Source organism: Amphibalanus amphitrite, unplaced genomic scaffold (assembly GCF_019059575.1).
Source record: "Amphibalanus amphitrite isolate SeventyFive unplaced genomic scaffold, NRLGWU_Aamphi_draft 000045F_arrow, whole genome shotgun sequence".
Lineage (NCBI taxonomy): Eukaryota > Metazoa > Arthropoda > Thecostraca > Balanomorpha > Balanidae > Amphibalanus > Amphibalanus amphitrite.
The window spans coordinates 1,049,902-1,194,080 of NW_024881541.1; the positions used below are offsets into that span (position 1 = coordinate 1,049,902).

Consider the following 144,179-nt stretch of genomic DNA (forward strand, 5'->3'; position numbering starts at 1 on the left):
GTCCGGTCCCAGCGGGACAAAGAAGGACTCAGCCGACTACAGCGGGACATAGTGGGACGTGGTCCGGCCGACTTTGTCTCGCTGGAGCCAACTGAGTCCCACTTTGTCCCGCTGCAGCCGGCTGAGTCCCACTATGTTCTGCTGTTGTCGGCTGAGTCCCACTTCGTCCCGCTGGGACCGGCCGAGTCCCATGTGTCTCGCTGGGACCGGCTGAATCCCACTATGCCCCGCGGTAGTCGGCAGAGCCCCACTTTGTTCCGCTGGGACCAGCCGAGTCCCACTCTGTCCCGCTGAGATCGGACGAGTCCCACTATGTCCCGCTGTAGTCGGCTAAGTCCCACTATGCCCCGCAGTAGTCGACTGAGTCCAACTATGTCCCGCTGTAGTCGGCGGAGTCTCACTTTGTCCCGCTGGAACCGGCCGAGTTCCATTGTGTCCCGGTGGGATCAGCAGAATCCCATTGTGTCCCGCTGGGACCGGCCGAGTCCCACCATGTCCCATGGTAGTCGGCTGAGTCCCACTTTGTCCTGCTGTAGTCGGCTGAGTCTCAATCTGTCCCGCTCGACACGTTCTAGAGACTTTTCATATTTCAATGACATCATAAAATTCAACAGTGCTTCCATATCCAGGTCAATATACTTACAATCCACCTACCTTGACTGTTTACACTACCGACCGAAGCTATCGGTGACGCCTGCGCTACCGTTACCGGTAATGGTTGGTGGGTAATAGTCCAAGTAATGGTGGTGAAAAACACCTGCATAACCAAACAATCAATCGGCGTCAGCCCTTCATTATCCATCGTGGGGTAAGTCAACGTTCTATTTTGGTTTGTTTCATAATTCATTTCAGTTGGGGAAACTACGAAGCGCCGAACTAAAATTGGATCAGCAAATCAACGGCTGGAGTGGGCGGGGCGATGACCAAATGGCCGTAAAATTAGAAAACTTCATCTTTTCCATGCATCCTAGTGTTCAAATGAAAAAAGGCATAAGAATGTTTTTTAACCACACAAGGCCTACACTCACTCGGTGAACGATGCACTGGCGGCTGTAAATTGCAGAGTTACAATACAAGGTCAAACAGTGATTGGCAAATATGGCGGATTGAAACAGATGCGTCAAAAAATGTAAGCAGCACCATGGTTTTAAAATGTCATTATTTCTATTATTTTGTATATGGTTTTTCCCATTGTGGTTAAATAATTATTGTAAATTTAAATAGGTATCTTCATTTATTGTAATTAAATAAATCTTTTAACAATCTTCTTTCAAAATACTGATCCATTTATGGAATGGTCAGCTGATTGTGACGCCTGGAACCTGTAGAAAAGCCGTTTTTCTATTGCCATTTTCAAGTGAATTTGCCGAATTTGATCTAATCGCGTTGATTCCTAGTGGAAAATGGAAGCTTTTTCTCTGCCATAAGTGGATGCGATACCGCAAGTACCGGCTTTTTATACCGTTTTTCACCCTTAGTAGCGACGGCTGCATTTATGCCCATATATGTTCATCAAAAGTCTATGTATTGACCGATCCATTTTTGGATCTTCGCTTCGTAGTTTCCCCAACTGATTTCAGTTTCGGGTTCAGGCTATGTTGATGGTTGATGTATTTCAATGTTGACAATGACTGTGAATGTGATGCTGAATCAGTCTGAATCACTGCATTGATTGAAGTCTATATCCTACCATTGACTTCTAGAATATGGTTGAAAATTGGGTAAATGTCAAGATTAAGTCCTAAAAAGATTTTATGGATAATTTTTCACAATATTATGTTAATTGTCAGCATTAATCCAAAAATGATGCTTAGGGGAGAGTGGGGCACATTTGTGCAAAAAATGGATAAGTCCATATATCTGTTCTTTGGTTAGTGCAATGGCAAAATTGTTGATTGTAGTATGGAAAGGAACTATTGCAGATATTTTTCCTCTTAAAAGTTATCCTCTAAAATTATTGCTTCTATTAGAAAAAATGACTTTTAATAGCTCTGAACATTTGCACGAAACTGTGTTAACTGCCCCACCTATGGGGCACATTGGTATAGGTATAGGTATAGGTATATAGATAATGGACTTGGGGTAATGCTATTTGTTGTCCATGTCATTATTGGCTGGGAAACATGTGAGGGTACTCAGTGAGGTTGGAGGTTACAGGTCACAGTTGGCTTTGAGCTGGAGGTGCTTATCTAGCTTAGCTTTAAATGTAGCAGTGGTGTCAGCAGACACGACATCACCTGGTAGCTCATTCCAGTCATTAGCCACCCTCTGTGAGAAGAACCTTTGTCTGGCTTGATGGACTGACTGCTCCTTGTGTAATCTCATATGGTGACCTCTTGTGTTTGTCGTCCTCAGTTTGAAAACTTCTCTCTCTTCACAGTGAGCTTCCCTGACATTATCTTATAGGTCTTAATCAAGTCGCCTCTTTTTATCCTGTCTTTAATAGATACGGTCTTCAGGACTTTTAGTCTTACCTGGTATGGCCTGTCCTTTAACCCCCTCACCAATCTTGTAGCTCTGCGCTGGATGTTTTCTAAGAGACTGATATCTTGGTGCAAGGGATGGGGCACTTCCGTGGACCGTGCACCCTGCAAAGTTCGAGAAATTACCGGGCATTACCAGAAATTTACCAAAGGAAATTGGCAGGGGGTCATTTCACTTGATTTCTTTTGACAAGAATGCATTGCAAAACATATGTAAAAGGAATGAGCTGGCCAACAAGAATGTGCCAACTGCCGGCCTCCATGGCCTCGCCATGGATGAGATAATAATGGATTGGTGTCTTCGCAGTTTTTGGCGACATTGAGCTCAGGCCTGCCATCTAGCGGGAGAATTGTCGTAAGTTAGGAGCAAGCCGAATGAACGCCGCTGATTAGCATTGTGACACACGGGAGTGTGGTGTAGTAGCAGGCTTGTTGTGCAATTTTTCAAAAGGTTAGGTATGTCTTTATATGACAGTAAAAGCGAAGAAATTAATAGATTTATGTGCAGGGTCAGTAATAAGATAAGCAGTTCCATGTTATTTCCTCATTAAATCGTGAAACAGGGAGTTATTGGAGACTTCGCCAGCACGTGTCGTTTTCGCTATTTTTCACATGAGTCTTTACTTGGCCTAAATCAAACAAATTATCCGATCAAAGAACAAAACGAACGTAAGTACTATCTATAAGTCTAATGAAAAAGTTAAACGGAATTGCTAACGTCATTGCCGCTCAATATGCCATTCAAGACGCTCTATGAAAAGGACCCAACCAGTGCTGCGTAGTCGATGAAATTTCAGTGACTTTGTTTCCAACTCCGATTCCGGTATCCAAATATCGACTCCGACTCCTTCGGGCAGAGCTGTCGATTCACACAGACTCCGACTCTGCAGCCCTGGTAAGTCTGTGGAGTCGATGACTTTTCGGTGACGTTCGACTCATACTCCGACTAGAGCTTTTAAAAATCAACCGATTCCGAGTCGGAACAGAACCGCTGGCTCTGACTACAACTCCGCAGTCCTGGCCCAAGATAGCCGCCTAAAACAACTTTGATATGTGATCTTCTTCGTACATTGTTAATGTTATTTTAAACATGGAGTGGAAAAGGGAGACGAAGCCTTCACAAACAAGGATCTCCTGTTGCGGATCAATCAGCTGCTGGAACAGAAAGGCATAAACACCACGCATCTCATTTCATCGTTTTCCTAACGACTCCAAATGTAAGCACTGCTCAATGCAGTGCGAGCATCGATGTGACATTTGTGTACCAAGTTTGAGTGTTATCCGCCCAGCCCTTCTTGAGATATGGAAGCGGCACCCCGCACGTGCGCACGTGCAGTACAGTGTTCGTCATGGGCCGGGCCAGCCCAATGGGCCATGGGCTGGGCTGGGCTACGGGCTGGGCTGGGCCCTCAAATATGAAGGATCGATGGTCTGTGGATGGGCTGGGCCAAGAACTGTAAAGTGGAGTCAAGGGTTCGCGACTGAGACAAAAACTATAACTACATAGCTTATTACTGTGCAAGGCTCAAAAACGAGTTAATAAAGCACGCATGCATTGTGCAATGTGCAATGTGCATGCTGCTAGCAAAAGATTGTTCCTTTGCTAGCTTTGGATACCTGTGTGGTGTCAATAATTTTTAAGCTATTCATTTTTAACGGGCTGGGCCGGGCTGGGCTTTGACGCTTTTACCATGAATGGGCTCGGGCTGGGCCGGGCTCTGAACCCATGGGCCTGGGCTGGACTGGACTGGGATTTTGCGGCCCGTGGCGAACACTGGTGCAGTAGCACCCCCATAGTGACACATGGAAATGCATTGGCCACTTGGTGCCTAACTATTGACGAAATTTTACCGTAATGGGCCCAGCCATTGCGGAGTTACTTCATGTGGAACAATTTCGACACCCCTAAGTTGGCACGTGACACGTGCCGTAACATTAACTAAGATGAAGAAAATCGGGCGAAATTCGGAAAAGAAGGAATAAGCCTACCAAATGTGTATGGCATATTGTCAAACTGCTGTACCATTGTGAGTAAATGGCCATATAAAAGCTCGTACAAGCCAATGGGACTGGGCGTTTCAATACACACCGTCTTACGCATTTTATTTTCGTTATTACCTAAAGGCTGCTTGACGTTTTTGGCTTTCAAGCATTTAAGACATTTTTTGTCGTCTCAGGTCCAGTTAGATTACCTCCAACTCGTGGGAATATGCACTTCGAGCCAACTAACACACCACACCCACGTGTGTCATAATGCTGAGAGATGGCGTTCACTTGGCTTACTCCTAACTTACGATAATTCTCTCGCTAGATGGCAGGCCTGATCCCAATGTCGCGGATCCCAATGTTAATTTCCACGAGACACCAATCCAGTGTTATATCATCCATGGCCTCGCCATGGCTAACATCCATGGCCTCGCCAAGTTCGCGTGAATTAGTCGTCACGACGTCGCAAGCAGCTGAGACTGAGTCAGGCGAGCGTCATTAGTGAAATCTACTACAGATAAAGTCATAAATCTTAAATCGCAAAAACTAAAAACAATATGCACAAATGTGCCCCCAGGCAGTGCGTACACGAACCTGCCCCACAACGGCATTTGTAATATATTTCAAAATTTCTTGTTGAAAAAATGACACTTTAACAACAAACAAGTTTGCAGCAGTTCCGTGACTAGAGTGAGCTTCTTCGCCCCCAGTTTTGAGAAGCTGAACCACATTCCGAGTCAGGATCATGAAAATGGATGTACAACCTACAAATCTACCAACCTAAAACCTAAAACCTACAAACCTACAACCTAACCACGTCCATCAATTGAGCAGCAGATTGATAACCGCAGGTTGTTGTTTCATTAGACAAACACTATTCGTTAGAATTGTGTTTTTCTATTGAAAAACAACCGGAGCGGTCGTTCTCCGGGCTATGTTTTGCAAGTCTGGCAGCGAATTGGGGCAACTTGGGTGGGGCCTAAACGAATCGTTCAATCTTCGTAAAAAGTTCAGTGTATGGGCTCCCGGAGGCGATCTACCTGATGGCACCGGTCGCTACTCGCTAAGAAGTCTTTTGCGCGTGGCACGTGCGATTCCATTTTCCCCATGTTAAGTGAACGGGGTTTTGGACACTTTTTGCGCGATCGCGAATGGCGGGAAAACGAGCCAAGGAAGAGGTGGTTTTCTTCCGAGCATTTTATGGCAAACACGTTCCGGTACACGCCAGTGTGCGCCGTATACCCGCCAGAATCTCGTAACACCTCTATGCACAAAGTCAAAGTTGGAATTTTGCTGTGTCCCATGTTAAGTCAATGGATGGCGATGCCGAGACTTTGCAGAGACATTTTCATTCGTTCATTGTACAAAATTTTAGAGATAGAATTCGCCCAAACTCTTATATCTTGTAGAGAAAGGAGCATAGTACATGCTGGTATGCTTCGTTAAGCTGGCAGAAATCGTTTTTTCTAAAAAAGTTCGTTTGAAAATGAAAATTTTTAACATGGAAAGTCAATGGGTGCGTCTTTATTCCTCTATAACTTTTATCGTTAGTAATATATATAGGTGAAAAGTTAATATAATATACAACTTTTGATGCTCTTTCCATTGATGTATAGAACGTCACTGCACGGTGTGCCGTTTTCAAGAAAAGTTGTAAAAAAGCAGGGCTCGACTGTGATTTGAACCCAATTACATTAGACTATACGAACAGGTGACGGGGATACCTCCCGTGTGCGGATGCGACACTGATTATTGCTAAATATTAGCAGTTGGCAGCCGTGGGGGCGCCTTTACAAACCTTATATCTCTGCAACCACTGGACCGATTCACTCGCGGTCTTTTGTGTGGGATAGCTTCTTCCTTTCTTACACGTAGTGTGCTGTTCTCGATGCGTATGGGTGACCCCTAATGCACGTGCCACGTGCAAAACGAAGAGGTGTCAGTTCGGTAACAAGTCTAATAACTCTGTAGTTAGTTTGCCGATTGCGCTGATACTTGGCATGGTTGTAGGCACCTGCCGCGCAATGCATTTCCATGTGTCACGGTTGGGGTGCCGCTGCACGTGCACACGGGCAGGGTGACGCTTCCAGATCTTGAAAACGGCTGGGCTGATTTAGCTCAAATTTGGTACACCGCTAGAGACCGGTGAATAGGGTGCCGTGCACACCTCAATTGGGACCCAGCTTGCACGTGCGCACGTGCAGGGTGACGCTTCGAGATCTCGAAAATGGCCGGGCCGATTGCACTCAAATTCGGCACACCTTTAGAGACCGGTTAGTAGGGTGCTGTGCACAAGTCAGTTAGTATGTATATTCATGTGTCACGGTTGGGGTGCAACTGCACGTGCGCACGTGTAGGGGTCGCTTCCAGATCTTGAAAACGGCTGGGTTGATTTAGCTCAAATTTGGTACACCGCTAGAAACCGGCGAATAGATTGCCGTGCACGAGTCAATTGGGACCCAGGCTGCACGTGCGCACGTGCAGGGTGTCGCTTCCAGATCTCGAAAACGGCCGGGTCGATTGCACGCAAATTTGGCACACCGCTATAGACCGGCGAATAGGGTGCCGTGCACGTCAGTCCGTAGCACACCGACTCCGGTCTGCACGTGCAAAGCTCGTCCTCTCGTTTGGCGGCGGGCGTTTTTGCTGCGTTTACAAAGGTGCTTGCTCAAACAACCTGCGGTCCCGCGATGCGGAGCCCAGCATCGCAGATGCTGGTAACCGCAGGTTGTTGTTTCATTAGACAAACACTATTCGTTAGAATTGTGTTTTTCTATTGAAAAACAACCGGAGCGGTCGTTCTCCGGGCTATGTTTTGCAAGTCTGGCAGCGAATTGGGGCAACTTGGGTGGGGCCTAAACGAATCGTTCAATCTTGGTAAAAAGTTCAGTGTATGGGCTCCCGGAGGCGATCTACCTGATGGCACCGGTCGCTACTCGCTAAGAAGTCTTTTGCGCGTGGCACGTGCGATTCCATTTTCCCCATGTTAAGTCAATGGGGTTTTGGACACTTTTTGCGCGATCGCCAATAGCGGGAAAACGAGCCAAGAAGGAGGTGGTTTTCTTCCCAGCATTTTATGGCAAACACGTTCAGGTACACGCCCGTGTGCGCCGTATACCCGCCAGAATCTCGTAGTACGTGGCACGTGCGATTCCATTTTCCCCATGTTAAGTCAACGGGGTTTTGGACACTTTTTGCGCGATCGCGAATGGCGGGAAAACGAGCCAAGGAAGAGGTGGTTTTCTTCCCAGCATTTTATGGCAAACACGTTCAGGTACACGCCCGTGTGCGCCGTATACCCGCCAGAATCTCGGAACACCTCTATGCACAAGGTCAAAGTTGGAATTTTGCTGTGTCCCATGTTAAGTCAATGGACGGCGATGCCGAGACTTTGCAGAGACATTTTCATTCGTTCATTGTACAAAATTTTAGAGATAGAATTTGCCCAAACTCTTATAGCTTGTACAGGAAAAAGCGTAGTACATGCTGGTATGCTTCGTTAAGCTGGCAGAAATCGTTTTTTCTAATAAAGTTAATTTGAAATTTAAAATTTTTAACATGGAAAGTCAATGGAAGCGTCTTTGTTACTTAATAACTTTTTACGTTGCAGATATATCAAAGTGAAAAGTTAATAAAATATACAACATTCGATGCTCTTTCCAACAATGTATAGAACGTCACTGCACGATGTGCCGTTTTTAAGAAAAGCTGTAAAAAAGCAGGGCTCGACTGTGACTTGAAGCCAACCACATTAGAGTATACGAACAGGTGACGGCGATACCTCCCGTGTGCGGATGCGACACTGATTATTGCTAAATATTAGCAGTAGGCCGCCTGTGGGGTGCCTTTACAAACCTTATATCTCTGCAACCACTGGACCGATTCACTCGCGGTCTTTTGTGTGGGATAGCTTCTTCCTTTCTTACACGTAGTGTGCTGTTCTCGATGCGTATGGGTGACCCCTAATGCACGTGCCACGTGCAAAACGAAGAGGTGTCAGTTCGGTAACAAGTCTAATAACTCTGTAGTTAGTTTGCCGATTGCGCTGATACTTGGCATGGTTGTAGGCACCTGCCGCGCAGTGCATTTCCATGTGTCACGGTTGGGGTGCCGCTGCACGTGCACACGGGCAGGGTGACGCTTCCAGATCTCGAGAACGGCTGGGCCGATTGTGATCAAAGTTGGCACACCGTTAGGGATCGGCGAGTAGGGTGCCGTGCACAAATCAGATGGGACTCATTTTGCACGTGCGCACGTGCAGGACGACGTTTCCAGATCTCGAGAACGGCCGGGCCGATTGCACTCAAATTCGGTACACTTCTAGAGACCGATCAGAAGGGTGCCGTGCACAAGTCAGTTAGTATGTATTTGCATGTGTCACGGTTGGATTGCAACTGCACGTGCGCACGTGCAGGGGTCGCTCCCAGATCTTGAAATTGACTGGGCCGATTGAGTTCAAATTTGGTACACCGCTAGAGACCGGCGAACAGTGGCGTATCCAGGGGGGAGGCCAAGAGGCCATGGCCTCCCCCTTCGGCATCAAACATGCAAGTGGGCCCTTTGGGTCACTTGAGTGCAGTGACGTACCCAGGGGGGCCATGGGGGCCCTGAGGGCGCCCTGGTTACCTGAGGGTCCCCCTGGTCACCTGAGGGGTCCCTGGTTATCTGAGGGACCCCTGGTTACCTGAGGGGCCCCTGGTTATCTGAGGGGCCCATGGTTATCTGAGGGGCCCCTGGTTATCTGAGGGGCCCCTGGTTATCTGAGGAGCCCCTGGTTATCTGAGGGGCCCCTGGTTATCTGAGGGGCCCCAGGTTATCTGAGGGGGCCTTGGTTGCCTGACTGGTCCCTGGTTATCTGAAGGACTCCTGGTTACCTGAGGGGCCCCTGGCTACGGGGCCCGGGGCCCCTGGTTATCTGAGGGGCCCTGGTTACCTGAGGGGCCCCTAGTTATCGAAGGGGCCCCTGATCCCCTGGGTACCCCTGACCAGTGATCTGAAGAAACCCTGGTCACCTGAAGGGCCCATGTTTAACTGGGGAGTACCTGGTAATATGAAGGGCCGCTGCAGTCACATAAAGGCCCTTAGTTACCCGTGGAGCCCCTGGTATAACCGTCCTCTGGTTATCAGAGGGTCCCCTGGTCACCTTGTGGGCCCCTGGTCAATTGAAAGACCCCTGGTCAATTGAAAGGCCCTGGTCACCTGAGGAGCCCCTGATTAGGTACCTGAAAGGCCCGTGATCACTCTGATTCAATGGTAGGGCCAGGGGCGAGGGGACACGTGTCCAGTATAGGGTTTAGGGTCCCCTCGGGCCCGAGAGGCCCTGCGGTGCCAATTGGCGGCAGAGGGCCCGCGCTGGCAACGCTTTAACTGAAAAGGAGACCACAGGGCTTGTGAGAACACCCCATGGGCTCTTGTGTAGCCACACTTATCTCCAGAGGGGCCTCACGCCAGGTTCTGAGGGCTCTTGCCGGCCCTGAGGGCTCTTGCCGGCCGATAAGGGATCAGCTGTAAGGGCCCATACCCGTTTGCTATGGCCCCACGGCCCACACCGGTGTTTCTGAGGGCCCTCACAACGGCGCCTGCGAGGGCCTCCACTGCCACCTCTAAGGGCCCCACACCACTGCCTACTACTTCGGCTACTTCGGCCTTCGGCGGCTCAGAGAGCCCCCACACCGGCGCCTCCGAGGGCCCTATGCAGTGCATATGACGGTCACTTACCAGTGACTCTGAGGGCCTCTCACCGACTTCTGAGGGTCCCTTGCCGGCCTATGAAGGGCCACCAGTAACTGTCCATGGGGGGCCATGGGGGCCATGGCCCCCCTTTCCGCCCAGCCGCCCAGATGGCGCCCCAATTAGCGCCGACTAGGCTGATGCCGTTTTACAGAGGGAACATGAATTAAAAAGTGATGTGAAGGCAGGGATCGAACTCAATATTTCTTTGGGGGTGCCTGGACACCCGAATGTTCTCCAGGACACCCCCAACTAGGACCTGAGCCCCCAATTATGAAGGGCGCCCCTCCGGAAACCAGAATATTCCGAACCCCCAGGGTCGATGGCGCCCCTGAAGAGCCGCTGGCACCCAGCTGAACGGAACAGTCGCCCCTTAAAAGGTTGATGGCGCCCCTTTAGAGCACCCGGCGCCCCTCTGAAGTTCACAGCTGCCCCAATCGGCCCCATTCAAGATCGATGGCGCCCCCTGAAACCACTGGCGCCCCTCGAAGGCACCCGCATTCTTCTCAAGATCACAGTCGCCCTATCCGAGATCAATAGCGCCCTCAAGAGCCACTAGCGCCCCCCCCCCTTGAGGCTGAAGTTGTTCCGATTGAGACTAAAGTCGCCATTCAAGCCCAATGACGCCTCTCCAGAGCGTCCGGCGCGCTTCTGAAGATCACAGTCGTCCTCATCCGAGGTCGCTGGCGCCCCTCAAAAGTCACTGGCGCCCATCTAAACGGAGATTACAGCTGCCTCATCTTAACCCTCGCACGACCAGGCCATTTCTCATAACACGAACGACCAGGGGGGGGGTTGTTACGACCCCCCCCCCTGGCGTTTCGAAACGGAAGGTCGTAGAGCTTAGCGGAAAAAACAACGGATTGCTCTCAACGAGATCTCGCGATTGGTGGTATATTTTTTGGTCCTAGGTGAACATTTGACCTACTTATGACCGGTCAAAGGTCAAATTTTCCGAAAAAATCAAACTTTTTCAACTTTGCGCAACGATTGCGGCAAAACGGTGAGAGATATTAACTTCAAACCTTCAACAACGTATTCCCCACTCAATTCTGCATCATATATGGTGTTTTTGGTGTATTTACCCTATAAAAGTAAGAGGCCTATTGCTGATGAGTGATATGGTGTCACATCACCCTCCGGTGTTTGTCCCGATTCGTCGGCTGTTGACCACTGCTCCGCTATAAATACTGTAGGTAACGACTCAGAAAAGTGTATTTCCAACTTCCAACAATCAATTCACAGCAAACGATGTATCACATATCATCACATATGAAAGACACATCATGAAAGACACATCATCACAAGTGACCTCACAACACGTGTGACTCGTCACCTGCCAGCCACTGCCGCTCACTCCACGCCGGACGGGCCAGCGTCACAGCTGTTGCAGAGAGGAAGGCTCCGCTTGCTGTGCTTGCGGCACACCGGCATGGTGCACTTGCAGCACCGCGACTTCACCTTGTTCACGTTGGTGTGCCGACTGCGCTTGTAGCCGGCACCCTGCTGGTCTGCCACGCAGGTGGCACACCTGGCGCGTGCGGTGGTGGGCTCTCGGCGTGGCTGCGGCTGGGCCGGTAGACGGCTGCCCAGGACGTTCTCGATGGCTGCGTTCTCTTGTCTTCATGGCGAGCCCTTCAGCAGGTCGAAGCAGGATCAGCGGCTTCACCAGGGAGAGGCCCAGCTCCCTCAGGAACAGCTTCCTGTCGCCGTGCTTGGTGTCCGAGAAGGACCCGGATGCCGCGCAGATGACCCAGCCGTTGAGAGCCGCCACGTCCAGCATCAGCAGGAAGACAGCCAAGGGCCAGCGCCGCGTCGCCACCCGGCAGGTGTAGGTGCCGATCATCTGGTCGACCGTGTCGACTCCGCCCTTGGTCTCGTTGTAGAACAACATAACCTCGGGCTTCTTCTTGCCGTCAGCGGCGACCAGCGGCTCGGCGTGCTGGGTCGACAGCAGCAGCACGTTCTTGTTGGTCTTCTTGTTGTAGGACGTCACCATGATGTTCTCGGACCAGTAGAACTTCGATGAGTTTACTTCTCTCCCTTCGGTCTTCTTTGCGTCCTCCGGCAGGTGTCGACGGTTTGCCATGACCGTGCCGACGTAGGTGAGGCCCTCTGCGAGAAGCTCCTCACAGAGGTCCACCGAGCTGTAGAAGCGGTCGGCGGTCACGTTCCGGCCGGTGCGATAGAACGGCCGGACCAGATGATGGACCACGTTGGACGCTCCGGTGATGTGGAGCTCAGGGTCAGGATCTTCAGCCTTGCCGGCGTACGGCATGATGTTCAGCATGTAGCGTGATCGGGCGTCTGCTACGTCCCGGAACAGCAGGCCGTACTTGTCCGGCTTGTTCGGCATGTAGATCACGAAGCCGCACCGACCACGGTAGGCTCGCAGCGTCTCGTCGACGGTGATACAGTCTGACGGCGTGTAGAACTTGGCCAGACGGCTGTTGAAATCCGAGAAGACATCTCGGATTGCCGCAAACTTGTCCCTCTTGCGCCGTTCTTCTCGGTCGGCTCGATTATCGAACCGGAGGATCCGCTTTATGTAGACAAAGCGGTTCTTCGTCATCGTCGCCCTGTAGAATGGCCTTGAGAAAGGCCCGTAGAACAGGTCGTCGATTTTGCAGCGGCGGTCGCCCTCACAACCCCGCAGGAGAACGAGACCAATGAAGGCCCGTAGCTCCATCAGCGTCACGGGGATGTGGGTGCGGTTGCTTGCTGCTGCGAGGCGCTCTCCTTCTTCATTCGACCGTTCCAGAATCTGCGTTAGCAGGCTATCTGGAAGGAAGAGGCCGAACGCGTCCTTCGGTATGTTGACGTCCTTCGCCGCTCCCTTTGGGCCCGGGCTGCCGCGCATGATGTTGCCTGGGCGGGCACGGACACGGTGATTGGGCGGCACCGTGGTCCACACCCGCCCTGTTCTTGACAGCTCTTGGCCACCAGCCTGCTCCACCCGGGTGAAGTTGGCCGCCGGGCGGTCAGCAGCTTCGTCTTCCGATGCCTCGCTGTCTGAGCTGGGAGCCACGGCATGGCCATCGCCGCTGGGACCGGGAGTCCCTGCAGCAGCAGCGGCAGCTTGATGCGGCTCGCCGTCCACTTCTGTGAAGTCGGTGACAGCTTCCGGCTCTTCATCCCAGCCGCTGTCATCGTCCGATTCTGACCGGACCTCAGGATCGCTGTCGTCTTCCTGCAGCAAGAGCTGGATCTCTTCTGCTGTCAGAGGCTGGCCTGGACGGCGGCGTGACCCACTAGTGCTAGGCTCAGCCGCCCGCTTCCTGCCTCTTGAGCGTGGCATCTTGAGCTGCCCGCGCAGGAACCCTTGAAATCTTGAACTGATTGCATTTGCCGAGCGCACCCCTTTTATACTACATTGCAAAATTTATCTACTTACATCTAGATCAATCATGCAATATCTACAAAAAATACGATCGCTGCTAGCCGTCAGCCAGTCAGCGCCCGAGGGTGCCGCCCACCCGCGGGGCGCAGCCAATCACCGCCCGCCGGCATGATTTTCCCGAATGTTCCCGAATGTTCCATGTTCCCAAATGTTCTGGAATGCCCAAGACTGCCGCCCACTCGCGGGAAGCAGCCAATCACCGCCCGGCGGCATGACCTTCTCGAATGTTCCCGAATATTCCCGAATGTTCTGGAAACCTCTGTCCTGAATTTTTTTTTTGCGAATCGTGTCTTCTCAAGATAAAAACTCGTCACCGTTCTCGATTCGTCATCGAGCTACTAGATGTTTCGAGAATGTTCCAATCACAAAGTGCCGGCCAAAGTTAGGTCAACCCAGGTCATTGACCTTCGATGGCCTCTGAAAGTTCGAGCCACAATACAAAAGCTCAAAGTAATAATGACTAGCGCTAGCCATGGATAAATATACCGACATTGCTCATATAATCGTTGTAAAACAAATAATTTCCGGCTGCACATAACCGTACGGGATGTTAGACCACTCATGACGTCATACCTCTCTAATCTGACATGACCCGGCCATTTTGTTTATTTCAAAAGTTAGTCAATAGATGCCCAACATGTCTGGAAAGTTCTATTAGCATACATGCACTACTCCACATGCAATCGTAAAAAAGCTGGGGGCGCATTTATCAGACACTCACTTCTCAGAAATGGCGGCGTACGCTGTACCACATATGACGTCATAACTCCGTGACCTGACCTGACCCGGTCAAGTTTCTTGCACCACACGATGGCCAATACTTGCCCCAACATGCATGGGAAGTTTCATGACGATCCATCAAACAATGTGGATAGCATCAGCAGAAAACCTCGGGACTCGGTACACACTTCGTGAAAATCCGGCCGGAGGCTGTACCTCTTATGACGTCATAACTCCGTGACCTGACCTGACCCGGTCAATTTTCTTGCACCACACGATAGCCAATGCTTGCCCCAACATGCATGGGAAGTTTCATCATGATCCATCAAACAATGTGGGTATCACCGGCAGAAAACCTAGGGATTCGGCGCACACGTTTGGTAACTGTCGGCCGGAGGCTGTACCTCTTATGACGTCATAACTCCGTGACCTGACATGACCCGATCAATTTTTTTCGGCAAAAGATGCGCAAAGGTTGCCCCAGAGGGTATTGAAAATTTCAGCCCGCTACGACAAGCCGTTTAGCGTGCACTTCGAAAAAACCTCAGGGGGGGGGGTTGATACAACCCCCCCCCCCCTAGGCGTTCTAGGGTTAAGATCGATGGCAACCCTCTGAAACCAATGGCACCCTTCTTAGAGTACCCGGCGCCCCTATGACAATCACATTCGCCCCATCCGAGACAACGCCCCTTGACACTACAGTCGCCCCACCCAAGCTCAAAGCGCCCCTCCAGAGCGTGCGGCGCCCTGCTGAAGGCAATAGTGACCCCATCCATGCCCAATGGTGCATTCAACACAGTCTAAAGATCACAGTCGCCCCATCAATCAGAGATCGCTGGCGCCCACCAGAACCGGGACTTCAGTCAGCCCATCCTAGATCAATGGCGACCCTATGAAACCACTGGCGCCCCTCTGAAAATCCCAGTCGGACCATCCGAGATCAATGGCGCCCCGCCCCATTCAAGATCGATAGCGCTCCCCCCCCCCCTCTCCTGAAACCACTGACGCTAGGTAATTATTTGACAATGGGGCTTTCTCATCGACACCAAGGGCCTTTTTCAAAATGCAGCAGCCAGGCGGCGCCGACGTGGCTAGGATGTGCCAAGCGTTTCTTATAAGGCAGCCTCGTTGGTGCCACCCCTCGTTGCGCGGCCCCCCTGTCCTTTTCGGTCGATATCTCCTAAACGGCTGGAGATATCGCCACCAAACTTTCAGGACCCCTCCGGGCATCAATTTTACACATTGTGACCAAAAAAATTTCTAGAGGCTATGATAGATTGGCCACAAATGACGTCAGAATGACGTCATGTTCTGTCATTTTCGACCGAAAAAAGACCTTCGCGAGAAGACCTGTCAGGCCAACAGCTTTGAAGATACAGAAAAATGATCAAGACATAAAAGGTGTAGAATTGACGGCTACAAAACTGTTATCTCGGATTTTTGAAATGTTTGAGTTTTGACCCCCAAAAATCAAAAAAGCATTTTTTTTGATATATTAGCCAAAAAATCAAAAAAGTTTTTTGAGTTTCGAAAAAACCGGAATATATGTAATAGTACCTACCGTCTTCTATCTACATACCAAATTTCAGATCGATACCTCGTTTTTTGGCCAAGTTATAGCGAAAAAACTGTTAAAAAATGATGACGTCAAATTTTCAAACTCAATTTTTGGCAATTCTAGACCTCGTAGAGCAAAACAAAGACCTTCATTAGACTCCCCGTGACGAGCTGCATCGAATCGATACCCATTTTATGCAAAAATATCAACTTTGAAATTTGACCTAATTTGACCTGACCTTGACCTGACCTTCACCAAAACGTGACCTAGGCTGGCCCCAAAGGCTGCCTAACCCACATAATCGCATTTGTCATGTAAAATGGACCATAAAACATGTATCACACGACACTTTCATATTGTGACCCCCGGTGACTGACCTCGCTGTGACCTGACCTGGTATCAGTGACCTCAGATAGCAAAGTATGTGTTTGACGAACAATGTACCATCGATGGTTTTCAATAAATTACCAATTTACTCGATTTCACAACACATTTCTTGAAATGCCTGTGAACGGTGAAAATCTGACCTTTGACCTGACCTGTGACGTCATCGGTTTGACCTAGGTCAATGAAATTTGGTCACAAGGTAGTTCCCGGGTAGGGCTATCGAACGCCGTTTGAATTTTGAAAATCGGCCGGTAACTTTCCGAGATCTTAGGGGGGCCGAAACGCCCCCCCCCCCCTACGGGTGGTAGGGTCCGCCGGTAGCCCTACGGGGCGCGGGTTAAGGTTAGGTCGAACTGGTCGAAGGTCAGGTCACCAGAGAAAACCAAAAATCAAATTTCGCCGATTTTGGCATTTTTTTTCGACAAAGCGGCGCATAAGTCAGGATTCAGAAAGAGATTGAGCTACAGCGCCGCAGCAAAGCGCAATCGATACCTCTTTTTATGCTCTTTCTTATTAATTATCTCAGAGTTGACCTAAGGTAGGTAAACGTTTTAGCCGTAAAATATACGTATTCGCAGGGGACGTTTACCTGTAATACCTTTTGCTTCAGACCTGCACGAGATTAGTTTAACCGGCATCGTGTTCCATTTTTCGAGACTAGTCAAATGAACTGGAATTTGACATTAAAGGCCGGCGTGGAACCCTCAGGGGGCATCATGGGCTTCTAGAGACCGGCGTGGGTTCGAGAGCGGCATAAGGTCGTCAGACTGACTCAAAGACTCCCAAGAGCCAGCGGGGGGCCCTAGTTATGAGGTCAGTCATAGCATGGGTCTCCTGAGGCCATTATGGGACCTGGAGGCCAGCGAGGTTCACTCTGTTGCCGGTGTGGGGCTTTCAGGGGCCAGAATGAGCCTTCAGAGGTCGGAGTGAAGCCAATGTGGACAACATAGGGCCATCAGAGTCTAGATCAGAGCACAACCCGAGTCGGGCCCTTCAAAGTTAAGGGTATCAGCCCTCAAACAGCGCAAGCCACTAAGAGATTGACATCTGCCATTTGAAAAATGTTACAATCGTAAAAAATGACAAAACATTTGGTTTTGATAATCTTTAGTGGCCCTGGCGACGACCAAAGCAAAAAAAAAAAACTGTATGCCTACTGCTGAAATAAATCGTACACTACATACAGAGCTATCGATATCAATGGCTTTTTCACGTTTTTCTTTTCTAGATTGCCGAGTGTGCCTAAAAAGGCTCCCTCACATGGGTGAAAAAGGCAAAGAACCGCACCTGGGCGTGGGTTAAGTATGCCACTCCTGGGGCCCCTAAGGTAAGGGTGGGGCCCCTTGAGCAGGTTTGGCCTCCCCCTTTTCAAGATCCTGGATACGCCACTGCCGGCGAATAGGGTCCCATGCACAAGTCAATTGGACACAGCTTGCACGTGCGCACGTGCAGGATGACGCTTCCAGATCTCAAAAATGGCCGGGCCGATTGCACTCAAATTTGGCACACCGCTATAGACCGGCGAATAGGGTGCCGTGCACGTCAGTCCGTAGCACACCGACTCCGGTCTGCACGTGCAAGGCTCATCCTCTCGTTTGGCGGCGGGTGTTTTTGCTGCATTTACAAAGGTGCTTGCTCAAACAACCTGCGGTCCCGCGATGCGGAGCCCAGCATCGCAGATGCTGGTATTCGCGAATATCAAACTAAAAATTCGATATTCGGACGGGGAACGCAATAACTCAAGAACCAGTGAACCGATTTTGATGAAAAGACTCTCATTCGATTCCTCGTTCCTTATTGCAGATTGACAGCGATTTCCAGGTCACTAGGTCATGACCTTCAAGGTCAAGGTCAAGGTCAAAGGACGGGGAACGCTCTACAGCCTAAAGTTACCGTCCGATTGGCTTGTAAATGGTGTCAATCGATTCCTCGACCCCGATTCCAGATTGACAGCGATTTCTAGGTCACTAGGTCATGACCTTTAAGGTCAAGGTCAAGGTCAAAGGACGGGGAACGCTCTACAGCCTAAAGTTACCGTCTGATTGGCTTGTAAATGGTCTCAATCGATTCCTCGACCCCGATTCCAGGTTGACAGCGATTTCTAGGTCACTAGGTCATGACCTTTAAGGTTAAGGTCAGGGTCAAAGGACGGGGAACGCTATACAGCCAAAAGTTACCGTCCGATCGGCTTGTAAATGGTCTCAGTCGATTCCTCGACCCCGATTCCAGGTTGACAGCGATTTCTAGGTCACTAGGTCATGACCTTCAAGGTCAAGGTCAAGGTCAAAGGACGGGGAACGCTCTACAGCCTAAAGTTACCGTCCGATTTGCTTGTAAATGGTCTCAATCGATTCCTTGACCCCGATTCCAGGTTGACAGCGATTTTCAGGTTATCAGGTCATGACCTTCAAGGTCATTTTCATTAACAGCAGATTCGCGAATACAAGGTCGCGACCCTTGTGGCGCAGTTGGCAAGTGCGTTCACGTTTGGTGTGGGAGGTCCTTGGATCAAAGCTGACCTCTGGCAGCGTTTTCCTCGGCCGGCTCCTACCCAGGAGATGGCAGTAACTGGGGAGTGTTCGCTCGGTCGTGGGGATTACCGCTGTGCCAGCCAGCGCCCCCGGCCGCAGGTACACGGGCCTGATCCGCCTTTAAACAGATCCTTCGGTCCGGTGACATGTCCCGAGGGCACGGCCTCGCTTCATGTCCCGGAGCAGCCCTCTGACCTGCCGGGCCCGAGAAATCGGGATAGCCCCAGCGTGCGCACCAGTGCGGTGCCACCTGGGGTGCGTGACAGGAAGCGTGCGGTCAAGGCTGTCCCGCGTAGCGGGTGCCGAAAACGATTCGTACCACTGCCGTGTATATAGTGTACTAACCCAGTATGAATGTGTGTTACTAACGACAAAAAGCCCGGGTCGGGCACCAAAAATATTTTAAAAAAAGGTCAAAGGACGGGGAACACTCTACAGCCTTAATTTACCGTCCGATTGGCTTGTTAACGGTCTCAATCGATTCCTTGACCCTGATTCCAGGTTGACAGCGATTTCCAGGTCACTAGGTCATGACCCTCAAGGTCAAGGTCAAGGTTAAAGGACGGGGAACGCTCTACAGCTTAAAGTTATCGTCCGATTGGCTTGTAAATGGCCTCAATCGATTTCCCGACACCGATTCCAGGTTGACAGCGATTTCCAGGTCACTAGGTCATGACCTTCAAGGTCAAGGTCAATTCAAAGGACGGGGAACGGTCTACAGCCTAAAGTTACCGTCTGATTGGCTTGCAAATAGTCTCAATCGATTCCTTGACCCCGATTCCAGGTTGACCATGATTTTCAGGTCATCAGGTCATGACCTTCAAGGTCCTTTTCATTAACAGCAGATTCGCGAATACAAGGTCAAAGGACGGGGAACACTCTACAGCCTAAAGTAATCGTCCGATTGGCTTGTAAACGGTCTTAATCGATTCCTTGACCCCGATTCCAGGTTGACAGCGATTTCCAGGTCACTAGGTCACGACCTTCAAGGTCAAGGTCAAGGTCAAAGGACGGGGAACGCTCTACAGCCTAAAGTTACCGTCCGATTGGCTTGTAAATGGTCTCAATCGATTCCCCGACCCCGATTCAAGGTTGACAGCGATTTCCAGGTCACTAGGTCATGACCTTCAAGGTCATTTTCATTAACAGCAGATTCAAGGTCATGACCTAGTGACCTGGAAATCGCTGTTAACCTGGAATCGGGGTCGGGTAATCGATTGAGACCATTTACAAGCCAATCGGACGGTAACTTTAGGCTGTAGAGCATTCCACATCCTTTGACCTTGACCTTGACCTTGAAGGTCATGACTTAGTGACCTGGAAATCGCTGTCAACCTGGAATCGGGGTCAAGAAATCGATTGAGACCGTTTACAAGCCAGTCGGACGGTAACTCTAGGCTGTAGAGTGTTCCCCGTCCTTTGACCTTGTATTCGCGAATCTGCTGTTAATGAAAATGACCTTGACGGTCATGACCTGATGACCTGAAAATCGCTGTCACCCTGGAATCGGGGTCAAGGAATCGATTGAGACCATTTACAAGCCAATCGGACGGTAACTTTAGCTGTAGAGCGTTCCCCGTCCTTTGACCTTGACCTTGAAGGTCATGACCTAGTGACCTAGAAATCGCTGTCAGCCTGGAATCGGGGTCGAGGAATCGATTGAGACCATTTACAAGCCAATCAGACGGTAACTTTAGGCTCTAGAGCGTTCCCCGTCCTTTGACCTTGACCTTGACCTTGAAGGTCATGACCTAGTGACCTGGAAATCGCTGTAAACCTGGAATCGGGGTCAAGGAATCGACTGAGACCGTTTACAAGCCAATCGGACGGTAACTTTAGGCTGTAGAGTGTTCCCCGTCCTTTGACCTTGTATTCGCGAATCTGCTGTTAATGAAAATGACCTTGAAGGTCATGACCTGATGACCTGAAAATCTATGTCAACCTGGGATCGGGGTCAAGGAATCGATTGAGACAATTTACAAGCCAATCGGACGGTAAGTTTAGGCTGTACACCGTTCCCCGTCCTTTGACCTTGACCTTGACCTTGAAGGTCATGACCTAGTGACCTGGAAATCGCTGTCAACCTGGAATCAGGGTCAAGGAATCGATTGAGACCGTTTACAAGCCAATCGGACGGTAAATTTAGACTGTAGAGTGTTCCCCGTCCTTTGACCTTGTATTCGCGAATCTGCTGTTAACACGCGCAGTGGAAGGGTTGCGAGTACTACGCCCAGTGGAAGGGGGGGCGGATGGCGCCCCCCCCCCTAAGATCTCAGCTCCCAGTGGAGCTAGTAAGACGAAATTTGGAGGGTAGGTGGGGGCCCTGGGGAACTCTGTTGTGTGTGACTTTCATGACCCTAGGTCAATATCTTCAAGGTCAAATGAGGTCAAATGTGGTCAAATCTGCCATATGAGCGACTTTTTTGCGTTTACACGCCGATAACTCAAAAAGTTACCGGCCGATTTTTTTTTCTTTCACTATACGAAAGAACATACATTTGTGAGTATGTATGGTGAATTTCTAGTTAATCAAACAATAAATATGGCAGTTAGAAGCCTGCTAAGGGTAAGATGTCGCCGGCTGAAGCGGGATCGGCCGACGCGGGAAAAGCGGCAATCACAATTTTGTGCTAACACACCCATAACTCAAGTTTTTACCGGCCGATTTTCAAAATTCTTTGACCATAAGATAGCCTGTTCATTTCTTAGTCTTCTAACCAAATTTGACGCGAATCGAATATAATCAGCGGTAAGGAGCGCGATGTAAAGACGGAACCGTCCCGCCCCGGCACAGTATACAATTCAGGCGGCGCGTAACGGCTAGCGCCGGGTAGGATGTTTGACTTTACACCGCTATTACTAGAGAAGTTGCGAGCCGATTTTCTTATTTCTTGCACGAGAAGATCCGCAATTCAATTCTGGACAGGTAGCCAAAATTTCACATTGATATTATGTTTGCGGCGCGAGTTATTGGCGAAAAACAGGAGGGGTGGGCGAAATCCGCCCCACCCTTCCACTGCGCGTGTTAATGAAAATGACCTTGAAGGTCATGACTTGATGACCTGAAAATCGCTGTTAACCTTGAATCGGGGTCAAGGAATCGATTGAGACCATTTACAAGCCAATCGGACGGTAACTTTAGGCTGTAGAGCGTTCCCCGTCCTTTGACATTGGCCTTGACCTTGAAGGTCATGACCTAGTGACCTAGAAATCGCTGTCAACCTGGAATCGGGGTCGAGGAATCGATTGAGACCATTTACAAGCCAATCAGCCGGTAACTTTAGGCTGTAGAGCATTCCCCGTCCTTTGACCTTGACCTTGACCTTGAAGGTCATGACCTAGTGACCTGGAAATCGCTGTCAACCTGGAATCGGGGTCGGGGAATCGATTGAGACCATTTACAAGCCAATCGGACGGTCACATTAGGCTGTAGAGCGTTCCCCGTCCTTTAACCTTGACCTTGACCTTGAAGGTCATGACCAAGTGACCTGGAAATCGCTGTCAACCTGGAATCGGGGTCGAGGAATCGATTGAGACCATTTACAAGCCAATCGGACGGTAACTTTAGGCTGTAGAGCGTTCCCCGTCCTTTGACCTTGACCTTGACCTTGAAGGTCATGACCTAGTGACCTAGAAATCGCTGTCAACCTGCAATAAGGAACGAGGAATCGAATGAGGGCCTTTTCATCAAAATCGGTTCTCTGATTCTTGAGTTATTGCGTTCCCCATCCGAATATCGAATTTTTAGTTTGATTTTCTCGAATATCAATCTGCTGCTCAATTGATGGACGTAACCTAACCTAACGTACAACCTAAAATTTCCGCTGTTTCATATTTGTATCAACAGCACCACAATTGTAGATCGGACCCTATCTTTACAAATGCCGAAAATTGCTACCTACAATCTGCATGTAGGTACATTTCAATTTTTAGCAATTCTAGCATCATCATATGCTCAGAAATGGCAAATTACCTTAGCATTGAAAATCATCACAAACACATAACTTGCAAAACATGCAGCAAAAATTATAAAATTTCATACCAAATTAGGTAAGTTTATAGCCACTCTGGTACCGGTGAGGCAGGCATCACTGGCATCACCAACACGTGTTATTTTTGCAACCAAGGAGGGGCGCTATACCCGTAGGTGCTTCTTTTGGTAGGTATTTATTTACTTACGACCGGTTACCAATTTATTTTTGGTGTGATCCCGAAGCAAGAAGCAAATCGCATGATTCTTTTAACCTGATTTCATATGTGATAATTATTCATGGCACAAACCAGTTAAAAAGCACCCAGGACAGGCACCACAGATTTTTGCCAGGGGTGGCAAGCGGAAGTAGGAGGGGGCCTCTAGGTACATAAGAGGGCCTCCTCTTCGCCTCTGGGGCCTCCTCAAAACTGATCTTTGTGGTCATTTGTCAGAAAACAGTATATCTCGTCTTCGCTTTACAGTTACACATGAAGGGCTGCGGTCTGTGGAGTGTCTATCCAGACCATAGACCCGGGAACGGGGGCAGCGGGGGCGCTTGCCCCCGCCCCCCCCCTCCCCAACTTGAGAGCCGAGGGGGCGGCGCCCCCTCAACATTGAGGCAGCGAGAAAGGATCTTTTCTCCCTTTTCCGGACTTCTTTCCTTCTTGTTTTCTTTATACATCTAAACATCAACACACGGCATTTAGTCCTTGCCATCTGAATGGTTTCTGCTGATACAGTATCGATTTGACAACATATGCTATTGTCATCCCGCTTTGGTTTGGGCCTGACCTTGCCCATAAGTTTGGCAGGCCAGATTTTATACTGGACCATTTTGAGTCAACTTTGAGAAATACATAACGTACAACGGTGGTAAAATCGCTGACAGTATAGGTATAACATAGTTAACCCGCTCTGGGTGTGAGGAAGGGGTGTGGGGCAATGAGTGCACTGACGTGGTGCCCTCGGAAGGCCGGTATGGGATTAAAGCTCAGCGACACCAAGGGCTTGTGTGGTGCCTTCGGTTATCGGTAGCTTCCTCAGAATCACCGGCGTAGGGCCCTCAGAGCCGCCGGTAAGGGGCCTTTAGAGGTACTGGTGTGGGGCCGTCATGCAGGTGCCGGTGTGGGCTCTCAGATGTGCTAGTGTGATTCTCTCAGAGGCGCCGGTGAGGGTCCTTACAGGCGTTTCTGTGGGCCCTCAGCCCCTCATAGACGCTGGTATGGAGCGGTTACAGATGGGTGTGGGGCCTTTACAAAGAGCTGCTAACGCAAACCCTCTACAAGCCGGCAGGGGGCTGTCAGTGACCGGCAAGGGGCCCTTAGACCGGCAGAAGAGGTCCATAGAGACCGGCATGGTACTGTCAGACGCCGGTGGGGCCCTCGAGTCACCGGTGTGGGGCCCTCAAAAGTCATCAGTGGGTGACCTTTATATGCGCAGGTGTTGGCTGTGGCACTGGTGTAGGCACTCAGAGTTGGGGGTGTGAAACCCTCAGACACCGGTGTGGGCCCTCATAGGCGCCGATGAGGGTCCTCACAGTTACCGTTATGGGGCCCTCAGAAAAATAAGTGTGGGACCATCACAGGCGGGAAATGCCCCTAGAAATGGCCCCTCATAGGCTGGTAAGAACTCTAAGAGGCCAGTAACGGGCATTTGCAGACTACCGAGGGGCCCCTAAAAGCCGCAAGAGGCCCTCAGAAGCCGGCGTGGGGCCATGGAGATCTTAGTGTGGCTATTTAGGGCCCGTGAGGTGCTCTAACGAGCCCCACGGGGCCCTTCTTAGTCGAAAAACTCGGGCCCCTCGGACCCGAGTGTCTCTTTGAACCCGATGGGGGGGGGGGAGGGGTACGTGTCCCTTAGACCCCCAGCTACGCCACTGTTTCATATGCATCATGCCAGGTATTTTAGGCTCGCTCCCCCCCCCCCCCAACTTGAAAATCGTTCCCGGGCCCCTGATCCGGACTCCAGAGCCTTTCGATGGGAGGGGCCTGGGGCGCAGTGGGTCGGATGGGCCCTCTTTGCAGACAGACACTTTTGCAAACGGATGCAGGGCCCCGTCTAACATGTTAACTGGGGGGGGAGGGGGGCCAAACCCCCGCAGACCGCAGTCACCGGCCTGTCCCCCCCCCCCAGTCAGGGCAAAAAAGTCACTACTGGGGGGGGGGGGGGCGGCAATAGCGAAAAGACAAACGAACTTTTATTGCGAGGCGTCAGTGCACATCAAGACAAACGCGTAAACGAAACATGGGCCTCGTTTCATAAAAGGAATTACTTACGGCGTTCCGTCAATTATGCCAAATTTGGCGTATTTGATGCCGATTCGGTTTCATAAAGCCGGAGACCGGAGTAATTCACGCCATCGAAATTACGGAGCATCATTTACGGCAAATGCTCGATTCCGGACCAATTGATGCCATTTGGGTTTCATAAAACGACGTAATTAACGCCAAACATTTTATCAAGTTCTTGATATCAGCGGTGTAAACTACGCACAAAAATGTTGCGTGAATTTGAATTAATGTTAAGATTCGAAGCTAATTTTTAATCTTTTTTTTTTAATGTTGAGCCCGTTGAGGAAGAAAGAACAGCGAAAATGAGAAAAAGAAACTGCAACTCTTCTGTACCAGTCGCTTTTTGAGGCCACTATCGGAATTTTGTTTATTCGCCGCGCCGCGCCACTTTCGTAGCTAGGCACTTCCGCTTAGCTGGCTTTCTGCTGTTTTCAATAAATTGATTTAATAAAGGATGGTCATCAAAATCAATTTTGTTTTTTTTTCATGAATCATTTTTAATACTCAAATTCAACATGATTGTTTTATAATTTCTCGTAAAAAAATAAGTGTTGACATGAAATTGTAATTTGTAGGACGCTTGATAAATTACGGTAACTACGCAAATGTGCTTAGTTACGGAGGTGTAAACAATTCCAGTTGTGGCTTTGTGAAACGGATTCATTTGCGCTCCGTAGTTTGAAAGGGTGTGAATTACGAAAAGGTGTAAGTTACGGCAGAGCTTTATGAAACGAGGCCATGGATGCAATGTGAGCACGTTGATATACCCGATTACCTAGGGTTGTAATCAAGCGTTTATTTTGTTTACCTGAACTTTTTTTTCGCTCAGCAATAGGGTAAGTGGCTGCTATCACGCGCACGCCCTAAACACGCACACCAATGACTTTTTAATATATCTGTTCAAGCAAAATGGTAGAAAGCATAAATCGACCGAAAACGATTTCTGGCAACATTTGTGCCGAAGCGGGCAGTCGTTTCAGCGCTCTCGCATCAAAAGGTAAGTAATAATAGTATGTTTTGTGAAGGAAGTGCTGAATTTTAACGCTGAAAAAGTGCCTGATATAATAATGCGTGGTTCGGTGTGCATTAACTTTTCAGGGAACCATTAATAACCCGGATAGATTATCATGCATGGATTTGTGGCAAATAAGTCAGTGTTTTCTTTGACCATACATGTATCACCTGGAATGCGTCGAGGAAGACAGGACAGGGCTGAATGTGAGGCGTGCGTGTTTAGGGCAGCTGGTTCTCCAATGACGCACAGACGCCATGCTGCATTAGCCCGCGCCCCGTTGGGCTCTGCCGAGCAAGTTTGTTGGGGGGGGGGGGCAATTTGGCCCCCCCCCCTAAGATCTCGAGAACCACGCAACCTAGCGACAAGCGGCAAACTGTGTTGGATAGCCCTATCAGGGAACTACCCTGTGACCCAATTTTATTGACCTAGGTCAAACCGATGATGTCACAGGTCAGGTCAAAGGTCGAATTTTCACCGTTTACAGGCATTTCAAGAAATGCGTTGTAAAATCGAGTAAAATGCATTTCATTGAAAATCATCGATGGGGAAATGTTCTTCAAACACATATTTTGCTATTTGAGGTCACTGATACCAGGTCAGGTCACAGAGGTCAGGTCGCTGGGGGGTCACAATATGAAAGTGTCGTGTGATACATGTTTTATGGTCCATTATACATGACAAATGCGATTATGTGGGCCAGGCAGCCTTTGGGGCCAGCTTAGGTCACGTTTTGGTCAAGGTCAGGTCAAATTAGGTCAAATTTCAAAGTTAGTATTTTTGCATAAAATGGGTATCAATTCGATGCAGCTCATCACGGGGAGTTCAATGGTGGTCTTTGTTTTGCCCGACGTGGTCTAGAATCGCTAAAAATTGAGTTCAAAAATTTGACGTCATCATTTTGAACAGTTTTTTCGCTATAACTTGACCAAAAAACGAGATATCGATCTGAAATTTGGTATGTATATAGAAAAAGCGCAGGGACTATCACATATATTCCGTTTTTTCGAAATTCGGATTTTTTTTATTTTTTGAGTTTTTCTTTTAAAAAAATCTTTTTTTTGAATTTTTCGGGGTCAAAAACCCAAAATTTTGAAAATCCGAGATAGCAGTTTTGTAGCGCCTCTTTTTGTCTACTCGACCATATAAAGAACTTTGAAATTGCTTGGTAACTGTAGATTTGGTGAGCGTTTCAAGATTGCATGTTTTTTGCTCATGTTTGCTCGAACTTGAGCTCAGTTTGACCTCAATAACCTCTGACCTAAGGTGACCTAAGACTTGAAATTTGGTGTGAAGGTGTCGAATTGATGCCCGGGAAGGTACTGAAAATTTAGCGGCGCTGCGCGCCGCCGTTTTCTTGTTATTCAGGAAAAAACACAGGGGGGCCAAATTGGCCCCCCCCCCCAACGGGGCGAGGGTTTTAACGCACATACATCAGATGGAGTTTTTAACGTTTCTTTTTTAGAGGGAATTATTTAAATGGCATTGCTGTGAATCGTTAACATTTGACAGAGTTCTGGAAGATTGATGATCCCCTGCGCTTTGACAAAAAGCCAAGGGATTTAAAATCAGGCCCGGGGGCTCGGATGTTGACTCCAGGGCGGTGTTTTACGGCCGCTAGCAGTGCGCCGGCTGCAGACGTGTCAAATTTGGTTTCCAAGGAGACATCAACAAACTCGTATATCCAACACAACTACAAACTGTGACATCAGCTCGCGAAATGCGCTGGCAGCGTGCTGCTATCGGCCGTGGGAGATATTGGAAAATTTCGGGCTCCACTGCGTTCGTCTCATCGAGAAGCAGTAGCACATTTTAAAAAAATCCGAGGTCAAGGTCATAGGTCAAGGTCAAGGTCAAGGTCACTTTAAAAGTCGCCGTACCATATACAATCTGATATTGGAAAATTTCGGCCACCACTGTTCTTCTCATCGAGAAGCAGTAGCACATTAAAAAAAAATCAGAGGTCAAGGTCATATGTCAAGGTCAAGGTCACTTTAAAAGTCGCCGTACCCTATCAAATCTGCATTTTTAGACATATTGGAAAATTTCTTTTACTTTTAAAGTACTTTTAAAGTGACCTTGACTTTGACCTAAGACCTTGTTCTCGGATTTTTTGAATATGCTACTGCTTCTCGATGAGACGAACACAGTGGTGGCCGAAATTTTCTAATATCTCTAAAAATGAAGATGTTATAGGGTACGGCGACTTTTAAAGTTACCTTGACCTTGACCTATGACCATGACCTCGGATTTTTTTATGTGTGCTACTGCTTCTTGATGTGAAGAACACAGTGGTGGCCGAAATTTTCCAACATCACTTAAAATGAAGATTGTAGAGGGTTCGTCGACTTTTAAAATGAACTTGACCTTGACCTATGACCTTGACCTCGGATTTTATTAAATGTGCTACTGCTTTTTGATGAGACGAGCACACTGGTGGGCGATTTTTCAAATCGGACCATAAACAAAGATTCTACAGGGTATGCAGTGTTCTGACCTCTCAAGGTCAAACGGTTTGACCTTGGAAAAAAGTCACCATTTTCGAACTCAGCGTGCCATAGGCTATTTGTATGCCAATTTGAGCGAAATCAATGCTCGAATTTGAATCCGAATATTTTCGTTTAAAGTGACCTTGACCTGGACCTATGACCTTGACCTCGGATTTTTAAAAAAATATTCTACTACTTCTCGATGAGACGAACACAGTAGTGGCCGAAATGTTCTAATATCTCTAAAAATGAAGATTTAATAAGGTACGGCGACTTTTAAAGTGACCTTGACCTTGACCTATGACCTTGACCTCGCATTTTATTGAATGTGCTACTGCTTCTCGATGAGACGAACAAAGTGGTGGCCGAAATTTTCCAATATCTCTAAAAATGAAGATGTTTAGTGTACGGCGACTTTTAAGGTAACCTTGACCTTGACCTATGACCTTGACCTCGGATTTTTTTTTAATGTGCTACTGCTTCTCGATGAGACGAACACACTGGTGGCCGAAATTTTCCAATATCTCTAAAAATGAAGATTTTATAGGGTACGGCGACTTTTAAAGTGACCTTGACCTATGACCTTGACCTCGATTTTTTTAATGTGCTACCTACTGCTTCTCGATGAGACGCACACAGTGGTGGCCGAAATTTTCCAAAATCTAAAAATGGAGATTTTATAGTGTACGGCGACTTTTAAAGTGACGTTGACCTTGACCTATGACATTGACCCCCGATTTTGTTTTTGAATATGCTACTGCTTCTCGATGAGACGAACACAGTGGTCGCCGAAATTTTCCAATATCTCTTAAAATGAAGATTTTATAGGGTAAGACGACTCTTAAAGTGACCTTGACCTATGACCTTGACCTCGGATTTTTTTGTATGTGCTAGTGCTTCTCGATAAGACGAACACACTGGTGGGCGAATTTGAATCCGAATATTTTCGTTTAAAGTGACCTTGACCTTGACCTATTACCTTGACCTCGGATTTTTTTAAATGTGCTATTGCTTCTTGAAGAGACGAACACAGTGTTGGCCGAAATTTTCCAATATCTCAAAAAATGAAGATTTTATAGGGTACGGCGGCTTTTAAAGTGACCTTGACTTTGACTTATGACCTTGACCTCATTTTGTTTAATGTGCTACTGCTTCTTGATGAGACAAACACAGTGGTGGCCGAAATTTTCTAATATCTCTAAAAATGAATATTTTATAGGGTACGGCGTCATTTAAAGTGACCTTGACCTTGACCTATGACCTTGCCCTCGGGTTTTTTTAATGTGCTACTGCTTCTCGATAAGACGAACACACTGGTGGCCGAAATTTTCCAATGTCTCTAAAAATGAAGAATTCATAGGGTACGGCGACTTTTAAAGTGACCTTGACCTATGACCTTGACCTCGGATTTTTTTGAATCTGCTACTGCTTCTCGATGAGACAAACACAGTGGTGGCCGAAATTTTCCAATATCTCTAAAAATGAAGATTTTATAGGGTACGGCGACTTTAAAAGTTACCTTGACATTGACCCATGACCTTGACCGCGGATTTTTTTGAATGTGCTACTGCTTCTCGATGAGACGAACACAGATTCTACAGGATACGCAGTGTTTTGACCTCTCAAGGTCAAACGGTTTGACCTAGGAAAAAAGGTCACCATTTTCGAATTCATCGTGCCATGGGCTATCTGTATGCCAATTTTGAGCGAAATCATTACTCGAATTTGAATCCGAATACGAATACGACGCTAACCTTGAAAACGGGTCCCTTTGCGGTAGGTCTCTCTAACCGCCTTGGAACTTGTTTTGTTTTTAATAAGCTTAATCCGAATGGTTGAATGGGCGGATTTGAGGAATCAGAACTCGCACTAAGCACAGCTTGTTGTGCTGACCCTGACTCCACCACCCGAACTTGAAAAATGTGTAAAATTGGTAAGTATAGATATAATGTTTGCCTAATGATTGATCAAAAATTCAACGCATAGTATTTTACGAGTGAGCGAAGCTGGCCAGGAGTTTCATTTGTTCAACAACGAATTGCATTAAAATGCACGGTATTTTACGAGCAAGCGAACCCAGCAGTATGAGCGGCCCGGGCTGTGTCGAAACCGGTATTGGACTAAAGCTCAGCAAGTGCTTGTGTGTTACCTTCAGAAGGACCTTCGTCCCTCAGAATCACCGGTGTATGGGCCCCGGGAAGTCGCCGGCTAGAGAGCTTTAGCGGCACTATTGTAAGGCCCTCACAAATGCTGGTGTGGGCCCAGGGGTGTAACTTTATGATATTGTCAGGGGGGGGGGGGGCTCAGCAGTCAGCAGCAAAACTTTCCATACTTGGGATGTCTGTACCTATTAATTCAGGGGCGGCGCCACGGGTTTTCGACAGGGGGACGGATCGGCCGAGTAAAAACTAAACCCCCGCATGTGTAAGGGGAGGGTCGGATGGACCCCCCCCCCCCCCATAGTTTTTCGCGAATAACTCGCGCAAAAAGCGGCCGATCGCGACGAAACTTTAAGTACCCTCGAGTTGATCAATTTTACACCTACTCTGAAAATTTCGTGACCCTGACCCAAGTGACCTTTGACCTGTGACCTGGCCGGAATCACGATTCGGCGTATGTTGGCTCGCATTAGCCGCGCGTTTGCAAGCTTTTCGGTTTTTTCAAACGTTCAAACATGTGATATGGTGTTGCTCCCATGCAATAGGGTGGATGTCAAGGTCACCTGAAGGTCAGGTCAGGTCATTGACCTTTGGTGACCTCGGTTCACTTTTTCGAGTTTTACCTGTTTTTAGGCTAGTTTTTGGAGCTGAAATCGAATTTAGAAACCATTTGAACATTTACGAAGTAGTTTTGGTGCCATCGTAGCATGTTACGAAGCTGTCAGAGGCGGTAGACACGTACTACAAATACCCGTCACGACCCCTACTGGTTGACCTGACCTGACCTGACCCAACCTGGTCTAAATGATTAAAGGCTTTTGATCATCTGTGATCAAAACTAACACGATATTCGTGATAAGCACCCCGAAAAACCTCATAGCAGCCACACTTTACGACTTTCTAACAGGTCCCGATTTTGAGTTTTATTCACGATCGATGGCAACACAAGTCAAATTCCAACCAGACGTTTCGGCCACAGGGTGCCTTCGTCAGTGGACACTAGTGATTAAATTAAAAACACATAGTATCAAAAACAATCGGTATAAATCGTTCGAAGTCGACACATCGGGCACAGGTTTCGAAAATTTTCGAAACCTGTGCCCGATGTGTCGACTGCCCCCCCCCCCCCCTCTGCTGATTTCTGGCTACGCCACTGCGTGGGGTGGGACCCTCAGAGGCGCCGGTGTGGTGCCTTTACAGTCGCCAACGAGTGCACTCACAAGGCACAAGCGTCGTTTTGAAGACCCACAGAGGCACTGGCTTTGAGCCATCACAGGCGTGCTTAGAGTTGCTAGTATTGACCCTTCATATAGGCCAGGGGTCGGCAAATGGTGGGGCATGCCCACTTTGGGGTAATGGAGCCGTTTCGGCGGGGGTAATGAGGGCCTCTGAGAAAGACTAGGTATCTTTTGAACTAAGGGCTTTCTTGATGGGACAAACATCGCGACGGTTGCACCCCAAAGATTCGCCCAGGCCAAACGCACACAGCATGAATTGGTTACATGGCGCCTACCAATTTTTATATAGCTTCACACCATTCCGCTACAGTCGTGCAAAGGCAACTGCAATCATGTTTTAACCCGCGCCCTGGTGGGGGGGGGCTATTTTTTGCCCCCCCCCCCCTCCAGACTTTTCGATATATCTCCAGAACCGCTGCGCCGATCGTCACCAAACTTTCAGTACCCTCCCGGACATCAATTTTACACATTGTGACCAAAAATTTTTCCAAAGGCTATGATAGGTTGGCCGGAAATGACGTCAGATTGACGTCATGTTCTGCCGTTTTCGACCCAAAAAAGGGTTTCGCGGGAAGAGCTGTCGTCAGGCCTATAGCTTTGCAAATACTGAAAAACAATTAAGACATAAAAGCTGTAGAAGTGACAGGGCTACAAAACTGCCATCTCGGATTTTTGAAATTTTTGGATTTTGACCCCCAAAAATAAAAAAATAGATTTTTTGAATAAAATAGCCGAAAAATCCAAAAAGTTTTTTGAATTTCGCAAAATCGGAACATATGTGATAGTCCTTGCCGCCTTCTATCCACATACCAAATTTGAGATTGATACCTCTTTTTTTGGCGAAGTTATAGCGAAAAACTGTTCAAAATTGATGACGTCAAATTTTCAAACTCAATTTTTAGCAATTCTAGACCCCGTAGCGCAAAACAAAGACCACCATTAGACTCCCCGTGACGAGCTGCATCGAATCAATACCCATTTTATGCAAAACTATCAACTTTAAAATTTGACCTTTTTTGACCTGACCTTGACCTGACCTTCACCAGAAAGTGACCTAAGCCGTACCTGATAGTCTTATAACCAACACCATTGAGTTGGAAATGAAAAATTGGCCATAAAACATGCATCGCACAACCTTAGTACCTAAAGTTAGGTTCATGTGACCTGACCTGTGACCCTTGGTGACCTGACCTGTGACCTGACCTGGTAATGTCAGTGACCTCTTATAGCAACATATGTACTACTGTTAACGCCAGACCCATTGAGACCCTATTTTTTTCGCGATTATTTTTTAATGCGTGGAAGAATTTCAACCAAACTCAGGACATGGCCGTTTCAAGACCTGCCGAAACTTTTACAATTTAGATATTTTGTCGCCATTTCAATATTTCAGGCACTTCTCATTGACTCGTAATGTTAAATTTCGAGCAAGATTTTCACCCGGTGTGTAGAGGCTATCACCAGTCAGTCTATGATACGTTATGACGTCACAGCTAAGCCCCGCCTCTGTGGTCTTGGCCTGCGGCGGTTTCGGGCCGGCGCGCGGTCACTCGCGCTGTGGCGGGGAGCGGGGACGGTCGAGCGGTGCCGAAAACCGGCGGAGTTGTGCGTAACGTCTTGTCTGACAGTGCCCAAAGAGCGACATGATGACTGAGGAGCCATAAATGCTCAATGCGCATTGCTTGTACAATGCTGATAGGTTCGCTGACGGCTGATATTTGTTTTATTTTTCATAAGCTGCAAATAACGGGCATATGGCATATACCTGACATAAGGTTAGGAAATATTCACCTGTATTTAAAGCCTATGGCGTTGTAGATAATGTGATAATGGGGTGTCGGATGTCATCAAGTAGTTGCTGATCTGTACATCGCTATGCAACCATCGAACAACGCAATAATTAATTAATTGCCTTCGCTTCACATCATAAGGCTCGCTCGTATTTCAAACATACCTATATCCTACATCGAACATCGTATTTGTTAGGAATCTTTAACGTTTGTTCGAAGCATGTGTGAGTAGTAGGTTGAGGAGTGATGGCCCTCTTGGTCCTATATACGAGAGTCAACAAGAACCTAACATTTACTTGACCGTCTGCTGCAATTGATACATAGCACGTGAAGCGTCAGCGAAATTCATAGTCCTTTACAGATGGCAGGGGTGTCGTTTGTACAGAGGTCGCTGATGGGCACGGGTCAATGCCGCAGTCGTGGGCGGAGCCTAATGTCATATGACGTATGAAAGCCTCTATCCAGGATGGAAAAACAGTTAACATTACGAGTCAATGACAAGTGCCACAAATATTTAAGTGACAACAAAACGTATTTGAAGAAAAAGTTTCGGCAGGTCTTGAAACAGCTATTTCCTAAATATGGTTGAAATTATTCCACGCATTGAAAAATAATCGCGAAAAATTAGGGTCTCAAGGGGTCTGGCGTTAACAGTAGGCAACTGACGCCCTATCGCTGATTCTCGACAAAATGCGTTTTCTTCGGTGTTATAGCGCATACCCTAGATGACCCGTGAACGGTGAAACATTTCATCTTTGACCTGACCTGTGACGTCATCGGTGACCCCGAGGTCAATGAAATTTGGTTTCCCCCGACAAATTTGACAGGCCTTTCGAACGCCGTTTGAATTTTGCGGATCCGTCTAGTAGTTTCGGAGATACGAGGGGGGGGGGCAAAAAATAGCCCCCCCCCCCCCACCAGGTCGCGTTATAAACAGACCCCACCAGGGCGCGGGTTAACCATCGCCTGTGTACTGGCGTTTCCTCGGCCGCTAACCTGTCTACTGGCGTTCCCACGGCCGCTAACGTAAGGGCCAAGGCGGAGGGGCCGACTGGACCGGCCGCTAACGTAAGGGCCAAGGCGGAGGGGCCGACTGGACCCCTAGCCTCTCGGCCTCTGAGCTGGAGCCTGGAGCTTTGCGGGAAAAACGGAGCGTGTTGCCCGTGACGATAGGAAGGCACTGCTACCCAGTTTTAAGGCCCTTGCTATTTCATCTAATTGAAGAGGGCAATGGCAAGGGTCGAAAAAAAATGGGACCCGCTATAACTTCTTGAAGTGGGATTTTATGGCTCTACATGATCACCAGAAAAGCTCATAAGCCAACGGTCATTTGGGTCCATGTCATGATATTTTCTGGGCAGGTGGAAAAAAGAAATGATCGGCTCGAGGGTACAATTTTGTCGTGATCCGACGCCTTTTACGTGAGTTATTCACGAAAAACCACTCGCTGCCCCTATACGTACGAGGGTTAAAGTGACCAATGACCATCCCACCTTAACATTAGTTTTGAGTTGAGATAGCCAAAATGGGATTTCTGGCTTGCACTTACCGGTTTAAGCACTCACAAGATTGAAAAATGCCTCAAATAGAAAATATCTTATTTTAAAGTTGCAGCACTTGGATTCAGAGAGGCTAATGCATTAGAATGCCCCCTCTGAATGTGTGACGCTAGCACAGATCTAACGATTCTAGATCTCTTACTAAAACGTTTGGTAGCACGCGGTGGTATATGCTGCTTTGCGCGCAACAAGTGCCGCACTTTCAAATAAAGTCGCTAGTAACAGCAGATATCCCAAAAGTAAACAAATCTTGCAAAAATATTCGCTACATTTCTGTGAAAATTTGCTAATTCTCGTGAAAATGAGCTGGGAACCATCATCCACACCATGTTAAATCACTAAAGGAATGGGCAAAACACACCCTTTATTTTTCAATATTTGCGCTACTATTACAAGTTTTTGCCCAAAGTAAGATATAGAAAAAAGACTACAAATTGACTAGAGGTGTTGCTTCCCTAAGCACATAATCGTATGGCGAATGATTTGGCAGTGATGACGTTTGAAAGTTGGGACCCTAATGGCAGGTCCCTAATTTCTGTGCACAGTCCAGATATATAGTGGTCTATGAAATATGAATTATCAATTTGAAGTAGAATGATGAGTTTTGAAACACGTCTTGTCTTTTTTATTCATGAATTACACCATTTTCAATATTTTCATTTTAAATTGTTCCATCGTCACAATATCATTGACAACAATCACTTCCAATTGTAGGGAGGGTTTTCAACGGGCGCGAGCGAACGGTGGCCGTTTTCTGTTGTTGCAAGAGATGTTTAGGTATACTCCCTCTTCCGTTCATCTTTAGGAGGCGGGTCAGTCAACGGTGTACATATAGGTCACTGCACCTTTCTGGGAATGGATGGAATAACTTTACTTGTGACCGGTCAGGTTATCGGGCAATGCAATCGTTAACGGATAATTGGGATCTTTGATCAGGTTTCAGGTCACTAAATGAGCCACAACTTTATAAACGAAAACAAATAAATTACTTTAGCGCGTTAAATAATTGCATTAAATGACAAAAAAAAACAACGGTCGCTAGTATCAAGCAAATTGAATGTTCTCAAATTGCAATAGATGGTTTTGTGGTTAATATCGAGCAAATTGAATGTGCTCCAATTGAATTTGTCACTTCAATTAAATGACAAAAAAAAAACGGTCGCTAGTATCACGAATTGAATGTTCTCAAATTGCAATTGTCACTTCATTTAAAATCAACATATCTGAGCGATCAATAGGTTTCTTAGTTGAATCATTGATTAATTTCAATGCTGAGTAATGCTACGCTGAGTGACAGCTCCCACGGTATCTATCATAAACATATATTCATTGGTTCTTCTCACTCACTCATCGCTTGCAGTCATCCTTCAACTAACTAGGTTGTCATCCCTAGTCCCTCCCCGTTTTCCTATATCCCGCAGTGGTGCGTAGTATTTCCCGCTGGGCCTCAAAAATTGCTGATTGCAAAACGAAGGTTAATTGTGACCAATCTGAACCCTTACTATCTGTTAAACTCACCAATACCGTCATCAAACTTCAACAAGAAAACTACAACATGCACGACTTTTCCTATACAGAATCAATCGCCATATCCGAGTCACGACTTACCACGTATAAAATCGCGTCTTACGGCATCTTACGACGACTTACGGCGGTTATTCGCGTCTTACTGCATCTTACGACGACTTACGGCGGTTGTTCGGGTCTTACTGCATCTTACGACGACTTACGGCGGTTCTTCGCGTCTTACAGTATCATCTCCTGATTACCAGCGTATAATTCGCGACTTACGGTGTCTGTCCCCGATCACCTGCGTATGTTTCGCGACTTACCGCGTCCTTGCCCTGCGATGACGTTGTGACGACTTACAGCGTATGTTCGCGCCTTATTACGGCTGGCACCGCTTTATTGCGTATTCGCGACTTACGGCGCATACCGTCCTGGAACCGGGACTAGCGTCTTACGGCGTAAACCTCCGAGGCACCTCGTATTAAACTGCCGTCGCAGCCTACCTAAATAAACAAATGCACAATGTCCCCCAAATTACCCGACTCACCGCGATGTGGATCCGTTCATCGACTAACTGCGGTCACTGGGTTACCATTGTATTGCATGTAACGTTCTCTGCCGCTCTGCCGATGGCATCCACCCTGCCAGTGATGGATACGTCCGAGCTTGACACAGGACCTTCCTATACTTAAATTTTACCCGAACTCTACTGGAGTTATTCCCGAACCTCTCGAGGCCTAAGCTACCAGTGAGGGACCTATGCTCGCGTCTTACGGTATATCTCCCCGATTATACCAGCGTATGATCGCGTCTTACAGTGTCTTTCGATCACCAGCGTATATCGCGCCTTACAGTGCCGTCTAACGGTCACCAGCGTATGTTCGCGCTTTACTGCGTGCTCCTACTTATGTTTGGCGTTTCCTATCCCTCGGGCTGAAACATGTAAAATAAAAACTTCCTCAGTACCTGGCTGATGCAGGTCTACCAAGTAACCAAAATATTGCCTGCCAATACGTGTTCTTTTTACCGTCTCCTGCCACAATGAATATAGCGACTGTAATCTCTCTTCTTGACTTGGTTAAATGATCATCAACATCAAACTGCCCTATGAGCTGCCGTTACTTGTCACTGTCATTGTTAAATCCTACCGTATGAGAATCTCAAGTAAATGTATATAGCATTACCCATGTCCCATTCATCGTCACTTGTACCCAGATCGGATGGTGCGTAAAACCACATCGACCGGCGTTGCGCGTGCAAGGACGCGACACGTGTTATCATGGCCTCCTCTAGCATGCATCATGTCGGATAGTAAAATCCTGCTCAAGCTCTTACATATGTCTCTGGTTCTCACTAGATTATTACGTCATAGCCCGTGGTTTCGAATAAATCGTTATGCGGCGTGATGTCGCTACATGGAGACTAAATATGAAAAAAACAAACAATCGACTGAAACACTAATTGGACTTAAAACGATAACCATTAAGCAATGCTGAAAGATTAATCAAATATGCAGTTTCCTTTTTGTAATGATTAAGCCAGTGTCTGCATTGTGCCTCACATGTGTAATTTACCCCTGCGTACGAGAAATGCATGCTACAGCGATGAACTGATGTCCCAACGATCTTACTCAAATTCGGCGTTCAACATCCCTGTAATGCCTTTCTTCTCTCGCTCAGTGTAATCCTTCTCCATTTCTCACAGTCGTATTACGGTATTTACATGTCGAGTTTATTTCCCGTTTCTCGTCAAAGTGCATAGGTAAGCGGAATTTCCGAACGATTTAAATGGCCCCGGTACATTGACATTATTCAATTGTAAATTGGCGAATCGACCTTGATTTCTAAACCATTGAGTTTCGATGAACAACGTCTAATCATCAGAATTGACCGTATGAGCCCGTGGCAGCACGCGGACCGGTAATAACCTAACCGCTAACACCTACCCCTTCCTCGACCTAATCCCCTTAATGACCCCAAGGGCGCCGCGCGCGCAAACAGGGTCAGAGTGGCACGCGCCGCGGACCGCGTTCGTCTAGCCCATGGCGAGTTATGGGCACCTACTGCGCCTACGATAAAGTAACCTACTGAATGATCCGAAATTACTGAAGAACAAATGGCATATGAATATGATGTTGGTTTACACGAATATGTGGCTCATTTAGCAAAAGAAAAGGGGGGGGGTTGGAAGGATTGATGGATCAGTGCGCGCCTGTTTCCACCCTGACCTTACTTGAGCCTCTGTCGACGTCCCAGTCCATCTTCAGTGACCGGCCCGGCGGCCAGGCCGCCGCCGGGCCGCGTTGTCCAGCAGCCGAGACGCTGTTGAGCTGACGCTGAAGTCTCAGTAGCCGAGCTCCCTATCCACTCTACAAGTCTCCAACCCGTCTCTCTCCGAGTCTCCGTCACGATCCGAATCTCTCTGTCAGTTCCCAGTGTCTCTTCTGAGTCGGTCCCGTTGAGTTTTGCTTTGTGATGACGTCATTTTTTCAGTGAAAGTTGCGATGCTCCTCTCCGCCAATCCTCTTGCTCCACATCGACAGCGTTCTGCTTGGCTCCGCCTTCAGTTCAAAGTGGTGTTAGTCGATGGATTTTTGCGCCCCCTTCGGCTGTGACGATTGGCCCTTTCACTTTCACCGTGTCGTCGACCCGACTGGACCTGCCGCTGGCGTCTTCATAGCCTCAGGGATGCAGGTGGCTGGTGGCCAAAATCTGGGCTTGTTTTATTTGAATGCCGATCGGTCCCTGCTCCTCTGTTTTTGAGTAATTTAGCTCGGTCAGCTGCTCCAGATGTAGACTGGATCGGGTTATGGGATTTGGCTTTTGTTCGTATCTGGTCCAGAGCACGTTCGCAGAGTCGGTCGCGTCGTTTAGCCGCTCATTATCCTGGCCGTGGCGGTCCTTCTCTCCACCTGTCTTTCAGCTTCAGTGTGGGAACGGCAGAATGGAATGCTGGAGCCATGAAACTGCTGCTTTTCTCGCGGTCGATCCTCCACCGTCCTGGCTAATGTGTCTGTTTTCGTCACCGACCCAGCCGCCGTCCGGGCACGCGCTGCCGCTGCCCACCGTCCCCGGCTGGTGAAGGTGTTCTGCCGGGCCGGCGTGTCTCTCGGCGCTGAAACCGTGTTAAAGTTGCAAACGCAACGTTGATGTCGGGAATATTGAAAAAATGTAACCTCGTTACACAATCATTCATCACTAAAACGAAATCACGTAGAAACCGAAAAAAATTCACAGCTTTGACTTTTTTCGGTTCCGACTCGTCGGTTTTTACGGGTTTTCGTTTCACAGGACGCCAGACTGGCAGTGTAGCTTGCGCAATGCATTCGCTATGAGGCGAACTGTACGACGCGAACCGAAATCCCGCTGAAACCGAAAAACGTTGGAATTCATGCTAGTGTAGCTTAGGTTTTACGATCTAGGTATAAAAAAGCATGGCGAACAAAACGGCTATCGCGAAATTTCCAAAATATAAAGATCCTTAAATCTAGGGATTTTCTAACTCAAAATTTAGATTTCTTGAGAAATTTTTGAAATTTGGGGAAATTTTCAAAAACCGGAATATATGTTAAAGAACCCCTTACTGGCCTTACACATGCCAAAAATTAACAAAATATCTCTGAAACTGTCTGAGATATAGGTAGGCATTTGAATGACTGAAAAAGTAGCGACTGTTCTTATGACGTCACAATATTTTCGGTATTTGTGCTTGAAATCAGTCAGAAGTCATATTTATGATTCTTATCAACCTCTTGCTGACTGAGTATGATCCTTTACGTGAGTTAAGTCACGTTTACGTAAAAAATTGTTTTTCGTTGTAAACCGGTACCATTTGACCTTATTTAACCTTCCTGTGACGCCATAGGTCTAAGAAAAATGGTCAAGGAGGTTTCTGTGGTTGCATATATATGACATGTCTTCATAAAGACTCGAATATTCACAATTTAACATGCCTTACCTTACGATTCACGAAAGTGTTTTCTGATTGGTCGAGGGCGAGGCTGACCTCTGTTGCGATGTCACAGGTCACCATCTACTCAGGTGACTATCCCCATGCCAGATCTGTCATATACATCATATCCAGACTCATTTGGAAAGCTTAGATTTCATTGTTATGACTGACTTCTCGTCATTGCAAATTGGACTGATTTGACCTTGTTTGACCTCCCTGTGACGTCACAGGTCAAATATCAAGGTCATCGATATCCTATCTTGTGCATCTCGATGAGTTCTTTCGAATGCCGTTTGATTTTTTTCCGATCCGGCTATTGGTTCCGGAGATACGACGGGGGGCCCTTTGCCCCCCCCCCCCCCAACAGGACGTGGAACCTGCCAGGCCTCAACGGGGCGCGGGTTAGGTTTCGTACGCAGTGTTCAGACAGGCTAAGTATCGCGACGAGCTCCTCACTTTAGTTCTCACGTTTTTCACCCACTTTTTCCCATGTGAACTCCCGTCTTTGCTGTTTATTTTGTTCTTTCATTGTGGGTAAACTCCTTTCCTCCGAACACGCTTATCTTTACCCATAGACCCACAATGTAAGCTGACAGACGCCGAATCACGATCCGGCCAAACATGGTCTCGAGAAATAGGTCAAAGGTCATTTGGGTGAGGGTCATGAAATTTTCAGAGTAGGTGTGAATTCGATTAACTCAGGGGACCGAAAGTTTCATCGCAATTGGCTGCTTTTTGCGCGATTTATTCGTGAAAACTGGGGGGAGTCCATCCGATCTCCCCTCCCCCCTGCAAGTGCGATGGTTTAAGAATTGTGCCCCTGGCAACGTTTGTCGTATAATCATGTTTTGCATCCAAAATCGACGTAAGGCTACATCACTGATATCATTACGGCTGACCTCTGGTAGTTATGACTTTTTGTATGGGGGGGGGGGCACAGTGTATCGAGCTGATAAGCTAAAGGTGGCATTATAAGTTTTGTTATGATATGTCTAGTGGCTTAGAAAATATGTGAGAAAAACGAGAGGGCCCTGTAGAGCCGTCCACCCTCCACCCCACCAAAGTTATGCATGGGTTAACAGCATTGTCTGTACGTCTTTCAGAGAAGTTCACTTCGTTGCTCTGACACGTGAATGATAGGTGCACGGAGCCCACGCGGTAGAGCCGGCTGGAATCGAGTCGCTGCCGGCCGCGTGGCGCCGCAGTGCCCACTACGATGGCGCTGAAAACTGTGGTCGGTCAGAAGATCCTGGAGCTGGTGAGGGCAGCCAGAAGGCCGAGCGGCGCGCCCGACTGGCGTGTGCTGATCGTGGACGAGCTGTGCATGCGCATGGTGTCTGCGTGCTGCAAGATGCACGACCTGGCCCAGGAGGGCGTCACCATCGTGGAAGACCTGCGGAAGCGCCGCGAGCCGCTGCCGCACCTGGAGGCCGTCTACCTGGTGCAGCCGACTGAGCGTTCGGTACGCGCCCTGCTGGCTGACTGGAGCACCGGCGGCCGGCCCATGTACCGCGCCGCGCACATCCTCTTCTCGGAGCCGTGTCCGGACGGCCTGTTCGAGCTGCTGGCCGGCGCCGGCGTGTCGCGCCACGTGCGAACCCTGAAGGAGGTGAACATGGCGTTCGTGCCGCTGGAGGCGCTGCTGTACTCGCTGGACGCGCCGCGCACCCTGCCGGCCGTGCTGTCGGGCGGCGGCGGCGCCCAGCTGGAGCGTCTGGCCGAGCAGCTGGCCACACTGTGCGCCACGCTCGGCGAGTACCCGGCCGTCCGCTACCGAGACCACTGTGCGCACAACGAGCAGCTGGCGCGCCTGCTGCAGGCGCGACTGGACGCCCACAAGGCGGACGAGCCCACCATGGGACAGGGCGCCGAAAAGGTGGGCCGCTGGGCACGGGGGAGGGGGCACTCTGGGTGGCCGGGTATTTTTTTTTTAAATCTTCATACACTTGCCTTAAAATCCTGACACAAGCTAAAAGGAAAGTAGGCAGGTAGAATCAATGCAAACGTAAAAGGACTGTTAATCCGCGCCTCACGGGGGAGGGTATTCATAGCCCCCCCTCCCTCCTCCCGTTTTTCTACAACTTCTAAACCGCTTGACGTATCTCGGCGCCAAACTTTCAGTACCTTCGGCTGCATCAATTTGATACCTTGTGTCAAAATACGAACTTCGTAGCTACCATAGGTCGGCCGGAAATGACGTCAGAGTGACGTCATGTTCGGCCGATTTCGACGCAAAACATTGACCCACGTCAATCGCTCTCAAGAGCTCAGTTTTTAAGCTAGATCCAATTTCTTTGCATGAGAGGACTCAGAATAGATTGCGCTATCAAACTACTATCTCCGATTTTCAAAACATTTGAAAATTTTGAAAAGTATGCCTACATATCAACCCTCGCCGGCCGAGGGGGGGCGGGTGCCGCCCCCCCCCCCCATAGGTTTTTTTCGCGATAGCTCCGAACACGCTGGCGATAGAGAGCTGAAACTTGGCATACCTGACCTTTGATTCAAGCCGGATCTTTTGACACCAACCGCATTTTTGGGTCAGGTCAGGTCACTGACCTATGACGTCATAAGTGAACCTCTGCACGGTCTTCGATGTCGCAACTTCGCAACGCCCTCACTGCCAGAGGAGATGTCACAGGGAAATGAAACTTGCAGGATCTAGTATCCATTATGAGTCTCACAACTTGTATATCTCGGATTTTTCCTAAAGGTCATATGAGGTCAGGTCATTTTCGTGACCTCACATAGGTAAGTCAATGGGGAAAAATGAAAACTGCTATTTTGGCGCCGGGAACGATCTCCAACTATCTCAAGCACACAGAATCGTGATTTGATTCACTCCTTGCAAGGTTAGCTGCGTCACTTTTGCAATGTTGACCTTGCGTGACGTCATCAAGGTCATAGTAGTTTTTTGTCAATAACTCCCGATCAAATTGAGCTAGCGAGTCGGGAAAGCCACCAATGGACTCAGGAAGACCTGCCAAATCGAATGATATGCGAAATGACCTCTTTCGACCAACTTCGTGACCTGGGCCTCGTTTCATAAAAGGAATTACTTACGGCGTTCCGTCAATTATGCCAGATTTGGCGTATTTGATGCCAATTTGGTTTCATAAAGCCGGAGACCGGAGTAATTCACGCCATCGAAATTACGGAGCATCATTTACGGCAAATGCTGGATTCCGGACCAATTGATGCCATTTGGGTTTCATAAAACGACGTAATTAACGCCAAATATTTTATCAAGTTCTTGATATCAGTGGTGTAAACTACGTACAAAAATGTTGCGTGAATTTGAATTAATGTTAAGATTCGAAGCTAATTTTTAATCTTTTTTATAATGTTGAGCCCGGCGAGGCAGGGCCTCGGCTAAGGAATTTTGACTACTGGGGCAAATGGTCAAAGTGTTTGAACACCCCCTTCCCCTGCGGTTTTTCGCGGATATCTCAAAAACGGCGCGGAGCGCCGCCGTTTTCGGCACACCTTATCATCCACCAATTCTACACATGTAAAAATTTCAGACCAAGGTCATTCAAGGTCAGGTCACCAGGTCACTTCAAGTGACCTCACCTCCTAAAATGTTTCAATGTATGTCATAGCTACACCGAGTGACCGATCGCTTTGAAACTTTCAGCGATTGATAAGGGCAACAGTATGTATATACAAACATAGGCGCGGGAACCGGGGGGGGGGGGCAGTGGGGGCAGCTTACCCCCCCCCCCAACTCTGGGGCCGTGGGGGCGGTGCCCCCGCAACTTTAAGACGGAATACCGCACTTTTTTGCAAATGTTTTATTTTTTTGTTGAAAAAGCCAAGGGATGAAACATAAGTGGCCTAAAACCGGTGAGAAAACTAGATTCGGGAGTACCCTGGGTTTATCTCTATTATGGTGCGCCCCCCCCCCCCCCCCGTCTGAAACTAGTTCCCGCGCCCCTGTGTACAAATGTATTTCTCGGAATTTTCATATCGGTGACCTAAGGTCAGGTCAATTTTGCGACCTCTAGGTATTACAAGCGCGGAGAAAATTCAAAACCGCCTCTTTTGGACGAAAGTCATTCCAAGCACTCTTAAACATTGAATTACAAGTAACTTTAACACTGAACATGAAAATCGCACCCGTGACCCCCTGTTTATACCCCTGAGCAGGGCTGCGGAGTCGATGGATTTTCGGCGACTCCGACTCCGACTCCGACTCCGGCTTTCAAAAACCAGCTCCGACTCCGACTCCGACTCCGGGCAGAATTGTCGACTCCGACCGACTCCAACTCCCGACTCCGACTCCGCAGACCTAGCAGGGCTGCGGAGTCGACAGATTTTCGGTGACTCCGACTCCGATTCCGGCTCGGGTTTCTAAAATCGACTCCGACTCTGACTCCGACTCCGGTCACAACTGTCGACTCCGACCGACTCCGACTCCGACTCCGACTCCGACTCCGCAGCCCTGCCCCTGAGGTCATCTCAGGTCACGAATGGTATCTAACAGTTTTTCGCGACTAACTTTTGAAAGAGGCATGCTAGAGTGATGAAAACGCCTTATATGTGTTCAGCTCGACGATACGGATCCACTGATATGCAACATGACAATTTCCGGTCAGATTATGACCTTGACCTGAGGTCACATTTTCAAGTTGACCTTTCAAGTTCAAATTATAGTTCATTCGATGCGTCTTGACGAGAAGAACACGATGTCGGTAAAAGAAAGCTCGTGCAAGGCTTAAAGGTAGTGTGCCACCTTCCAAAGATTTCCCATTTTATTTTTCCTAGGATAAGAAGCTTCTGTTTTTACCTAATATCGCAAAAAAAAAATCAAAAATGGGCCTAAAATAGTGCTTTTTTCGCCTAAAAGTTTATCGGTTTTTCGATATGTATAACAACTGTAGTGGGCTGACCTGCAAACAGGCGTCGGCAACAATCGCGAATGCGGCGCACATGTGACAATAAGCAAAGGTCATTATAGAGTTACGACGTACGGGAATGAGTTATCAGCTGTCTAATCGTAGACAACACAATGTCGAATTTAAACTGTAAGGCTGTATTGGTATTGTTTCTTTAATTTGGCTGTCGAACATTAATTTATGGTTTGAAATATTATTTTATGTAAAATAATTGACATGGAACAGCCGTCTCTTAAGTTATGACCCCATCTCACCACATGAAAGTGGCAGAAATGACAATGATCAGCTGACGCATTTTTCTTGGCCGAAGTCAGAGCGCGCGGCCCGACGCACCACCACCGCACCACAAAGTATGAGCAGAAGCCACCTGCGGTAGACCGCGCCCAAAGCCAGGGCCCCGGTAACGTGAGGTAGCCGAGTCGGGGCAGCGTGCGCTGACCCAAGCCGGGGCCGCGGCTTTGGGCGCGGTCTACCGCATCCCCGGGCAGCCCCGGGCTATCACATGACACCGGGAGGACGCGCGGCCCCGGCTTGGGTCAGCGCACGCTGCCCCGACTCGGCTACCTCACGTTACCGGGGCCCTGGCTTTGGGCGCGGTCTACCGCACCACCTAACAGGCGTGTTCGAAACCGCAGGAGATGATGATGAACGGGTTTATCGAAACTTTATTGGATGAGCCTATCGGTAATAGCGATTTCAGTGTGTGCATTCATTGTTCATAGTGGTGTGAAATGCGGTTGGGGTACGACCGACAACCCGTCGGGGCGAATTTCGCACTGGGTACTCAAAATTTGAAGAATTTAAGACGTTTCCATGAGTTTTGAAGGTATGGATAAGTTCTAAAAATCCGGTTTTCCTTATCTGGGCCATTAACTCCATACGGTCCAGGAAAGCTGGCACACTACCTTTAAAGGGACCCTCCCACCTTCAAAAAAGTTAATGGATTGGCATGAAAGTGATGTCGCTCGGTTCAGAAAGAGCTAAAACTAATATCTACCAAATTTCACCGAAAAATATTCACCGGTTTTCAAGATATTAGACTTTTATTTTTGTTTACTTTTTGGGATCTCCGCTGTTCCTAGCGACTTTATTTGGAAGCAATAGTTTGGCAGCTGAAAGTGCGGCACTTGTTGCGCGCAAAGCAGCATCTACCACCGCGTGCTACCAAACGTTTTAGTCAAACATTTAAAAATCGTTAGATCTGCGCCGACGTCACATATTCAGAGGGGTATTCAAAAGCATTAGCCCCTCTGAATCCAAATGCTGCAATTTTGAAATTCAATATTTCCGATTTAAGGCATTTCTCGATGTTGTGAGCAGACTTGTGCCTCGACCAAAAATCAAGATCCAAGATCCGCAAGATCCCACACAATTTTAGAATTTCAGGATCCAAGATCTCCAAGATCCCACACAAAATCATTTTGCAAGATCCAAGATCCCCAGGATCCCACGCAAATTCAAGATTTCAGGGTCCAAGATCCACAAGATCCCGCGCAAGATCAGACTTCCAGGATCCAAGATCCCCAAGATCCCATGCAATATCAAAATTGTAGGATCCAAGATCCCCAAGATCCAACGCACAATCATAATTTTAGGATGATTCATCTGTGATTTGCAACAGCAGACTGCAACTTACTCAGTACTAGCCCTGGAGAAGCACTAAATGGACATGTACATTGTACATGCTAGTGATGTAAATCTCAGAAATGTTTTATGTACCTACATGTTTGTGATGTAAATTTCAGAAATTTTCGAAACCAATGCCAAACTGATCCCGACCAATTTTTATATCTATCATTGATATATAACAAGCTCTGCTAGCGACACCATACGACGTCAGCTGGCAAATAATCCAGTTAATATTACGGCCCACAAAGTCTAAGTTGTGTTTATGCTGATACCGGGAGTTCCTAAATAAACAGTCGAATTATTTTTGCCTCTAGTGGCGTCAACTAACAAAATCACAACAATCAAATTGCACGTGATGATAGCACGTGCAATGCCATTTTATTTCATACCAAAATCAATCACTTTCTACCATGCAGCCGTATAGTACAGACATAAAAACAAAAATAGTACATTTCTATTTTGAGACAAAGTCAATCGTTGCAACACAACGTAAGCTACGCCGACACTTAAAAAGGACCCAAGTGCCATCAAGAACCGTCATTTTAAGTATAGTTGAGAAGTTTTTGGCAAGAGGTAGTGTGGAGAACGTAAAAAAGGGTAAATGTGGCCGAAAAAGAACCAAGAGGACGCCTCTAAACGCCCAAAAGGCACGAGAAGCCCTCCAGAGGAGCCCACAAAAGTCGCTCAGACGGCTGGGCCAGGAACTGGGCTGTAGCAAAACCACCGCTCACCGTTTGGCCAGAAACGACGTTCAGCTGTTCCCGTATAAGGTCTCCGTTCACCAAGCACTGTCGAAAGTCGACAAACAGTCACGGCTTCTTTACAGCGGCTGGTTTTTGAGAAATTGCGAGCAGGACAATGAGTTTCTTCACCGAATCTGGTTCAGCGACGAGGCCCATTTTCATATGGATGGCCGCGTGAACTCCCAGAATTTTCGATTCTGGTCGACGGAGCCACCCGATTTGGTCGCGGAAGCCCCTCTGCACAGTGTGAAGTGCACAGCCTGGTGTGCAATGAGCAGCAGTGGCATCATCGGACCTTTCTGGTTTGAGAACGACGCTGGGGAGTCTGTCACCGTCAACGCTCAGCGCTACCGGCAAGTCCTAGCCAAGTTCTGGACTGCGCTGAACAGGCGGCTGGGTGGAGACAGGCAGCTGATGGACCAACAATGGTTCCAACAAGACGGAGCCTCGGCGCACACGGCCGTTGCGACTCGAGAATGGCTGCGGAACCGATTCGGTTCGCGGGTTATCTCCCGCAGAGAGGTGCGGACCTGGCCCCCGCACTCTCCGGATCTGACCCCACTTGACTTCTTTCTCTGGGGTCACCTGAAGTCACAGGTCTACAAAAGCAACCCCAGAACCACAGATGACCTCAAGAGGGCCGTGTCGTCCGCGGTGCGCCGAGTGCGGCCGGAGATCTGCCGGGCTGCGGTGGAGTCCGCTCGGCGACGCGCAGAGCTGTGTGTGGAGCGAGAGGGGGCTCATCTGGAACACGTCCTCTGTGGCCGCAAATGAAAAGACAGCAAAAAGAAGATGGTATCACGTGAAATGGCATCGACTATTGTGTATGCTAGAAAGTGATTCGTTTTTGTCATGCCTTCCATGCTGATAATATACAGCTTTTAAATACGACTGTTTATTTAGGAACTCCCGGTATATACTTTGAAGCCGTGAGCACCTTAGTTATTAGGGTATGTCCTCCTTCCAGTATAAAGTGATTTTAAAAGTTGTACATGCTAATGTTTTGCACATTGGTTTTCCTGGCTAGATATTCATCCTCAGGATATTTGAATTTGCTAGCAATAGATAGGTTTAGTAGGCATTTAATCATGGTAGACTCATGTGTAAAATATTCCTGTTAAAAAACAGGATCCAAGATCCCCAGGATCCCTCGACAAATCCAAAACCAGGATCCAAGATCCCCAAGATCCCTCGACAAAATAAAAAGCCAGGATCCTAGATCCCCAGGATCCCTCCACAAAATGATGACCAGAGTCCTGGATCCCCAAGATCCCTCGGCAAAACCTGAAGTGCTGGATCCAAGATCCCTCAAGATCCCGGATCTTGGATCTTGCAGATCCTGGATCTCCGATCTTTTTGGGATCTTGGCACAAGTCTGGTTGTGAGTGCCGAAACCGGTAATTGTGACTTGTGAGCCAGGGACCCCATTTTGGCTATCTCAACTCAAATCTATATAATGTTAAGGTGGGAGGGTCCCTTTAAGTCAAAAGTTATTGCAGAAAAAAACGTTCCCGAAAAATCATCTATTTTGGAAGTTTTTGCCCCCTGCAGGCAAAACCGTTGACGTTAGGTCAAATCTGAGAGAAACGCTCAGAAAGAGCGTTAATAGGGCTATCAAATACGCTTTTTCGCGGCGCTGTAGCTCTATTGGTTCCCGAGTTATGCGTCGGCATCTTGCAAATTGTCTATATTCAACCTAAAAATCGCGAAATTTGGCCTTCAATGACCCCCATGACCCGATCTCGACCTGACTAAAAAAGTGGCCGAAGTAATTTCGCCATTATTTTTTACGCTCTTTCGAACGAAGGGTAGCTTGTGGATTATGGGGGGTACAAAGCGATATGTTTGCCAATGTACATAGGCGTGCATTGCACGCCTATGTTTTTGGGTGGAAATTGAGGGTGCAGCTGCACACCATGCACCCTCTCTTCCGCCGCCCAATTTCTTGCCACAAACGTCTTCACCGCTCCCGAGTGAAAGAATGTACGTTAATATTGAGATATTCTCATTTTGTGGAGGTTGGGCAAAACCTGACCACTACTGGGGCATTCCTTGACTCTACTGGGGCATTTGCCCCAGTAGTTAACATGTTAGCCGAGGCCCTGCGGCGAGGAAGAAAGAACAGCCAAAATGAGAAAAAGAAACTGCAAATCAAGGCCATATACAGGGTGTCCGGAAAGTCATGGCGCTTTTCAATTTTTCGCAAACAAATGCGGCTGGTTCATATATATTTAACAACTGGATGAAACAATGATCGGGGACAACAAGAGACATCCTTCCGCCAACTGTTCACTCGATATAGCCGGCCTCGACGCGGGGGCGGAAGCCCTTGCATGTCTTGACGATGTATGCCGCCTCCAGACCCTCCCACGCTGCCACGATGCGAGCCTTCAGCGACTCCAGGTTGGGATGAGAGGTAGCCTGGACCTCATCCTGCAAGACGCTCCACACGCTGTAATCGAGAGGGTTGAGGTCGGGGGACTGAGGCGGCCACATCTTCTTTTGCCAGAAGTGGTCTGGCCCGCCCAGCTCCTCTGTCAGCTTGGCTTGGACGGCGGCAGCGTTGTGGGCGGGCGCTCCGTCCTGTTGAAACACGAAGTTGCCCTCCGGGTAAGTCGCCTTGATCCACGGGATGACGTGCCTGTCCAGGAGCTCCTCGTAGACCAGCCTGTTGATCTTTTCGTTGGCATCAACGAAGATGATGGGACATTTCTGCCCGTCCGATCCGATGACCCCCAGGACCATCACCTTCTGCGGGTGCTTGTTGACTGGGTTGAATCGAATCCGGGGATCCACTTCGTCAACAGGCTTGTCGGACAAGTAGCGAGAGTTCCTTCGGTTGATCTGAGCGTCGACGTGGAACAGCTTCTCATCGGAAAAGATCCGAACGAAGCTGGAGGTCACTGGGCTCTTTAAGAAGTTCAAGAGCAACTTGCTTTTCTCCAGACGGCGAAGACGCGTGACCTCGGTTAGACGCGGCCTGTTCTGGATCACCCTGGACTTCATCCCCAAATCTTGGTGAATCAGTTCGTGCATGGATGACTTCGGAAAGCCGAACTTCTTTGCCAGTTTTCTGATCGGCTGCCGCGGATTCTCTTCGATTGCCGCTGACACGGCAGCCACGTTCTTGGCAGTTCTGACCGACCGGGGCCTTCCCGATCTGGGGGCATCTTCTAAAGAATCCCCACGTCGGATCTTGGCTTTCACCCGCTGAACCGTTCGCCGAGAAACGCCACATCGTGCTGCGACTTGCGCCTCGGTCATGCCGGACCCGGCCGCCGCGCGCAGACAGCCAGCGACAAGTTGCCTCTTCGTCTGTTTTTCCATGACTGAACGCAATTTCAAGGTCAAATTTACACGGCCCACGGCTGACCGGTCAGTGAGGGGTCACGCCTGCGGTGATTGGCTGATCGTCCACCAATCACAGCGCTCGTTAGACGGCATATAAGAGAAGCGCCAGGACTTTCCGGACACCCTGTATAGGCTGCAAATCTTCTGTACCAGTCGCTTTTTGTGGGTAACCGGACAAAAAGTCAAAAGGAATAAAGTCAAAAGACAAATAGTCAAAAGACAAAAAGTCAAATGCAAAAAGTCAAACGGGATAAAAGTCAAAAAGATAAAAGTCAAAACGGATAAAAGTCAAAAGACAAAAAGTCAAAAGCAAAAAGTCAAAATGTGCAAAAGTCAAAAACGCAAAAAATCAAATGACAAAAAGTCAAAAATGCAAAAAGTCAAAAGCAAAAAGTCAAAATGTGCAAAAGCCAAAAACGCAAAAAGTCAAATGACAAAAAGTCAAAAGCAAAAAGTCAAAACGTGTAAAAGTCAAAAGACAAAAAGTCAAAAATGCAAAAAGTCAAAAGGATAAAAGTCAAAACGGAAAAAAGTCGAAACGGAAAAAAGTCAAAAGACAAAAAGTCAAAACGAGTAAAAGTCAAAAGGATAAAAGTCAAAACGGAATAAAGTCAAAAGACAAAAAGTCAAAAGTAAAAAGTCAAAACGGGTAAAAGTCAAAAGACAAAAAGTCAAAAAATAAAAAAGCATAAAATAGAAAAGTCGAAGTCAAAGTCTGAAATAAAAAGTCAAAAGGATAAAAGTCGAAGCATCGATCTTTTCATCTTTTGAAAAATATTATACAGCGCAACGTACCCTACCCACTGAAGTTGTAAGGAACGTGTGAGTACGCGAGGGATTCTGACAGGTACCGGGGTCCGCAGCAGCGGGGCAGGGACGCTGGCTGCGGTGGTGGGGCCCACGCTCACATAATACGCGTTGAGCGCTTCCGGCGTGCACGCTGGCGCAGCAGCAGTGGCACTCTTCCCCGCCCCGATCACCGGCCGCAGCACTGTCCACATCCTCGCCGGTCCTGCCTCACGCAGCTGGTCAGCATAGTAGGGGAGAGTGGGGCAAAGCGGCCACCCTAACGCTTCTCACGATGCCCACGCTTGATTTTTAAACTTGGAAAGATTCTTTCTATACCAATGTGATCCCTATTAAGTTGCCTTTTATTTCAACTGCGTTTTATTTCCAAAGGCGTTCACGTATGAAAGATGTTGACAAAACTTTAAACCTATGCATATTGGCCACTTTGCCCCATACCCTGGGGCAAAGCGGCTACCGGCGTCTTCTCAAGTCCCGATATGAGAAACAAAATAGTTGCCTCGTGTACGACTAGGGTATTTGATGGTGACAAGGTTAAGCGAGGATGGATGTTTACTAGTGATGTCAATTTCAGAAAACATATGTCCAATGTCCGTCCAATGTCCAATACTTACGTCGACTGTCCGTCCAAAAATGTCCAAGCCAGCCATTTGTCCAAAGATGTCCGACATCTACGCAATAGTTTACACTCAACACCGTTCTTTAATTTGGTTTTAATGTATCGTTACCAGCTCGAAAGTGGTAATCATATCGAAAGCTGAGCTTTCTAATAGCCAATCAATGTTAAACACGATAACTTTATAAAAATGTTGAGGTGTAGCAAGCGATTGTCCAAAGTTGTCCAAAGCCTGCTGTCATTGTCCAACCGAATTCCGAATTGGACATTGGACAAAATCGGAATTCCGAAGATTCAAGTTCCGATTGACACCACGAATGTTTACTTTATCATCTTCCACCTGTAGGTAAGCAAAGAAAGGATTTTCATGAAAATAAACATTTAATTGCATTATTTGGTAACTCATGCAACTGAAAAGTGTCCAAGATGAATGCATGACGACACCTTTGAATATAAATAAAGTTTTTTATCCAGATGGAAGCAACTTATGGCCAATTCGGGGGTGGCCACTTTGCCCCGGCCACTTTGCCCCGCGCATAACGTCCGAGACAAAAATATTCCAGCTTAGCTATTAGTGGGGTAAAAAACATTGAAATTGGTAGAATACATGTACGATAACCATGCAATGCATGAATAAGAACGCTTATAAAAATTCCAAACGGTTATGGAATAACATAACATTTAAAAATTGTAAACATAGTTGGTAACCTGGCAAGAAATGCTTTTCCGTGTTTCACAGAACAAAGGTGACGGGCCTGAAACCCCGGTCTGGCTCATTCGAACGACCGTGAAGAGAAGTATAATTGGAAACCATAAATTGGAACTGACGCCAGCTATGAAGGGCTAAAACGATGGATGGCCGCTTTGCCCCGGGTGGCCGCTTTGCCCCACTCTCCCCTATGCCGCGTGGTCACGTCTGATGGCCGCTCGACACTGCCGGTTCACCACCGTATACTCGGCGCGCGGGCCGAGCAGTGCGCGCCGCCGCGCCAGCAGCGCTCGCGTGGCGTCCGTGGTGCGCGGAGCACCGGGCGGCGGCAGCCCCTCCCCCATGGGAGAGGGTGAAAAGCAGTGCCTCCTCTAAGCAGTTTTGACTGGGGGGCCCGATCACGGGCAATGACTAAGGTAACCCCTACCAAAAACGTCGACTAAAAAATGACTAAGGTACCCCTCAGTGACCAGTTTGGAGGATGACTGCGGGGGCTGCAGCTCCCGCAGTTAACATGTTAGAGGAGGCATGGGTGTCGTTTTGTATAGGCATGGTAGGGCCCGAGCCCTACCAATAATTTTGGAAATTTAACATTATGCCTATGGCGTTGCGTGGAAAGAATCGCTTTGAATTGGCAAAAATTTACATTAGAGCCCTACCAATAATTTTCGGAAAGTGTCGCCCCTGAGAAGAGGCCCTGGTGAAAAGCCAAAACCTCAAAATAAAAAAATACCATGTGATTAACGCTTAAATGACGTCAATGGACTTAACGTAAAAAATACAAAAGACGAGATAATTTCAAAATTTTGAGTTGCAATTTTTGTCCCCTCAACTTTCAACCTACCCCATCAACTTTTCAAACGTTCCCGGGTCACCACTGCCCCATCGTGCAATTCCAGTGCTATGGCAAAGTTTTATCTGAAAGTTTAAACGTGCCCGATAGACTGGACGCGGTCCCCTCCGTCCACTCACGCTCTCTGGTCTCTGTACGGTCATCGCTGACTGGTCCAGCATCCAACGCGCTGGGTTTATAGAAATTTGGTTAAAAGAAATGAACATATTTTAATGAACGAATCCATTAAGTAATAAAATGAAAATGATTCACAGGTTATTATTACATGTGGGAGCACTGGCGCTGGAACTTTCTCAATGTTGGAGGGGCTCGAGGCAGTTTGAACTCATTTCTTTCCATGCAACGCCATAGGGTTAATTACGAGCGAGCGAGCGCAGCGAGCGAGCGAGTTCTTTCGTGTTTAAGGCAAAAATCTGAGTATGCGCGACCCGGCCCGACACGACCCGACCCGACACGACCCCATCACGCTCTTCAAACCCTTATAACTCAAGAACCGCATACCTTCATCCTAGGGGGGTTCGGTCCCGGAGGGGTGCAAGCTGCACGTGCCAGAGGCAAAAAACGTTTTTCACGGAAAACGCTCTAAAACCGTCATCTATTGAGCTAGCACCATGAAACTTGGCACACTGATAGAACTCGAGAAGCGCTACAAGATGCTGAAAGAATGAGCGCTTTAGCATAAACGTAGCACGTGATATGACCAAAAAACTATTTACAAATAGAAAGGTCGCGGGTTCGAATCTCACTCATTCCAAACATTTTCGCCTCCGATTCTGGTCCAAGGCAACACGGTAGTGATGCCGGCATCTAGTACTAAAATATGCGCAAGGGTTGCCCCATCAGCTTTGCAAATTCTCATCACGATCCGCCGCGTCGTTCGGAAGCTATCGCGAGAAAACGTCACGGGTCGCATCGACCCGCTGGTCTGCGAGGGTTGATACATATGTTTTACAATGATACTGTTGCAAATATCCGCCGCGAAAGGTGCTGCAGGATTTTCTCTCGCGACGGACGCATAATTTATTAATTGTAAATCGACGCGACGGAAAAAAGGGGGATTTTTGGGGAAGCGAAAAACCAGCTACGTACTAGTTTATGTGTGGTTATCTTGCTGCTATGAGTCTTCGATGTGAAAGCAATAAATGCTAACCTGTTTTTTGTAACAATTGGTGTCAGAAGTGGGATAAAAAAATAACGTAAGTCTGGGAGCTTTAAATTTAAAAACCACCGATAGACAAAAGTAGGTCAGTAGCGTAAAGTAACGTAGTAGCTGATCATTCCCAGTAACTGACTTAACTAAGTGACTAAGAAACGATGTCTACAAGTGCAGAAAATGTCAGCTCTAGAACCCGATCGAAGAGTCGACGTCGAACCAACAAGTTCAATGATGCCCAAAACTCGGGAAATGCAGTGGTGGTCAATGTTCAGATGGCGGAACAACCGAGTAACGGCGAAGAGGAGACGTCATTAGACGACCTGGATCACTGGAGTGACGCTAGTGGTGAAATTGAAGCAGCTGCCATCGAAGGAAACGGAGAAGGAGACCTCATGAACGACTTGTCTGGAGAAACACCGGACGGGACACCGTCTGCGGCGGAGAGTCAGCAGACGCAGGACATGCTGCAGACGATAGTCGGATTTATCGCACCGCTCGGCGAGAAAATGGATTTGGTTCGGCAGGAGGTATCGGACATGAAAACAGCCATTAGGAGGGAGTTCCAAAAGGAGATAGAGAAGATGCAGGATCAAATCAAGACTGTGAACGAAAGAATGGATGAATTCGATCGGCTTTTACATGACCAACCAGCGCAGACTCGTAGAACTGGCGACTCAACAGCTCTCTCCGTTGGAGCGCCACCGTTCGTACCTATGGAAACACCTGCACCGGTATCGGCTCATGAGCAAGTGAGGTACCCGCAGAAAGTACCCAGGTACGACGGTACTGCCGTCTGGGAAGCATATCTGGCCCAGTTTAACATCTTGGCACAGGGGAACAACTGGTCTAACGAGGAAAAGGCCTTCTTCTTGAGCACCAGTCTGGATGGGAAAGCGTTAACGGTGCTGGCGAACATGGCAGAACCGGATAGAGTGAGCTTCACTAAGCTTGTGGCTGCTCTGGAGGACCGTTTCGGTGCCCGCCATCAGCAGCAGCAGAGTAGAATGCTCCTCAGCACGAAGAAGAGGGACGCTGAGCCACTACAAGAGTTTGTGGAGAGTCTGAAGCGTCGTGTTATGTTGGCCTACCCATACGCCAGCAGCGAGATACAAGACGCCCTGGCACTACACCACCTCACCACAGCAGTAGATGCACCAGTGCGAGCGGAAATCCTCAGGCAGAAGCCTAAAACGTTGCAGGAGGCGCTGGAGATCGTGGCAACTGAGGAGGCCATCAGAAGTTGCTGCGGCGGCGCCAACAGGACAGCTGCAAACGTACCAGTCCGCGCCATTCGAGAAGACACAACAGTTCTCCCAGAACCAGATACAACAGGAGCTTCCGAGCCAGGCGTTAGCCAGCTTGCAGGTGTAGTAAGTGAAGTAAAGGGAGTCCTGCAACTACTAAGGCAGCATCTTCCTCAAAACGACAGTCGATGTGGTGCTAAGCCATACAGATTCAGCGGATCCTGTTGGTACTGCCAGAAGCAGGGACACATGAAGCGAGACTGCCGTAAATGGCAGTCGGACACGCAAAAGGGAGCACGCCCCGGCCAGTCGGAGCAGGAACACGCGGAAAACTAGTGCAAGCCGAGTTCGGTGGGCGGAGCTCGGCTTCCATTAACGACAAAGCCTTTACTCTGCATTCTGTCAATGGTAGCGAAGATGGATTATTCGTTGACGGGAGAATCGATGGGATACCCGTGCACCTGCTTATTGACAGTGGCGCAGCGGTGTCTGTGATAAGTCCTGAAATTTGTTCAAAGATCACCAGAGCCACAGGTAAAAGCGTGAACCCCACGGAGTGGCAAGTGAGGTCCGCATCTGGTGATAAGCTGACCGTGCAGGGTCAGTTGCAAGTGAAACTGGCGGCTGCGCAGGATGAATGGCCACTCACAGCGCTTGTCGTGAACGTCAAGGAAGACGGAATCCTAGGAATGGATTTTTTGGGCGAGGCCACGATTGACTGTAAGAGGAGGACATTGAGACTGGAAGATAAAACGGTACCACTCATCGGGAAAACAGCTGCTGACTCCCATAAAATCTGCTACAAACTTTATCTTGATGAAGGGCTGGAGCTACCTAAACACAGTGAGACGTTCGTGACTGCAAAAATCAATTGTGGTGTGAAAATGTCGGGACCAGTGCTGGTAGAACAAAGCACTTCCAAAGAGAAATTCATCATTGAAGACGCTGTGGCAGATCTAACCAGCGATGGAAAAGTGACCATAAAACTACTCAACTTGCAGGACCTGCCGCTGAAGTTGAAGAGGGGAGCACACGTGGGACAGTGTGAAAAGGTCGCTGATCCCGTGGTTGCAATAAACCTGCTGAAGACGACCAAGAACGGACAGAAGAGACTTCAAAATCACTTGAAAGAACTGATGGACAGAAGTACCGAATTCCTAGTGGAGAGCGAGACAGAGAAGGTGCACAAAGTGCTGCTGAAGTTCCAGCACATCTTCTCGGCCGGACCAAGCGATCTGGGCAGGACTCAGATTGTAAACCACAAAATCGACACCGGCGACGCACGTCCTGTGCGTATCCCTCCTCGGAGAATTCCATTGGCAAAGCAGACAGACGCAGCCCAATGCGTGGAAGAAATGCAAAAGCAGCGAATCATCGTGCCGTCAAACAGTCCGTGGTCAGCCCCCATAATCTTAGTCAAGAAAAAAGATAACACCACCCGTTTCTGCGTAGACTACAGAGGGCTAAATGAGGTGACCAAGAAGGATTCGTTTCCACTTCCAAGGATCGACACTGTGCTGGACTCGTTGGCTGGCTCCTCCTGGTTCAGCACTCTGGACTTGAAGAGTGGCTACTGGCAGGTCAGCATGGATCCCAAAGACCAGGAGAAGACGGCATTTTCGGCGCTCGATCAACTCTGGGAGTTCTCTGTGATGCCGTTTGGACTTTGCAATAGTCCGGCTACCTTCTCCAGACTGATGGAGCAGGTGCTGCGAGGGGTGCCCCCAACCGCCTGTCTCAAGTACCTGGACGACCTCATCGTTCACGGAAGCACATTTGAAGAGATGGTGAAGAATCTGGAGCAGGTGTTCAGGAAGTTGGAGAGTGCTGGGCTGAAGCTGAACCCTAAAAAGTGTAACTTGTTCCAGCGACAAGTCAGCTATCTCGGTCACACTGTGAGCGCAAAGGGCGTATCCACGGATCCAGCTAAGATCGAGGTGGTCACCCAATGGCCTCAGCCTCAGAACAAAAAAGAAGTACGAAGCTTTTTAGGGCTGTGCTCTTACTACCGAAGATTCGTGCCAGCATTCGCAGATATTGCGGGCCCCCTGCACGAGCTGACAGAGGAGCGCTGTGCCTTCGTCTGGTCGCTGGAATGTCAACAGGCCTTTGATGAGCTGAAGACCCGGCTCACCACTGCACCCATCCTGGCCCTACCGAACAATGAAGAGGATTTCATACTGGATACAGATGCCAGCGATGTCGGCGTCGGTGCAGTCCTGTCCCAGGTGACAGGCGGACAGGAGAGAGTCGTGGCTTACTACAGCCAGGCGCTCAGCAAGGCTGAGAAGAACTACTGCGTCACAAGACGAGAACTACTGGCAGTGGTAAAGGCCATAGGCCATTTTCACCATTATCTCTATGGACGGAAGTTCCTCGTGAGAGTAGACCATTCGGCGCTTCAATGGCTCATGAAATTTAAGAGCCCTGAAGGACAGATAGCCAGATGGATACAGATACTTCAGGAATACGAATTCCAGATCATCCACCGAGCAGGCCAGAAACACGGAAACGCCGATGCGATGTCGAGAAGGCCGTGTTCCGAAGACTGTAAACACTGCACTCGAGCCGAGAAGAGCCAGCCGTCGGATTCCGGCGTGGCTAAAAAGGAGCACCAACTAAGAAGAACGACACTGCGTCCAGACGGAAGCCAATCGACTCGCTCCCTGCATGAATTGAAAACACAACAGGAACGGGATCCAGCACTAAAAGTAATCATCGCCATAATGAAAGCAAGATCGGAACGTCCCGACTGGAAAGAGTTGGCGCCACAAAGTCTAGAAGTTAAAGGCTATTGGAGGCTGTGGAACTCTTTAGAAATGGAAGATGGTGTGCTATACTACAGGTGGGAGTCAGCAACCGGCAGCGACCCTGTCCTGCTCCGAGTTCTTCCCGAGGCGATGAGACGCGACGCGTGGGAACAGCTGCACGTGGACCATGGAGGCGGCCATATGGGGACACAGAAGACGATGAGCAAGCTCAGAGCGCGGTTCTTTTGGGTTGGACAGCGCCTGGATGTGAAAAAGTGGTGCGAGTCCTGTCACATCTGTCAGGCCAAGAAAGGTCCCTCCGTGAAGAGAAGAGCGCCAATGAAACAGTACAATGTTGGCTATCCAGGTGAAAGGGTAGCGATAGATGTATTGGGTCCTCTACCAGAATCTAGTGCAGGCAATCGATATCTACTAGTACTAATGGACTATTTCACCAAGTGGCCAGAGGCTTATGCTCTGCCCAATCAGGAGGCAACTACTGTGGCAACTGCGATGCTGCAAGGCTTTGTATCACGTTTTGGAATTCCCCATGAGCTGCATTCCGACCAGGGACGTAATTTTGAATCTGCCGTGTTCAAAGGAATGTGTGACATGCTCGGGGTAACAAAAACCAGAACAACTGCACTTCACCCCCAGTCAGATGGGATGGTGGAACGATACAACAGAACCATAGGGAATCAGCTGGCAATGTACACCGAGGAAAATCCATCTGAGTGGGACCAGCACGTGCCATTGCTGTTGATGGCGTACCGGTCCGCCATGCACGAAGCAACTGGGGAAACACCGGCCAAACTGATGCTGGGGAGAGAGCTGACCCTCCCAATCGACTTCTTTTATGGACTGCCTCAAAGTCAAGGAAAAAAGCAGTCTGTTCCAGAGTACCTACGAACGCTGGAACAAACAATTCAGAAGGTGCACGAATTTGCCCGGCGTAACATTGAGAATCTGAGCAACAGGGCGAAGGCGCGGTATGACCTGCGAGCGTCAAACCAGCAGTATGACCCCGGGGATCTTGTCTGGCTGTACAACCCCCAGCGCAAGAAAGGGATCAGTCCGAAGCTCACCTGTCCATGGAAAGGACCGTACGTGATTACCAGCCGCATTAACGATGTTGTGTATCGGGTGCAAGAGGGAGGCGGTGGCAAGCAGCTTGTTGTACATATGGACCGGTTAAAGCCATACCACGCGCCACGTTAGAGCTTTCTCCGGGACGGTTAGAAAGCTAAGAAGGGGGCAATGTTGCAAATATCCGCCGCGAAAGGTGCTGCAGGATTTTCTCTCGCGACGGACGCATAATTTATTAATTGTAAATCGACGCGACGGAAAAAGGGGGATTTTTGGGGAAGCGAAAAACCAGCTACGTACTAGTTTATGTGTGGTTATCTTGCTGCTATGAGTCTTCGATGTGAAAGCAATAAATGCTAACCTGTTTTTTGTAACAATACAATGAACGACTCTTGACTTTTGACTATGTCTTGTTTATCTTATTTCCATTTGAATTTAACCGTTTTCACTTCAAGTGGCTTTGACTAATGTTTTTTTTTTTTAGTTTCGTTTACAATAAGACAATACAAATTATTAATATTTGACTTTTTTCTTTTGACTTTCTACATATTTGATTTTTGACTTGTTTCCATTTGACTTTAAAATTAATTTGACCTTTTGCGGTTTTGACTTTTTGCTTTTGGCTTATGGTTTTTGACTTCTAGGAATTTTGACATTGATCATTTGACTTTTTGTCTTATGGTTTTTAGATATATGACTTTTTACTTTGACTTTTTCTTATTTGACTTTTTCCATTTGATTTTTATCATTTTGACTTTTTGCCATTTGACTTTTTGCTTTGACTTTTTGCGTTTTTGACTTTTCGCCATTTTGACTTTTTGCCATTTGACTTTTTTGCTTTTGACTTTTTTCGTTTTTGACTTTTCGCCATTTTGACTTTTTGCCATTTGACTTTTTGCTTTTGACTTTTGGCGTTTTTGACTTTTCGCCATTTTAACTTTTTGCCATTTGACTTTTTGCTTTTGACTTTTTGCGTTTTTGACTTTTCGCCATTTTGACTTTTTGCCATTTGACTTTTTGCGTTTTTGACTTTTCGGCATTTTGACTTTTTGCCATTTGACTTTTTTGCTTTTGACTTTTATCCGTTTTGACTTTTATCCATTTGACTTTTTTCCGTTTGACTTTTATCCATTTTGACTTTTTGCATTTGACTTTTTGTCTTTTGACATTTTGTCTTTTGACTTTTTGTCCTGGAATCCTTTTTGTGGCCACTATCGAAATTTTGTTTATTCGCCTCGCCGCGCCACTTTCGTAGTTAGGCACTTCCGCTTAGCTGGCTTTCTGCTGTTTTCAATAAATTGATTTAATAAGGGATGGTCAGTAAAATCAATTTTGTTTTTTTTTCATAAATATTTTTTTAAGATTTAAATTAAACATGATTGTTTTATAAATTCTCGTAAAAAATCAGTGTTGACATGAAATTGTAATTTGTAAGACACTTGATAAATTACGGCAACTACGCAAGTGTGCTTAGTTACGGAGGTGTAAACAATTCCAGTTTTGGTTTTGTGAAACGGCTTCATTTGCGCTCCGTGGTTTGAAAGGGTGTGAATTACGGAAAGTTGTAAGTTACGGCAGAGCTTTATGAAACGAGGCCCTGGGGGTGTTGACCTGACCGTGACCTGAGGTCAACACCCTAAGTTGAACCTGACCCAAACAAAAAGTATATCATTCGACGCGCCTGAGCGAGGCGAATACGATGCTGCCAAAATCGTGGCTCTGCGGCCGTTTTTTGCGAAGTTATTCACCTAAAACTGAACCGTACCTTGGGGCACTTGACCTGACTTCAGAGGTCACCGGTTGACCTAGGACTTTAAAATCGGGTACCAATCTCTGCGTCTCGTAACGGCGCACACGCTCGTTTTTTTCCGCGACGCGCTAGCTCCACCAGGGGCGAAACGGCGAGGGGGGGTCGTACCCGCCCCCCCCCCCTCGGCCGGCGCGTATGTAGAAAACAAATAGGTCCGGCGAGGGTTAAAACTCAAGAATCAATACAGTTTTTGGCATGTTATTGATCATCAATTTTTTACTATCATATCTTCACTCATGCCAACCATCCAAACGATTAACAAACTGTCTACCTTTCTTCCTTTCCGAGATGATATGGCGTGGACAAATACGACCCCCTTCCTCCCACCACCATGGCGAAGTTGGCTGAGAGACCCACACGAGCGTGGGTTAAAGAGGCTCATGGGTGAATGAAATGATGCATCATTATGTGCACTCAGATAGGTATGAGTATATCGCCACTCATCTCACAGTCTCTACTACCATGAACATCATTGTCATATCTTCATGTGCTTTGATGATGCTTTGATGATGTCATTGATTTACTGCTGAACTTCATCTTAAATATACAATACATATTGTTAAATCAACCAACAAGCTGCATTAACCTTCCAGGCGGTGGGGGGGGCATTTTTTTGCCCCCCCCCCCCTTTAGTTTTTTCGATATATCTCGAGAACCGCTGCGCCGATCGTCACCAAACTTTCAGTACCCTCCCGGAAGTAGCTAGCGCACATGCTGACCAAAATTTTTTTTCCAAAGGCTATGATAGGTTGGCCGCTAATGACGTCAGAGTGACGTCATTTTTTGCCATTTTCGACCCAAAAAAAGGTTTTGCGGGAAGAGCTGTCAGGCCTACAGCTTTAGAGATACAGAAAAATGATTTTGACATAAAAGGTGTAGAATCAAGAGGGCTACAAAACTGCTATTTCGGTTTTTCGAATTTTTTGGATTTTGACCCCCAAAAATCAAGAAATAGATTTTTTGAAAATAATAGCCGAAAAATCCAAAAAGTTTTTTTGAATTTAGAAAAAACCGGAATTAGACTCCCCGTGACGAGCTGCATCGAATCGATACCCATTTTATGCAAAAATATCAACTTTTAAATTTGACCTTTTTTGACCTGACCTTGACCTGACCTCCACCCCAGAAAGTGACCTAAACCGTACCTGATGGTCTTATAACCAATACCATTGAGTTGGAAATGAAAAACTGGCCATAAAACATGCATCGCACAGCCTTAGTAAAGTCGGGTTCATGTGGTGACCCTTGGTGACCTTTGGTGACCTGACCTGTTACCTGACCTGGTATGATAGCAACATATGTACTAGACAACTGACGCCTTATCGCTGATTTTCGACAAAATGCGTTTTACTCGGTGTTATAGCACTTTCCCTAGAAGTCCCGTGAACGGTGAAACATTTTATCTTTGACCTGACCTGTGACGTCATCGGTGACCCCGAGGTCAATGAAATTTGTTTTCCTTCAACAAATTTGACAGGGCTGTGGAACGCCGTTTGAATTTTCCGGATCCGTCCAGTAGTTTCGGAGATACGAGGGGGGGGGCAAAAAATGCCCCCCCCCCACCGCGCGGAAGGTGGCTGGTAGGCCCACCGCCTGCCGGGTTAATCGAATTCGCAATCATGAAGAGAAACGTCATGAGACCTGTAAAACTACATGATAGTAAAGCCGAATGCGATCAAGAAATGATGAGTTTGAGCGCAGTGGCAAAGCCGTTCTCGAGATGTGAAAGTGGCCCCGCTCGTGTGCACGTGCAAACTGGACCCAAACGGACTTGAGCACAGCACCCTCCTAAACGGTTGCTACCGGTGTACCAAATTGAGCGCAATCTCACCAACCGTTCTCGAGATGTGGAAGCGGCCCCTGCGCGTGCGCACGTGCAAGCTGGACCCAAACTGACTTGTGCACGGCACCCAGCCAAACGGTCCCTAACGGTGTACCAAATTTGAACATAATCTGCCCAGCCACTCTCGAGATGTGGAAGCGAGCCCTGAACGTGCGCACGTGCAAACTGGACCCAAACTGACTTGTGCACGGTACCCAGCTAAACGATCCCTAACGGTGTACCACATTTGAGCGCAATCTGCCCGGCTGTTCTCGAGATGTGAAAGCGACCCCTGCACGTGCGCACGTGCAGCAGCACCCCAACCGTGACACATGGAAATGCATAGGTAATCCTTTGCATGTCCACCGACATGCCAAGTTTCAGCTCAACCAACCCAGTCGTAAAGTTATTGTAGATCGAACAAATTTGTCACCACTTATCTGGCACGTGGCACGTGCCGTGTCCCTCGCCCTATGACTTTGTGCTATGCTCAGGTGATTTAGCTTGGACGCTTCTACATTGTAGATGTGGTCTTGTTCCGTTCCGTCGTGCTATTTACGAGAACGAAGTGGATAAACTTTCGCCTTTTCCCCATAGACAAAGGATTGTGTCATTAGTTCGTGCCCTTACACGTACGATGGCGCTAGTGTCGCTCAGCGGGAACGGCTTCCAGGCGCTGATTAAGCCGGTGTAGTCTGTATATACTTATAGGTAAATGTGCTAGGTTAGGTTAGGTCAGGTTAGGTTATGTTTGTTATGGCTTATTACGGAGCGAGCGGAGCGAGCGTAGTCTTGCCTTAGATTAACGGAAATTTCTGAGTATGAGCGGCCGGCCGGCCGGCCGTGCGGACGCTTTTGCGAGGCTTATATCTCAGCAACCACTTGACCGATTTACACGCGGTAATTTTTGTAGGGTAGCTTCATTCCTTCTACCAAGTATTGGACTATTCCCGATGCATGTGGGTGACCCCTTATGCACGTGCCACGTGCAAAACGAAGAGGTGTCAGTTTTGTAATTGTTGCAATATCTCGGTAACTACTTGGCCGATTGCGCTGAAAGTTGGCATGTAGGTAGGCACCCACTAGGCACTGCATATCCATGTGCCAGAGTTGGGGTGCTGCTGCACGTGCGCACGTGCAGGGGTCGTTTCCAGATCTCGAGAACGGCTGGACCGATGGCGCTCAAATTTGGTACACGGTTAGGGACCAGTTAGAAGGGTGCCGTGCACAAGTCAGTTGGGACCCATTTTGCACGTGCGCACGTGCAGGGTACCGCTCCCAGATCTCGAGAACGGCTGGGCCGATTGTTCTCAAATTTGGCACATCGCTAGAAACCGGTCAGTAGGGTGCCGTGCACAAGTCAGTTGGAGGTACCCCCTCGAAATTTCGCATGTGCAGACTCACCCCCTCGCTCGCTCCGTTAGTCGCCCCAAAAGGCGCTATACTGGTTTATATCTCTATCTTTAGATTAGAAAGAAGCATTTCTATACTCAAGGTCTGAAAGGTCTTCCAGCATATCACAAGTTTTAGGTCCTGACCCCTGGGTTTCCATGGTCTCACGACATATTCAAATGCTAGATCCTGGGTTTCAAAGGTCTCATGGCATATGAAATGTTGATATCCTGGGATTCCAAGGTCTCACGGCCTATGCAAATGTTGAGGTCCTGGGATTTCAAGGTCTCGCAGCATGTGACAATTTTGAGATCCTGAGTTTCCAGGTCTCACGACAAAAAATGGCAATGCAAGGTCCAGGATCCATCAAGGTCCCAGACCTTGGACTCTGCGGATCCTGGATCTCGGACCTTTTTGGGACCTTGGCACAAGTCTGCTAGAAGAAGAAGTTGTTGCTTAGTGATATCATTTGCTTTAAGAAGGCTGAACGTTTTGAAAATGGGATCCGAGTGAGCAAGTTTAGGCTGATTGTCAATAATTCTGATGATACGTTTCTGAAGGATTTCAATTTTGTTTAGGTACGTTGGAAAAGTAAAGCCCCATACGACAGTGCGGTAGTTTATGTAGGGCAATACCAAGGAGTTGTAGAGCAAAAGAAGTAATTTTCTGTCTGATAAGTGCTTGATTCTGTTTATAATTCCTATGTTGCGGCTTATGGCTAAGGTAAGATAGTTGATATGGGCAGACCACTTTCATTTTGCATCAATTTATACCCCCAAGTACTTTACTGTGTCTTCCCTTTCGTACTTTGCTGTCAAAAACATATCAAATAGAACGACAGTCAATCAAACCAATGTCAACAGTCAAACGACAGTGTTTAAAGGTATCTTGGCCATAGGTTGAGAATTGCGCCGAGTTGTGGGTGCTCGGGCGCATCAAATCCGCCGCGGCCCTAGCGGTCCGTCTGTGGTGGCCCGCGTGCTGACCCGTGCCGTGTCAGTGTCGTGACACCCGCTGACCGCCGTTGCGTGCCGGTGCCTGCAGGCGCGCTCTCAGCTGCTGATCCTGGACCGCGGCTTCGACGCCGTGTCGCCGCTGCTGCACGAGCTCACCCTGCAGGCCATGGCCTACGACCTGCTGCCCATCGAGAACGACGTCTACAAGTACGAGGCCAGCAAGGGCGACGGCCTGAAGGAGGTGCTGCTGGACGACAATGACGACCTGTGGGTGGAGCTGCGCCACCAGCACATCGCCGTCGTCTCACAGCAGGTCACAGCGGGTCTCAGCGGGGTCCTAGCGGGCACAGCAATATAAATGGCACCATAGTGTTCCTGAGCTCAAACTGCATCTGATAGGCACATTTTTTTGCCCGTTTTGCTCGCTAAAACACGTGCTTATTCGAAAACCATACCTACTTGAAGCCAGAGTCCTTTTGAAAAAAAACGAACTAGATTATAGCTTTAACCCGCGCCCGGCTGGGGGTCCTGGATTTCCACGCCCTGCGGGGGGGGGGGGTGTTTGAACACCACCACCCCCCTCCACTTGTAACTCGGCTCCTGGGCCACGTAGCGATACGCGGAAAGCGGTGTTCGAAAGAGCGTCAAAAATAATGACGAAATCACTTCGGTCAATTTTTTGGTCAGGTCAAAGGTCAGGTCACCAGAGGTCATTGAAGGCAAAATTTCGCCGATTTCCAGGTCGAATGTCGAAAATTTCCAAGAAGCCAACGCATAACTCGGGAACCAATAGAGCTACAGCGCCGCGGAAAAGCGCATTCGATAGCCCTATTAACGCCCTTTCTGAGTAATTCTCTCAGATTTGACCTAACGTCAACGGTTTTGCCTGCAGGGGGCAAAAACTGCAAAAATAGCCGATTTTTTCGGAAACAGTTTTTCTGCAATAACTTTTGACCCAAGCCCTGTACGAGCTTACTTTTACCGGCATCGTGTTCCTCTCGTCAAGACGCATCGAATGAACAATAACTTGGCCTTGAAAGGTCAACTTGAAAATTTGACCTCAGGTCAAGGTCATGACCTGACCGGAAAGGGTCATGTTGCATATCCAGGGGCCCGGGAACGATTTTCAAGTTGGGGGGCGAGCCTAAAATACCTGACATGATGCATATGAAACAGTGGCGTAGCTAGGGGTCTAAGGGGACACATACCCCCGTACCCCCCCCCCCATCGGGTTCAAAGGGACTCTCGGGTCCGACGGGCTCTGCGGCGCCAGTTGACCGCTGAGGGTTAACGATGGCCATATTTCGACTCAGAAGGGCTCCATGGGGCTCGTTAGAGCACCTCATGGGCCTTAAATAGGCACACTGAGATCTCCATAAGGGCCCCACGCCGGCTTCTGAGGGCCTCTTGCGGCTTTTAAGGGCCCGTCGATGGTCTCCAAAGGACCGTTACTGGCCTCTGAGAGTTCTTACCAGCCTATGAGGGGCCAGTTCTAGGGGCATGTCCCGCCTGTGATGATCCCACACTTATTTTTCTGAGGGCCCCATAACAGCAACTGTGGGGACCCTCATCGGCGCCTATGAGGGCCCACACCGGTGTCTCTGAGGGTTTCACACCCTCAACTCTGAGTGCCTACACCACTGCCTATTAAAGCCCTATATCGGCGGCTCAGAGGACCCAACGGCCAACACCTGCGCATCTAAAGGTCACCCACGGATGACTTTTGAGGACCCCACACCAGTGACTCTGAGGGCCCCACTGCACTGTCGGCGGTTGGGCCGGTCTAGCCTCTCACGAAGCAAAAAAATTATTTTGCTTTTATGAAAACAAAAGGCACACCATTCGACTGCTAAATGTCCATACATTACGTACATGACATCGACTTGGTCATGCAAAATCTTGGTATAGGGTGAATGGGGCCCCAAACACAAAGTTTTCTTCGGCCTTAGACAAGTCATATTTAACGGGTGTTTTAAAAGTCAAAGTATATGCCATGGGGATCCTATGTGCGTAAGCTTTCCACGTCAATGGTTTTATGGGTTGTTCTATGACATGTTACGATTAATTGTGCGCTAAGAGAAATGAGATTAGGCAAACCATTTAGCAACATGAGAGATAAACATATCATCGAGTTATCTCGTATGTTTCAAAATAATATCATTCACTATGTTAGAGCCGATCTTTTGAGTTCCCCCAGGTCCCGCGCTAAATCGTATATCACAATGTGCAATGTGATGTTATTGAACTGGGCAAGCAATAAAAAAGTGCGCAAACTTGCGCCTTTAGCGGCTATGCAACATTTTGCAATACGCTGTTTAGCCTTCATTAGCTCCGTAGTGACGGAAGCGAACAACTCAGCCTCGCATTTTAGCTTAAAGTATTTCAAGCGATGACATTAACACCAGCCAATGCTATCTCGTGGGTCAGAAGCATTCTAATTGACCGGAGGATGAGCTGTCACGTGACCGGAAAGGCCTCAGGCGATGCACAGTGGGCGATCTGGCCGGCCTGGTTTCGCGCAACCTCAAACACATTTTGTTTCCCAAAAATTGAAAAGTAATGCACACGTGTGAATGTGAAATTCTGCATAAGTCACGAATAATGCATTTAACGGCCGAGGGGGGGGGGGCGGGGCGGGTGCCCACCCTCCCCCCCCCCATATATTTTTTTCGCGATAGCTTGGAACACGCCGGCGATAGAGAGCTGAAAGTTGGCATAACTGACCTTTGCTTTAGCCGGATCATGTGACACCAACCGCATTTTCAGGTCAGGTCAGGTCGCTGGCCTATGACGTCATACGTGAGCCTTTGCATGGTCCTCAGATGTTAGCGAACAGCTCAGCCTTGCATTTTAGCTAGTGTTGACGATAAGACCAGCCAATGCCAGCTCGAGGGCCAGAAGCTCTCCTCATTGGCCGAAGGATGAACTGTCACGTGACCGGAAAGGCCTCAGGCGATGACCTGCTCGCCGACTCCAGAGCTGACCCACACTTCAGATCTGCCTCACAATACCAGCTGCGTTCTGCACAGTCAGGTACGTAATAACTTTTGGAGTGGAATATTATGAGTGAAATGGTAACTGGAAATATGTAGGTTGATGTTTAATTCCGTTAACCAAATGTATTGATGGTTCATTGTACCTACATGCACACACATAGGTATTTGTCATCCTTTCCTTTTGGGGGCATATTATCCAACCTTTGTGGATTACAACAGTCAGCAAACGCATGATTATTTTACGTACTGTTTTTTTAACGTTATTTAACGTATTATTACACGCATTGGGTATTTAATTGTTTTTGTATTTGTGCTTTTAAATGTGTTTGGGACAAACATAGGGATACATTTCCTGCAGTTACACTTTGGTAATAATACTCTTATTTTCCCAGGTAATGTGCGTGAAAAGGCAAGCAGTTTTCGATTACGTAGTGCAGCGTGGGATTGGAAAATCAACTGCCAATGATGTGGCGCACTTCTTGGCGAGAAGGTTCAACAAGGAGGTGTCTGCCTCCTTCAGACCAGTCAAGAAGCTGATGTCATTGCTGAGGAAGAGATGGGTAGCTTCAAACAGGAAAAAGGAACGGTTTCAGACCGCCAATGCAGCGTGGCTCGGAGGCAGCATTTGCCTCCCGCTGCCGGTCTGTGGCCGTCCAGGAGTGCGTCGTACGGCTCAATTCAACGAGCTGAGTCGCCAAAGCAGGCTCCGCGTTACCAGGGAGCTGCGACGGAAGTCCGGCAGGGAGCTGGTGTTCGCCGCCGCGTCAGTCACGTATCAGGAGGGGCGCCGCTCTGCCAGCAGACTGGTAGAGGCGGCTGGCTCTCCGGTGCGGGGCCCACCCCTGGTAGCTGCCTTGTCCGCTGGGCAGAGCGCACCACAGGCCTACACGCCAGAGGAAGCTCTGGCTCTGCTGGTGGATTTGGGCCTGACGAAGGCCCAGTACGTGAGCATTCAGCAGGGAGCAAGACGTCGCGGCGCAGTCATCTACCCCCACTACGACAGAGTGCGCCAGGCAAAGACAGCTAGCATGCCGCCGCTCAGCTCCATCACAGTGGCGGCCGGCGCCGCCGAGGTGGACCTCCAAGCACTGCTAAACCACACGGCTGAGCGGCTGCTGCGGATTCCTGCTGTCTGCGAAGCCGCCACAGCGTTGCACCACTCTGCGGCCGACCCGCCAGCCGAGCTCGCTGAGCCGCCCCGTCTGACGCTGCACATCAAGTGGGGGATGGATGGCAGCACCGGGCACAGCCAGTACAAGATGGCGGACTCCGAGGACGACAGCCAGCTGCTGCAGACGTCCCTGGTGCCTCTGCGGCTGACTGCCGAAGACGGGAAGGTCCTGTGGACCAACCTGTCTCCGAGCTCCCCCCGGCTGTGCCGTCCTCTCTCCATTCGCTTTGCAAAGGAGACGACGACGTTGCTGGTGGCCGAGAGGGAGCGGGTGAGCAGCAGGGTGGATGAGCTGCAGCCGCTTCACACCGAGCTGGGCATCGTGACGTACAGCATGGCGTTGACCATGGTTGACACCAAAGTCGTCAACGCCGTGACAGGCACCGCCTCTCAGCGCTGCAGCATGTGTGGTGCGACGCCGGCCGTGATGAACGACATCTCGGCAGTCACCGGCCGGCCCGTCACCAACACCGAGTACGGCCTCAGCACCCTGCACAGCTGGATCAGGGTGTTCGAGGCCGTGCTGCACATCAGTTACCGCCTGTCCCTGGACCAGCCGAGGTGGCGAGTCCGGAGCGACGACAGGGAGCAGATGAAGGCGGCGAAGGCCGAGGTGCAGCGGAGGCTCCGCGACTCTATCGGCATCCGGGCTGATGAGCCGCGCTGCGGTGGCAGCGGCAATTCAAACGACGGGAACACTGCCCGTCGGGCCTTCAGGGCACCAACTGAGTTCGCCGCTGCCACAGGGGTCAGTGAAGACCTGATCCGCCGTCTTCGTGTCGTGCTGGAGGCGGTGACGTGCTGCGAGCCGCTCTCGGTGCCCGCGCTGATGGCCTATTGCCTGGAAACGGCGCGGCTGTATGTACAGCTCTACGGCTGGTTTCCAATGCCGCCGACCCTTCACCGCCTGCTCATACACTCGGCGCAGGTGGTGGAACAGTGCCTGCTGCCGATCGGGCTGATGAGCGAGGAGGCGGCCGAGGCCCGACATAAGGACCTACGCCTGTATCGACTGCGCCACACACGCAAGGACAGCCGGCTGCACACCATGTCTGACCTGTTCGGCCGTCTCCTCGTCACCAGTGACCCGCTCATCAGCAGCCTTCGTCTCGAAGAGAGGCGCGCCCGGCAAGTCAGCCGCCACGGACCACTTCTGCCCGAGGTGCGCGCCATGCTGGCTGTCCCGGAGTCCGCAGAGCAGGACCACAGCAGCAGTAGCAGCGACAGCGACGAGTAGCTGAAGTCTGTGTCCGCCCTGGCCACCGCTTTCCACTAGGTTTTCATACATACACTGTCAGCCTACCGCAATGTTATGTGACAAATACAGTCGTACATGTGTTGGTATTCGTGAGCCTTTAACGCTATGTATATGTATATTGGAAATGAAAATGGTAATTATAAGTACGTCATCTGAATATTTGGCTCTGCGCATTATTGTACCAATTGTGATAGCCGATAGGTCGAATCCATTTGTCAATGTAAAATAGTTGTGAATGGCATTTATTTCAGCTGCTTGAATGGCAGCTGGCTCATTTTCCGCAACCACTAGGCATAACAACAACTAAACGATTGGGGGAGAGAAGAATTGAACATGACTTGTAAAATTACGTAAGAAAATGTCCCTGTCCGAACGCAATCGTCACAGATCACATCACGTTTAGGTCCGGGTTACGAAGTTTTATTGAAACGAAAAAGGACTTAAATTGAACCAAAATATTAATCTCAATCCGCCGCTTTTTAGGCAACATATTCACGATCAAACAAGAGGGCGTAGACTCCACACCACCATAACCCTCGCCGTATTGGTGTTTTGCCAGCCGCGAACGTTACAAGGGGTCCGTTGGACCCCCCTGGCTGTTAGGCCCCTGATCAAGCTAAAGCTTTGCGGAAAAAACGAGCGTGTTTTCCGTGACAAAGTCCTAGGTCATTAATTGACCTTTCAGGTAAGGCCAATGACCCAAAAGTCTGGAAAATCGGGACATGTTAGAACGTCGCTGCTAAGGGTTTTTTGGGGTGCTGATCATGAATTTTATGCTAGTTTTGATCACCGACGATGTCCTCATGCATTTAGGCCAGGTCGGGTCAGGTCAGGTCAGGTCAACCTGTAGGTAGGGGTTCTGACGGGTATTCGTAGTAGGTGTCAGCCGAGTGTGACAGCTTCGTAACATGCTACGAAGGCACCAAAACTACTTCGTAAATGTTCAGATGGTTGCCAAATTCGAATTCTGCTGCAAAAACTACCCTAGAAACATGTACCTAAAACTAAAAAAAGAGAACCGAGGTCATCAAAGGTCAATGACCTGACCTGACCTTCAGGTGACCTTGACACCCACCCTAATGAATGCGACCAGCATCATATCACAAGTTGGAGCGCTTGAAACCACGAAAAGACTGCAAACGCGAGACGACATACGCCGAATCGCGACTCCGGCCAAACATGGTCTCGAGAAACAGGTCATAGGTCAAAGGTCATTTGGGTCAGGGTCATGAAATTTGTAGGGTAGATGTAAGGTTGGTTGACTCGAGAGTACTGAAAGTTTCGTTGCGATCGGCCGACTTTTACGCGAGTTATTTGCGAAAAACCGAGGGGAGGGGGTCCGTTCGGCCCCCTCCCCCCTATAGGGGCGAGGGTTAAGTGCTGTGGCTACAACACACTCGTCAACTGTACAGTGCATTTTAACACGATTTCCTGGTGATGAAAAGCCCGAAAGTTGAATAAATCATAGAATGGACGCGCTCCGTTTTTGCCATATTGATGCAACATTTCATGCAACCCCTGCACATTGCAAAAGCTGATGACATGACCAAGGTGATCCGTCCACGTTCTCTAATGAATTTGCTACAGATTGGTGTGTCATTTGTAGGCGTAGGTCGCCTAGATCCAAAGCTATGAGTACTGAAAGGTGGTGAGAGGCTAGACCCACTGAAACGCCCACTGTGCACTGGCGTCTGACAGTACCATTCTGGTCTTTAAGGACCCCACAGGACTTCCTCTGCCGGCATAAGGGCCCCTTGCCGGTCACTGAGAGCCCCCTGCCGGCCTGTAGAGATTTTGCGTTAGCAGCTCTATGTAAAGGCCCACACCCGTCTGTAACGGCTCCATACCAGCGTCTATGAGGGCCCACAGCAACGCCTGTAAGGACCCTCACCGGCACCTCTGAGAGAATCACACTAGCACCTCGGCTCTGAGCGCCCACACGAGCACCTGCATGACGGCCCCACACCAGTGCCTCTAAAGGCCCCTTACCGGCGGCTCTGAGGGCCCTACGCCGGTGATTCTGAGGGTGCTACTGATAACCGAAGGCACCACATAAGCCCTTAGTGTCGCTGAGCTTTAATCCCATACCGGCCTTCCGAGGGGGCCACGTCAGTGCACCCATTGCCCCACACCCCTTCCTTACACACAGAGCGGGTAAACTGTGTTATACATACATATAGCAATGATTTTACCACCGTTGTACGTTATGTATTTCTCAAAGTTGACCCAAAATGGTCCAGTATAAAATCTGGCCTGCCAAACTTATGGCCAAGGTCAGGCCCAAACCAAAGCGGGATGACCATAGAGGGATGACAATATGTCATGTAAAATCGATACTGTATCAGCAGAAATCATTCAGATGGCACGGACTTAATGCCGTGTGTTAATGTTAAGATGTATAAAGGAAACAAGAAGGAAAGAAGTCCGCAAAAGGGAGGAAAGATCCTTTCTCGCTGCCTCAATGTTGAGGGGGCGCCGACCCCTCGGCTCTCAAGTTGGGGGGCAAGCGCCCCCGCTGCCCGCCCTGTTCCCGGGTCTATGTGCATATCAGTCGATACGTATCGTCGAGCTGAACACATCTAAGGCGTTTTCATCGCTCTAGCATGCCTCTATCAAAAGTTATTTGCGAAAAACTGTTAGATACCAATCGTGACCTAAGATGACCTCAGGGCATAAACAAGGGTCACGGACACCATTTTCATGTTCAGTGTGTCTAAACTACTTGTAATTCGGTGTTTGGGAGTGTTTATAATGTCTTTCGTCCAAAAGAGGCGCATTTCAATTTTCTCCCATTGACTTATAATGGGGAGGTCGCAAAATTGATCTGACCTTAGGTCATCGATATCAAAATTCTGAGATATACATTTTGTACATGCTATTGCTCTTAGCAATCGCTGAAAGTTTCAAAGCGATCGGTCACTCGGTGTAGCTATGACAGACATTGAAACTTCTTATGAGGTGAGGTCACTTCAAGTGACCTGGTGACCTGATCTTGAATGACCTTGGTCTGAAATTTTCACATGTGTAGAATTGATGTATGATAAGGTGTACCAAAAACGGCGGCGCTCCGCGCCGCCGTTTTTGAGATATTCGCGAAAAACCACAAAACACCCCCCCCCCCCCCACAGCAGGGCGCGGGTTAAATCTGAGCTCTTGAGAGCGTTTGCCGTAATTCAATATTCTGCATCAAAATCGGCCGACATGACGTCACTCTGACGTCATTTACGGGCAAACTATGATAGCTAGAAAGTTGAAATTTCAACACAAGGTGTCAAATTGATGCCGCTGAAGGTACCGCAAGTTTCGTGCAGATTCGTTTAAAGGGAGATAATGACCTTTTTCCACAAAATCTGAGTTAGGACCATTTTCTGACAAAACACAACAAGTTATAATGTAAATTAAAACCATTTTGCTCAATTCGGTACCTTGCCGCAAATATCTCAACTTGAAGTCACGTTAGCGGGGAGCGCTGAAAATGACCGTTGAATAAGTACTTACATCACTTTTTGGTACATGCATGTAATTTTGTAAAATGAGGGTATTCCTTACATTTGATCTTCATCACATCTAGTTAGTTAATGGTCGTCTATAGTGCCTTCAAAAGATATTCATGGTTTGGGGGTGGTTTATGTCTAAATTTACGCAACTATTTTTCCTGTTCATCATCTGACGCCATATGCTGCTATTTTAGTAGCAACGACTCAATTTTGAATCGGTCCCGCCGACTGCACAATAAAAGAAGATAGATACAACACTTTTGCGGCATCACTGAAAAACTTATGCAGTACTGTTATCAAAATTCTCATAACACCGTTCGACAAACCTGAAGTCTTTTTGAAATAAATATGCTTGTATTTTTCGCTTCAGGCTCTGACGCCAAAATAATGAATTTCGTAGTCGCAATCGCAAGATTTGGCTGCGTTTCTGGCGCATGCCGTTCATTTGTGGCGCAAAATAATCCTATTACCTACTTGGAAACAAAGAAGAGTAGGCACTATGTACCCCCGAATTAGAATCTAATTAATTCTAAACCGAATTAACTCCAATTCAAATTAGAATCCTTACAACCAAGCAACGACAAGGCGATAACATAAACAAAAACCCAAGCGTCGCTGTTTGAAACAAAAGCGCCATATACTGCGACTTTTTTATAGAGAAGGACAACGCATTTCGGTGGGTGTTACAAGTACTGCAAGTACTGCTTCTTTTTTGCAAAAATAAAAACCTTTTTCACATACGAAAATGTGCTAGGAAATTTTCATATTTTATAGAAACTACAGTAGAAATAGTATAGATGTCGAGTAATTTTTATTTAAGAAAAAAGAAAGCTCATTATCTCCCTTTAACGGTTTAGAAGATATTGCAGAAAAACGAGAGTGGGGCTCTGTAGAGCCCTCCCCCCCTCCCCCCCCCAGCAGGGCTGTGCTTGACTCATGAGTCGAGTCAGAAATTTGACTCAGGCGTTGAGTTGAGTCAGAGTTGAATCAGTAAAATAACTTTTGACATTGAGTTGAGTCAAACATTTAGGAACATGAGTCAGCTGACTCAACTTTCTAGAAACAATATCATATATATATATATATATATATATATATATATATATATATATATATATATATATATATATATATATATATATATATATGTTGCGGGCCAAGTGCGAAGGCTAGTCCATTCGCGAATGGCCTAGTCCAAGTGCGATAACGCACTTGGACTAGGCCGTTTGCGAATGGACTAGTCCATGTGCGTTATTGCAGTTGGCCTAGGCCGTTTGCGAATGGACGGGCGTTTATGCTCCCAGTCCAAGTGCGAAGTCAGGCCAAGTGCGAAATATCCAGCAAAGTGACGTCAACTTGGCAAGTCAACTTGGCATGTGCAAAGTCCCGTGGTCCCAAGGTCAGGTCGGGTCATCAGCGGGGAGCCCGGAGCACGGTACCTACTAATGGTCTCCGCACACCACGCGACTCTCCGCTGTTCGAAGGTCACCGGGATATTTGACCTCCCCAGATCCAGATCGGTGGCCGAAGCCTGGCCAGCGGCAACACGTTGCTATAATTTCCGCGTTGTGCAGGGTTCAGCGGAAAGTCGCATCCCGAATGGACCAGGTGTGTGGAGACCTTAACCCAGAGTTGCGCCAGCTCGCAGATCTGCTCCGGAGAACAAACTAAACATATAGACGCAGTGGCGTCGCCACGGATTTTCGACTAGGGGATCTGGTCGGACGGTCAGTCAAAGTAATCCCCACCAAATACTGAAAACTCCTCGGATTTAGACAATTTTATTTTGAGAATGCACCAAAATCGTTTTTAAAATATTTTATTTTATTCTTGATCGATTTTCGTGGCCAAAAGTGTGTGTGTGGGGGGGAGGGGGGGGGGCGTCGGACCGGCATATTTTCAAGAATGTGTGTGTGTGTGGGGGGGGTCCGGACCCCTCCGACCCCCCCCCCCCGTCAGCGACGCCCCTGCATCGACCAGCGGTCCCCCATTCATTCGGAATCGTACCCCAATCCGAGGATCCATGCTTCCGGCGGCTAAGTGCAACGCCACAAACCCGTCCGTTCGCAAACGGCCTAGGCCATTCGCGAATGGCCGGCCATTCGCAAACGGACTAGTCCGTTTGCAAACGGACCGCCATTCTCAAACGGCCTAGTCCATTCGCGAATGGACTAGTCCGTTCGCAAACGGACTAGCCTTCGCACTTGGCCCGTAACATATATATATATATATATATATATATATATATATATATATATATATATATATATATATATATATATATATGTGTGTATATATATATATATATATATATATATATATATATATATATATATATATATATATATATATATATATGTATATATATATATATATATATATAAGCTTTTAACCCCCCCCCTTAATAACTTAGCCCTGGTCCTGCTGCCGGATTTTTTTCACCCCTTCCCCCGCTCAACAACTTTTATCTGAGTCAATTGTGAGTCAACTCACTTGACTCAACAAAAAAATTTGAGTCAAGTTTGAGTCGACTCATATTTTCATTGTACCGCTTGAGTCATGAGTCGAGTCAAGGGGAAAAATCAGCTCCTTGTTTGAGTCAGATTTGAGTCAGGGCTTTCTGAAGTTGAATGATGAGTCGAGTCGGCAATTTTTTTAGTCGAGCACAGCCCTGCCCCCAGTCATGCGCGGGTTAATGTTGCATATCGTTCGACTGGACTGTTCAAGAGGAAGATAATGCTACCATTTTGAAAGCTTTGTCTTTATTATGTGACAAGTTATTGGCACAAACGTCATTTGACCTCAGTTGACCTCATTTGACCTGACTCTTGGATAAGTATGTATACCAAACAAAGAATAACCAAGTGACATAATGTTAAGTTATGTGGTATCAAAGCACAAAAGTGATAGAACGAAGCGGATATTTCTAGTATTTTCGGAATGGAGTTATTTTATTTTTCCCCATAGGCTTAACATAACGTCGTAATGACCTGTAACTGACCTGAGGTCAGTGACATAAAAAAAGAACTATATGTTATGCAACTCGGTGAACTCAGCACATCCTGAAAGTTTGATGGAACTCAAGGTGCATAAAGAAAATTGAAATTTGACCATGACCTTGTACCGGTTTTTCTGACCTGGTGACCTGACCCAAGGTCACCCGGACCTGAAATTTGCAGTTCATATGTAAAAAGCTTGCCCCATATGCTGTACCAAATTTGGCGGCGCTACGCGCCACTGTTTTTACGCTATCTTTGAAAAACCTTAGGGGGGTCGCATCGACCCCCCCCCGCCAGGGCGAGGGTGAAAGCCTATCAGCTGTGTCGTTTGGGCGAACAGCTTCAGACGAACTTCTCCCCCTTTGTCCTTTGCCCTTTGGTGGGCTGTCGGCCACTCGGGTTGTCCTGTGGCCGGGTCAGCTGACGCCGGCTCGGCTGCCCGCCGCCAGGTCACTAAGAACATGAAGAAGTTCGTGGAGACCAAGCGCGGCATGTCGACGGACAAGGCGTCGATGCGCGACCTGGGCCAGCTCATCAAACGGATGCCGCAGTACCAGCAGGAGCTGAGCAAGTACTCGACGCATCTGCACCTGGCTGAGGAGTGCATGAAAGGATACACCGGTCGCGTCGACAAACTCTGCAAGGTAGGGCCGGCAAACTTTGCAAGCTAGAGCCGGCCGGGCCAAGGAGTGTGCTGAGTTTATCTGTCGATGGTGTGCTGAGTTTATCTGTCGATGGTGTGCTGAGTTTATCTGTTGATGGTGTGCTGAGTTTATCTGTTGATGGTGTGCTGAGTTTATCTGTTGATGGTGTGCTGAGTTTATCTGTCGATGGTGTGCTGAGTTTATCTGTCGATGGTGTGCTGAGTGCTGAGTACCAGGGTTGTGCTTTACTCATGAGTCGAGTCAGATTTGAGCCGAGTCGGGTAAAATGTTCACCTGTTGAGTTGAGTCGGACAAAAATATTAAGGTGTTGAGTTGAGTTAGAGTTGAGTCAGTAAAATAACTTTTGACACTGTTATTTATTTAATATCAGCACTTGACTGCGCTCTCTCTCTCTCTCTCTCTCTCTCTCTCTCTCTCTCTCTCTCTCTCTCTCTCCTCTCCTCTCCTCTCTCTCTCTCTCTCTCTCTCTCTCTCTCTCTCTCTCTCTCTCTCTCTCTCTCTCTCTCTCTCTCTCTCTCTCTCTCTCTCGAACGAACGAACGAACGAACGAACGAACGAACGAACGAACGAAGCGGATATTTCTAGTATTTTCGGAATGGAGTTATTTTATTTTTCCCTATAGGCTTAACATTACGACGTAATGACCTCTAACTGACCTCAGGTCAGTGATATAACAAACCCGAACTATATGTTATACAACTCGGTGAACTTAGCACATCCTGAAAGTTTGAAGGAAATCGGTCCAAAACTGTGAGTTGGACAGGTGCATAAAGAACATTGAAATTTGACCATGACCTTGTACCGCTTTTTCTGACCTGGTGACCTGACCCAAGGTCACACGGACCTGAAATTTTCAGGTCATAATTTCAGGTCATATGTAAAAAGATTGCCCCATAGGCTGTGCCAAATTTGGCGGCGCCGCGCGCCGCCGTTTTTACGCTATCTTCGAAAAACCTTGGGGGGATCGCATCGACCCCCCTGCCAGGGTGAGGGTTAAAACAACAGCCGAACGTCCCTTCCATGGCTGGTCAGGCGGGCCGAGAGCGCCGGGTCTGCGAGTCAATAAGAGTCACTTCACGCTTCTGTTTGGCTGACTTTGGTCCATCGTGAGACTGAGCTATGCGATTGCGCCTTTTTGCCGACTGTGAGAGACGCATATTAATTTTGGAGCGGGCGAAGCGAGCGGAGTCTTTCCTTAGACTAACGGAAATTTCTGAGTATGAGCGGCCGGCCGTGGTCACGATTTTGCGACGCTTATATCTCAGCAATCACTTGACCGATTTACATGGGGTAATTTTTATAGGGTAGCTTCATTCCTTCTACCAAGTATTGGATTATTCATGATGCATGTGGGTGACCCCTTATGCACGTGCCACGTGCAAAACGAAGAGGTGTCAGTTTTGTAATAGTTGCAATATCTCGGTAACTAACTATTTTGCCGATTGCGCTGAAAGTTGGCATGTAGGTAGACACCCACTAGGCAATGCATATCCATGTGCCAAAGTTAGGGTGCTGCTGCACGTGCGCACGTGCAGGGGTCGTTTCCAGATCTCGAGAACGGCTGGACCGATTGCGCTCAAATTTGGTACACAGTTAGGGACCGGTTAGTAGGGTGCCGTGCAAAAGTCAGTCGGGACCCATTTTGCACGTGCGCACGTGCAGGGTGTCGCTTCCAGATCTCGAGAACGGCTGGACCGATTGCGCTCAAATTTGGCACATCGCTAGAGACCGGTTAGTAGGGTGCCGTGCACAAGTCAGTTGGAGGTACCTCCTCGCAATTTCGCACGTGCGCCCACCCTCCCGCTCGCTCCATTAGTCGCCCCAAAAGGCGTTATACTGGTGCAATGAGTTCATTGTTAATTGTGTACTGAGTTCATTGTTTATTGTGTACTGGGTTCATTGTTAATTGTGTTCTGGGTTCATTGGTAATTGTGTACTGGGTTCATTGGTAATTGTGCACTGATTTCATCCGTGAGCTGTATACTGGGTTGTTACTCAGTTGGTACCAAGGCCGTTGGTACTCAGTGTAGGCACTCAGTTGGTTCTCAGTGTAGGCGCTTAGTGTAGGTGCTCTGTTGGTACTCACTACTCAGTGTAGGCGCTTAGTGTAGGTGCTCTGTTGGTACTCACTACTCAGTGTAGGCGCTTAGTGTAGGTGCTCTGTTGGTACTCACTACTCAGTGTAGGCGCTTAGTGTAGGTGCTCTGTCGGTACTCACTACTCAGTGTAGGCGCTTAGTGTAGGTGCTCTGTTGGTACTCACTACTCAGTGTAGGCGCTTAGTGTAGGTGCTCTGTTGGTACTCACTACTCAGTGTAGGCGCTTAGTGTAGGTGCTCTGTTGGTACTCACTACTCAGTGTAGGCGCTTAGTGTAGGTGCTCTGTTGGTACTCACTACTCAGTGTAGGCGCTTAGTGTAGGTGCTCTGTTGGTACTCACTACTCAGTGTAGGTCAGTGTCCCAAACTGTATTTTGGCTCGGTTGTCGAAGGTATGGGGATATTCCTCACTACAAAGATGACTAAGAGTGGAAAGTTGTCAGTCAGAAAGGCACATAAAGAGCAGAAAACAGGCGTCATCAATTTATAAATGAACGTTGGAGGGTAGGTATGGGAGCTGCGCTCTTAGATAATTGAATGGAATATAGAAGTAGGCAGAAGCCAGCCAGCAAGTTACACACCGATGCTCTTTATTGGTAAAATTGGGAGGGAAAAATTGCTCTGGAAAGTTTCAGGTGAGAGCGGAAAATTGTTTTCATTTGGATGCCACTTCTCACCCACGCTGGCAGATTTTCTGTGCACTGGGCCTGTAGGTACTCAGTGTAGGTGCTCAGTGGGTACATACCTGCTGTAGGTACTCAGTGTAGGTGCTCAGTGGGTACATACCTGCTGTAGGTTATCAGCACAGGTGCTCAGTTGGTACATACCTGCTGTAGGTTATCAGTACAGGTGCTCGGTGGGTCGGCGGACGGCCGGCGCGCTGACCCCGCTCCGCCCGCAGGTGGAACAGGACTTGGCCATGGGCACCGATACGGAAGGCGAGAAGATCCGCGACCACATGCGCAACATCGTGCCCATCCTGCTGGACCAGAACGTCACCACGTACGACAAGATCCGGATCATCCTGCTCTACATCCTGGCCAAGAACGGCATCAGCGAGGAGAACCTCAACAAGCTGGTGCAGCACGCGCAGATCCCGGCCGCCGAGCGTGACATCATCACCAACCTGGCCAAACTGGGCCTGGAGGTGGTGGTCGAGGGACAGCACCGGCGCAAAATACCGCAGGTCAGCCGACGCCGCCCCTTTTATTGGCACACTCCGACTGGTGAGAGCAAATTGCAGTTTGAATGGTGCTTATATATTTTTTCTCCACATCTAAAAATTCCAGACCAGTCTCTCAAGGTCAAGTCACCAGATCACGTCAAGTGACTTTACCTCAGTAAAAGTTTCAATGCTTTCCATAGTACACCGTGGTTCGGATTGCTTTCAAACTTTGAACAGTTGATAATGGTAGCAGTGTGTTTTAAGAGTTCATCCCGGAATTTCGATATCGATGACCCAAGGTCAGGTCAATTCACCATCACACTTCACTCAATTCACCATCACAATTCACCATTCACCACCTCACCATCACACGCCAATGAGAGACAATTAAACTGCGTTTCTTTTAGAGGAACGTCATTATAAACACTCAATCATCTTGTTACAAATACATATTAAGTAATAAGTATTGAATCAAATGATTGCACTCGTGACCCTCCTTTATGCCCCTGAGGTCATCTCAGGTCACAAAAGGTATCCAACAGTTTTTCGCAAAATATCCTTTGATACAGGCACGTTCAGCCTCGACGATACCGATCGACTGATACTCAGTGTGACCTTTTCCGCTCAGGTCATGACCTTGACCTGAGATAATATTTTCAACTTGACCTTTCAAGGTCGAGTTATAGTTCAGTTGACGCGTCTCGACGAGAGGGACACGATACCGGCAAACTAAACCTCGGGCAAGGTTTGAGTCAAAAGTTATTTTTGAAAAAATCGTTTCCGCAAAAAAAAACGTCTATTTTGGCAGTTTTTGCTCCATACAGGCTAAACTGTTGACCTAGGGTCAAATCTGAGGGAACTGCTGGGAAAGAGCGTCAAAAGGGCTATGGCATGGGCCTTTCTGCACCGCTCTTGTTCTATTCACTTCCGAGCTATATGCTGGTTTGTCGACTCGAATTTGTCGAAATAGGTGAAATTTGACATTCAATGACCTTTGGTGACCTGAGGCCAGTTTTACCAACAGAAAAATAGCCGCATGCCAAAGTGTTCCTCAAGACCGCTTCACATACGGAGCGTAAACGGTAAAGCCCTATCCAATTTACATGCCCAGCGCGTTTACGCGCCGTATGTGAAGCGGTCTTAAGGCAAAAAATTCCGGCAGGCGGCTATTTTTCTGTTGGTAAAACTGGCCTCTGACCTTTGACCTGATCTTCACCCTCGCCGGCACAGGCCATTTTGCGTCCTTCGACGGCACATGGGGGGGGGGGGCTGGTACTCGCCCCCTCGCGTTTGGCCCCTTATTGAGCTAGAGCCTCGCGGAAAAAAAAAACATCGTAAAGGTCGTCACGAGACAAAGCCAACGGTATCGGGTTTTAAGGTCATAGGTCAAATGGTGACCTCTGAGGTCAGGTCAGTGACCCAAAAGTCGTGAAAATCGGGACCTGTTAGAACATCATAAAGTGTGGGTGCTGAGGGGGGGGGGGTCGGGGTGCTGATCACGAATATCATGTAAGTTTTGATCACAGATGTTGCCTTCATGCATTTAGGCCAGGTCGGGTCAGGTTTGGTCAGGTCAACCAGTAGGGGTCCTGCCGGGTGTTCGTAGTAGGTGTCAACCGCCTTGGACAGCTTCGTAGCATGTTACAAAGGCACCAAAACTACCTCGTAAATGTTCGAATGGCTGCTAAAATCGAATTCAGCTCCAAAAACTAGCATAGGAACATGTAAAACTCGAAAAAGTGAACCTAGGTCATTAAAGGTCAATGACTTGACGTGACCTTCAGGTGACCTTAATACCCACCCTAATGCATGGGACCAACATCATATCACATGTTTGAACGCTTGAAACCACGAAAAGACTGCAAATGCGCGGCTAATGCGAGCCAACATACGCCGGATCGCAATTCCGGTCTCAAAGAGTAGGTCACAGGTCAAAGGTCATTTGGGTCAGGGTCATGAAATTTTCAGGGTAGGTAAAAAACTGATGGACGCGAGGGTACTGAAAGTTTCATTGCGATCGGCCGCTTTTCATCGCGATCGGCAGTAGAATGATTTTACTTCGTGATTTATATGATCCATATTTTCTGAGGCACATTAGGAATAGGATGACAAGCGTAAATGGTACCTACCGTAACCTTATTAACCCTTGCGCTTGTGGGGAGGAGGGGGAGGGGTCGGATGAACCTCCATGGTTTTTCGCAAATTACTTGCGCAAAAAGCGACCGATCGCGACGAAGCTTTCGGTCCCCCGAGATGATCAATTTTACATCTTACCTAAAAATTTCATGACTCTGACCCAACTGTCTTTTGACCTGTGACATTTCTCGAGACCATGTTTGGCCGGAATCGCGATTCGGCGTATGCCAGCTCACATGATCCACGCGTTTCCAGGCTTTTTGTGGTTTTAAACGTTCAGACAAGTGAAATGATGTTGGTGCCATGCATTTTGGTGGGTGTCAAGGTCACGTGAAGGTCAGGCAAAGTCATTGACCTTTAATGACCTTGGTTCACTTTTTCGAGTTTTACTTGTTTGGAGCTGATTTCGAATTTAGCAATTCGGCAGAGCCTAACGTTGGTCCTGATGGTCCCGCGCCGATCACCACCTTTTTATTTTTCATGCATCCCCCCCCCCCCTGGTTGACGGATAAATGACATCTTATGTCCCGCAAGTGTGACTTTGGCCCCGATTTGGCTAACGGCTGCGACCGCCAATCCCCGCGGATCAGGCTGCCGCTGCAGGTGGAAGTGCGTAGATGGGAAGCACTTCTAATGGCTACCTTCAAAAATAAATGGCGCTTTTAATAAGCACAATAGGGTGGGTGGTTCGCTTTGCCCCGGTGGTCTGCTATACCCCACTTTCCCTTATCATTAATTGAGTCCTAAATGACTAGCATCACAGAGTGTTGCGATACAAAACAAATGATATTTACTTACTTCATGTTTTTTTTTTAATAAATTTAGCTCGAATGTTTGAATGGGCGGAATGTGAGAGCCGGAGCCCACGCTAAGCAGAGCTTATTGCGTAGACCCCGACCCCTACCGTCCGATCGTGCAATTCCGGGTAACTGGAGAATTTAGATGCGAAAGTTAAACGTGCCCTTCAAAGCCGGACACGGTCTGTCCCACTCAACTGACTTCAACTGGCTGCGGCTGCTCCCACCAACCGCAGACCATCCCCGTCAGGAGTCTCAAATATCGAGCGCCGGAGCGTCTCGAAACCGGGTTCTCACTACCGGGAGTCCAATGCGCTACCAACTGAGCTACGGGACATGCTTGTTGAAAGAATGCAATTCTATCTTAAATTTGCGATTGAAAACTCGAAGACGGAAGACGGTCCCTGTCCGCGTCCATTCCGTCTGCGTTCTCCGCAGAAAAGTTCAACACGTCGAATTTCGGTATTTCGTCTCCGTGGCAACCGCTTCCGAAACGCTTGCGGAGAGCTGACGGAAAATCAACAGCTGATTGCCGTTCGCTTGCGGTCCGCACACGATCTCCGTGTGGACCACATGCGCCCATGGGGACTCGGTGCGGACCGCAAGCGCTCCGCATAGTGGACGGCGGCCTTAAAACGGCCAGCTGACTGCCGACAGGACGGAACCTCGATATGGATATTGCATAGCCAGCAGTGATAATCCAGTCACACTCATTCTCGGAGGGCGAGGCGTGCCCGGAACGGCACCGATATCAAATATCAGCTTCAAAAAACTACCCTTAAAAATGTAAAATTGAAAAATGTTCACTGACGTCATTTCAGGTCAATGAGCTTAACCTTGACCTGACCTTCACGTGACACTGACACCCACCTTTGTAGGTATATGGAACAAACATCATTTTACATGTTGATACGTTTTTATCAGCGCAGATGATGTGAGCTGACATGCATCGAATGGCTATTAAATACGGAACAGGGGCAAAGACAGGGGCGGAGACCGCTACTTTTACAACTCTGATTTCTACTGTTTAGTGTTGGCCCGTGTCCTGTATGTGGGCCGGTTTGGATGTGAGCTGGCTGCCCTGTGTCGGCCCGGCACTGAGCCCAGTCCCACTGTCGCCGCCGACAGGTGGCGCGCAAGGAGCGCGTCTCGGAGCACACCTACCAGACGTCCCGCTGGACGCCCGTCATCAAAGACATCATGGAGGACGCCATCGAGCTGAAACTGGACGAGCGCCAGTTTCCGTTCCTGGCCGGCCGGGCGGCGCAGACTGGCTACCCGCGCGCCACGCCCACCACGGCCCGCTACGGCCACTGGCACAAGGACAAGGGCACGCCGGCGGCGCGCTCCGTGCCGCGGCTCATCGTCTTCGTGCTGGGCGGCGTCTGCTACAGCGAGATCCGCACCGCATACGAGGTGACGGCGGTGGCAGCGAGCCGGGCTCCCATCCCCGCTTGGGAAGGTGTAAAAAACAAACATGAACTGCATTCAAACGCATTTTTGGCGATATCCATATGTAGAGGACAACGCAATAACAAGGGTCGGGTCACAGGCCAAGGACGACTATTTCAGCCTATCTAGCTTGGGTGGCATTCAGATGGATATGGTTTGGAAGTGCCTTGCATAATGTCAAAAATAACCGCAGGTTGGTTTGAAATTAGACATAGTATCGTTTTTCACCTGCCAGGATATCTGGTTACACAAGAAACCATCGTTCAGCCATAATTTTCAATTTGGTATCCTGGGTCCCTGAAGCGCTAGAACGCCTGGATCGCCTACCGTGCGCTCTCAGCCAGCTCCGTACCGGCTGATGGCGGAGAGCCAGCTCCGTACCGGCTGATGGCGGAGAGCCGCTCTCAGCCAGCTCCGTACCGGCTGATGGAGGAGAGCCAGCTCCGTACCGGCTGATGGCGGAGAGCCAGCTCCGTACCGGCTGATGGCGGAGAGCCGCTCTCAGCCAGCTGAGAGCCATCAGCTCCTCCATCAGCTCCGTACCGGCTGATGGAGGAGAGCCGCTCTCAGCCGGGTCCCACGGTTCGTCGGAACTCGGAAAGTCATTTAATTCACTAAGATAACGAAACATACAATTCTAAAGCTGACGGTGAGCTAATTCCAAAAATGTAATTCTTATCAAAATTGTACGATGGCCTTAAAAAAACTGACTTATAAAAACGTTATGCTTTTTTAACTCGCCCTGTTGGAGGGGGCCAATTTGCCCCCCCCCCATGTGGTTTTTCCTGAATACCAAAACGCCAAATTTTCAGTACCTTCACGGGCATCAATTTGACACCTTCACACAAAATTTCAAGTATTAGGTCACCTTAGGTCAGGAGTTATTGAGGTCAAACTGAGGTCATGTTCGAGCAAAAATGAGCAAAAAACATGAAATCTTAAAACGCTCACAAAAGCGACAGTTACCAAGACATTTCAAAGTTCATTATATGTTCATGTAGAAAAAGACGGCGCTACAAATATGCTATCTCGGAATTTCAAAATTTTTGGATTTTGACCCCAAAAGAAATAAAGTTATTTTTTAGCAAGACGCAACAAACCCAAGTTTTTCTGAATTTCCAAAAACGGAATATAAGTGATAGTCCCTGCGCTCTTCTATCTGCATGCCAAATTTTAGATCGATACCTCCTGTTTTGGTTAAGTTATAGCGAAAAAAAACTTCAAAATTGATGACGTTAATTTTTTAACTCAATGTTTAGCTATTCTGGATCACTTAGCGCAAAACAAAGACAACCATGGAACTCCCCGTGTCGAGCTGCATCGAATCGATACCTATTTTATGCAAAAATATCAACTTTGAAATTTGACCTAATTTGGCCTGACCTTGACCTGACCTTCACCAGAACATAATTTAAACTGGCCCCAAAGGCTGCCTGACCCGCATAATCGCATTTGGCACATAAAATGGACCATAACATGATATTTTCATATTGTGACTCTCATTGACCTGACCCCTGTGACGTGACCTGGTATCAGTGACCTCAAATGGCAGAATAGGGTAGTGTGGGGTAATTTGAACATATTTTTACGTCTTCTTCGTTGTACCAAAGTCCAGCTCAACCCTGGATGAAGAAAAACTTTCAGTAGCGCATGTGTCACTTGCTTTCACCATGCAAGCCTCATTTTTGGACGAGCCGAGCATACCTTGAATAGCATAGCATCACTTCTCCACCAAGTCACGGTGTGTTCAAATTGCCCCACCGTGGGGTAATTTGAACATACTGCCTTTACCTGCCATAAAAACGATAGTCTCGCCAGCACCGATGTTGTTTGACCCATAAACGAATAGGCAGAGCAATTCTAAATATACCTTCATTTGAAAAAATCAACACAACAACAAAAACAACAGTTGCAGAGTATCAATATCTGCACGCTGCACACCGGTCAGTTGACAGAATTCGTCTCTCTTCAATTAACAGAACGTCTATCATCTCCGTTCGATAAAAACTCTACCAATCCTTACTTCATCTGTTATAGTGGTGCCAATCGGAACCTGGACATTCGGAGTTCCGATTCTTTATCATGTCCAATTCGAAATTGATTGCACAAAGGTATAGTAGTCTGGACAACATTGGACGATGGCCTGCCACACTTAAGCATTTTTATCAAGTAATCGTGCGTAGCATTGATTGGCGAATGGAAAGCTTGTCAAGCTCTCAATATAATGAACACTTTTTGGCTGGTAAAATTACATGATAAGCAATATAAATTACGGTTTTGAGTGTTAATAGCTGCATAATTTTCGGACATATTTGGACAAATAGTTGACTAACATTTTTGAACGGAAAATCAGCGAAAATGCCGGACATTAGACGGATATTAGACGTAAATTTTCTAAAACTAGCATCACTTATCTGCTACTGCTTTGGGTCGAAAATATTGGCAAAAAAAAACTGGGAGCGTTGTTTTTTCGGAGCTATCCCTGTCTTCATTGAAATTCTCACTATGTTCAAATTACCCCACGCTAAAAGTTATTTTGCCATTTTTAAAAACAGGGTTCAAAAGCAAATTTCTTGGATTGAAGGCACTGATTAGGTCATTGTACAACAAAAGCGGTTGCGTATTAGGCGCTAACAATGCAAGATTTTGCGCTGCAATGAAGTTGCAATGACGTGTTGTTAGGCGTTTATCCTTGCGAAATTGATTTTTTACACTGTGTGTCAACATCTTCATTCCCTGAAACTTTAAACCCCGTTCATATTATAGCCCTTTTAGTTGCGATAATTTCTCTCATTGGTCTTATTGTCATGCCACTTATGGATTTTCCGTAATTTTGTGTTGTTCACACTATGTTCAAATTGCCCCACATGTTCAAATTACCCCACCCTACCCTATGTGTTTGAAAACAATTCCTCATCGATGAATTTCAATGAAATGCATTTTACTCGATTTTACAACGCATTTCTTGAAATGCCTGTAAACGGTGAAAATTCGACATTTGACCTGACCTGTGACGTCATTGGTTTGACCCAGGTCAATGAAATTGGGTCATAAGGTAGTTCCCTGTTGGGGCTATTCAGCACCGTATGCTGCTTGTCGCTATGTTGCGTGGTTCTCGAGATCTTAGGGGGGAGGGGGCAAATTGCCCCCCCCCCCAACAATTCCTCATCCTCAGCGTTGCTCGGCAGACCCCAACGGGGCGTGGGTTAATCAACTATGTATTATAACTATATAACAACTATAATTTTTAAATTTTTGTCAGTTTTTTAGTCAGGACATTCTTGAAATCATAGGCATGTTTTTTTCATTTTCCAGTGAAAGCTGAATGCCAAAGGAGCAATATGCAGCAATAAAATATTCTCAAATATTAATATGCGCTTCTCACAGCCGGCAACAAGGTGCAATCACACAACTGTCAACTGAGCGTCACGATGGATGAAGTTCAGCCACACAGAAGCGTGAAATGACCCTTATCGACTCGCAGACCCGGCGCTAGGCCTGTCTAACTGGCCACGGAAGAAACGTCCGGGTCTCGTCCTGCTGAACTAGTGTCATATTCGTTTGTTTAACGATCCATATCGCTATCAAAGTGATTCAGGATACCCTCGAAGAAAGTTCATTGTTCTGCTAGATTTACAACATGCTTTAACCCGCGCTCCCTCCCGTTTTTCGCCAATAACTTCTAAACGCGTTACGCCAGCGACGTCAAACTTTCAGTACCTTATCACACATCAATTTGACACGTTCCCTGAAAGTTTGAGCGAAATCCGTCTGAAAATTTTTGAGAAATTGACGTTTTAGTGACGTCATGTTCGCCATTTTCTCCTCAAAAACGACAAAATTTCAAACGCCGCTAACATCTTCATTTTTAAAGGAATCAAGACGTAACAAAGAAGGTTATACGTGATTCTACTTTGTGTATCAAATGGCTATCTCGGTTTTTTGAAAATTTTGGATTTTGGCCCAAATGTTTTCAAAAAACTGACTTTTTTGGGAAAATAATTATAAAATCCAAAATTTTGAGTGTATCAAAAACCGGAATATATGTCAGAGAAGTGGTCTATGTGCACCTACATACCAATTTTTAGAAGAATCGGTTCAAAAATGTGGGAGTTATTCAAAATTTTATGACGTCACGACACACACAATTTTTGAAAAATGATTTTTTTTTTTTTTGAAGTTCTAGACGTCGTACGGAAACAAAAATAGCACCATTCGATTCGCCGTGAAAAACTGCATCAGATAGACACCTTTTTAGGCCTTAACAACCAACTTCAAAATTTGACCTCACTTGACCTGACCTTGACCTGACCTCGACCTGAAATTCATCCAGAGGTGGTCCGTATCACTTATTGAGTGTGCTTTTTGAATTCTTTGAGTAAAATGACCCATAAAACATGTGTCGCACATGCCCTTTTCTATATTTTGTTTTTGGTGACCTGACCTGACCTGACCTTGACCTAGACCTTTGAATGACATTGTATGCAACGAATATTGTCTTGGTAGTCTAAGAACACGTTTTGGGCAATCAGTCTCAGTCCATTCTTCGGCAACTACGGTGCAAGGCCGATACTGTAGAAACTTGCATTTTGTACCCTTGACCTGACCTTGACCTGACTTCTGACCTACTTAAGCAAAAAAATTTGGGCTCTTAAGATCCGCCTTGTTGAGAGCTTTCGATTGCCGTTTTCCCCGTCTTTCTACGACCATCGGTTCGGAAGTTAGACAGGGGGGCAGAATCTGCCCCCCCCCCCCCCCCCAGCAGGGCGCGTATGGCTGAATAGCCCAGCGGGGCGCGGGTTAACTTACATTTTCTCATACAGGTTTTGCTCCGTTCCGCTGCGCTCAATGCCCGCGCAGGGGAAAGTTAGCGGAGTTTCACTGTCAGAGGATGTACCAGTGACCAGGGCTGCGGAGTCGGAGTCGGAGTCGGTCGGAGTCGACAGTTGTGACCGGAGTCGGAGTCGGAGTCGGAGTCGATTTTAGAAACCCGAGCCGGAGTCGGAGTCGGAGTCACCGAAAATCTGTCGACTCCGCAGCCCTGCTAGGTCTGCGGAGTCGGAGTCGGGAGTTGGAGTCGGTCGGAGTCGACAATTCTGCCCGGAGTCGGAGTCGGAGTCGGAGCTGGTTTTTGAAAGCCGGAGTCGGAGTCGGAGTCGGAGTCGCCGAAAATCCATCGACTCCGCAGCCCTGCCAGTGACAGCTGTTCGGCCCTGCGACCGGTCAAAAGCTTGCCCCGCCCCGCCGGGCGCTCCCCCACTCCAGCCCAGCTGAGGCCGGTACAACCTCTGACAGCTCAGCGCGGCCAACTTTCCTGAGCTGAGCGAAGTAAACATAAAAAAATACAAATTCATACATGATGTGAAAATGACAGAACAATGAATCTTCCTCTTGGGTATCCTGAACAACTTAGGTACCGACTTGAATCGTTAAACTGACAAATATGGCGTCCGTTTAGTAGGGAGACAGCCGAACGTCTCTTCCGTGGCCCGTCAGACAGCCGAGAGCGCCGGGTCTGTGCGTCGATAAGGGTCATTTCACGTTTTTCTGTGGCTTACTTTGATCCATCGTGACATTGAGTTGTATAATTGCGCCTTGTTTACGGCTGTGAGAGACGCATATTGATATTTGATACTATTTTTTCGCTACATATTGTTCTTTTGGCATTCAGCTTTCACTGGAAAATGAAAAACATGCCTATGATTTCAAAAATGCCCTGGACAGCTCGTTGAATAAAAGATTATTACGTTTTTACAAAAACACCATTTTTTTTTTTTTAAATGCCAGCGAACGATTTCGATAAAAAATACATTTTTGGAATTTGCTCACCGTCACCTTTCGAATGGTATGTTTCGTTTATTTTGTGGATGAAACCAGTTTCCGACGAACCGTGGTCCTTACAGGGTGACAATGGCTCTCAGCCAGCTCGCTAAGACGCTGCAGAGCTGGATCGCGACGTAACACACAGTCCCCTCCCTATCTGCTTGTTTAGTGTGTGCAGTTGCACTGTGTAGTGTGCACGCACTGTGCATACGGACGCGCTGAGTGTGGCTGGCTCTCTCGGCAGGTGACGGCGGCACTGAAGAACTGGGAGGTGCTGATTGGCAGCGAGCAGCTGCTCACACCGGAGAGTTTCCTGGGCAGCCTGGCTGGGCTGGGCGGCCCGGCCGAGTGACCGCGCTGCCGCTGCGGGGGCCCGGGGCAGGAGCCGGCCAGGCCGGCCGATCCCGGCGCCGGTATCATTAGCCATTACTGATATCAGGTGCAGCTGGCGGCTGACGGAGCTGCCCGCGATTGACCTGGTGATTCAGCGGCCTCCGCGGTCGCTCTTTGTGCGGCGAGTGGTGATTGTTACGCCGTATGGAATTCTCCGACACGGCGGTGAGCTTCCGCAGCCTAAGAGCTGCCGTGCTGCTGTCGCATAAAGTTCCAGTTGCTGCGCGTGCCTTCCTGTACGTATAATGGATGTGTCTATGGAGGCTGGATGGGGCGGGCGGGCTGTCCCGGGGGCGGTGGGTACTGGCTGAGGGTACCCGCCGCCGTGCCGAGGCGCTGAGGGCTGGGACAGCCTGCCCCCGCCGGCGGTGACACGCCCGTCCGCGCCACGCGACCCGTCCGGCGGAGCGGCGCCTTCCACTATCGAGATTACAGGGCTGTTTAGCGGGGCGGGCGGGGCGCTGGTGAGCAGCGCCCCATTCCACAGGTTCGGCTGTTATATTGGCCGGACGGCCGCTTCCGTGCTTATGCGCTGATCAGATTATCATATACAAGTGCGTCTTACTGCGGCTGCACGTCTGTGATTGTTGTTCCGGTTGTTGCTCCTGATGGCGGCTGAGTGCCGTGTGGCGCCGGCAGCCAAACTTGGGAGGCCGCCGGCAGTGGAGGTGGCGCCTGCCAGCCCCTGTGTTCCCAGCGTAGCGGGCAGTATATCTGGCGCACTGTTTGAGCGCGCCGCCGACTGCGGACCATATACATTATACATACATATATGTATATATATGTTACAGGGAGTTTGAGAAATCCGTGAGTTTGCAAACTCCCTAGGGAGTTTGCAAACTCCCTGACCCATCAGTGAGTTTGCAAACTCACTAGGGAGTTTACAAATTCACTAGGGAGTTTGCAAACTCACTGACCGGTCAGGGAGTTTGAGAAATTCCAGAGCGATTGGGCCAAATAAAATCAAGTGTGTAAGATGATGGTGGCATACGTGCCGTCAGTGATGTTAAAACAAAGGCGGCTAGTGGTACGGCCTATATAATTGCAAGCTGACAAAAAGCTTACAGATCCTTAATTGTTTTACCGGAAAAAAATGCTACTCGCGGCTATGTAAAGGGGAGGTTCGGAGCAACGGGCTCCTCCGTTCCGTCGTTTCCATCCTCAGGAATCAGGATACTGAAATCCTTCTCCTCCACGCCGAAACCCCCACTCCTGGCCAGACAGGCACCTTTATCTCATGCGGGCTGCTCCCTTGGAGCGGCACCGCTGCTCCCGAGGGAGCGCACCCCGTAGCCGGGTGCAGAGAGTGCTTGGGGGGCTGGTCGGCCTGTCCATTCGGACGAGCTAAGCCCCCGCGACTCTCTAGGGTGTCTGCCCAGACCACTGTCTCCCCCTAATTCCTATCATTCTTCCGGCTCTGAAATGGTCTTGTCAGACCGAAAGGGCCTAACCCAACAAAACAAAAACAAACAAGCAGCGTGCGCCAGTCGCAGCTGGGCTGGCTGCCAGCAGCGCCGGCTCTCGATGACACGTCTATAGCGGAGTGGGAATGGGCGTGAATTGGTGCGTGTGCCTGTACTTTAGCACAAGTGACCAACATGAGCTGTTTCTACTTTGATATATTGAGCCTGACTTTGGAATAGCCACACTTGAGTGGAACGGATCTAATTGGGACGTGAACTATGACTAGATAAAGCGGCGGTACATGCATGGATAGATCACTGAGCAGTTTAAAATCAAAAAAGGTATTTATGGTGTGCATATGATCTATAAGCTTTTTGTCAGCGTGCGAGGCCCTACAACAAGCCACCTTTGTTTTAACATCACGGACGGCACGTATGCCACCCACATGCTGCACACTTGTTTTTATTTGGCCCAATCGCTGTGGAATTTCTCAAACTCCCTGACCGGTCAGTGAGTCTGCAAACTCCCTAGTGAGTTTGCAAACTCACTGATGGGTCAGGGAGTTTGCAAACTCACGGATTTCTCAAACTCCCTGTAACATATATATATATATATTGTATATATATATATATATATATATATATATATATATATATATATATATATATATATATATATATATATATATATATATATATATATATCACAATGTGTGAGCGGTGGCAGGTGCCTTGTCGAATGTGCCTCATTAATTGTGCCTTGATGCCAAATACAGATGCCGTCCGGCCGACCTGCGGACGTGTGGTACCGTCAGCACTGGACCACCTCTCCTGCGGAATTGTACTTAGGCAGACGTGTGGTGCAGCTCGCTGTCGGGACAGTGGTGGTACGGTCGTTCGGCGACTGAACTCCGGCTGTCCTATCTAAAATTATCAGAGGCGTAATGTCTGCCGGCCGACCACACACCTGTGCTGGGCGCTTAGTGAAAGGGAATCGGACCTGCTGGCCGCCAGTGTCAGGCTCTTATTGCATTTCCCGGGTGCTCTGACAGCACGGTTCGTCAGAAACTCATTTCATCCACAAAAGAAACGAAATATTCCATTCGAAAGCTGACGGTGAGCTGATTCCAAAAATGTATTTTTTATCGAAATCGTTCGATGGCCTTTTTCAAAAATTGCGTTTTCTGTAAAAACGTGATAATTCTTTATTCAACGAGCTGTCCAGGACAGTCTTGAAATCATATGCATGTTTTTTTTCGTTTTCCAGTGAAAGCTGAATACCAAAGGAACAAGATCCAGCAATAAAACATTCTCAAATGTTAATATGCGCCCCTCACAGCCGGTAATAAGGCGCAATCACACAACTGAGTGTCACGATGGATGAAGTTCAGCCACACAGAAGCGTGAAATAGCCCTTATCGACTCGCAGACCCGGCGCTAGGCCCGTTTGACCGGCCACGGAAGAAACGTTCCGAGTCTCGTCCTGGTAAACAAGTGTTATATTTGTTTCTTTAACGATCCATATCGCTATCAAAGTTATTCAGTATACCTGTGAAGACAGTTCATTGTTCTGCTAGATTTACAACATGCTTTAATTTACATTTACTTATACAGGTTTTGCTCCGTCCCGCTGCGCTCAATGCCCGCGCCGGGAAAGTTAGCGGGGTTTCACTGTCAGAGGCTGTACCAGTCAATATTCCTTTACTACTCAGGTTGGTTTACTAGGGAAATAAAGGCGTCGTGGTGACTTCATCAGAGGAAATCCTTCACGTTCAAATGAAGGGGTCATTTGAATTGCTGATTTTGGCTCGATATAGTCCTATTTTTTAGTTTCAGTCCCATTTATCGTAATGAGGCGAACTCATTGTTACATTGGTACAACTTTTGATGACACATAATCCTTGTTTTTTCTCCAGCTCGCTCGAAAGGTGATGAAATTTGCATGCATGCCTATGGGCGAAGGGAGATTCAACCGCCGTGGTGACGTCACGGTAAAGGGATTCTGGAGCTTGTGAACGGGGGCTGGTACGTACCAGTGACAGCTGTTCGGCCCTGCGACCGGTCAAAAGCTTGCCCCGCCCCGCCGAGCGCTTACCCCACTCCAGCCCAGCTGAGGCCGGTATAGTCGGGTACAGGTTGATGGTCCGCTACTCTTTATCCACCGGGTTCCTATGGCTCAGCATTGGCAGCAGCCGCCTGGTACCGGTAGGCTGTGCCGCATGACCCGAAAGTTAGGCGGCACAGTCTACCCACGCCGTTTGACATCGGCTCGGGTCGCCGGGTGGAGCGCTTTGTAGACCAGCTGTTGCGTCAGACCAGTGCGGGGGGAGGGGCTCGTCTCGGTGGTTGGCGTGGGCTGGCGAGTGGTGTGGGGCGTGTTGGTGGACCATGGGGGCTGGGCGGGTGTGTGTGGTCACTTGCTGCATTGCACATTTTGCGTCGCTTAACAATTGCATTCCTGTTTTTGTTAAGCACATTGCACGGAAGACCCAGCGAATATAATTTACTTTACTTGTGCATTGTGCAAAACGTGATTTGGCACGGCATCGAGGCAACCATAGGTCTTGTGCCACATATAGGTATATGCATGATATTTAGGCAATACGTTTATGAAAATGGTAGATTGATCCTGGATGTCAATTCGTATGCTAAATGTCGACATGTGTTAAATGAACGAATGAATCAATCAACCAATCAATCGACAATCGAAATGTAGATATAAAACAGTATAAATGGCTCGCAACCACTAAAATCAAACCACATCCTAACTCGGAAAAGCAGCCGGAGCCCCGATGAGGCTCGAACCGGGACTCCACGTTGAAAGTTTTGCCAACGATCCACCATCATTCCACCAAGCTAGAGCGACCGGCACCCGAACCCACAAAAAGATTAATTGACTTTGCAGCCGACCGCCCGGCCGGACTTTGCCCCGGCCCAATCCGCGATCCGGTGTAGCCCAGCGTAGGGGTGCTCGACTGTCAAACTGACCGGTACACACAGCCGCTATTTGAGTTCGGAAGTGGCCAAAATGCGATAACTCGTTAACCAGTTGACATTTTGCCAAGGAATTTTTATTATATGTGAAGTCAACCTTAAGGTCACGTATGGGAACGTATGAGCATCCATGCTGATACAGCATTGCCGTAAAAAATATTTTTGCTTGTAATCCGCGGATGACGGGTATATCCCATAATGTGGGTGACTCGGGAGGGGATTCTGCATAGCTTCCCTGCTGTCTTCGAAACTACTCGTTCAATACTAAAAATTCTAACGGCTTCTATAGGAATAGCTGACAAACGAAACCTAACTTTGTTTGTATCAAGGTTACCGATGAAGTCAAAGGTCAACTCAAAATTAAAGCTGACAGCATTTTGGTGTGTATAGTCGACTACAGAATGATGTTCCAATCCTCAAAAGCTATCAGTTGACCGGAGCGCTAAGTTGTGCCGTAATTATCACGCAATTAAGCGTGTCGATTGTGAGCATTGGGACAAAGCTATAATTTGTTAACTCAGCCCGTGTGATGCGGCACAGCCTACCACTCCAGGCAAATAATTGCCTGTGAAAAGTGGAACATCATTATGTAGTCGACTATACACAGTTTAGGCTCTTGCCACCGCTTTAGTCACATTGATCTCATTTTTTGTTAACAAACTTATAGATATGTGCTCTATGTCCTATAAGGGTACGACTGCGAAGTCTGTAGTTGGTATGCATCAGGTCAAAACTAGGTCACGCTGGGTCACAAAAAGTCATGGAAGTTTTTGGAGATGTATACATGTTTTAGGTCATGCGACACATCTTTAATGGTCCATTTCGGCAAAAGCATCCAAAAATGATATCATCTGGGTCGTCCGATTCGAAACTATTTCCATCGACAAATGAAGGTCAGGTCACGTCGAGGTCAAAAGGGTCAAAATTTGAAGTTGAACATTCTCTACAAAAAAGATGTGCATCGGATGCAATATGAGCTCTGCGGAACACGATGATACTATTCGTTTTGGTTTTCGATGTCAAGAACGTACTGTAATTGCCGTTGCAATATCGATGCCTAATTGTGATGAACCGACTACGGTAAAATGCAAAGGCCGATAACATTGCCATTTCTGAAGATATCTGACTGAAACTTTCCAAAAGCAATGCAAATGTTACATATAAAAGCCAATAAGGTGCATTCTGGCCGATGGCTGCTCCCAAAACTCTGAATGTTATCAACCATATCTGACATTTTTACGATGTTCTATTGGCTGGATGTCTTTTTGCTTTATTGAATTTGATCAGACTACATTCAATTAAGACGACGTACATTTATTGGTCACCAGAAAGTATACCCACAAGTCAATCGACAATCGAATTCGACAACCAACAAATGCAATCGACACGAGCGACGAGCACCCCTCCGCAAAAGCAACTGCGGGACGGCGATTAGACGGACCGCGCTCCTCTCTCGCAGCTGACTGGTCAGCTGCCGAACCGCACGGACGTCAGCTGCGCGGCCGCCGCCCGGCCAACCTGACCAGGGTGAGGGTCGGCCGGGCGGCGACCTAGCGTCACTAGAACTGCAATAACTTTTGCCGGCAGTGTGATGCCGACCTAATTTTTTCGGCAAATGAATCACAATTGTACGATATATGTTATGAACGTTGTCTCAATGTGAAGCACGCTGTGCGTTTTTTTTGTAGGCCTATGTAAATATTGAAATCCATAAGCCCTTCTGCTTTGTGCAAGTGTGCAACAATTAGCTTAAAATAACTGAGTGGGAAGCTTTTTAGATGCATTTTTGTTATCAATGGATTCCGCACATTTTCCCCTTTCAGCTGATATCTTACTTCCGCATTTTCAAGTAAAGAATATGACAAGAGACTCATAAACATTTACATGAAAATCGCAGCACAAGTTCGGTCTCACGGAGCAAAACAAAACGGTATAGTTTGGGAGCCCACCAATCTGTGCCAGAATGAGTAATATTTTTTCTGGATGATATTTTATACAGTCTGATCAATTTACGACCAGAAAATGTGAGAAAAGCACGCTTTAAAATTTGTCGAAAATTAGGGTATTGGCCACTTCTGAACCCGAATAGCGGCTGTGTGCGGTAGTGAGAGGCCCGGTTCGAGACGCTTCGCGTGCCGGATGTTTATTTTTGTGTGGGAGGCTTTGCGATTAGTCCACTTTTCATAATACCTATATTATTTGGTGACTGGCCTGTTTTCTTTCTTTGCTGCAATTCATGAAGAGACCGTATGGACCCTTACCTGTCCTTCCGCACCCCACTTGGGAGATGGGTGTTTGAACCCCGCTGGGTTTTGTGAATATCTCTAAAACGAATTTTTGGAGGGGATTACGATCGGTTCTATGCGACAAGTGACCACACACACCCAACCCCCGGTCCGCTCACTCCCTCCCCACATCACCCCCGCCCCACACCACACTCCAGCCCGCCTCATCCACCGAGCCGAGCCAAATCGGCAGGCCTGATCCTTACCCCCCCCCCCCCCCCCAGCCGGTGTGACGCAGCGTCCGGTCAAATCGCTCTAACAGGCGACCCGAGCCGGTGTCATACAGTGTGGGTAGGCTGTGCCGCTTCACTCTCAGGTCATGCGGCACAGCCTACCGGTACCAGGCGGCTGCTGCCAATGCTGAGCCATAGGAACCCGGTAGATAAAGAGTAGCGGACCATCAACCTGTACAGTGGATCTAGTAAGGATCTCCAGACGTAACTAGATGGCGTTGAGCCTTAGTCAAGTCCATGTCAACTTCAAGGGGAGGTCAGTACCGAGCTGGGCCCGGTGGGGAGGTGGGGAGGGGCGAGGTCACGGTGTGGGTGACCTGTCAAACAGCCCCGGCGAAGCTGGGCGCTGCCGCAGGCAAAGGACGCATTCCAGCCGGCTCGCTGTTCCATATCGCGGTGGCTGGCCTGGCGGCCGGTAGCCTGGCTGCTTGGAAGGAAAGGATAAAGGCATGGGTTTGCCGTGACCGGTTCATCTCTCAAAGTAATGCATACCTATATGATGTTGGTAAGTCATGATGTTGGTAATGCATGATGCTGTTGTGGTAGGTATTATTGTTGGTAATGATAGTGATGTTGGTAATGCAGCTGGCAGTGGAATGCTAGCGAATGCTCCTAGCGCCCAGTAGCTCAAAGGATTAAGATGATTAATATATCATGAAATCTTCATTGAAGATAATTCCAGCACCAGAAAGCTTGTTCGCCAGTTTCGGATAGGCTGGTGTTTCTTGCGTAGAGCGCCTTTTTGGACGAATAATTGTCGAATAATAATAATAATAATGGACTACGATTTTTTTTTGCAAGACGGGTCACATCGGACTAAGGCCAAATTAAGTCGCTAAGAGGATTAGGAAAAGTGGACGAGTATCGCATTTTTGTGTATAAAATTTAGAATAAAAAATTATGAGCTAAACTAGATTTAAAAAAAAAACAATAAAAAAGTTCATAAAAATATATGACCCGAAACTAACTTTTGTTTTGTATGACCATCATTGAGTGTAAAGGTTTAGCTACACTATGCGGGATCCTACGTCCGTGATCTGCGAGTTTGCGGGTTTTGCAGAAAATCGGTAAGCAGGTCAAGTTCAGCTGATAGGAAATACACAGGGTCGGCTACACCGGGGTCACGCAGATTCAGTCAAGGAAATCCCGGACGTTCAGTATGGAAATGCCGGATAGTCAGGAGGGTCAGGATGTTCCGTACCGATATAAAGTTCAGAGCTATACGAACTTTTTTGCAGAATCTGCGAGATTACGTGATATGAGACAGTTGTTGGCGCACTTGGTGGCGCACCGTATGAATTCAAGTGACGTAATCAATAATTATTTCTTTAATTTGTATGTGTTTTTGATGTGTTATTAACAAAATGAACTAATTATTAATAAAATAGTATAGAAAATAGCAAACTTAAACGTTTGACGCGAAACCATTAATTTGTTGTTATTATTACGTCAGAATACAATATTTCACGGAAATTCTGAAAAAACGCAGAAACCGATGTCAAGGGAGTCTCGCAATCACGGATCTGCAGATCACGCACGTAATTTCCTGGACGGTCACGCATAGTGTAGCTTAGGCTTAAGACCCCGGTCCCGCCTGGTTCAACCCGGTCCAACCTGGTTCGGCTCCCTCATTTACCTTCGGGCTTGGCCTCGTGACATTCACAGACACGAATTCAGAATTCAGAATTCAGACATTCAACCAACAACTTTAGCCGAAACACTATCCAGCAAGCTGCGCAGGGGCGCAGGGTGACAGGTGCTCGTAGCGTTGGGGGTTGGAGATCTGTGTGCCGAGTGCGATGTCGTGGGTTCGAGTCCCAACTGCCTCTGCTTTTATCTAGACACTAACCAAAACCTTTCCTTCCACTGCATCACTGACAATGGCAAGCACGATGCTTCATCTTTCCGCGATATCCTCTCACCAAATTCAAAGTTGTCGCACATATATATTTATATAGATATTTTACTGAGTTTCATAAATGTTTTTTTGGTCGTTTCTCTGGACCCTTTTCAACTCGTGATTCTTTTCGACCCGATAAAAATCTATCAAGGCTGAGTGTGCCAAAGAATGAAAGAAATCATGCAACTGAATACAAATTTATAAGACATCATGCAAATATAGGTATTATCATTGGTTAACATTTTTGCTGCAAGTTTAAGGCGTTGCCTCTCGCTTGCCCGTTTGTTTGAGATAACTATTCCCTTCAGTCGCATTCTTGCTGTCTTCACATGAACAGGATACCTTCGTGAGCTTTATGAGCATACCTGAGTGAGCGCACCCGCAACCAGCATCCCCTCCCCTCAGCCGCGGCGCAGTGGCGGGCGGCCCACTCCCGGCGCTACGCACGCTCCACGCCGCGATAGCAGCGCGTCCCCCCTCCCTTCCCTCCCTCCTTCCCCCACAATGACCGGTGACCTCACTCCCCTCGGGATTTGGACTTGCCCTACCCCGACCGTAGCGCCACGTGGTGGCTCTGGAGATCTTAAATAGACCCACTGTACATACACGACTGTACACTCACCTACTAAGTGATGTTCGCCCCCCGACGGCCCAGCGTTTGACTGGAGCGGTAGACTGCGCCGCCTCACACCCAGGTTCAGCGGTACAGTATATCCCTCTGGCCTCACGCTCGGCACAGACGCGTTGGGCTGGGTCAGGGACGCGCCGCGCTGCGCTGGCCGCCTTACCACTCATTACGGAGCGAGCGAAGCGAGCGAAGTCTTACGTAGAATAACGGACATTTCTGAGTATGAGCGGCCGGCCGGCCGTGGTCACGCTTTTGCGATGCTTTTATCTCAGCAACCACTTGGCCGATTTACATGCGGTAATTTTTGTAGGGTAGTTTCATTCCTTCTACCAAGCATTGGACTATTTCCGATGCATGTGGGTGACCCCTTATGCACGTGGCACGTGCAAAACGAAGAGGTGTCAGTTTTGTAACAATTGCAATATCTCGGTAACTACTGGGCCGATTGCGCTGAAACTTGGCATGTAGGTAGACACCCACTAGGCAATGCATTTGCATGTGCCACAGTTGGGGTGCTGCTGCACGTGCGCACGTGCAGGGGTCGATTCCAGATCTCGAGAACGGCTGGACCGATTGCGCTCAAATTTGGTACGCGGTTAGGGACCGGTTAGCAGGGTGCCGTGCAAAAGTCAGTTGGGGCCCATTTTGCACGTCCGCAGGTGCAGGGTGCCGCTTCCAGATCTCGAGAACGGCTGGGCCGATTGTGCTCAAATTTGGCACATCGCTAGAGACCGGTTAGTAGGGTGTTGTGCACACTGCACAAGTCAGTTGGAGATACCCCTCGCGATTTCGCACGTGCAAGGCCCACCCTCTCGCTCGCTCCGTTAGTCGCCCCAAAAGGCGTTATGCTGGTTTTATTTTTATAGGTGGAATGCGTTGGCGGTTGAACCAGCACGGCTCGTCGGAAAGTCATTTCATACACCAAAGTGCGCTGTATAGTATATAGAAATCGTTCGATGGCCTTTTTAAGAAATTGCGTTTTTGTAAAATCGTAAAAATCTTTTATTTTATTCAACGAGCTGTCCAGGACAATCTTTAAATCACAGTCATGTTTTTTTGCGATTACCAGTGAAAGCTGAATGCCAAAAGAACAATATGTAGCGAAAAAGTATTCTGAAATATTAAGATGTGTATCTCACAGCCGGCAACAAGGCGCAATCACACAACTCAGTGTCACGACGGATCAAAGTAAGCCACACAAAGGCGTCAAATGACCCTTATCGACGCGCAGACCCGGCGCTCTCAGCTGTCTGACGGGCCACAGAAGAGACGTTCGGCTGTCGCCCTACTAAACAGACGTGATTTTTGTTAGTTTAACAATTCAAGTCGGTACTTAAGCTGTTCAGGATACCTGAGAGGAAGATTCATTGCTCTGTCATTTTCACATCATGTATGAATTTGCATTTGTTTTTGACTACTTTGCTCAACTCAGCTAGGCATTATGCCCATACCTACAACAAGAGTTGGCCGCGCTGAGCTGTCAGAGGCTGTATCGGCTTCAACTGGTCAGAAGTGGGGGTAGCGCCCGGCGGGGCGGGGTAACCTTCGACCGGTCGCAGGGCCAAACAGTTGTCACTGGTATAACCTCTGACAGTGAAACCCCGCTAACTTTCCCCGCGCGGGCATTGAGCGCAGCGGGACGGAGCAAAACCTGTATAAGAAAATGTAAGTTAAAGCATGTTGTAGGTCAATCTAGCAGAAGAATGAACTTTCTTCACCGGTATCCTGAAAAACTTTGATAGTGATATGGATCGTTAAACAAACAAATATGACACTTGTTTAGTAGGACGAGACTCGAACGTATTCCGTGGCCGGTCAGGCGGACCTAGCGCACAGTGATGCAAATGGGGTTGACGAGTGGCTATAAATACCAAAAAGTCAAGTTTACCAAACCGAGTAAATCACTATATGGCTAACCAAATAAATGTCGCATCTGAATCACATAGTTTTCATATTTTTGTCAAAACCGCCCTCGTGTATGATTGTCAGAAGTCGTGGCATTTTCTATGTCGTAAAATGACTGTCAGATACTTGCAAGTTCAAACGCCGCTAGCGTGCGTTCATTTAGTACAAACTGCAAAAATTATGCATTAAAATGATTCCTAAGGCCTACTGCTTCTCATGCGGGGTCACAAAAAGCCGCATCTGTTTTGGTTTAGCGGTCATCGAATCATTTGTCATCATGTTGCAATCGCAGTTTTTTACTAAAAAATATTTGCTTTCGTTTCACCTTCAGCAGTCTACACAGTGTGTGCCCGTTAGTGCACCACACCATAGCATTTCCTAACCATTTCTGAGTCACACCGTGAAAGAATTAAGGCGCTAGCACAGGGCAGACCGACGCTATTGAAGTTTTTGTCCGTTGCGGTCGGGTGTCGCAGTCGGGGCGGATTGCTTTCACCGCGGATTGCAATTTCGACAGACGTTTAACTTTGACCTGCTATAAGTAGGTCAAATATTGACCTTAACTCAAAAGTAATATGCTCACTCGCGAGATCTTGTCAAGAGCAATCCGTTGGTTTTTGTCGCGAGGCGCTAGGACACTTCGCTTAGGAACAGCAGAGGGATGCACCGACGAAACCCCGCTGTGGCCGCCCGCCCGCGGCGCGGCCGCCCGGGCCGACCATCGCGCCGCGGCACCCGACCGCAACGGACGAAAACTTTAGTAGCGCCGGTCAGCCCTGTGCTAGCGCCTTCATTCTTTCACAGTACGGCTCAGAAATTATTGGGGAATGCTATGGTATGGTGCACTAACGGGCTCACACTGTGTAAACTGCTGTAGGTGAAACGAAAGCAAATATTTTTTTAAATAAAAAACTGCGATTGCAATGTGATGACAAACAGTTAGATCAACGCCAAACCAAAAGAGATACGGCTTTTTGTGACCCTGCATTAAAAGCAGAAGACTTTGTGGATCATTGCCATATATATTTTTTGCCATTTGTATGAAATGAACGCACGCTAGCGGCGTTTGAAGTTGCGAGTATCTGACAGTCATTTTGCGACATAGATAATGTCACGACTTCTGACAATCATACACGAGGCCGGTTTTGACAAAAACATGAAAATCCTGTTTTTTCAGACACTCCAAACATTTGCCTGACTGGCCATTTTACGATTTATTCGATAAGGTGAACTTGAAATTTGGGCCTTTTCGGTATTTATGGCCACTCGTGAGTCGTGAACCCCATTTGCATCATTGTGTAGCGGTGGGTCGGCGAGTCGATAAGGGTCATTTCACGCCGTCTGTGTGGATGACTTTGATCCATCGTGACGCTCAGTTGTGTGATTGCGCCCTGTTGCCGGCTGTGAGAAGCGCATATTAAGATTTGAGGATATTTTATTGCTACATATTGTTTCTTTGGCATTCAGCTTTCACTGGAAAACGAAACAAACATGCATATGCTTTTAAGAATGTCCTGGACAGCTGGTTGAATAAAGAATTATTACGTTTTTACAAAAACACAATTTTTGAAAAAGGCCATCAAACAATTTCGATAAAAACACATTTATAGCATCGGCCCACCGTCAGCTTTCGAATGATATATGTCGTTTCTTTTGTGAATGATTTGACTTTCCGACGAACCGTGCCAGAGCGATGCCATGCCGTTCATCTCATCCGGATAGGCTACAAAACTGCCGGTGCAGCTTCAAAACACGGCATCCTTCTGCCTTGCCCTCAGAATCTCTGAACATCTGAACCACTCTCATACTTATTCGAAATTTCCTTCCTAATTTTCCTTCTCCCTTTCTTATAGTATGCCTAATACGAGGCTCATTATAACTATGTTATAACTATGTTTATTGTAACTATGTTATGAAGAATATGGAATACCTTGACGGCTAGATTGGGCTGTGGTCCATGTCGGCACTTTGCAGCCCATTCATGGCAATATTTCACATTCATTTTATCAGAATATTATCTCTATATTCTCAAAAACCCTCCGTGGTGGTCCGTTAGCGAACTCTACCTGTGGCCTTGGCACAATGGTCGAAATATCTGGCCGTTGACATTGGTCTAGAGAGAGAGTGAGAGAAACGGTCACGAACAGCTCCTTGGTTCTGTCAGATGCTGGGATTCGCTGACCACCGGCGCCACGCAACCACTGCACTCAGCTGTTTTCTCCGAAGCGCCAGTGAACGACCTCGCGACCTTCGTTCTCCCCTGCCCGTAGCCAAGCTGTGGCTGAACAAATCCGTCAGCGCTTGAAAGAACTGCGCGGCAATGGAAAACAACCCCTATCCCGCTAAAAAAAAGTGAGAAAAGCAACAAACCCAAAGTCTGCTCTCACTTCTGTGTTGGCCCGTCTCTTGTGTCCTGATTATTTATTTAATTGCTTATAAAACGCATCAATCATACATCATCACGAGACCCACCACCGCCAGCAGCCACTCGCCCACAAACAAGTGCAGCTTTGTAGGATAACTATATAAACTTTATAGGGAATATAGACTATAAAAACTTTATTTATATTGTCCGCGTATAAACTTCGGCCCTCGGGACCCTGCTGGTGGTTCAAGTCCCTAACTACAGGCACGTGGTTATGCCCCGGGGCTCCGTATCTCACTCACTACTGGATTCTGTGTGGGTTCCCTCACTTCGAACCGGTCACATGACTTACCTCGCCCGAGGCTTGGTCAAGTGACCCAAGCGCAGACTGGGCGCTGCGGTGCCATGGGGTCGCGACCTATCGACACTGCAGCCGGCCGGGCCAGGTCAGCCCGCGGTTCCGTGGCGCTGTGGTATGGCGTCGGGCTGGTCTTTGAATTGTCGTGTGTTCGGATCGCGCGGGAGTCGTTGCTTTTCTACAGAAAGGAGATCTGTGCTATTTTAACTTGACAGCTGATTGGTTAATAGCTTCGTGTTTATCGTTGCGTGCCTTACCTGTTTAGTGTTTATGCGTTGCATTTATTTTAATTATCAAGAATAGAAAATCATACCTATTGCAGCGACTTGCATACCTACTTAGATCCCAGATATTTACAACTGCATAGACATGTCATTTCCTAAATGTTACGTAAATGGTGTCAAAGGTGCCGCCAACATCTCTGCTCGTTGCACCAATGCAATAACAAGGACCATTTTCACTTAAGCCTGCATTTGTAAACTGTAGGCCAAGGCCCTACCTGTCACACATAATCTGGCACCCCTGACCCCACGGCCGTCAGTCATATCCTTGGCTCCCGGATCTGGCTCCGCCTGTGTTTACAGTGTGGAGTCCTTCACCACCAGTCGGTCGGTCACGTGACTGACCTAGCCCGAGCCCCGGCTGTCTGACCAGAGTGCGGGCCGCGTGCCGACTGATCGTTTCGCCCACAATTGATACACCTCCGCGGCTTCCGACAAACTTATCTACTTTCAAATTGGGAGTCTGTGCCTTGGTCTGTGCGTATTCCGTGGCGTAGCAGCAGGGTGCTGGACTATGGATTGGAGGGTTGTGTGTTTGGGCCACGCTGGGGTGATTGCTTTTGTTAGGAACTTGTTTTTCCTAGCGCGGCATTAAATTAATTCTTGTCCTCCTCGGGACGAAGTCATCATGCTCCTCACGTTTCCCTTTCCAGACGGCGGTCACCCCACCACACGACCAGTGCAGGTGACGGAAACTCCTCATTCGATTACACCATTTCCGGGGTGACCGTTTGAGCGGCAGGACGGGCTGTCCTATCGGGACGTTCCCATCCCACTATCGGTACGATCTCTGCCGCTGCGGCACACCCTCGTAGGCCCGCGCAGCCCAGCGTTTTACGCCCGTGGAGGTGCATCGAAGTCAGCGAAACGATCAGTCAGCACGCGGCTCGCATTTCTGTCACCCGGCCAAGCCTCGGGTTAGGTCAGTCACGTGACCGACCTACCGGTGGTAAATGACTTAACACTGTAAACACAAGGCGGAGCCAGGTCCGGGGCCCACGACCTATAACTAACGGCTGTGGGATGACAGCGTAGGTATCAATTACAGTTTGCAATTGCAGGTCAAAGCCTGTGTAAATGGTGGAACGTGCGGAGGTGTTGGCGGCATGCGTTGACACCACTCAACATCCTTGATGACATCTCTCTGCAGGCATAAGTAACTGGGCTTTATCTAATTAAGTCGCTGCAATATGCTTCCTTTCTATATATACACACTAGTAGATAATTTCAAGTAATGCTACGCGTTAACAGGTAAGGCATGCAACGACATACAGGAAACTATGAGTTCATACAGCCAGCTATGAGTTCAATGGCACGGATCTCCTTTCTGTAGAAAAGTTACGACGTCCGCAGGATCCGAACGCACCGCCTCTCAATTACAAGCCCACCTTCTAACCACAGCGCCACGGACCTGCGGTGGTTTTCGAGTGTTATCGCAGTGAAACTGTTGTTCTGATAGGTGGCGACCCCATGGCACCGCGGCGCCCAGTCTGCGCTTTGGTCACTTGGCGAGCCTCGGGCGAGGTCAGTCATGTGACCAGTTCGAGGTGAGGGCTCAGCCACAGCTTGTCTGCGAGGCAGGGGAGAACGTGGGTCGCGAGGTTGTTCACTGGCGCTTCGGAGAAAACGGTCGAGTGGTTGCGTGGCGCTGGTGGTCGGTGAATCCCGAGCAATTGACAGGTGGGCCTCTCAGCCAACGTTACCATGGTGGGGGGGGGGGGGGTGAGGGAGGGGGCCACACAAGTATTTGACCACGCATGGTTATCTCGGAAGGTAAGAAAGCAAAAAAAGAAAAAGACGCAGTAAAAAGCAATCTATAGCCCACTGTTGGATTTTTCATGGGTCATTCCATCAGATTATCGCTAAGGCCACTGCAGGTCACCAGCATTAAAATTATCACGAATTCTGGTTCCCCATTTTGACAACTTCTCACAAGCGGCGCATAAGTCAAGTCTGGAACTATTAGAGCTACAGCGCCGTAGAAGAGCGCATTGAATAGCTCTTTGAGTTTTTTTCTGTGTAATTTCTCAGATTGGACCTAGAGTAAATGGTTTATACTCCAGAGGGCAAAAACTTTCAAAATTTGACGTTTTGCGGATAGTTTTTCTGTAATAACCTATGGCGTCATGCTTTTGTTACGTTAATTTAACCGGAATCGCGTTTCTTTCGTGAAGACGCGTCAAATGAACCATACATTGAAATTTAATTTACAAAAACGATCTCAGGTCAAGCTCATAGAAAAGGTCATGTTGTGCCTATCAGTCGATTCCTATCATTGAGCTGAACGCATCGGTGTTTTTCAACGTTCTATCATGTTTTATCTAAAGTCATTGTCAAAAACTGTTAACCCTCGCCGGCACAGGCCATTTTGCGTCCTTCGACGGCACAAGGGGAGGGCTCGCGTTTCGCCCCTGATCAAGCTAGAGCTTTATGGAAAAAACGAACGTGTTGCCCGTCACGAGAGGAAACCGATTATATCCCATTTTTAACCCTCGCATGTGTGCGGCGTTTGCCAGCTTCTAACGTGTAGGGGGGGTCGGTTGGACCCCCCCTTGCCGTTTGGCCCCTGATCGAGCTAGAGCGTCGCGGAATAAACGAGCGTGTTGCCCGTGACGAGAGAAAGCCCAATTTTAAGGTTCTAGGTCATTGGTTGAGTGTCACTACTATGTTTTTTGGAGGGGATGCTGATCACGAATATCGTGTTACTTTTGATCACAGATGATGTCTTTAAGCATTTAGACCAGGTCAGGTCAGGTCAGGTCAGGTCAACCAGTAGGGGTCGTGACGGATATTCGTAGTACCTGCCAACCGCCTCTGACAACTTCGTAACATGTTACGAAGGCACCAAAACTACTTCGTAAATGTTCAAATGCTTTCTAAATTCGAATTCATCTTCAAAAACTAGCCTAGAAACATGTAAAACTCGAAAAAGTGAACCGAGGTCACCAAAGATCAATGACCTGACCTGACCTGACCTTCAGGTGACCTTGCCATCCACCCTATTGCATGGGAGCAACACCAAATCACATGTATGAACGTTTGAAACCACGAAAAGCTTGCAAACGCGCGGCTAATGCGAGCCGACATACGCCGAATCGCGCTTCCGGCCAAACATGGTCTCGGAAAGTGGGTCACATGTCAACGGTCATTTTGATCAGGGTCGTGAAATTTTCAGGGTAGATGTGAAATTGATCAATGCGAGGGTACTGAGAGTTTTGTCGCAATCGGCTGCTTTTTACGCGAGTTATTCGCGAGAAGCCTTGGGTGGGGGGGTGGGGGGGGGGGTGGCGGGTGCATCAACTTCCCCCCGTGCCGGCGAGGGTTACGGAGACGTATCATGATGTGAGATGACTTCAGGGGCATAACATGGGTCAAGAGTGGAATTTTGTGATTCGGTGTGCCATATTCACCTGTATCCGGGTGCCATCGCTAAAAAGAGGAGCATTTTGACCTGACTTTATGATGTGACCAGGTGTCAACAATTCCAGACACGATATGAAATTCATAAGTTGTGCCAAGTTTTGCGTCGCTGTGCGCCGCAGTTTCCGTTACAGACACACACAAACATTGGCAAGTGTGGCCAAACACCCCACCCCCACCCCACCCGGGAGAAAATAAACGATATAAATTGCTATAACTAATCTCACTGAGCTAAATGCGATCGTGACCACTTACAAGCATCATATTCGAGTCGACACAGAAAGACCAGCGATTCGCAGCAGGCCCCCTAGCCACAGATATGTGACTGTGAGCGATAAGGCAACCAGCGCGGCGCGTCCCTGACCCGGTCAAACGCGTCTGTAGCGAGTGTGAGGCCAGAGATATACTGTGCCGCTAAGCCTGGGTGTGAGGCGGCACAGTCTACCGTTGAGGCCAGAGGGATGTGCTGTGCCGCTGAGCCTGGGTGTGAGACGGCGCAGTCTACCGCTCCAGTCAAACGCTGGGCCGTCGGGGGGCGAACATCACTTAGTAGGTGAGTGTACAAGCTCTGACAGCTCAGCGCGGTCAGCTTTCCTGATGCCTAGCTGATTGGAGCAAAGTAGACATAAACAAATGCAAATTCATACATGATGTGCAAATGACAGAGCAATGAATCTTCCTCTCAGGTATCCTGAACAACGTAGGTACCGACTTGAATCGTTAAACAACAAATATGACGTCCGTTTCGCAAGGCGACAGCCGAACGTCTCTTCCGTGGCCGGTCAGACGGGCCTAGCGCCGGGTCTGAGCGTCGATAAGGGTCATTTCACGCTATGGTGTGGCTTACTTTGATCCATCATGACACTGAGTTGTGTGATTGCGCCTTGTTGCGGACTGTGAGAGACGCATATTAATATTTGAGAATATTTTATCGCAACATATTGTTCTTTTGGCATTCAGCTTTCACTGGAAAACAAAAAAAAAACATGCCTATGATTTTAAGAATGTCCTGGACAGCTCGTTGAATAAAGAATTGTCACGTTTTTACAAAACGCAATTTTTGAAAAAGGCCATCGAATGATTTCGGTAAAAAAAAATGTTTTTGGAATCGGCTTACCGTCAGCTTTCGAATGGTATATTTCGTTTCTTTTGTGGATGAAGTGACTTTCCGACGAACGGTGACTGCGTGGACCGCATCCCTTCAGTGGCACAGCTTGACCACAGCGTGGGCGGCGCGTCGGTAGCCGGAGCGCGGCCGGCCGCGGCCGGAGCCGGGAGCTGGACCGCGCCGCGGCCGTGCCACCTGCGCTGCGGCCGCTCTCCGCGGGCGGCAGCTGACCAGTCAGTAGGTAGGGGAGAGTGGGGTAATTTGGCCGCTTATTTAGAAAACAATGTAACTAAAAATCGACAACACATTTCTGCATTTTCTCAACGCTGACAGGTGTGGCATACATTTTACTTTCCTGTATAGTAAACTTGAATTGTGAGATGATGTTTTTCGTACTCCAGCGTAGATGGGCAGCCATACGGCTTCCACGGTTGACAGTTTCACTGTCAACCGTGGAAGCCGTATGGCTGCCCATCTACGCTGGAGTACGAAAAACATCATCTCACGCTCTCAGTCCCAGCGGATAAAAACAACACCTAAGAATAAACTTGAATTGATAGATAAACTACTTATATTGAAATTGTGACGTATTACAAAGGTCTACAAAGCGGCTAAATTACCCCACTAGCAGGGTTATTTGGCCGGGGGTGTGGGGCAATTTGGCCGGTGTTAGTTTGAGGCCATGATTTTTGTTATAGGCGAGTCAGCTTCACATTCAGCAATGACGCGTGTCCTACGACGCATTTGAAGCATTTTGGAGGTTGACTCAGCCGTCACAGGGGTCGAAAATAGTCAAAATAGCGGCTCTAGATGCGATGACAGTTTTTTACGAATAGCTTTTGAAGTAACCAAGTTAGGCCAAAACTAAAAGTACCATCGTAACTCTCTCGTCATTCCGCATCGAAACATGTATGTGTTGACCGAGAGGTCAAGGTCAAAGGTTGGCTTCAAGTCACGTTACCTCAGGTCGCTTGACCTCAAGGTTACGTGAGTTCAAGGTCATCATGCATATCATTCGATGCGCCTTGACGAGCTGAACACAATTACCGGGGTTACATGAGCGATTTATTTATTTATTTATTTATTTATTTATTTATTTATTTATTTATACATACAACAACATCCACAAGCATCGTGGCTTTTCAGTTGAAGTGATAATGAGGTGATGAATGAGTAAAATACTATGGCAAGGATACGGATAGGATACGGGACGTTGTGATAGGATTGTGCAGGACTGCGAGTGCAGCTGCTGCCCAGTTGGCGCTGCGCACATCTGCAGCCTGTCAAGAAGGATAAGTATGAGGATATCACCGGGCCCTAAGAAATGAAAACTTGACGAAAGAAAAGCTGATGAGTGCATGACTTCATGGATCGTGGTTGTAGTCGAGCGATCCGTTCCAAATACGTACTACGGTAATGCCCATCAGCTCCCCAAAAACGTATCTACGGCAGGGGTGTCGTTTTCCGAAAATGATTGGTAGGGCCCAAAAACGGCGGACGGCCATTTATGACGTGCTAACGAAGGTAGAATACCCCCAAATTTGCCTTTCTCATCGGATTTCGGCCACTTATTTTTCCGCTTTAGTATTTGAAATTGCAATAAAAAATACAACATTAAATTTTTTTTTGAAATCTAGGTACCTACCACCAAACCCAATGCAAAAAACGTGCATTGATGGAGGCATATTGGTGTCACAGCTCGTTTTTTTCGTGAAGCTCTAGCTCGATCAAGGAACGAACGGTTTATAACTGCCCTTTTCATCGAGTGATATATGACAAAATATTGGTAGGGCTCACGGAACATTGGTTGGGCCAATATAAAATTTGGTAGGGCTCGGGCCCTACCAGGCCTATACAAAACGACGCCCCTGATCTACGGCACCGGTTACATGAGACTAATTCATTTTATCTACGTCAAACGGATCTTGTTTGGCTCACCCGGGCTCACTCCTCGACGTCCGGTTATTCGCATCACAAACGGAATAGGATTAGCGTACAGTCATGGCGCAGTTGCGGCATTTACCGGGACGACTGAACTAAATTTTAAATATTTATATCATTTGATAGGCTCAAAAAACATTTAAAATCAACATGAAATCAAAAAAATGAAAACAAAGTTTTCTTGTTTTAACCCTCGCCCATGTAGGGGGGGGGTTGGTGCAACCCCCCCCCCCCCCTGAGGTTTTTCGGAAATAGTGCAAAAACGGCGGCGCGCAGCGCCGCCAAATTTTGGGTACCTTATGGGGCAAACCTTGCGCATCTTTTGATAAAAAAAAATTGACCGGGTCATGTCAGGTCACGGAGTTATGACGTCACAAAGGGAACAGCCTCCAGCCGGATTTTCACAAACTGAGTGCCAACGCCCGAGGTTTCCTGCCGGTGGTACGGACATCGGTTGATGGATCGTGATGAAACTTCCCATGCATGTTGGGGCAAGTATTGGCTATCATATGGTATAAGAAACTTGACCGGGTCAGGTCAGGTCACAAAGCTATGACGTCACAAGAGGAACAGCGTCCGGTACTATTTTTGAAAAGCGCCCGAACCACTATTTTGCTAATTCTTGTCACCTCAATGAGAATATGCAGCAATATTAGCTTCTATAGGGAGCAAATAGACCTCCCAAATCCAAAAATACAATCAGATTTTAAAAATTTAATTTTTGATTTTTCGAATTTCTTCCGCCGACTGTGACCTTGCCGACTTCCGGCGCTCCCAACGCGCCATTTTTAGAGCTAGGGAAACGAAATACATACCAAACGATAGAGAATTGATCAAGGAACACGATAGTGAAGTTTTCAAGTCGATATCTCCCACCGTTTTTGCCGCAATCGCCGCGGAAAGTTGAAAAAAGTATATTTTTCCGAAAATTTGACCTTTGACCGGTCAAAAGTAGGTCAAATGTTGACCTAGGACCAAAAAATATACCACCAATCGCGAGATCTCGGCGAGAGCAATCCGTTGGTCTTTTCCGCTAAGCTCTACGACGCTCCGTTTTCAAACGCCAAGGGGGGGGTCGCACCAACCCCCCCCCCCTGCATGGGCGAAGGTGGCAGATCGCCGTTTACGGGCGAGGGTTAAGTCACTGGGCACTGATTCGCCATGCAGCGACAGCAGGGTGGTCAGAAAAAAGTTATCTATCAAATATTCATTTTATTTTTTATCTTTATCAAATTCACCTTCAAAGACTAAACCAAAATACCAACATTTTTTGCTATTTTCTACGAGGCAGCCAATAAAAAAATGCTTAGTATTTTGCATTTTGACGCTTCCATTCAGCAAAGAATAGTTCTTGTGAAATACGGCCCGAATCGTGTGCCTCGGTTACATGAGCGATCCGTTCCAAATACGTACTACGCTAATTCGCATCAGCTCCCCAAGAACGCATTCAGTGCACCGACTACATGAGAAAATTCGTATCAGTGACGTCAAACGGATCTACAGGGTGTCCCATAAGTTCCTTCTCACCTAAATTTTTCTTTTAGAGGCTCTCTTATTTAAAGCCACGCTTAATTTTTTTTTGTAACTGAGCTTTTGGGGTTGCCATGGCAACTGTGAATGTGCTCCACGGTAAATAATTCGTCTAGACAAAATATTTTTTGCCAGAGAGTTCACTTCCTTTGGAGACGGCTTACGCCGCAACATAGAGGTCTCTGATACGGGAACATCTCGGTATTTAGACCGCACTGGGCCATTCACGACGGTTGAGGGTGATTGAGGCCATCCAGTATGTAGCCAATGTCTGTCGCTAACTGGACGCACAGTCAACAAGTGACGCCGATGATTTGTCGGGAGTCAATCGCTGCAAGTTTATGCTCTTTTTTTGTCAGCTTTCACGAGTGAGCCATGTGGCCAAAACTGTGTGGCGCCAAAATGGCCGTCAAAAAGGTCTTAGCGTTAGAAAGTTGGTAAACAGGCTTTTCAGGATGCATTACCAGCTGTCTAAGAGTATCATTTCGGGGTACCTAACTCAAGGTCACTTAAGCTCTACTTACTGGAGGGCTCAAAACAGTCAAAAACGTCTTAAAATGGCCAAACATGTGTTTCGTTATGCCTGAGGCTAAAAAAACTGGAGGGCCGATAACATCAATGTGGTCATCTGGACTACCTAGTCCGTGCTCGAGATAAAACACCCGTCCAAACCCCAAAACGGTCCCATATGGGCGACGGAAAAGGCCTTTGTGTCATCCAGCTTTATTCCTATGCATAAGGCCAGGGTCACGGTAATGTGGAGTAATATGCGTCCAGACACTGATCACGTTGCGATTGATGCTCCAGAAACAGTCTTGGGACGCAGAATGCTTCTCCAAGAAGATCTAGGAGGAGTTTCAGCTTTCTAGCTTAACTCAAACCGCAAGTATGACCACATTTTTTTTAGAAGAAAATGGCATCCGGGAGGTCGTAGGCCCATCTTCAAGCAAGACAGTGCATCAGTGCAGAGGTCAAGCAAAGCATAAAAGCAGTGCCAGGAGACTGTGATAGGCGTGTGTGGCAAGATCACATCCCAGGCAACTCATCGGATCCAAATTTCATAAAAATGTGTTGGGAATATTGAAATCGAGGCTCGTCGAAGCGAAGCGGTGTTCCAGCATTGAGGAGCTCACGGCGCATGCCAAGTCAGTCTGGGCTAACTTCAAGCCTGCTATGCTGCCAAACATGCCGGTTGGCATGTCGCAGCATGTCATCACGTGTTTGCCTATGAAATGGGGAGCACATTGAGGGGTTATAAACATATCAAAACGCAATGTACTATGTTTTACATGCAAATAAAAGGTGAGAACGAACTTATGGGACACCCTGTAGTTTGGCTCTTGGCCTGACGGAAGGTAATGCGCACTACAAACGGAATAGCATGCAAATGTGGCGCATTTCCGTAGCAATAGAGGTGACTGAATTAAGAATTTGATATCTTATGTCTTTTTTGCATTTAATCTGCTCAGAACATTCTTAATTAACTTAACAAAAAAAAGTTGAACATAAAGTTGTCTTGCTTGGACTCATTGGTCACATGCCTCTCTTGATTCGTCTGTAGTGCTGTCAGAAAAATGTTTCAACTGAAAGTACTTGGATATTTTCTTTTTGGTTTTCACTATATTTATTTTTGAAAACTTGACAAAATACCGACATATTTTTTTAACTATTATTTCAAAAGAAGCAAATGAAAAAATATCTATTATTTTGCATTTTAATGTTTCTTTTTGGGAAGAAATAGTTCCTGTAATACGTATCTTGGTCCTATTCGCTTCTAAGCCTCTTTTCCCAGCGGATTTTGTTCGGACCGCCGATTCGTATTAGCAGGTGGATACATGAGTCGGTAGTACGCTCCTGATTCGCATTAGCGGTGAATCCGATCGTGATACGTATTTGCTTTGCTCATGTAACCGCGGATCGGATGGCCGATTCGTACTAGCAGGTGGCTACATGAGTCGGTAATGCGTTCCTAATTCGAATTAGCGGCTAAATACGTATTTACTGTGCTCATGTAACCCCGATAAATGAGACCATTTGCGCGGCTGTATCTTTTTCTGTAAGTATTTATTAGCAAAAACGCGTTTGGTTATCTTCGATGACGTCACATGCCCTTACAGCTGTCCAATAGGAAATATGGCATCAAGGTAGTCAAAGTTGGTCATGAATTATGTCCTTTATGGTATAATTGACCATGACAACTCGGCCGTCCCAGCAAAGCGACTCTGAGCGCGCCGGCCAAGTTGCCCCGCTAGTCCCGGCCAAATAACCCCACATCGTCATTCATAATTTTTTTGTCTATAAAGTCGTCATGGCTGTACAGAACTAGATGAAATTGCTCTTGGAATCGCTGAACACCCTCAAGAATGGCGCTATAATGTTGGAATTCGTTTACAGCCCAAATACTACATGTTATACAATTTTTTTTAAAACGGAAGTAAAAGTTACCATTTTCAAACGAAATTCACGTTTTATTTATTTAGAATAAAACTAAGAGGGGGAAAGTTTTGACACTTGTTCTCGAGTTAATTCTGCCGATGACAAATGAATAGAGACTTAAGTTATTTCATTCACTTTTATCAGCTTTCGTACAGGTGGGGGCGGCCAATTTACACCACCGGCCAAATTACCCCACCCTCCCCTACCCGGGACAGACATAGGGTGCATCAAACGCCCCACTTTTTCGAAAAATTTCTGCGAACCCCCTGTCACCGAAATTAATTTGTTTCGCATCCTAAATGATTCCACCATGCTAAATTTCAAGAATTTCTGAGGCCATCTAGGGGGTCCGCATCGACCCTAAAGTTAACGAAATTTCACGATTTTGATCATTAATGTCGATTAATTACAAGTTATTTAAAATTATTCTTAGGTCAAAATATCTTCTGGTATCGCTAATCATTGCAAGTGCTATCCTAAAACTGTCCACCAAATCTTCCCATGGGTGTCGTTTTCCGAAAATGATTGGTAGGGCCCAAAGGCGACGGCCGGCCATATATGACGGGGCTTACAAGGTAGGGTACCCCCAAATCTGCCTTTCTCATCGGATTTCGGCCACTTATTTTTTCGCCCTGGTCATTGACAACACAAACCAAAATCTTAAAAAAAAAATGTGGAAGCATATATGTCCTCACCGAGCTCCATGCACAGAACGTGCAGTTAAATAGGCAGATACAAGATATCTTGGCTCGCTACGCGTCGCGTTGGCCATAAAATAATTAAGGAGAAAATTTGGGACCGATTGGTGTTCGTCCCGTGATGATCGGACGTCTAGAAGCTTCGATATTCGCGAAAAACTTGCTGAACTTGCAAAAGTACTTGGTACTTGCTTAGTACTTCCAAAAGTACTCAGTACTTGCCAAAGTACTTGGTACTTGCTTGTTATTTGCATAAGTACTTGGTACTTGCTTGGTATTTGCAAAAGTACTTGGTACTTGCTTGGTACTTGTAATAGTACTTTGTGCTTGCTTGGTACTTGCAGAAGTACTCGGTACTTGCAAAACTTGCACTCTACTCCCCCCCCCCCTTCGGGATAATTCCGGGTTCGTCGTGTAGGAAAACTTGCCACTCTCCCACCGCTCCCCCTTCGGCATAATTCCGGGTTCGTCGGGTAGGAAAACTTGCCACTCTACTCCCCCCCCCCCCCAGTTTCACACCCGACTCTACTACCCGCCTCCCCCCCCCCCCCCCACTTGGGATATTTCCAGGTTTGTCGGGTAGGAAAACTTGCCACTCTTCTCCCGCCCCCCCCCCCCCACAGCCATTTGGTATCGATCGGTGTTTGTCCCGTGTCAATCGGTCGTCAATAAGCCGAGATATGCACGGCGAATTATTTCAATCGGCGCCGATCAGAATCTTTTGAACGGAGGTACCCACGCTCATTTCTGGCCGTATCTCACTTTTCTGAGATGTACAGTAGGTCTACTAAAAAAGTCCCCCGCTCCAGAGGCGGCCGGCCGGCCGAACCCCCGGATTCCAGCCCCGACTCTATTGCGCAGGCCGCGGCAGCGACACGGGTCAGGTCGCGGCGCCCGGCGAGTGGATCAGTTGGCGGCGGCCGGCCGTGGAGTGAGGACGCCGTGTGTGTCGCGCAGAGATGCCGCAGTGCAGAGGAGGGGAAGATAGTGACTCTGCACGATGTCGGAAATTATGCCTTTGGGATCTAAATTAAACACCTGCAGTGCATATCCTCCCTTAACCTATTCCTATTTTATCATAATCCTTCAATAATCCGTAATGACCATTCAACGCAAGCAAGCAAACAAAACAACCCGTTTAGCGGTGACATCATCTCGGATAAAAAAGCGACAGTGATGATTAGAATTGACTTAGCACGGAGGCAAATCGAGGGGTATATATGCATCACATACCGAGTATTTTATTCCCATTTAGCGAATTAAGCTCGGGGATCTTGTCCGACAAGTCAGCGGCCGTTCTAGACACAGATAAATGCTTTGTGTTCGGTCGCATCATTATCTGCAATAACCCTCGCCGGCCGAGAAGAAGGGGTGGATGCCGCCACCATGTATTTGTTTGCGGTAGCTCAAAGCACACTGATGATAGAAGGCTGACATTTCATATGCCTTACACTTGATTCAAACCGGATCATTTGACATCAACCACGTTTTCAGGTCAGGTCACTTAACTATGACGTCTTAAGTAAACCTCTGCACGGTTGTCGGTTATAAAATGATGCAATGCCGCAACACACTTACTATGCATTTCAGACCCCATGAGACCCTGTTTTTCGGCGATAAGTTCTTCAATTTTTGTCCAATTAGCTTGAAATTTTGGCAGACGATGTTTCAGCTCAAGCGCCAATTTTTGTCAACATGGTCTCTTAACAAAATATCAAAATTTAGAGCACTTGTCGTTGGCTCGTAATGTTAATCAGCTTTTGCACCCGGATAGAGGCTCGCTCGCTACCGCACCGGATTGGATAGGAGCGCTGGCCAATCACGCTACGCCGTGCTCAACTTGACTCCGCCCACTGGCCGTGACCGTGATGGGTCTATGCCGCTTCAGTCGGTGTCAGCACCGCGGAGAGGTCGCAGCGGGACCACATACTGGAGACAAGTGAAGCTGGCAAAGTTGTTTCGGGACGAAAGCCAAAAAATTATCCGTTCGAGGGCATTTGATGTCCTCTTTTCCTTATTTTGGTATTTAAACGTCGAACCAGCTCAGAATATTCAGAATGATCAGAATCAAGGTAGGATCTATTGGAACGGAACCGGCCGTTGAAGGAAAGATAGATGAACTCTTGGACTCTGAACATTTATTTAAGCCGGAGTTGCACCTATCTCATCGTCAGGTAGGGTCAGGTCACTACGCGATTACCATAAGATCACGCGTAAGCCTCTGCATGACCCAAAAATATTGATATATTTGGCAACGTCAATAAATGTTTCTGAGGAAGGTGCAGAAAGCAACAAAGTAGGATGAAGAGTCTCGGGCACGGCCGATTGCCTGAGGCATCGCTCCAGCGAGACGACCGTATCCGTGAATCGTGAAGCGGTGCGGGGCGCCGGGTGGGGCAGAAGCGTAATGTGTCGTATGGTAGAATGTCATGTGTGTGTTATATTGTTAAGACGTGCACAGAAACAAATAGGAATGTGGCAGGCGAACGTAATGCACTACACAAGAACGATCATCAAGAAACACGTATCTTTTTGTAAAACTTATGTAACAGTAGGTATGTCCTCAATGGTGAGGTAACTATCTCTAGGCTTTTACTTTTCATATTTGCATTTCAGCACACAAGATCTGGGTGTAAAGTTAGTCCGGCGACCTCCTCAACCTAAGTCGATGATAAAATGGATTAGTCCTGAAGGTATTCAATGCTTACGCTGCACCGGGATGATATAAATCGATCACGCCGGCATACATTCCTAATCAAATTTCATATACAGGGGTGGGCAGATAAATTGGGACAAATTTCAACTTCCTCTAAAACGACAATTTTTTTAGTTATAAAGATAATTTTTTTACATAAATATAGGCTAATGAATACTTTTCCATGTTATGCAGGTTGCGTTGTAATTTTGAGTCAGTTGGTCACAGAACGTGGGCTTAAGCAAGCCACTATCAACTTAGTTCGCGCGCACATGCATGCCAATACTCTAATTATGCTCCATCAAATGGCTGAAAGTAGTGTGTATCGAACAGACGTAAACGTTGGAGGAAGAGAAGATATTGACTCATCCTTACATACCTATTGCATTGACACCGGCCGCTCCCCCGGTTTTCCAGGGGGGCTAAAAGGCAAAATTCAGTTAAATCAGAGGATCCTCGCGAAAACAGTGGCGCGAGCTTACAACGAAGGTAGCCGCGCCATCAGAAAGCGATATACCAGCACCTCAAACATGCACTCTTAGGCATTAATGCATATCAACCTGTTAACATGGATGTTGAAGCAGCTGTGACGTTGAAAAGATTGTTTCCTCTTGAAGGGCTTGGAGGAGCGAGCAAGCACGTGCAGGTCTTTTTCGATGATGGTATCCCCATTACCGAACATATGAACAACCGCAAACACCATGTAACATCGCAACCAGCCCAGAAGGCGTGATCTTCGTTCCAAAAAGCATGCAGCAGACATCGGTGATGGCATTCCACTCGGTGACCTCTGACGGTCACGTGAGGCCCCCTTATTTTACGGAATCGGGAGGGGGTTCGCCATTACAGCGTACCTAGCCATTATTCCGGCAGTTTGAATCAACAAGATGGAAGAAGGCAACATCCTGCATGGAGTGATGCTCTTCGAGGAGTCAGCTCCCCGGCATACAGTAAATTAACTACAAAATCTCCTGAAACGGAGGATCCCGCAAACTGTACCCAAGGGAAAATGCCCCCTTCCTCATTAAACCTCAGCCCACACAAGTTCTGGTTGCTGGGGCGTTTTTGCGGGTGAGTCTAACGAACGTCCCCATGTGACTGTGGTGAGCCTCAGCAGTGCCAGTTGGCAACAATTACGAGCCATTTCAGACGGGAGATCTCGCCGCGCGTGCGACCAGTCCAGACACCGATAAGGACTGATGCAGGTGCACCACGGTGACCATATTTGGTGATAAATGTGTAAAATTGGTGTGACAATATATGATCCAAATTTGAAATGCCTATGTTTACAAATTTCCAAGCTACGGCGTTCTGAATGTAAATATGTATTTTGTCCCAATTTATCTGCCCAACCCTGTATCAAACGTCAATAAACTACATCCTATTAATGGTGATTCTATTTTGCAATTTGGACGTAGTCTGACGCGATACATAATTTTACGCAAGCATTTGAAATCAACAGCTACTTTTATGAGCGTTTTTTTTAATGCCCCGAATCTTGTGTGAAAATAGATATTTCTTGTGACTGAACAAGGTGTACGTACATTTGTGATAAACACAAAGTCGAGGGCTTCAGCTAGTGCGTTACTTATGCGCGCTATTTAGCTCATTCGATGAAGTTACGGCTGCAACGACAACTGCACGGCAGCTACGTCTCATGCGAGCCGCCCCGGTGCGACAGCTACTGCCCCGCCCGCTCCACGCAGCCGACTGACCGGCCAAGGTCACCGCCCCGTTCGCCGGGAGGGCGGAGCTTAATGGTCACGTGTTTGTGACGTCACGCCTACGTACGGATAGCCTCTACTCCACTGACGGATTTACGAAGCCGATTTTAACATAACGAGGCAACGACAAGTGCTCTAAATTTTGATATTTTGTTAAAAGACCATATTGACAAAAATTGGCGCTTGAGCTGAAACATCGTCTGCCAAAATTTCAAGCTAATTGGACAAAAATTGAAGAAATTATCGCCGAAAAACAGGGTCTCATGGGGTCTGAAATGCATAGTAGTGTCATATAAGCATAATGGGGAAATATGGAAACTGTTAATTTGGCGTCGGAAATGATCTGAAACTATACCTCAAGCACATGAAATCGTGACTTCATATCATTCTTGGCAAGGTCTAATGCTTCACTTTTGCATTGTTCACCTTGCGTGACGTCATTTATGACGTCACTAGGGTCATAGGAGTGCTTCGTCAATAACTCCCGATCAAAATGAGCTAGCCAGTCAGTCGGGACAGCCATCAATGTACTTTGCAAGACTTGCCGAATCAAATGTTATGCAACATGTCCTCCTTTCACAGCTTCGTGACCTGTGTTGCCCTAACTGGCCTAACATGACATTGACCTGAGGTAAACACCCTGAATTACTTCACCTAAACAAAAAAGCATATAAATCGACGCGTCTGAGAACAGAAAAAAACGATTGTATCGAAATGACGATAATGCGACCATTTTTGCGAAGTTATTTACCAAAAACCGATCCAATGCCTTAGGGCCTTGACCTGCCCTAAGAGGTCACTAATATTTTAAAATGGGGTACCAGTCGCTGCGTCACGTAACGACGCAAGCACTCGTTTTTTTTTTCCGCGAGGCTCTAGCAGCTAGCTTAATTATAGGAATTAGGAGCTAAACATGGGGTTGGGGAATCGCTCCCTTCTCACTCACTATTTGGCCGGGATAGTGTTTGCAATTATTGTTAAAATCTAGCATTTTAAGATTTCAAATGACCCATTTTTCCCGCCTAAGTCTTTCAATTCAAGGTCATAACACAGCGCTTTTTTGGACGGAACGCATAATAAACACTCTGAAAACATGTGGTGCTTGATGAGATACAATACTGAATGAGAAAATTGTTTGTTTTTTTGGGAGTGATCTTTTTCGGTCTGAAAAGGCCCTTGCAGAGCTATGACATAACTATGCTCTGGTGTAGTAATTGGGTTGTGCGAGCCAGCGACAGTGATCTGCGGAAGCGAGACTGTTCCCGTGGGACGATTGCCCTGTCGAGACGGTCCAGCCGTCTCCCAAACGGTCACCCGAAGAGGATTATGTGTCCTGGAATGGATCCGACATCAACTACAGGTTGGCTGGTGGGGTGACCTCCAGTCCAGAGAGGCAAGCATGAAGACTAGGGGCGATGCACATTGGTTTTTCCTGAGGATAGCGAAGACGGAAGGAATCTAGCACCCTTGACCCTTCCTTATACTGAATGTATCTCAGGCTGTTAAATCTCCTAAGCGTTTTTTTTTCTCGACATCGTCAAGTTGTCATTAATAAAAATATGAAATCCGGGAGGATAAATTAAATATAGAAATTGTGGCCAACAGAACATTATCAGTTGCGTTCAACATACTCGTAAGCATGATCACACACCCAGCTTACATATGAGCCATGTAATAATTATTTTTGATAGACATGCTTAAGTTATGAAATCATCTGAAGTGTTTGTAAAGTTCCACGATACGGATCTAATATCCTGCTATGCATCATGACGATTTCTGGTCAGGTCATGTCTTTGAACATAGGCCAAATTTTTCAAATGACCTTTAAAGATCTACTTTTGATTCATTCGAAGCGTTTTGATAAGAGAAACACGAGGCTGGTAAAATTAATTTCATGCAAGTTTTAAGCTAAAAACTTTTAAGTGTTTGTGGAAAAGAAATTGGTTTTCTCATAATATCGATGGTGACAGTTGTTATTTACATGCTAAGCCGTTGACCTTAATTAAATCTGACAATATTATTCAGACATAGCGGGAAACGAGCTGATTGTTGTGTTAGGTTAAGCTCTTTCGGTCGATTTCAGAGTGGGAAGGATGACAATAATTAGGGGGAGATAGGGGGCCTGGGCGGGAGCCCTGGACCTGGTGCTCCGCTGGGGCCGAGCCCATCACGTGGGTTGAATTGTCCTGACACATGGATAGCCCTGGGCGGTGTTTCACGGCCCCGCGCTGCAGCACGCTGCGCTGCGCTGCTGCATTGTTGCGGCGGTTGATATTGAATTCGGCTCCACGCTAGCGTTGCGAGCTTCCGAGTCTGTTGATGTTTCCATGGAAATTGGAAACCCAATGCACCGGTGCGCGCAACGCACCCTGTCCAAGCAACATTTTGCCATCGATGACCTCTGGTGACATGACCTCTGGCTCTGACCCGATCTAAAATTGGCTGAAGCATGTTTTCTTCTCTTTGCTTCTTTTGACGCTACTTCGAATACCACTTAAATGCCCAAAGCTGAGTTATAAGAATGATGCTCAATCCCCATTTCCCCTCCAACAGGGCGTGAGAGTCTAGGCATTCCTGTGGGGCACGGGCTAACAATGAATATCTCATATAATCATTGTGACCATGAACATCTACTGCCATTCTTTAACACCGGTTTCGCTGCGCTGAGCGGTGGCCGTCCCGTTTGTTGGATTCTACAGCTGGCTGGCGGACAGCGTTACCGGCCGCCCGTCCAACGCCCGCGGGCCGGACCGAGCAGTCCCGCTGACCCTACCTGACCTGATACCGGCGCGATACGGGACAGGCAGACGGGGGTTCGGCTCAGCGGAGGCAGCGCCCACTGGTGCTGGGGACTTGTTTAATCAGGGGCGGATCCAAGGGGGGGGGGCCAACGGGGCCATGGCCCCCCCCCCCCCAAGACGGTCAAAGGGGGGGCCATACTATCTTTTGGCCCCCCCCCCCAAGACATAAGTCAAGAAAACTAAAAAATAAACATTCTCAAAGTTCCTATGCTGAAAAACTGAAATATTGCTTTGATGATTGAGTGACCTTGGGGTAAACGTGAAAAACTCTGCCAACCAGAGTCAAAATGGCCTGTGCCGGCGCAGTGTGGCCAAATTGGTGATGTTGCGGGGAAAGTCACCCCCAATGAAAAGTATAATGACATTCTCAGAAATTTTAAAATTACATCATCACAACGTTTTTGTTGTGAAAGCATACCTAGTGAAGGAATAAAGACTAAAAATGTTCCAATGTACGATTCACACCGTCATACTCGTACTGTCGCGCTTGCAATGTTTTTTTCATCTTTGATGACAATATTTGATTTTTTTTTTTACTTTTCACCAGAGTTTGACGTCAGGTATAGTTTTTCCACATAACTTGTAAAAACTATACCTAAAATGACACTGAAGACGAGTTTTTTGAAAATAGTGACATCCTCATACAACTTTTTTATACATCCTCCCCTAACGCTAAACCAATTTGGCCACACTGTGCCGGCGAGGGTTAACATGTAGGAGAAATCGACATGATATCACATTGTTATTCGCATTCATAGGCACGTGTTCTGTATTGTGTACTGGTTGGTTTTAATTGCAAATTTGTTGGAAAATAAGATTGTCATTGGGCACTTTTTTAAAGAAAAAGGTATTTTTAACGTTTGCCATGGCCAAATGTGTGATTCTTGTCAGAATGAGAAAACTGAGGAATGATCATAACAACACTGAGTATAAACTTAAGCTTGAGAGATTTCAGAAGCTTTTTAATAGCTGAAGCTTCTTCATAGTTCATTAACACTATTAACCAGTAGCTTTCTTGTCTCACACCTGAAGGTATATGGATTTAAACCTCGCCCGTATTGGCGTTTTGTCAGCCGCGAACGTATGGGGGGGGGGGGTCCGTTGCCCCCATTGCCGTTTGGCCGCTGATCGAGCTAGAGCTTCGCGAAAAAAAAAAAAAACGAGCGTTCTGCCTGTAACGAGAGGAAGACGATGATACCCAATTTAAGGTCCTAGGTCATTGGTTCATGGTTGACCTTCCAGGTCAGGTCAATGACCCAAAAGTCGGGAAAATTGGGACCTGTTAGAGCGTCGTAAGTGTGGCTGAGCTTTTTCGGGGTGCTGATCACGAACATCGTGTTAGTGTTGATCCCAGAAGATGTCTTCATGCATTTAGGTCAGGTCGGGTCAGGTCAACCAGTAGTGGTCCTGCCGGGTATTCGTAGTACGTTTCACTGTCAACCGCCTCTGACAGCTTCGTAACATGTTACGAAGGCACCAAAAGTACTTCGTAAATGTTCAAATGGTTGCTGAATTCGAGTTCAGCCCCAAAAACTAGCCTAGAAACATGTAAAACTCGAAAAAGTGAACTGAGGTCATCAAAGGTCAATGACCTGACCTGACCTTCAGGTGACCTTCACACCCATCCAAATGCATGAGACCAACATCATATCACATGTTTGAACGCTTGAAACCACGAAAAGACTGCAAACGCGCGGCTAATGCGAGCCAACATACGCCGAATCGCGATCCCGGCCAAGCATGGTCTCGAGAAATAGGTCACAGGTCAAAGGTCACTTGGGTCAGGGTAATTAAAGTTTTAGGGTAGATGCAAAATTGATTAACTCGAGGGTACTGAAAGTTTCGACGCGATTAGCCGTTTTTACGCGAGTTATTCGCGAAAAACCGAGGGGGGTGGGGTCTGTTCGACCCCTCCCCCTATACGGGCGAGGGTTAACAGAGGAAGACACAATTTCCCCTTACCTGTACTTGTTTTTGAAGTGTTTCAAGCGTCATTTTGAGAAGGTGCTTTATTCAGTTAGGGGGTGCATGTGCACCCCTAAAACCCCTAATGCTCCACCATATGTCACTAACTAAACCCACTATTTGAAGTTATACTTAATGACACATGGGTAGATTTCACTCAACATAGTAGGATAATTAAGCATTAAATGCAAAATTAGAGCTTGAGATTGTCCGGCATTTAGCCCAACAGGATACCTCTTCAATCGTCCTAGCTCAGGGGTCGGCAAATGGTGGGGCATGCCCCCTTTGGGGGTAATGGCGCCCTTCGGCGGGGGGTAATGAGGGCCCCTGAGAAAGACTCATCTTTTTTAGAATTAATGGCTCCCTTGATGGGACAAACATCACAACTGTTGTGCCCCAGGATTCAAAGATTAGTCGAGGTCAAACGCACAAAGCATGAACTGATTAGCTGGCGCATGCCAATTTTCATGTAGCTGCTCACCATTCCGTACAGTCGTGGAAAGTAACTGTCATGTACTAGCCGGCGCTCGTCTATTGGCGTTTTCACAGTCACTAACGCAAGGGAGAGGAGTCGTCCATTGCACCCTGACCTGAGCATCTCGGTCTCTGAGCTGGAGCTTTGCAGAAAAATTGAGCGTGTTGCCCGTGAAGATAAGCAGTCGCTGCTACCCAATTTAAAGGCCGTTGGTCATTGGGTGACCTTCCATAGGTCAATAACAACTACCGAGTTAATCGGGTCCTGCTGTAACTTCTTGAAGTGAGATTTTGTGGCCTGCCATGATCTCAAGAAAGATCTCACAAATCAACGGTTATTCGGGTTAAGGTCATGCCATTTTCAGGACAGATAAAAATGATCGGCTCGATGGTACAGTTTTTTTCGTGATCCGACCCTTTTAACGTGATCTATTCTCGAAAAATACCCGCTACCCTTATACGTATGGGGGTTAACCCGCGCCCCGCTGGGGCTCCTGGATTTCCACGCCCTGCTGGAGATGGAGGTTGAACACCCCCTATTAACTTGGCTCCTGGGTCACTAGCGAAACGTCGTAGTCGGCGATCGAAAGAGCGTAAGAAATGATGAAGAAAAAACTATGGTCACCTTTTAGGTCAAATCAAAGGTCAGGTCACCAGAGGTCATCGAACGTAAAATTTCGCCAATTTCCAGGTCAACCTTTGACGATTTTCGACAAACTGGCCTATAGCTCAGGAAAAGATAGAGCTACAGCGCTGCGGAAAAACGCATTCGATAGCTCTCTTAAGGTTTTTCTGATGCCTGCCCTCAGATTCAACCGAAGATGGTTTAGCCTGCAGGAGACAAAAACTGCCAAAATGTACGTTGCTTGCTGATAGTTTTTCTTAAATAACTTTTCACTCAAAACTTGCAAGAGCTCACTTTTATCAGCATCGTGATCCTCCCGTCGAGAAGCATCGAAGGTTTTGTTGCACATCAGTCGATCCGTATCGTCGAGCTGAACACATCTAAGGCATTTTCATCGCTCTGGGATGCCTTTATCAAAAACTATTAGCGAATAGCTGTTAGATACAGTTCATGACCTGAAATGACCTCAGGGACATACAGTGGGGTTACGGGTGCAATTTTCCGGTTCAGCGGTCATGTTTACTTGTAAATAAGAGTGTCACAGTGTTAGGAATGACACTGGTCCAAAAGAGGCGCCTTTCAATTTTCTACCATTGACTTTGCGCCCTCTCCCATTGATAATGGGAGAGGACGTGAAATTGACCTGAACTTTGGTCACCGACATCAAATCTCCGAGATACAAATTTTGCACGTGTTGTTGCCTTTATCAATTCCTGAAAGTTTGAAAGAGATCTGTCACTCAATGCAGCTAAAGCAGGCGTTGCAGTCTTTACTGAGGTGAGGTCACTTGACGTGATCTGGTGACCTGACCTTGAGTGACTCTGATCTGAAATATTCACAGCATGTGCAGAAACGATGTATGATAAAATGTTCCAAAATGGTGGCGCTCCGTGCCAACGTTTTTGAGATATTTGCGAGAAACCGCAGGGGAGGGGGCCTGCGGTTTCTCGCAGATATGGTACCCAAAGAGTCACGGAAAAGTATGGAATTTCAGTAACCTTGGTTGTATCACCAATGGGGTCTGGTAGGTGGGGGTAATGGCCCTGCCTGGCGCCAAAAAAGGGGGCACGACCCCGGAGGACCTGCCGACCACTGTCCTAGCTGAATCCAGCATAAGCTCAGCTTGTCTGAACTCGGACACACCATCAACATTGCCGAGTCTAAATTTGAGCTCGACGCCGGGCCATGGGCCTTAACTTTGTGGTCATGGGAGCGGGAGCTGGGGGTCAGTGGGGGCAGCCTGCCCCCACAACTCTGGGGCCGTGGGGGTGCTGCCCCACAACTTTTCATAGGGCTAGGAATCGTCGGGGCAGCTTGCCCTCCCTGAATTAGCGGTTGTGGGTCACAAAGGAAAACTAAAGGGAAGAAAACATTTAAGAAAAAAATCCCCCCCTTTACCTGGCTTGACAGCTCATGTGGAAGATTTAAGCCTTTATTCTACGTTACCAGAAAGGTAGTTCCTTGACTCAGCTGAGACAAAATATCTCACTTTTTGCAAATGTTTTCGTTTCGTTTTTGTTTTCGATGAAAAGGCGAAGGGTGAAAAATAAGTGGCCTAAAACCGGTGAGAAAACTAGATTTGGGGGTACCCTAGGTTTGGCTAGTCCCAACCGGTTGCCCCCCCCCCCCCAAGACGGCCGGCTGGATCCGCCCTTGTGTTTAATAGACCTACTGTACAGTCACCAGCAGTTGCTACCCATCACCCCCGGACGGCGGGGGAGCAAGCTACCACCGCCCCTGCGAGACTAGCGCCGCCATGCGCCAAGAAGTGGAAACACCACGTGACTGAGGCCACGTGAGGGCAGGGTCACGTGATGGAGAGGCGGGGCATAGTAGCTTTTGCGCCCGACACTAACTGAAATGCGGCGCTGTGATTGGGCGCCTTAGCATGAATGAAGCCCTGGCGCCAGAATCAGCCGTTCGCCTTATATGGAAAGTGAGCCTGTGCGTTTCACTGTTCTGTATTGGTTTGAGAGCCACGGCACCATACGAATTGTGAGCCCCTTTGAACGGGTCACCGCCCGAGGCACTGAGGCGATGGCTGTGCCGGGCAAAGTCTAGCATGGTGGGAAAGTGAGCCAAGGAAAGTGCGATCGAGCAGCCACTGGGACGTGGATTGGTATTATCCAACCACGAAAAACGATGTCAGCAGCCTCTTTTCGTGTCAAAGACAGTGTCTATGACACAAAAAGCTAGACAGACAACATGGTCAGTGCCCAATCAAAAGCTACTAAACGATTCAGTTAATAAGGTGGCGAGGTAACCAGACCAATTAAAAGTTTTTAATTCGATTTTGGTTGACAAATGACATACAAGCCCACTGTGATGGGCCCAAAAAGGAGCTGAACAGTTCATATAACTTCTAAAAAGCTAAACGGTTTAAAAATTCAAAAGTAAAATGTTAAAATTCAGCCTGCATGTTTAAACTCTGGTCCGGCGCTGGCAGGAAGCTTATACTGCCACTTGCAAGTCCACTACGTTGTAATATAACCAAGAGTTCTGTGAGAGCAGCAAATGCAAGCCTCGAGCCCCGTTGAGGTGGTGGGGGTGGGGGGAGGGCGGCGCGAAACGGCACCCTCTCTCCTTTTCAGTCGATGTCTCCTAAAGTATAGCAAATGTCACCACCAATCTTTCAAGACCGCTCCGGGCATCATTTTTACACCTTGTGACCAAATTTTTCCGGAGCTCTTATGAAAGGTAGTCGCAAATGACGTCAGAGTGATGTCATGTTCTGTCATTTTCGACCCAATAAAAGGTTTAGCAGGAACAGCTGTCACACCTACAGTTTTGAAGATGACGAAAAATATTCAAGATCAAAAAGATGTAAAATAAACAGCGCTACCAAACTGCTATCTCTTATTTCTAATCAAAAATTGATATTAACCATCAAAACTATAGAAGTATAACACCCCGAAATTACCAACAACTTTCAAAATTAAAACTGGAATATGTCTTATAGAATTATCTGCTCTAGATATCCCAAACTTAAGCTCGATAGCTCCATTTTTAGCAAAGTTATGGCAAAAAGAATCTACTCTATATTTATTATGTAAACTTTTCAAACTCAATTTTTACCCGTCACAGACCACACAGAGCAAGCCAAAGACCACCACTGGATTTCCCGTGATGAGCTGCATCGAATAGATACCCCTTTTATGCAAAATATCAGCTTTGAAATTTAACCTCCAACTTTAATTTGACCTCCACCAGAATGTAATCTAAACTGGCCCCAATGGCCGTCTAGCAGACACCATTGAATTTTAAATGTAAAATTGGCCATAAACACACGACCCTAGCATAGGGTCGTTCATATTGTGACCCTTAGTGACCTGACTCTGTGACCTGACTTGGCATTAGTGACCTCTATAGGCAACATATGTATTAGACAACCAACGCTCCATCGATGTTTTTCGATAACATGTCTTTTATTTGATGTGTTAAGTGTTCTGACTGTAACGCATTCCTTCGACTAAATCGGTGAAAAAATGCGACTTTGACCTGACTTGTGACGTCATGGGTTGCACCTGTGTCAACGAAACCTGGTAACAAGGTAGCTCGCTGGTGGATCTATCGAACGCTCTTTGAATTTTCAAAATCGGTCGGTAACTTTCCGAGATCTCAGGTGGAAGGCGAAACGGCTGCACCACCCGATCAGTGGTAGAGTCCGCCAACAGCCCAAGGGAGCGCGGATTATTTATTCACTCATACAGTGTCATTATTTATTTTGAGGACACCTTTCTCACGCCAGGACATGGTCCTCTCGTAATAGATCGAGATGAGGAGAGTAATTTGATTTCAGACGATTGTCACTGTGCTAGCTTTCTTCTTAAACGTTTTTGAAAAAGCGCTGAAGAAGTCTTTGATAGACGAAACCGGTCCGCTTTTTCTTTTTCTAATTGTTTTTTGAATATATTCGTAGACTCTTAACTACAAAATTTGAGAATGTTTGGTATTGCTTTGACCCGAACGATGTGCAGCTGAATTTTCCCTCTTGAATGATTATGGACAGCTCGCGAAATTGACTTGAACCTAAACTATCGACAAACAGAAGAAAAATCCGATACAAGCCTTCCTCAATCCTCTCACCTTATTCAACCGTTGAAACGTTAAAGGCATTTGTTCAGTCCGAGTCGCTATGTCGACCACCTGCGCCGTGCTGGGGAGAGGGGGGGCGTTTTTACGCCCCCCCCCCTCAGGTTTTCCGTGAATATCTCAAAAATGGCGACGCCCGCTGTTTTATATACACCTGTTTCGGCATCTTTTTCGCACATCTTATGAAAATTTCAGACCCCGGTCATTCAAGGTCAGGTCACCAGGTAACGTCAAGTGACCTTACCTCAGAAAAAGTTCGAAATCTCGCTGTAGCTACACCGACTGAGCGATCACTTTGAAACTGTCAATAATTGCTTAGGGTAACAGACTAACAGTATGTATAAAATGGATACCTCGGACTTTTTTATGTATGTGACCTAAGGTCAGGTCAATTTGGCGACTGCTCCATTAGGTATAAGTCAATGGGAGAAAATTGAAATGCGCCTCTTTTGGACGAATTTCGTTCTACACCCTCTCAAACATCGGTTCATAGGTAAACATGACACACTGAATCGGAAATTGGCACCTGTGACCCCTGTGCGTGCCCCTGAGGTCATTTTAGGACATAAAAGGCAGGGTTGTGCTTGACTCATGAGTCGAGTCAGAAATTTGACTCAACTCTGACTCAAATGAGTCAGATTTGAGTCGAGTCACATAAAATGTTGAGCTGTTGAGTTGAGTCAGAGTTGAGTCGGACAAAAATATTAAGGCGTTGAGTTGAGTCAGAGTTGAGTCAGTAAAATAACTTTTGACATTGAGTTGAGTCAAACATTTAGGAACATGAGTCACCTGACTCAACTTTCTATTTTCATTCCCTCCCCCCGCTTAAAGGTAGTGTGCCACCTTTGAAAGATTTCCCATTTTATTTTTCCTAGGATAAGAAGGTTCTGTTTTTACCTAATATCGCAAAGAAAATCTAAAATGGGCCTGGAATAGTGCCTTTTTCGCCTAAAAGTTTATCGGTTTTTCGATATGTATAACAACTGTAGTGGGCTGACCTGCAAACAGGCGTCGGCAACAATCGCGAATGCGGCGCACATGTGACAATAAGCAAAGGTCATTATAGAGTTACGACGTACGGGAATGAGTTATCAGCTGTCTAATCGTAGACAACACAATGTCGAGCCTTAAACTGTAAGCCTGTATTGGTATTGTTTCTTTTATTTGGCTGTCGAACATTATTTATGGTTTGAAATATGATTTTATGTAAAATAATTGATATGAAAAAGCCGTCTCTTAAGTTATGACCCCATTTCACCACACGCAAGTGGCATGATCAGCTGACGCATTTTTCTTGGCCGAAGTCAGAGCGCGCGGCCCGACGCACCACCACCGCACCACAAAGTATGAGCAGAAGCCGCGCCCAAAGCCAGGGCCCCGGTAACGTGAGATAGCCGAGTCGGGGCAGCGTGCGCTGACCCAAGCCGGGGCCGCAGCTTTGGGCGCGGTCTACCGCATCCCCGCGGGCAGCCCCGGGCTATCACATGACACCGGGAGGACGCGCGGCCCCGGCTTCGGTCAGCGCACGCTGCCCCGACTCGGCTACCTCACGTTACCGGGGCCCTGGCTTTGGGCGCGGTCTACCGCACCACCTAACAGGCGTGTTCGAAACCGCAGGAGATGATGATGAACGGGTTTATCGAAACTTGATTGGATGAGCATATCGGTAATAGCATTTTCAGTGTGTGCATTTATTGTTCATAGTGGTGTGAAATGTGGTTGGGGTACGACCGACAACCCGTCGGGGCGAATTTCGCACTGGGGTACTCAAAATTTGAAGAATTTAAGACGTTTCCATGAGTTTTGAAGGTATGGATAAGTTCTAAAAATCCGGTTCTCCTTATCTGGGCCATTAACTCCATACGTTCCAGGAAAGCTGGCACACTACCTTTAACAACTTAGCCCTGGCCCTGCTGCCGGATTTTTTTTTTCACCCCCCCCCCCGCTCAGCAACTTCTTTAAGTGAGTCAATTTTGAGTCAACTCACTTGACTCAACAAAAATTTGAGTCAAGTTTAAGTCGACTCATATTTTCATTGAGCCGCTTGAGTCATGAGTCGAGTCAAGGGAAAAAACCAGCTCCTTGTTTGAGTCAGAGTTGAGTCAGGGCTTTCTGAATTTGAATGATGAGTCGAGTCGGCACATTTTTTTTTTAGTCGAGCACAACCCTGATAAAAGGTCTTCAACAGTTTTTTTTTTTACTTTTGACAGAGACGTGCTAGAGCGGTGAAAACACCGTTGATCTGAGGTTAAATTTGAGGTCAATCAGAACGGCGCCCTCTAGGGGCTAAACCGTTGACATGAGGTCAAATTTGAGGACATGTTGGCGACAGAGCGTTAACCTTCGCCCCAGTGGGGGGGGGGCATATGTTACCACCCTGTCGCGTTTTTTGCGTGTGAATAAAAAACCGCGGCGCGTAGCGCCGCGCCGCTTGGGGTAGCTATTGATACATCAATTTTGGACAATGTGTGAAATTTTTGACCCCAGGTCATGTCAGGTCAGGTCACCAGGTCAAGTTAACTGACCAAGCCTAAAAAAGTTTGCAATCACGTCCAGCCTGCAGTGTTTGTCAGAAAGGTTTCAAACTTGGTGGATAGCATGCTGTTATGGGCGCCTACAATTTGTATATCTCGGATTTTTTATATCCGTGACCTAAGGTCAGGTCAGTGGCGTGACCTTTCCATTACAAGTCAATGGAGAAAAATGAAAATGCCTCTAGATCCGTGTGTACGCATAGGAACAGTCCAAATATTTCAGAATCACAATGATTTGGACCACCCGTGATGACCTGGGTGTCATTTTTGCTGATAGCCTCTAGAAAGGTCATCCGAGGTCATTTGAGGCTACAAACAGATTTTTGCCAATAACTCGTGATTGGAAAGAGATAGAACGCTGGGGATGGTCTCATTGTGTTTGTCTTGTTGAGACGCATCGACTGATATGCAACATGACTTTTTCCGGTCAGGTCATGACCTTGACCTGAGGTCAAATTTTCAAGTTGACCTTTCAAGGTCAAATTATAGTTCATTCGACGCGTCTCAACGAGAGGAACACGATTCTGGCAATAGAAATGTCGTGGCTTTTTGTAGTAGAAAGTTATTGTCGAAACACACTTCTAGTAAAAACAGCTATTTTTGGAGTTTTTGCCCTCTGGAGGCTAAACCGTTGACCTTAGGTCAATTTTGATAATGACCCTATCAAAAGAAGAGTTTAAAAGCTATCGATTGCTGTTCCATGCGTTTTTCTAGCTACCATGTTTCCTGATATAATGACATGTTTTCTGAAAAATATGATGACAATTCGCAAATTTTGACCTTTGATGACCTCTGGTGACCCCAATATTGCTCTAAGATGAAAAATGACCGAAATACTTTCAAACGTACGCATTGAGAGCTATCGACTGCTTTTTACCGCGTCTTTCTAGCCCTCTTAGTTTTTTAGTTAGAGGTGGGTGGTAACATATGCCCCCCCCCACTAGGGCGAAGTTGGCTGAGACCGCCACTGGGGCGCGGGTTAAAAAAGCTATCGAATGCGCTTCTCCGCGCCGCTGTAGCTCTATTGGTTCCCGAGTTAGCCGTCGGGTGTTCAAAATCGTTGAAATCAACAAAATTTGACCTTTGTTGAACCCTGGTGACCTGACCTTTGCCATGACCTTAAAATGACCGAAGTGTTTTCCTCCTTATTTTTAATGCTCTTTCGATTGCCGCATACTGCGTGTCGCTACGTGGCCCAGGAGCCGAGTTAGACGGAGGGGCGTGAAACGCCCCCCCCCCCCAGCACTCGACGGAAAGTTCATGCCACCAACACGGCACGGGTTAATTGTTTATATGCTAGCTAGCTCCTTTTGTAAGCTGTGGAGTCGTGGACCTGGTCTCGAAGGAACTGGGTCTAACATTTTCATAGCAAACGTAAAAAAAAAAATGTTGAATAGGTTGTGCAAAAAATAGCATCTCTTTTATGAAATATTTGCTAAACCCTCAACATCATCCTCATTCAGTAGCGGCGGAACACCTTCAATTAAGGGGGAGGGGGGGGGGGGGGTGCACTGCCGACTTTTGGTCCCATTCTTTCCATGCAACGCCCATAGGGCTAATGTTAAAATGCCAAAATCAAAGGGGGGCGGGCACGGTGCCCCAGTGCCCTCCCCGTTCCGCCGCCTATGTGACTATGTCCCCATTAGTGCCGAGCTCCTAACGACGACCATAAAAACTTCCCCATCCCGTCAGCGTGGGTTTATCATAAGGATGCTAAGATTTAAGTTCCAATCCGAAGCTGTAATGATGGAAAGCAACTTTACATTTTACATGTGAATTAACAAGTCTCTGTCTCTGTCTCTGTCCCTGTCCCTGTCTCTGTCTGTCTCTCTGTCTCTCTGTCTCTCTGTCTCTCTGTCTCTCTGTCTCTCTGTCTCTCTCTCTCTCTGTCTCTCTGTCTCTGTCTCTGTCTCTGCCTCTGTCTCTGTCTCTGTCTCTGTCTCTGTCTCTGTCTCTCTCTCTGTCTCTCTCTCTGTCTCTCTCTGTCTGTCTGTCTGTCTGTCTCTCTCTCTCTCTCTCTCTCTCTCTCTCTCTCTCTCTCTCTCTCTCTCTCTCTCTCTCTCTCTCTCTCTCTCTGTCTCTGTCTCTGTCTCTGTCTCTGTCTCTGTCTCTGTCTCTGTCTCTGTCTCTGTCTCTGTCTCTGTCTCTGTCTCTGTCTCTGTCTCTGTCTCTGTCTCTGTCTCTGTCTCTGTCTCTGTCTCTCTCTCTCTCTCTGTCTCTGTCTCTCTCTCTCTCTCTCAGTCTCTGTCTCTGTCTCTGTCTCTGTCTCTGTCTCTGTCTCTGTCTCTCTCTCTCTCTCTCTCTCTCTCTCTCTCTCTCTCTCTCTCTCTCTCTCTCTCTCTCTCTCTCTCTCTCTCTCCCTTTCCTCACAATATTCTCGACTGCCACAGCGTTGTAGGACTTGTTTCCAGACATGTCGAGGCGCTCCCCACTCCGCAGGCCCCAGCCCACACGGCCCAACCGCTCAAACACCCTCCGGCGGATGACCTCTGACCTCGGCGACCTGACCCCAGCCGACCGATCGCGTCCCTCTCCACGCCTCCGCCCCGCTTCCCCCACTACAGCTGCGTAGTAATTGTAGCGTGTGCAAAGGTCACGTGACATTATTTACTTCTGCGGTTTGTTCGGCTGACAAGAGATGGCACTAGTGGTCTGTGGATCAGAGGCGGGGCTAGGCTCTACGACTTCTTGGGGCACACTTTAGGGCAGAAAAGAGGCTACCCATCCCAAAATGCTTTGAATATACAAAAACAAGTTAGATATTCGAAAATCGGAGGACCAAACGGATCGTTTGACATATCTTGCGCGACTGAGAATTGATCGGTCTTCAAACTACTGAACAAAAACGAGGTGATTAGTAGCAAGTGCTGGTGACTGTACGTCAAACTACGTATTTAAAACTACATATTCTACAGCCGAATCTTCAAACTGGGGGTACCTCACTCACAATCGCGCGTGAATCAGCTGCATTCCTGTGGCTGAAGCCAATGCTTAAAACCCTCCAGGCGGTGGGGGGGCATTTTTTTGCCCCCCCCCCCCTTTAGTTTTTTCGATATATCTCAAGAACCGCTGCGCCGATCGTCACCAAACTTTCAGTACCCTCTCGTAAGTAGCTAGCGCACATGGTGACCAAATTTTTTTCCAAAGGCTATGATAGGTTGGCCGCTAATGACGTCAGAGTGACGTCATTTCTGCCATTTTCGACCAAAAAAAAAGTTTGGCAGGAAGAGCTGTCAGGCCTACAGCTTTAGAGATACAGAAAAATGTTTCAGACATAAAAGGTGTGGAATCAAGAGGGCTACAAAACCCCTATTTCGGTTTTTCGAATTTTTTGGATTTTGACCCCCAAAAATCAAAAAATAGATTTTTTTTTAATATAATAGCCAAAAATACAAAAAGTTTTTTGAGTTTCGAAAAAAAACGGAATATTTGTGATAGTCCCTACCGCTTTCTATCTCCATACCAAATTTGAGATCGATACCTCTTTTTTTTTTTGGCCAAGTTATAGCGAAAAAATATGTTCAAAATTGATGACGCCAAATTTTCAAACTCAATTTTTAGCTATTCTAGACCTTGTAGCACAAAACAAAGACCACCATTAGATTCCCCGTGACGAGCTGCATCGAATCAATACCAATTTTATGCAAAAATATCAACTTTGAAATTTGACCTTTTTTGACCTGACCTTGACCTGACTTCCACCAGAATGTGACCTAAACCGTACCTGATTGTCTTATAACCAACACCATTGAGTTGGAAATGAAAAACTGGCCATAAAACATGCATCGCACAACCTTAGTAAAGTTGGGTTCATGTGGTGGTGACCCTTGGTGACCTGACCTGTGACCTGACCTGGTATGACCAGTGACCTCTAATAGCAACATATGTACTAGAAAACTGACGCCTTATCGCTGATTTTCGACAAAATGCGTTTTACTCGGTGTTATAGCGCTTTCCCTAGAAGCCTCGTGAACGGTGAAACATTTTATCTTTGACCTGACCTGTGACGTCATCGGTGACCCCGAGGTCAATAAAATTTGGTTTCTGTTAACAAATTTGACAGAGCTATCGAACGCCGTTTGAATTTTCCGGATCCGTCCTGTAGTTTCGGAGATACGGGGGGCAAAAAATGCACCCCCCCCAGATTGTCTTGAATGAGCATGCAGGTCGAGGTCAAAATCAAGCTAGGTCACAGCATATAGCTTTCAAGGATACACCGCTTACATGACTGTTGCAAAACCCCTCCGGCTCCTGCCCCCCCCCCCCCCCAGTAGAAGCACCTCTAAACCCTCTGACAATTCCCAATGTTCCTCCCCACGCTCTAAATTCGCATCTGCCCATTAAAATACCACTTTTCTCGGCTCTTACCTGATCACATGTCCTCCTTCCAGTCTCCCGCGTATCCTGTGCTCTGGCCGAGCGTCCTGTGGACCATGGTCCGAAACTACGTACGGAAGACCACCCGAAGAGCGCCACTCATCGGCGTTCTGAACGCAGCTCGGGACCAAGTCCGCTGCGGAGTGTCTGTGAGGAAAGCCGCGGAGGACTATGGGCTTCAGTTTATGACGCTGTGGCGGCATTGTCATGCCGATGGAGATGATGGCCACCGAACATTTGGCTATGTCAAGAAAACTGTTCTGAGCCCAGAGATGGAACGCAAACTTGGAGAGTATCTTCAGACAGCCAGTCAGCTGAACTATGGGCTCACTCCACGCGAGACTAGGCAGCTTGCCTACAAATTCGCTGTGGCCAACAAGCTGAGAGTGCCCCCATCTTGGGATCGGAAGAGCGAGGCGGGCATAGACTGGTTCCTGGGCTTCATGAAACGGCAAAGTTATCTCAGCACCAGAAAACCCCAGGCAACGAGCCTGGCCCGAGCCTCTGCGTTCAACAAGGTCACGGTCTATCGTTTCTTCGACCTTCTAGGACAGGTGTACGACAAGCACAAGTTCGAGCCGAAGGACGTGTGGAATATGGACGAGACGGGCGTCACCACGTGTCACACTCCGCAGAAGGTGATCGCGACGAAAGGCGCCAGGCAAGTGAGTGGTGCAACGTCTGCCGAACGTGGTACTCTGGTGACCGTGGCCGTGGCGGTCAACGCTGTAGGGAACTGCATGCCTCCTCACTTCGTGTTCCCTCGGGCGAAGTTCCATGACTATCCAAGCGTATCCAAGTATCCAAGCGCCACCGCAGAAGACGTGCGCAACGAAGAAGCTGCAGAGACTCCAGCGACATGTCCAGGGCCTCGTGACCCACAAGATACCTCAGCTCACCGAATCCAGTCGGAGCAGCCTCAGAGTGACGGAAAAGATGCTGCAACGCCAGAAGGTGTGTACCCACCTCGTACACGTCGACAGCTATTCAGCCGAGTTTCAGTGGGTGAGGCTCCTGGAACGTCGGGTCTGAACATGACACCCGAAATGGTGAAGCCGTTGCCGAAAGCTAGGCCACGGAAAGCGAGTGGTCGAGGCCGCAAGAGAAACACGTCCGAAGTGCTGACAAGCACCCCGGTGAAAGAGCGCTTGGAGTCGGAGCAGAAAAAGGTGGAGGAGGAGAAGAAAAAGACAGCGAAGAAAGCATCAAACAAGCGAGAAACTAAGAACAGCAAGAGAACAAGTGAAACGGTGTCCGCGAACGCTGACGTCCACTGCCTCATTTGTGGCATGAGATACTCGTTCTCGAGCGAGCAGTGGATTCAGTGCCAGAGCTGTCACAACTGGGCATGCTTGCCATGTACGGACGTAGACAAGGGTCAGGCAGGATATGTGTGCGATTTTTGCCGGTGAAACCTACCTGTTCCGCTGAGTCCCGCTAGGTAGCGCTGATTCCCGTACCTATTTCAAGTGGTTGGTCGGATCAACCGTTTTCTGATGTGATTATTGCATTAGCATGTAAGAGCATGTTAGGCTAGCATTCGATGCTAAGAGTTCGATTTGTTGATGTGTTTGATTAGACTTTTGCTTTGGGTTTGGGCGGTTCAAATGGCAATGTAGGTATCAGTCGTGCTTACACTGTTGCCTATACTGATCTCCGTCGGTGTGTGGTCTTTCATCAGCAACAGCACTGCTTCTTACTTGCTTTTGGTGTGAAATGCATATTTGATGCCGTCTTTTCATTCACTTTTGGTCAGTCCAGAATACGTGTGTGACTTCTGTCAGTGAAGCCTGCCTGTTCCGCTTAGTTCCGTTTGGTATCGCTGATTGCCTTGCCGTACCTAGCTCATGTGGCTGGTGGGATCAACCGTTTTCTGATGTGATTCTTACATGCTAGGTTAGCATGAGATGCTAAGAGTTTTGATTAGATGATGTGTTTGATAAGAGGTTTTACTTTGGGTTTGAGCGGTTCAAATGGCAATGTAGGTGGGTACCAGTCGTACTTGCACTGTTGTCTACCGATCTCCATCCGTGTTGTGGGTGGTCTTGCAACAGCATTGCTTCTTACTCATGCTTTTGGCAAAAAATACATGTTCGATACCGTCTATTCGCTCACTTTGGATCAGTTTTCACTTCGCCCCATCCTCCGTTTCAACTTACCTTTCAACTTAAGTTGAAAATTTTGCGAGGTTCAGGATTTTCTATCATGTAGCTAAATTCATCCATTATAGCCCCCAAAAATGGATGTCAAAGCAAAGAAAAATGAATGGGGAATCTGCTGACACTCGTCGTTTCTCATTACGATGAATAATAACAGAAATACGTAACTCGGAACAAAAAGTTGCTCAACTCGCCCCAGTCTCCCCTAAAGAATGGGACCAGAAGTCGGCAGTGCCCCCCCCCCTTAATTGAAGGTGTTCCACCGCTACTGTTAATCTCTGTCAGGCTCCTTGCCGTCCTCCCTGAAGTCTCTGACAAGTAATATCCATATCTCTTAGTCTTTTCCTTCATACCTTCATACTTATCCTCCTTTCTCTCACCACCCTTCTCTCTCTCTCTCTCTCTCTCTCTCTCTCTCTCTCTCTCTCTCTCTCTCTCTCTCTCTCTCTCTCTCTCTCTCTCTCTCTCTCTCTCTCTCTCTCTACCCGTCCGTCTGTCCATCTCTTTATCCGTCTCTCCGTCCGTCCGTCCGACCTTCCGTCTCTCAGTCCGTCTATCCGTCCGTCCGTTTCTCCTTCCGTCCGTCAGTCTCTCCGTCCGTCCGTTCGTCCGTCCGTCCGTTTCTCCTTCCGTCCGTCAGTCTCTCCGTCCGTCCGTTCGTCCGTCCGTCCATGTCGTCCGGCCCTGGGTCGGCTCTACAAATACACCAGTGATTCTGAGGGCCCTACCGGCGTCTGAGGACCATACACATCAGTAGACGGCCACCCATCCGCAACTCCGATTAGGTCCCACGCCGTGGACTCTTGAGGGCCCCGTCGGCGTCTGAGAGTATCTTGGGTTGAGTTCTTTCGGTCTATTGAGAACATTTCAGATTCGCCTAGGACGAGGAGGTCAGACATCGAACTTATAATCGAACACCGACTGACACCCCAAAGGGACAAAGACCATCCGTTTGAGAAGGAAGTGTTTCGGTGGGTCGTCCCCTCAGTCAATCAAACGCTCAACACGGAGAGCTATGATTATTATTTCGGGTAAACGTGTTCATTGTTTTAGAGGAAACTTTGTTTCGGTCAAATAAGAATATCGCAGAGCTATCGGATGAGAGAAGCTGTTTGTTTCCGGTGTTTGGGAGAGATTAACTCTCGCACTTATTAGGGAGTCGGATAGATCCACCCATCGCTTTCCGAAAATAAATGGGTAAAGAGTGGTCCATCGGGGCGCAACTTTAACCCTCGCCCGCACATGCCATTTTCCCATCCTAGAACGCACATGGGGGGGGGGGGGGGGTTGCCACCCCCACCGCGCCATTTCGTTCCTGTTGGAGATAGAGCTTTGCGGTAAAGACCAAAAAGATTTTTTGGGAAGAGACGAATCCAATGATACCCAGTTTTACCTTCTCAGGTCAGTCATTGACCTTCCAGGTCAGGTCAAACTAAAAAATGTTGTTGTTTTGGGTCACCGTTGGATATCAAGTGAACTGGTTATCATATACCGATGACGATGCCGTTTTCTGGTGCCAAGACAGCTAGAACCTCTTTGTCACACTACCCGACCAGGTTTTTGCTGCTGAGGTCATTTCAGGTCAAGTTAGGTCAAGATCAATGATACATATCTGTTTATATGTCTGTGTGTGTCTGTGTGTATACCGATGTGTGCACCGATTGTTTCTGTGTCCATATTACATGAAATCATGATCTGATAAGCTTTTACCAAAAATGCAGTCAAAAAACTTCACGAAAATAGAATTCAGCTTCCCTAAAACGCAATTATTTTAGATGACCTAGGTTGACCTTGACCCTGACCTTGACATCTGTACATCGTCGAACAACATGTTCTATGATAGGTGGGAGGTAAGACTGGCAAAAAAGGTCGAAATCAGGGTGTCAAAAGCTCACAAGGCCCATACTCAACGCAAGATGTTGAGAATTGGTCATTTGGGTCATGACATGACCTGAAAAACAAGGTCATATCTCAGAAACCAAAAATCACAGAGACTTGAAATTTTCAGTGGACTTAAAAAAAAGATAGAGGAGCAGCTATACAAAAAATCAGGCCTCTAGCTCTAAAAATGTGGAGTGCAGAGCAGAAAGACTACCTGGGGTGGCAACCACCCCCCCCCCCCCCCATGTGCGGGCGAGGGTTAAAGAAAAAGGTATTTTCAACGTTTGCCATGGCCAAATGTGTGATTCTTGTCAGAAAACTGAGGAATGA

At 47.7% G+C, this 144,179-nt stretch overlaps 2 protein-coding genes across 3 annotated transcripts; one reads left to right on the forward strand and one right to left on the reverse strand.

Moving 5' to 3' along the window:
* Nucleotides 1–657: 657 nt before the first annotated feature.
* On the forward strand, nucleotides 658–94,151 carry LOC122377483 (protein ROP-like). 2 transcript variants are annotated; one of them, XR_006255877.1, is made up of 8 exons: nucleotides 694–808; nucleotides 41,870–42,642; nucleotides 66,677–66,901; nucleotides 78,959–79,153; nucleotides 82,173–82,457; nucleotides 86,498–86,785; nucleotides 92,889–93,151; nucleotides 93,186–93,807. XR_006255877.1 is itself a non-coding variant. In XM_043357540.1 (7 exons), the coding sequence occupies exons 2-7, from the start codon at nucleotides 41,983–41,985 to the stop codon at nucleotides 92,994–92,996; spliced, it is 1,761 nt and encodes a 586-aa protein (XP_043213475.1). In that variant the 5' UTR covers nucleotides 658–808; nucleotides 41,870–41,982; the 3' UTR covers nucleotides 92,997–94,151. The 2 variants fall into 2 exon arrangements, 1 of the variants encoding a protein (XP_043213475.1); XM_043357540.1 differs by having other exon boundaries at nucleotides 658–808; nucleotides 92,889–94,151.
* On the reverse strand, nucleotides 11,553–13,497 carry LOC122377465 (piggyBac transposable element-derived protein 4-like). Its single transcript, XM_043357519.1, has 2 exons — nucleotides 11,796–13,497; nucleotides 11,553–11,710 (listed from the first exon to the last, which is right to left on the reverse strand). The coding sequence occupies exons 1-2, from the start codon at nucleotides 13,495–13,497 to the stop codon at nucleotides 11,553–11,555; spliced, it is 1,860 nt and encodes a 619-aa protein (XP_043213454.1).
* Nucleotides 94,152–144,179: the final 50,028 nt, after the last annotated feature.

Bases quoted from the DNA above. Each gene is read 5' to 3' on its own strand.
- LOC122377465 (XM_043357519.1), bottom strand. From the start codon at position 13,497: ATGCCACGCTCAAGAGGCAGGAAGCGGGCGGCTGAGCCTAGCACTAGT. The intron at 11,711-11,795 runs GTCCTGGGCAGC...CCTGCGTGGCAG, and splicing joins AGAACGCAGCCATCGAGAAC to ACCAGCAGGGTGCCGGCTAC.
- LOC122377483 (XM_043357540.1), top strand. From the start codon at position 41,983: ATGGCGCTGAAAACTGTGGTCGGTCAGAAGATCCTGGAGCTGGTGAGG. The intron at 42,643-66,676 runs GTGGGCCGCTGG...CGGTGCCTGCAG, and splicing joins TGGGACAGGGCGCCGAAAAG to GCGCGCTCTCAGCTGCTGAT. The intron at 86,786-92,888 runs GTGACGGCGGTG...CTCTCTCGGCAG, and splicing joins AGATCCGCACCGCATACGAG to GTGACGGCGGCACTGAAGAA.